The 144,179-nt window shown below is 46.1% G+C and overlaps 2 protein-coding genes across 2 annotated transcripts in view; both read left to right on the top strand.

Moving 5' to 3' along the window:
* The window catches only part of SRSF4 (serine and arginine rich splicing factor 4), a 23,665-nt gene extending 10,067 nt beyond the window's left edge, over positions 1 to 13,598 (top strand). Inside the window, exons 2-6 of the mRNA XM_065421510.1 lie at positions 5,734 to 5,876; positions 6,789 to 6,901; positions 9,863 to 10,077; positions 11,844 to 11,933; positions 12,101 to 13,598. Coding sequence (XP_065277582.1) covers positions 5,734 to 5,876; positions 6,789 to 6,901; positions 9,863 to 10,077; positions 11,844 to 11,933; positions 12,101 to 12,953 — 1,414 coding nt within the window. The 3' untranslated portion in view covers positions 12,954 to 13,598. The remainder of the gene's footprint in view (positions 1 to 5,733; positions 5,877 to 6,788; positions 6,902 to 9,862; positions 10,078 to 11,843; positions 11,934 to 12,100) is intronic.
* A 33,648-nt stretch (positions 13,599 to 47,246) lies between these two features.
* On the top strand, positions 47,247 to 123,882 carry LOC135893937 (lethal(3)malignant brain tumor-like protein 4). The gene is made up of 22 exons (XM_065421907.1): positions 47,247 to 47,325; positions 60,363 to 60,531; positions 65,450 to 65,612; positions 68,107 to 68,224; positions 69,322 to 69,493; positions 71,255 to 71,312; positions 72,638 to 72,726; positions 75,521 to 75,625; positions 77,915 to 78,050; positions 78,527 to 78,618; positions 79,808 to 79,959; positions 82,071 to 82,147; positions 83,486 to 83,571; positions 89,994 to 90,104; positions 93,584 to 93,698; positions 93,796 to 93,895; positions 96,517 to 96,681; positions 99,447 to 99,581; positions 99,991 to 100,052; positions 105,958 to 106,124; positions 114,287 to 114,349; positions 119,144 to 123,882. Exons 2-22 carry the CDS (start codon positions 60,415 to 60,417, stop codon positions 119,270 to 119,272), a joined length of 2,412 nt encoding a protein of 803 aa, XP_065277979.1. The 5' UTR covers positions 47,247 to 47,325; positions 60,363 to 60,414; the 3' UTR covers positions 119,273 to 123,882.
* Positions 123,883 to 144,179: the final 20,297 nt, after the last annotated feature.

Below are 144,179 nucleotides of genomic sequence, written 5' to 3'. Positions count from 1 at the left end.
ACCGTTTATGCTGTCTCTCTACTATTTGCATTCAGCTCAGCTTGGCCAAAGATAGATTAGTCTCTGACTTTCACGTTCTCCTGTGCTAGCACTATAGTGCAGTGTTTGTATATACTGTAAATATTTGTAAATATTCTCCCATTGCATTTATTTCTTGTAGGCTCAGTAAAAACGGGTCTTTAATAACAAAACCTAACCTTTGGGCCAAATTTGATCAGAAATTGGCTTACTTGTTTAAAGGACCACAGTCCTATTTATGCAGACTCTGTAGGAAAAGGAGGACTGTCTTTAAGAAGCTTTTGTAACGGTAAAAATCAGCTGAAGTCTTTCCTATAATCATAGTCCCAGTGTGTCCAATTCATTACTTTTTATCCAGCTGCAAGGATATCCTAATGGCAATTAAATACGTTCCTTATTAGCTGAACTCATTACAAGTTCTTATACTCCATGGGCTCTCAGTCACCTTGAGATTTGTTTCCAAAAGATCAGTTCACATAACTTCCTTACAGTAATAGGCAGTTTTCACCAGTTTTCCTTCATTTTCAACAACAGACATGAAACAAAATTGAACTAAATGGTGCCATTTGCTCTTCCCATCACCACACTTGAGATCTCTTGTGCAAAATGCTCTTGAACAATTTGTGGTTAGTGTCCAGTCAAAGCTAGAAGATGGGCAGGAGTGTTTGAAATCTGCAAAGTCTTTTGCTGGTCCGAGAGAAGCATCTGTGCTGAGTTTCTGCTCCCTCCTTCAATCTGGGATCTCGTTTTGGCTTTGTCTAAGAGGGCCAAGTCTGTCTTTATAAGGAGGGCTGATCAGACTACCCACTTAAACTGAAAGGAACAGCATTTTTCCTCTCGGTGAACAGAAGACTTTACACAACAAATACTTTAACCAGGATCTCATTTCATACCTGTATCTCTAGCTCAATATATCTGGAATATAAAACACTTGTTAATTCATTGATTAAATTGCATTTAAAATTGTGAATGCAAAAGTAACCTTCCTACAGCAACTAACTTGGCTTCAGTACACAGTACACATTCTGTATCTCTTAAGACATTTAACCACATAACCATTTAACCACATAAAATATATCAAGGTATACTTCATAATGGACATATATGCAGTGTGCAATTTTCAGATGTTAATTTAAAATGTCCTGTCTCCTTCAAACTTACTGCTTGACTTTCTCTTCGGCAGCTGTCTGCATGACATTTTCAAGTTTATTTCAAAGTTCAGCCATTTATAAGTGTCTCATTTGATAGCAGGAAAAGTCTCTCCTGTTCCCTCTTCCCCTTCCCCACTACTCATAGTTCAAAAACAGCACTTTTTTTAGAAAATCTGCAAGAGATAAAATATTTCACTTTTAGGCAGAAACCAAGCCCTGCTGTTTGAGTTAGGTGGAAGTACAAATGAGATAATGGAAACTTAACTAGCACTTTCTATCAAATGGATTCTCTAATAAAGAAAAAAAGTCCTTGTAGAAAGCTAGGTTGCTACTGTAAGCAGCATTTCAGAGTGATTTCATGATCCATCATCTCACAGAACTCTTGTAATTCACTGGAAGAGCTTTCCTACTAGTTGAATGTCTTGGATTAACTCATGTCAACACATGTGGAAAGTAACTGCAAGAAAGTCTCAACAGATGTAATTAGAGTCTTTCCAGCCATGGCAAGACTACTGATATTTTACCTGACCTCGCCTGTGCCAGTTAAGTGCTGCCATTAGAGCAAGTAATATTTAACACAGCACTTTGCTCAGGTGAGCCTGTTTCTGCTACAGGTGTTTCCTCAGGCTGTGCCTACGAGAAGAAGTTTAGGAATTCTCAAAGTCCAGCTTTGGGAAGCGTGCAAACTGAAACTGGTTCGGCTGAAAAGAAGGAAGACAAATCTGTAGCTAGGTTTTCTTTAGAATCTCATTAGAGTCAAATGAAACACTAAGCAACCTTGTCAGCAATATAAATTGGCAGTAACTAATTAAGCCACAGGAGACCACAAGCCCAGTTGAGTCCTGGTGTAGACCCATGCAACTCCATTGAAGTCAGTGAAGTTCTAGCATAAACTGGCGCTGGGGAGAGTGACCGTTTTCGGGTTCCATCTGAAGTATGTGATTTTAGAACTCGACCTGTCAAGGGCTCCAGAGCTGTCCATTCACAAGCACCAGGAAAACTTGGAACCTCCAGTGTCTCAGAAATTGTCTTTCAATACATTGGTGTATGGAGAGGAGTATGTGGGCCCAAAGCATCGGATAGCTGGAGAAATGGCAGAATAAATGGAGTGAATTTCCTGTAACTATTTGGGACCTTAAACAAGTTTTTAAAAATCCCATTTGTCTTCAGCTTTAATAAAAAAACTCCTTCAGGTGGTTTAATCTGTTGAAATTGGCTAGAAATAGGGGTGTGTGCTTTTGAGGTTTTTTTCTGTTTTTGATACATGGACAGTAAAATGGTGCAGCGTCACACAATCTGAAGTAAATGGTATTGAGGCTTTTATTAGGTAGTTTTAGGGCACATTTAAAGCAGTAACAGTAGACATTTAAAAGAAGATTTACTCGCACTACCACCGTATAACAGCAGATTCAATTGCTATAGTTAGGGCTGTGTCAGCAGTTGTCATTTCTTGTGGTGTGAAACTACACTTCTAGGTATTTATTTAAACCATGTGGTATGCAATACGTATATTTTAAGGGAGGTGGCTCAGTATTACCTCTGTATCTCTGGGTTGCGTGGGAAGTCTTTAATGTTCTTTAAAAACAAGTATCACCCCTCAGTGCTTTTATAAAAATTTGCTTACTGTTTAAAAATAAACCCTTGAAAGTTCCCCCCCCCCCCGAAAATCTATTTCTCTCATTTTTTTCCCCCCTTATCCATCATGTGAATACCTGCTTATTCATGGTACCTATCAGATCCTGCTAAGCAGGACTTGTCCTGATCATATCTTATGTGGGAAAACTTCAAGGAAAATTCAGGTTCTGTAGAAGGTGATGTCGGTGACTCCTGCATTCTCCAGGCAGTCCTAAACAAGTGCTCGGACCTGGTGTTAGATTGTGCTGTGCTGCTGAAGGTGCTCTATTTTGGTGTGAATGATTTGAGTATTCATCATTAAAAGTACCCTTGACACTCTTAGAAAGAGTAGGTTTGTTGATCTGGTATTAGGACCACATTCACATAATCCTGTTCCGCAACCCTGAAATTCCCCACTCCACTCTTGAAGTTTCAATACAAAATATTATTGTTAATTTCTTGCGTCAAAAACTTTGTATGGTATTACTGGCACCTAGGGAGACACCTAATCAAGGGTTGGAGTAACTATAAATATATAGCGTTACAAAGCAATTGAGTTCCTGTATCAATGTAAGGGGATATTGCTTTATTTGTGCAAACAGAAGAGGGGTGGGGTAATGACATAGTAAAGTTGGATTGATCAGTTTCACAGATGTATTTATTGCTGTGATTAAACAGTTCCAAGGGACAGCTCCAAGCCACAGTTCAGCACACATTGCCCCTCTTCTGAGGGGAGCATTTATTTGCATGAAAAAGCAACTACGATGATACTTGCAGTGGCCAGACAAGAATTGTCATGTTAAATATTTAATCAAAATGTTTCACGTTTGCATAGTAAAGATTTTCTAGTGTTAATGGGTATTAAAGGAGGAAATGAAAATGTTTATAAACTAAACGACCCAAGCTAAGATATCAGAATTTGTGTACGCTAAAATTTACATAGGTTTAAATTTGAAACCCAGATACATTTAAAACCATTTCCTCCTTTACTTGCCTGCTCAGACCTTAGTTCAGGATTCTGTTTGCCCTACAGCAGCCAGAGATGTTGCAGCCAGCTGAAACGGGGCTCCCTGTACTGCTGTACGGGGCTGTGATGCCATCAGCTATTGCAGGGGAGACTCTGAAGCCTGAACTTGGGTCTTGGAAGGTAAGTAAAGGGGGAATGGATTTCAAATATAGGTGAACTCTGATTATCTGAACCTAGATTGCTTGTAATTTCTGGTATGTTCTCCCCACCTATTTGGATAATTGGGATTTACCTGTGTTTTGTTGTAAAATATCTGTGTGTTTATAACAGTTTGACACTGTTACTTCTTTGGGAGTCAGGAGATCTGAGTTCTTTTCCCAGCGTTGTTGCTATGCAGCCGTAAGCATGTCACCTCAGTTCTCTGTGCCTCAGTTTCCCCCCATGTAAAACGGGGTTATGGTTACGGTTGGCAAAAAAAAGGAAAACTCTTATTTAAAAAAAAAACCCACAAAAAAGTGTCCGTTTTTATCAAAACTTCAAATTTCAAAATTTTCAACCATGTCCAATTATGATATTCCCCTTCCTTTTATGAAGTTTGTTGAGATCAGTATAACTGTTTTTTAAAAAACCCTACAGCCACTATTCTCAAATGTGAGTGGCAGAGGTTAGCTACTTTGCAGCCTGACCTTTTCATTGACGTCAGTGGCTCCTCTGACCATTGGACCACTTACGGATTTAGATTCCTGAGTCTCAGCACTCACATTTGAAAATTTTGGCATTAGCTTTTCAATGCATCTTTAAATCAGGGCAGCAAGTGGTTTCCAGTCTTCTATGCCGCTCCTATAGTGTTGCTGTCTTGCAGCAACTAAACAGTGTGCTCAGAAATGCCCACTCAAATTAAAGTCTTAGTTTTAAGATTCACTTCCTAATCGGCATCTTCCCCCTCCTGTCTCCCCGTGTGTGTATCCAGAGCCCTGAGCAAAGCTGATGCAGTTTTTGTTTGAAGCACAAGCTAAGGCCCTGACTGCAACCTGATTTACACTGACTACTAGTCCTGTACTTAGCCTCTGAACCTCAGTGGAATTTCACATGGGTGTCTTTTGTGGAAGGTTTTGTGGGTTCTCTGTATAAAGGTCTTGTTTATGACTAACAAAACACCATAGGGCCAATTCTGCTGCCACTCTGCACACAGCTCCCAGTTTCAGGACTTGGGATTTCCACACACCCAGCACTTGCAGGATTGGACCCATACATGTCATATTCACGAGGTTCATTCATATCAAATGTTAATTTCTAGGTGACTGGATAGAGTGGTTTGAGTGGTGACTTTATGGGAAGTTCTTTGGTACAAGGCTAACTTGAAAATCCTAATGAACTATGCGTCCAACCCCATTGCCATAACATCTCACGTTACTCAGACACCTCAGTGCTGTCCCCAGTGGAGAGGAACATTACTCAACCTCCCTGATCAACTCCCTTTCTTGACATGCCTTAATACTTTACTGTCTTGTAGCACCTTCTATTTCAGGAGCTCACGCCATTTGCAAACACTGATGTGGGTGAACACCTCTGGTTCAAAGTTCGAGGAAACTGAGATAGCGCGAGATTACCTAACTTCTAGCAAAGCCTGTGACAGAACCAAGAATGGAACCCAGGTCTCGTAATAAACCGGTCATGTTCACCAGAACCGCCAGACCGCTCTAGCTTTACTGTAGTAAATGATGAAAGAGAAGTGTAGCACCATGCTTTGTAGGCCAACAAATTGGGGAGCGTGTTTGTTCTGTGGCCTGGGATCCTTGGCCAAAATCTCCCTGCCTTTGGTCCTTGAGAGTTGGCTACTGATGGTCATTAAAAGTCTGGTGCTGCCTTAGGTAGCCAAGCTCCATGGACAGCGAAAGTACATATGTGATATGATTTGCGCTCGGTGAATATCAATATCTTGGGCTGTGCAGCTTTGCCTAAGTTGCTTTTGTCTCCTCCTAGGTATGGCTTTGTTGAGTTTGACGATCTGCGTGATGCAGATGATGCTGTTTATGAGCTAAATGGTAAAGACCTTTGTGGGGAGCGAGTTATCGTTGAGCATGCCAGGGGCCCCCGACGTGACAGCAGTTATGGTTCTGGACGCAGTAAGCACTAACATGCATTTGTATCGCGGTGACTGTTTTTTTAATTAAGATATTTCACTTAAAAAAACACGGTAATTTTTTAAAAGAGTCATGATATGAAGTTTGAATAATTTGTTTTTGTAATTGTTAATGTAAATATTTGAATATTTATCAATTTGCTAATTGTATGATATGATTTTATTTTACTTAATTAACTGATTAATAAATGTATGAACACAATTTCTTGTACCATTATTATTAATTTGTTTGTTTATTTTCTAAGTATTTGTTTATTTGTAATGTGATTGTTTAACATAGACTTAACAAAGACCTCAATGTTTTAATTAAAAGAGTCCTTTGAGGCTAAGATGACTGCCTGTTCCATTTGCTGACCTTGGGTTACCTTTCCATGAGTGGCTCTTTGACCTTTGTGGCCCTTGGCTGACCAAAAAAGGAAGCCATGTGACGACCGCAACCTTTTCCCATTAGACCTGGGTGGTGAGGATCCCAAGGGTTAGAGACAGATGAGATTAAACTGAAATAGGTGCCTGAAAATCTATATTCATGTCAGATATTCAGAAAACCTTTAATCAATGTAAGTAACATTAGTAAACTGGCTTTAGTGATTTGGTTTCTTGTTTCAAAAATTATTTTTTTAATAACTTAAATTTAATTGCATGTTAACTGTAACTGTAATTATAATTATACATCCTTGTAATTCTGGGCTAGTATTATAGTTATATATTTTTTAATGTTTTATCTCTGTAATTTTGTGTTTTAAACAAGGAGAATCTAGCTTAGTCTAGAGGGTGGGGCAAAGATTAAATGTATTTGCTGACATATTGGGCAGAATAGTTTATTTATCTAGGGTGTAGACTAAGCCACTCCACCTCCCTAGCTGAAGTATTGCTGTCTGCTTGTCACCTCCTAAAGGTGGATATGGTTATAGAAGAAGCGGAAGAGATAAGTACGGTCCTCCCACCCGTACAGAGTACAGATTGATCGTGGAAAATCTGTCAAGCCGTTGCAGTTGGCAAGATTTGAAGGTAGGGGGCCCCTTTCTTTACTCTGCCTGAGTTGAAGATCAGAAAGGGCATAAATGACATGGTGATTGTGAAGCCAAGGAAATTTTGTGTGATCCTGTAGCCGTTGCACCAGCTAAGCATTGCTTGTTGTGAGGGAACACTCTATTTAGAACAGCTCCAATCAGATCCTGTACGCTGGAAATATTTGACTATTTCAGAAGCTCTATTCTCTCCTTTTAGTAAGTGTAAATACTCTCTCTCACACACACACAGACTTGAGAATACACGTTTGAAGTAGTACACATATACAAATACACGTATTCAAAAGCTATATATCATTATATGGAATCTTGAGACATTCCACTTCATTTCCATATATACACATGTATGTTGTAAATGGACTTTCGGGAGAACATTAGTATTCTCATTTAACATAAGCTTGTGCACATACATAAAGATACAAACAAACAAACTTGCCTTTAAAACTCTGCCAAGTCAAATCAGACTTTCATCAGACCTAGGAATTGAGTCCTATCAAATTTGAAGTTTCCTCCATCAACTTCTGAAGTGCCGGTGTTTGAAAAAAGTTTCAAACTTTAGCCAAAAGAATACATGTTTTCACATGAAAACAACTCGCCCGTTTTTTAGGAAACTTTCAGAAAAATTCTCTTCCAGGCTGAGAGCAATCATACAAAATTTCAGTCAAAGTAAAATTTCTCAGAAATTGTAAGGAGCTGAAAACGACTCTATAATAGAAAAACTTGGGTAACTCTTAACTATAGGCCACAGTGTGTGTGTGTGTGTGTAATGTCTTCCTGTACCTGCTTGATTACCCTGTGCCCTCTGTTGTGTAAGAGGTTAAACTTTTAATAAAGAGCATTCTTATGATACCAATCAGCCGTCATCCAAGCTATGGATGATTTAAAAGCATTTGCTTGTTCTTTGGGGGACTCTTTTTATTTTGTGCTTTTCTCCTTGAGTTACCAAGAATTCAGGCTCTCACTTGCTGAAAACTTGCAAGTGGATCAAAGGTCTGATCCGAGTGGGAACCAGGAATGCCAGAGAGCTAATCCGGGCTCTGCCATGGACACCCTCTGCACCCTTGAGCAAATCACTGAACTCCTTTGCCTTAGTTTTTCTGTTGGTAAAATTGAGCTAATACTGATCAACATCACGGGGGTGTTTTGAAGCTGAATTAGTTCATAGTTCAGATATAAAGCATATCATCAACTGCTTATTAGTCTGTGAAAACTCTAACTTGCTACAAACCTGTCATGTAGGTCTTGTTTAAATAGCATTTTATGTTGTTGAGCGCACTTTAAACCACCGGTAGCTTGTCTTCAAAATACATTGTTTTAATACCAGAAGCAATTGGAGTATGTAATGGAGTAATCCTGTGCTGGATTCAGGTTTGTGGGGGAGCAGAAAGGGGGTTGAGTTAGCACTAAAGCATCTCAAGACAGGAGTCTGGTGACTCAAGAACTGAAAATGATACTGACCTCTACACGCTGTTGGTCCTGCAGCCTGAATCAGTGCTGATTGAAAGTCAGCACCATCTGACAGGCTGTTTGGGGTAGGACAGAATCTGTGTGGTCCTGATAAACAAATGTGCTCATCACAAAACCCACCACCATGTTTAGCAGTCTAAGAAGGGAGGCCAGGGAGTGAATGAGCTGGAAAATGGGGCCTCCAGGACAAGTCTGAAGTACATTAGCTAGGCAGTAGGGTGAAGGAAGCATGCCTGTCTGCCTGTGCTGCCCCTATTTTGTTATAGAGCTTCAGTCACTTTTTACTGGTTCCCTTTTTTAAAAACACGGCTTCTTAAACTGGACGGTAAAAAATCAGAGTGCAAAACTTATGTTTTTTAATCACCTCAGGTGAGAAGAAACTTGCTCCAATCCAGAGCATATTTTACTGCATCCAGGTTACCCCTTTCAAATAGGTTTCGGAGTGGTAGCTGTGTTAGTCTGTATCAGCAAAAAGAACGAGGAGTACTTGTGGCACCTTACAGACTAACAAATGTATTTGAGCATAAGCTTTCGTGAGCTAAAACCCTCTTCATCGGATGCATGCAGTGGAAAATACAGTAGGAAGATATATATACGCAGAGAACCTGAAAAAATGGGTGTTGCCATACCAACTATAAGGAGACTAATCAATTAGTTTTGTTCTCCAACAAAAAAACCCTTCAAAAACAGACTCCAACGAGAAACTGCAGAATTGGAATTAATTTGCAAACTGGACACCATTAAATTAGGCTTGAATAAAGACTGGGAGTGGATGGGTCATTACACAAAGCAAAAACTATTTCCCCATGCTAATTTTCCCCTTACTGTTACTCACACCTTCTTGTCAACTGTTGGAAATGGGCCATCCTGATCATCACTACAAAAGTTTTTTTTTTCTCCTGCTGATAATAGCCCACCTTAATTGATTAGTCTCCTTATAGTTGGTATGGCAACACCCATTTTTTCAGGTTCTCTGCATGTATATATATCTTCCTTCTGTATTTTCCACTGCATGCATCCGATGAAGTGGGTTTTAGCCCACGAAAGCTTATGCCCAAATAAATGTGTTAGTCTCTAAGGTGCCACAAGTACTCCTGTTCTTTTCCTTTCAAATAATAATTTGCATCAAAATTACTGCTGCTGTGTTTTTACTTGGCTTGTTCAGAAACCTGGCCCTGCTCCTGCAAAAATCCTTTTTGGATAAAATTCGCACTAACATCAGTGGGTCCTTGCTGATTGGTTGTGTTTATTTTGTGTGGGCTGTTGAGCACAATTACAGGAACCTGCGGTAATCATTAGGACTAAGACGGTGCAAAAGGGAACTGTTCCCCCCGCTTGCCTCAGGCAAGCCAACCAATGCTGCTTTCTGCATGTAAAAGAAAAGATGAAATGAGCAGTGGGGGGAATAAACAGAACCAGCATGAAACCCTAAATCTGTGGATTCAAAGACAATGTTTTTGTCCTTTCCTCCCAGGATTATATGCGTCAGGCAGGCGAAGTGACATATGCAGACGCACACAAAGGGAGAAAAAATGAAGGTGTGATTGAGTTCAAATCCTATTCGGATATGAAAAGAGCCCTTGAAAAGCTGGATGGGACAGAAGTGAATGGCAGAAAGATTAGGTTAGTGGAAGACAGGCCTGGATCCAGACGGCGCCGCTCCTATTCCAGAAGCCGAAGCCATTCGAGGTATGTTTTCCATAATACAGCTGTAGCTCTTACAGTCTAATCGAATAGCCAATGCCAACCCCTGGATGCTTAGAGGTACGCTGGGTCCCCAGGAAACAGAGTTTTTGGTGACAGCCCAAATGAGTTGGAAGTAAATGACTGAGGAAAATTTGTTCACTGCTCATTGGACGGTGTGCTCCGTGATGGACACTTTTAAATACCTGATACAGTAACTCCCCTCTTAAAGTCCTCTCGCTTAACGTTGTTTCGAGCTTACGTCCCTGCTCAATTACAGAACATGCTCCTTTTAAAGTTGTGCAGTGCTTCGCTATAACGTTTGGCTGCCTGCTTTGTCCACAGCTGGCAGCCCCCCTGTCGGCTCCTCCCGCCAGACCCCATGGATCAGCGCCTTCCCCCTCCTGCCCGCGGCAATCAGCTGGCTTGCGGCGTTCGGGGGGGGGGGGGGAGGAGCGAGGACTCGGCGCGCAGACTCCCCCGTCTCCTGAACACCGCAAACCAGCTGATTGCCGTGGGCAGAAGGAGGGGGGAGGAGCGAGGACCCTGATGCATGTAAAGGGGGAGGGGGAGAAGAGGAGGCGGGTTATGGGTGGGGGCTTGGGGGAAGGGGTGGCGTGGGTGGGCCGAGGGTTGAGCCCCCCGCCCCTGGTGCTTGCAGAGTAGGGGAAGCTGCTGCTGCGCAACGTACTTCTCCTAGCCTACAGCACCTTCAGCCTCCTTGCCTGCCTCATTGTCTCCAGTGCCAGTGGGCTGTGCCTGTGTGGGGTAAGGCGGGGGCACCTCCCAACTATAGTACTGTACTGTCTGGCTAAAAAAAATTTCCCTGGAACCTAACCCCCATATTTACACTCATTCTTATGGGGGACATTGGATTCGCTTAACATCATTTCACTTAGTCGCATTTTTCAGGAACATCACTACAACGTTAAGTGAGGAGTTACTGTATTTTTTTTTACCATAATACCAAGGAGTGCCAATCACTGACTGTAACTCCACTGCACTAGATACTGCGCAAACAACACTGCAGTGCTGTAGGGTTCTTGCCAAACTGTATGCCCTTTACCACAGTGGGAAAGCACGTGATAAGTGGCAGAAGTAAACATGCAGAAGTGTCCGTAAAACTCCTTCTCCTCTTTGAAAGTTCATAAATTTCCCACTGTACCATTTATTTTTTGGGAGACCCCTCCTGCTCTTCTGTAGAGGTTGGCTATTTATATGGTGTGTGCAATATGGCACAAGAAAAGGGCTTCAACAGAAAGGAAAATGTTCATGTTCAACTCTCTGTAGGTTAGTAGTGTTGGATTTTGTAAGACAACCCAATCAAATACTTCAAGATACCCTTAAATTTACAGGCAAGACTTGAAGTTTTTACTCCTGGAAAAATATGTTCTGCTTTTGGGGGGGAAATCTCTGCTTAGACCCAGGCACCCGAGTTCATTTGGAAAGAGCTAGTCTTCACTTCCCCCACCTACAAACCATTGTGCTTCTGCTTCAGATTGGTAGCCCTGTTCAACTCCAGAAGTGGCAGCATTTCCAGTATATAGGAGCGAGAAATAAGATACTGTGCTGTGGTGATTTATAGGTATTTCTAGAGTCCCCATCTATAGTCTGTAAAATGCTTTGGGATTATTCCATTTGAAAGTGGGAGAAAATGTTACTGATGTGCTATCACTCTTCTTTAGTCACGTGGGGTTTTATTGAACCAGGATCAGACGTGATTCTCTTTCCATGGGCTTGGAATGACTTAATGCCAACTCCTTTCGTTTTAGGTCTCGCTCTCGAAGCAGACACTCTCGTAAGAGCAGAAGCCGTAGTGGCAGTAGCAAAAGCAGCCATTCCAAGAGTAGATCAAGATCCAGGTATACTTTTGTGGGGGAGAACCTGGGGACGTGTAGGAGGCATCAACCTAATGCTGCAGCATGGGAACTCTTTCTTGCTTCATTTGTTTACCAAAATGTAATAGCAAACGAGAGCCAAACTCATGTTCAAAAGGCTGATATGTCACCATCCACTTGTGCTTTTTCAGGTCTGGGTCCCGTTCCAGAAGCAAGAGCCGTAGTCGAAGCAAGAGCCGTAGCAGAGGACAAAAGGACAAAAGCCGGAGTCCAAGCAAAGACGATAAAAGTAGGAGCCGCAGCAGGAGTGCGGAGAAAACCCAGAGCAAAAGTAAAGACAAAGCGGAGGATGCCGTCCAGAACAACGACGACACAAAAGCAAAGAGCAGGAGCCCCAGCAAGGAAAAGAGTAAGAGTAAAAGTAGGAGCAGGAGTGGGAGCAAGGAGAGAGTGGAGGAAGAGAAGGAGAGCGTGAGGAGGAGTAGGAGTAAGGAGAAAAGTAGGAGTAAAGAGAGGGAGAAGAGCAAGGCTAGGAGCAGGAGCAAGAGCAGAGAGGAGAGTAAGAGCAGGAGCAGAAGTCGTAGTAAGAGTAAGGATAAAAGGAAAGGAAGGAAGAGGAGTAGGGATGACAGCAGAAGCAGAAGTAGGAGCAGGAGCCACAGCAAGAGTGAGAAAAGCAAAAGGCGCAGCAAGCGAGACAGCAGATCTAGCAACAAGAAGAAAAAGAAGGAAGACCAAGAGCGGTCCCGGTCCAGGTCTAGGTCTAGATCCAGGTCCAGATCCAGATCGGAGTCCAAGGAAAAGGAGCATCTAAAACCAGAATCTGACAAAAAGGAGGTAAAATATGAGGGTGAGGAAATGGACAAAAGTCATGAATCTCGGTCCAGATCTAGGTCAAATTCTAAATCCAAACCAAATGTCAAATCAGAATCTCGGTCCCGATCAAAGTCAATTTCAAAAACTAGGTCCCGGTCCAAGTCTAGATCTAGGTCTGCCTCTAAATCACCATCCAGATCTAGATCAAGATCTCGTTCGAGGTCCTAAACTTGCTGCAACCACACTTGAAACTATATGAAAAGTCTTTTGTACATGTTTGGTAGTTGTAGCACAAGTGATTGAAGTAGAACACATGTCAATGCTGTACATTTTTAACTACCCTAATGGTGTGTCTGTAATTGTTCAGTACAGGGCTCCCTCTCTGCAATGCTTTCTGGATCAAGGCTATGCAGCTCATTTGCTGACTTGTAGAAAGATCCCCTTTATAACACAATCCTCACTAGAACACCAAAATCACCTTGTTTTCCAAGAACAGCCTTACAGAGAGGAAGCGCTGTACTTTGATGGGTTTATAAGGTTGGAATGATGACTGATAGGTAGGTATGGTGACTTCAACTATTTTTGCCCCTGAACTGATGCCGTTTGATGTATGCCATTTAGTGAAAGTGCTAAGTCTTAAGTTTCATACTACTTTTGGTTTCATATTTTTGGATTTACAGAGTTGTGAATAGCACAGTCAAGGAAATAGATACCTGCAGTAACCCATAGGGGAATAAAAAGTAGAGTTCCATATTCTGGTATTGTGACAATATCCTTGTTTTATATTAAATTTTTTTATTTTATTTTTCCCCGTCTTGCAAAGTACAGTGATCCCTGTTTCCATGAAATTTGAATAAAGACTATTTTTGCTTGATGACATTTGGTGGTGGTTTAAATGAAATGATGCCGTGATTAGCCACTTGACAATAAAAAAGAAAAAAAAGAAATATATATATATATATATAAATAAAGGAACATGCAACAATTTAGGCCCAAAATACAAGTTCTGGGTTCAGAAAACCCCAAGACCATTAGAAGAAATGTCTTCCTGAACACTTATTTTAAAATCCAGTGGAAATAACTTATTCAGATTGGAAACACTTTCTTGCATTGCTTGGAATGACATCATTGTATAGAGAAGAGAATTATAGTGAAACTGACAAACCTGTTTTCATTGGTCAAGTTGAGTGAAATACGAGCATCAGTTTTCATAACCTAAGGAAGAAAATGTGGTGGGTTTTTTTTGGGGGGGGGTTGTTTTGTTTTTTTACTGGAGTGCCTTTAAAGGGACATTGTCAGCGTAAATCGCCTCTGTCTGAAAATGTTTTATCTACTATTGGTACAGCTAACCCCTAAGATTAGCCTAGCTGAAAGACTGGGGCAAAACACAGGTTTCTGTTGCTCAGTTTTACTTTGTGCATCTAGCAACACTTTGTACAGTCAGTTCCATTGTTTCCTCTGTATAGTCGGTCTCATTTGTTCAGGTCTTCTGCATAGCAACAGAGAGGAGAAAAACATTTGGTAAAATAGAAACAAAACTAAATCTATTAAAATTGGCAGGAAGTCTCAAAAGCAGTTTCAGATACTGCACCTGCTCCTCGCACTGACTAGAGATAAGGTGATGGGGTTCCAGTAGTTTACTTGTATTAAGTCATGGTTAATGTGGAAAATCCACTTTTTTTTTTTTAAGTGTTCATCAGAATTGTGCTACAAGAAAGCTGTAAAAGGGGAGAGCCGGTCTCTTGGGAAGCACGCAATACCCATGTCCTCATGGCTGCTTTGGTTTAGCATTCTTTCTAGCTTCAGAGCCTCATGGTTCATATTGACCATTCTCAATAGTATGGTGAGATGGGAAGAAAGCCTCCAAGAAGCGTAAGAGCTTGTAAAGTTAGTTTCAACTGTAGCATGGCAGAGTCCTTTCATGCTATTTAGAGAGCTGGAATTGCTCTAATGGCTCAAGCCAATAGCAAAGATTCCTGTGCTGTTTATCATCCCTTTTGGGATTTCTGCCTTAGACATGTCGCCAGTAAAAGAGACAAAAGAGGTCATAAAGGGAAACTACTGCATGAATGCCTGAATATACTCTACTACCCACTGGTCAGGGATATCACCATTTGCAGCACCTTATCTAAGGGACACCTGGAACAGATCAGGACTGGGCGCAAACATTTCTCCAGGGAACAGAGTGCTACCTGCAGAAGTTGTTAACAAAACAGTGCTCCAGCATCTTACAGCAGGTGAATCGGGGGAGAGACTGGCTTGCTCACTTGAGAGAGAGGCCTCTTCTTGTAGGCCTAGCAAGGGGTGTGTGTGCTGGGGCAGGAGATGCGAACTTTGGAGAGGGAAGGAAGCTGCAGTGGAATGGGGGTGCAGGCCATGTCTGGAGAGCCAGAAGGTGCCCCCAAGCTCCCTTGCATGTTTCCTCAGTACACCTTGTGGAAGAAAGCATATGACCCTAAGGTGTAAAAAAGAGGTCCACATAGTCTTAAGTGGTCATATTTTTAGGGCCATTGTCACTGGCAAAGACAACAAATATTCCCACATGTTAAACAGACAGTGGTTAATTGGTATAAAGTCATATTAGGGTCACTTTTTAACAACGTATGGCTCTTTTCAGAATACAAAATACAACTGTCAGAATTTACTAATGGTACAGGGGACAAAACCCTACAGCACTAATTCCTGTTTACTCAGTGCAGTCACTCTGGGTGTACGCCACTCAGCCATGATGGATATGTGTACATGTTCAACTGCCAGATGTGGAAGTGGCCAGTGATGCCAGAACAAAGCAGGAAGGTTGTCACAGGCTGGAGATGCCCCAAACTGCTTTGAACGTTACCAGTTAGAATAGAAAGGTTGCCGTAAGAGCTGTTTGCTTCACATCAAACTCGGTTGTCTTAAGTAAACGTGACTCCTGTGACCAAGGAATTAGCATCGGCCAAAACACACACTGCTTTTGACTGAAATCCTACAAGGCCATCATCTTTCCAGACTTGCAGAATCCATCTGGTCTATTTCCTCACACACAAAGCATCTATCCCTACTCTAGCTTCTTTGACAAAATTAAAAATCATGCAGAAATCAGATATGTCATACTACCCTACCAGTGCCCCTCCCCTAAGCATCTGCCAGCCTGCCCACTCCTTTCATCCTCCCATCATATCCTTCCTTAAAATGCTTAGGACATGCACCAAAGTTCATGAACATGGCACTATATCAAATACAGAAGGGGGGAATATCTGAGGGGACTGATACTGAAAAAACTTGGACCCATGCTAAAGCAAATGAAAATGCCTGTTTCGATACACGCTCTCGCCAATTCTCTGGCATATTTTAGGAATACCAAACTAGCCTGGTAGAAGAGATCTGTGGCTGAGCAACATAACGCTTAGTGCTTTCTGGCCAATAGGGATGATTTCCATCTTTAAGTGCTTTAAAGATTGGTACTTGATCTCATTGTACTGGGGGAGAGCTGAGACCCAGAGAAGTGACCACATTTCCCCAGTGAATTAATAATTGATCCCAAGTTTGATTCCTAGGCCCTTATCCTATTCATGAGGTCATGCTATCCTGAGATTGAACACACCATGTGTACATATACCTGGTTTTACTCTCTGACATATTGACTAACACTTGTTTAATGCTATTCTACCTCATGCGTGAGTTAGAGCATTGAGCCAAAATTTTGATGGAAAAACATGGTGGCAACCTGTCATGAGGAGCAAGACCATGTTGTCATTTGGGCCTTGAGTGATTTCAGTTTTTAAATTACCCATAAAAACAAAGTTGAAAGAGCGAGACAGAGGTCCTGACTACTTGCCTCTACAGATTGTATGGATCACAACTCAGAGGAACTCCGGGTGTCAACCCTGCTGTCTCGCCCATATCACAGCTTAGCTAAATTACAAATAGCTATCACAAATTGCGCATGCTGTGTCATTGGGACACGGTATCCTTCACTTCTCTCCTGAACTATTCTCTAGTGTCACTGTAACTCGGGTGTTCAAATATTATGTGCAGGATTTGCTCCCAAATAGACCATGCCCTAAAATTCAATGGTCTTAGGGATGTAGTGGATTCCAGAGTGGGGATCTTCCCGTGAGAACACCCTGCCACCAGCGTCTCGTCTCTCCAATTTGGGGGCTACTAGCAAGAACACCCCAGCTAATGTCAACAGTGATGCTGTTCTAGAAGTATTGTCCCAGTTTTATACACGGGTAAACTGAGGCATGGTGCTAAGTGACTCTCCCAAGATCCTACACTGAATCAGTGGCAGGGGTGGGAGTAAAACCCAGGAGTTGTGATTTCCCCAATACCCTGTTTTAACCACTAGAATCAAAACTGCTGCTTTTACCAGTAAACCACCACCTGCCACATGTTCATTTTTCTTCTAACAGCTAAAGACGGGGGGGGGAGGGGGGGTTTAAAAGCCTGTGTGGTCACCAATGCACATAGCATTACTGGGTGAAAACAGCAGCCTTTATAAGTGGAAACTGACTATAGCAGCAAGGAGCTTCCTATACAATTCAGTATTTTAAAATAGCCATCGCTTTGTAAAAGATGAAATAATGATAAATGGACAAAAATAATTTTCAACATATAAGAAAAAATGTGTAGAGTTTAAGAAGTGTCACAGCTAGCTGACTCACTCTGACTTAATCAAATGTCATATTGTCAAAGCGTCATGAAAAACCTCTGTGGAAGCGATATTTAATTTCCTTAGAAGTCTGAAGGAAAAATCTTTTCAACTATGTGTTCAGTGCTTGAATCTCTTTGGCTTTTATAAAAACATTCAGTCGAATCCCTCCTGCTTCATAACCTCTCTGCAGAAACAAATCAGATCAAGGCATATGTTTGCTAACGGGGGGGAAGGGGTAGGGGGGACATTTAAGAGATTTTAGGCCAAGATTTTCAAAAGTGACTGATTTTGGGTACCCAACTTGAGACCTTAAAGGCACCTACCTTGGCAGCAGGTGGGTGTTCCCCACTTTCTGAAAAGAAGGCTTTGAAATGTCTCAAATTGGGCACCAAAAAAATGGAGACGCCCAGAAACACTAGACACTTTTGAAAATCGTGGCTGTAATTTTAATTTTCACTGCATCTGTTACTGAACATTCTGTATGGTATTAAACGCAAAAGCCTGCATTAACGTTGCTTATGCGAACCCTTCCAAGGCAGTGCTGCGTGTATAGCGTCTGTGACCACTTTGGCATGAAAGTTACCATAACCATGTAATAAGATACTCATGTCAGACTGGACACACTTTGGGGGTCTTCATTGATTCTCTGCTGGTGGTCCACTCCTGCCATTTTCAGAGCAGCTGATCAATGAGTCACAGACAAGTTACTGACTTGGGTAAGAGGGATGGTTAGGGCCTGGCTCTGGGAATTGGAAGACTTGAGCTCAGTACCTGACTGCTCCAGCGGTCCTAGGTGACTGGCTTGTCGCTTTAGAGAGAGATTTTTAAAGGTATTTAGGCATCTAATACGATTGATTTCAATGGAAGACAGGAGCCCAAATACCTTTGAAGATAAGACGGTTACTCACCGTTGTAACTGTTGTTCTTCGAGATGTGTTGCTCATATCCATTCCAGTCAGGTGTGCGCGCGCCGCGTGCACGATCGTCGGAAAACTTTTACCCTAGCAACACCCGGTGGGTCGGCTGTGGAGCCCCCTGGAGTGGCGCCCTCATGGCGCCGGATATATACCGCAGCCAACCCAGCGCCCCCTCAGTTCCTTCTTGCCGGCTACTCCGACAGTGGGGAAGGGGGGCGGGTTTGGAATGGATATGAGCAACACATCTCGAAGAACAACAGTTACAACGGTGAGTAACCGTCTTTTCTTCTTCGAGTGCTTGCTCATATCCATTCCAGTCAGGTGACTCCCAAGCCCCACCTAGGTGGCGGGGTCGGAGTGAGACATTGCTGTGTGCAGAACCGCTGACCCGAAAGCAGCATCGTCTCTGGATTGTTGCACCAGCGCATAGTGCGCTGCGAACGTGTGCACCGAAGACCACACTGCAGCTCTACAAATGTCCTGGATCGGGACTTGAGCCAGGAAGGCAGTCGAGGAGGCCTGGGCCCTCGTGGAGTGAGCGGTGAGGCGTGGCGTCGGGACACCGGCCAGGTCGTAGCAAGCACGAATGCAGGACGTGATCCAAGAGGACAGGCACTGTGAGGAGACCGGTGAGCCCTTCATCCGGTCGGCCACCGCAACGAAGAGTTGCGTCGTCTTTCTAAACGGCTTTGTACGGTCAATGTAGAAAGCCAGGGCCCTGCGTACGTCCAAAGAATGCAGACGCTGGTCTTGACGAGTAGCGTGTGGCTTTGGATGGAAGACCGGGAGAAAGATGTCCTGGTTTACGTGGAAAGGTGAAACCACCTTCGGAAGAAAGGCAGGGTGGGGGCGAAGCTGCACCTTGTCCTTGTGGAACACCGTGTATGGGGGCTCGGACGTCAGCGCTCTGAGTTCAGAAACACGCCGTGCTGAGGTAATAGCTACGAGGAAGGCCGTCTTCCAGGATAAGTACAGGAGCGAACAGGTCGCTAATGGTTCAAACGGGGGCCCTGTGAGCCTGGAGAGAACGAGGTTGAGGTCCCACGTTGGAACCGGCTGGCGTATTTGTGGGTACAGCCGGTCCAAGCCCTTGAGGAATCTAACGACCATCGGGTTAGAGAAGACCGATGACGGGAGTTCTCCTGGGTGGAATGCCGAAATGGCGGCGAGGTGAACCCTGATTGAAGATACCGCCAAGCCCTGCTGTCTTAGGGACAGGAGATAGTCCAGTATGAGAGGGATAGGTGCCTGCAAGGGGGACGTAGCCCGTTGCTGACACCAACAGGAGAACCGCTTCCACTTGGCTAAGTAAGTGGACCGTGTAGAGGGCTTCCTACTTCCCAGCAGGATCTGCTGGACGGACTGCGAACATTGTTGCTCCGTCTGACTCAGCCATGGAGCATCCACGCTGTGAGGTGGAGCGATTGTAGGTCGGGGTGACACAGACGGCCGTGGTCCTGGGAGATGAGATCCGGACTCAAGGGGAGCGTGATCGGCGCTTGAACCGACAGCTCTAGCAGTGTGGTGTACCAGTGCTGCCTCGGCCAAGCGGGAGCCACTAGAATTACTCGTGCCTGGTCGGTGCGGATCTTGAGCAGCACCCTGTGGACAAGCGGAAATGGGGGAAAGGCGTAGAACAGGTGGCCCTTCCACGTCAGAAGGAATGCGTCCGACAGAGAGCCTGGAGCTCGGCCGTAAAGGGAGCAGAATGCGTGGCACTTCCTGTTGGCCCGGGATGCGAATAGGTCGACCTGGGGAAATCCCCACCTCTGGAAGACGAAATAGATGACATCCGGGCGAATCGACCACTCGTGCGTCTGGAAGGACCTGCTGAGACGGTCCGCCAGCGTATTCTGGACTCCAGGCAGGAATGATGCGGTGAGATAGATCGAGTGGGCGATGCAGAAGTCCCACAAGCGAATGGCCTCTTGGCATAGGAGCGATGAGTGGGCTCCGCCTTGCTTGTTGATGTAAAACATGGCCGTGGTGTTGTTGGTGAGGACCAGCACGCAACGGCCCTGTAGGAAGTTGAGGAATGCCTGGCAGGCTAGGCGCACCGCCATCAGTTCCCGGACGTTGATGTGTAGGGCTAATTCGGAAGCGGACCACAGGCCCTGGGTATGACGCTCCCCGAGGTGAGCGCCCCATCCTAGAGATGAAGCGTCCGTGACTAGGTGGAGGGAAGGTTGTGGGGCGTGAAAAGGCACTCCTGCACAGACCACTGCGCGATCCAACCACCAGGTGAGGGAGGTCAAGACCGAGGGCGGGACCGTGACCAGCATGTTCAGGTCGTCCCGGTGAGGACGGTACACCGATGACACCCAAGCCTGCAGTGGGCGAAGCCGCAGTCTGGCGTGGCTGGTTACGTAGGTGCACGAGGCCATGTGACCCAACAGGGTAAGGCATGTTCTTATGATGGTGAACGGAGATGCCCGCAGTCCATGAATGACGCGTGCGATGGACTGAAAGCGACCTTCTGGCAGAATGGCTCGTGCGCTTCTGGAGTCCAGGATCGCTCCAATGAACTCTATTCTCTGTGTTGGCACCAGAGTGGACTTCTCCCTGTTGAGTAGAATGCCCAGTTCGTGGAAAGTCTGTGTCACCATGTGGACGTGAGCTTGAACTTGGTCCCTGGTGCGGCCGCGCACCAGCCAGTCGTCCAAATACGGGAACAGCTGTACCCCTTGTCGGCGAAGGTATGCCGCGACGACTGCCAGACATTTCGTGAACACTCTGGGAGCCGAGGACAAGCCGAAGGGAAGGACTGCGAATTGGTAGTTCACCTTGTTCACTACAAATCGCAGGAAGCGCCTGTGAGGCGGATAAATAGCTATATGGAAGTAAGCGTCCTTCATGTCGAGGGCGGCGAACCAGTCTCCAGGATCCAGCGAGGGAATAATGGTCCCCAATGATACCATGCGGAACTTCAACTTTACTATGAATTTGTTGAGTCCGCGCAGGTCTAAGATGGGACGTAGACCCCCTTTCGATTTGGGGATCAGGAAGTAGCGGGAATAAAACCCCCTGCCCCTTAACTCCTGCGGAACCTCCTCTATGGCTCCCATAGAGAGGAGCCCAAAAACCTCCTGTGAAAGGAGTTGCTCGTGAGAAGGGTCCCTGAAGAGGGACGGGGAGGGGGAGTGGGAGGGGGGGGGCGAGGAAAATTGGAGGGCGTATCCCTTCTCCACCGTGCGAAGGACCCAACGGTCTGATGTTATAAGGGACCAAGCACGGTGGAAACGGGAGAGGCGATCCCGGAAGGGGGGAGATGAATCCTGGGTGCTGGTTCTGGTGCCGTCCTCGACCGCACCTTCAAAAGGCTTGTCTAGGCCCTGAAGGTGGTCTCGGCTGGCCCTGGTTCTGACCGGGTTGAGGGCCGGTCGACCGTCGCCTACCGCCTCGACCCCGCCTCCTGGCAAAGTCCTGTCTCGGGCGAGGCGGGGGAGGGTAGAACCTCTGAGGCTGGGGCCTGAAGGGTCTGCGTTGTGGACCCGGGACATGCATCCCCAGAGAGCGCATCATTGTTCGAGAGTCCTTAAGGTTTTGGAGCCTCGAGTCTGTCTTTTCCGAAAACAGGCCCTGACCCTCAAAGGGCAAGTCCTGGAGGGTCTGCTGCAGTTCAGGTGGCAGGCCCGACACCTGGAGCCAGGAGGTTCGCCTCATAGCTATACCCGACGCTAGGGTCCTAGCGGCCGAGTCGGCTATATCCAGGGAGGTCTGTAGGGAGGTGCGTGCCACCCGCTTACCCTCCTCTACCAAAGTCCCGAACTCTTCCCTAGATTCCTGGGGAACCAGTTCCTTGAACTTCTCCATGGAGGACCAGGTGTTAAAACTATATCGGCTTAGGAGCGCCTGCTGGTTGGCCGCCCTAAGCTGAAGCCCCCCCGCGGAATAGACCTTGCGCCCGAACAAATCGAAGCGCTTAGCGTCCTTCGATTTCGGCGCTGCCGCCTGCTGACCATGGCGCTCCCGTGCATTTACTGATGAGACCACCAGCGAGCACGGTTGAGGGTGAGTGTACAAGTACTCGTGGTCCTTGGAGGGTACAAAGTACTTCCTCTCCACGCCCCTGGCCGTGGGGGGAATAGAGGCCGGGGTTTGCCAGATGGAGGTGGCATTGGTCTGAATGGAGCGAATCAGCGGTAACGCGACCCTGGATGGGGTGTCCGCTGAAAGGATGTTCACGATCGGGTCGTGAACCTCCACGATCTCCTCCATCTGAAGGTCCATATTGCGCGCCACCCGGCGCAACAGGTCCTGGTGGGCCCGGAGGTCTATGGGGGGCGGGCCCATGGCGGATGTCCCCGCTACCGCCTCATCAGGCGAGGAGGAGGAGGATACGCCCGGTGGCAAGGGGTCCAAAGGCAAGTCTTGCTCCAGGTGCTCCTGGAGCTGGGCCTTGCTCGTCCCAGGGTCTATGGCCTGCGCCGGCGTGGGCACTGGAGCCTCCATGCCCCCTGGCGGGGGGCGGGAGATGGTGGCCTCCGGGGCTCTGGGCTCAGAGCGTGCCGAGCGGGAGGCAGACGGTGGGGCCCCTTGGGCTTGGTGATAGGCCCATGGGGTCCAAAAGGACCAGTGAGCAGGTCCCTGCGTAGGGTCCTCTGCCATGTCCTGCGAGTGCCCGAAGTCCGCCGAAGCCGCCTGTCCCTGTGGAGGGTAGGCCGATCTAGAGGCCCCTTCAGAGGAGTGGGACGCGGATCTTGACGGCCATGGCGGTGCCGAACGCGATGCATCCGTCCCCGGCTGGTGCGGTGCCGGTCGGTGCCGGTCGTAGGACGATCTGTCCCAGCGTGCCGGAGATTGGTATCGGGATCGGTGCCGGTAGCCCCGCCGGTGCCGCGATCCGGATCTGGAGCGGGACGACGATCGCGACGACACCCGGTGCCGGGAGCGGTCCCTCGATCGGCGCTCATACCGGTACCGGGAGGTGCGCCTCGAGTCCGATCGGTGCCGGCGGTCGCGACGGTGCCGAGATGTGGAGCGGCGCCGCGAAGAGGACCTCGACCGCGAGTACGACCGGCGCCGAGGTGATAGTCGGCGCCGGGACTCCGAGCGGCGTCGGGACCTGCTCCGAGACCTGGAGCGGTGCCGAGAGTCCACAGGTGGAGAAGGTGGGCGCACTAGTGCAGGCTTGCCTCTCGACTGCACAATGCGCGGAGCCACCGGTGCCGGGAGCTGCGACGGTGCCGGCTCCGTGAGTGCGATCAGGTCCCTCGCGGTAGTAAATGTCTCCGGAGTCGAGGGAAGACAAGGTTCCACCACCAGCCTAGGTGGTGAAACAGTCCGTACCGGACTCAACGGCCTCGGTGCCGGAGTCGACGGTGTGGCCGCCTGCTTTTGGCGGTCCAAAGGCGGACGCGGCTCTACCCCCGGCACGGGGGGAGCAGGCGTCTTCAGGGCAGCAGTGTCCTGAGCCTTGCGGGCCTTCTTATGGCCTGGAGAGAGAGATCGGCGCCGAGTCCCCTGAGGTGGGCGCGGTGCCGAAGTCTGCCGGTGCCGGGAGGACTTGTCCGCGGCGCCGGTCGGAGCCGCTGGGGCGCTGCGCACCGACGCGCTCGGTGCCGGGGCCGGGCGCGCCGAGGGAGGATCCGGGCTGAGCGCCGCCTCCATGAGGAGCTGCCGAAGCCGAAAGTCCCGCTCCTTCCTCGTTCGAGGCTTGAAGGCCTTGCAGATTGGGCACTTATCTGCGTGATGGGCTTCCCCGAGGCACTTCAAGCAGGAGGCGTGCGGGTCACTTGTTGGCATCGGCTTCGCGCAGGACGCGCACGGCTTAAAGCCAGGAGCCTTGGGCATGAGCCCGGTATGCTCCGGGGGGGAAAAAGGGGGGAGAACAACCCCCTTAACTCCCGCTAACAATTTACAACAACTACCAGCTAAATAACAACTATCTAAAGACTCTAACTACTATACAACTATCTAAACTATCTACAGAAATAAGCTAGACGCTAGGGAGTGTGGAGACCAGCTAAGCTGTGCTCCACAGTTCCAACGACCGTCAGGGGCGGTAAGAAGGAACTGAGGGGGCGCTGGGTTGGCTGCGGTATATATCCGGCGCCATGAGGGCGCCACTCCAGGGGGCTCCACAGCCGACCCACCGGGTGTTGCTAGGGTAAAAGTTTTCCGACGATCGTGCACGCGGCGCGCGCACACCTGACTGGAATGGATATGAGCAAGCACTCGAAGAAGAACTGGGTCCTAGAGCCACTCCCTATTGATTTCAGTGGGAGTTCAGTTTTAGGTGCTTTTCAAAATCCTACTAGGCACCTATCAGCCTCTTTAGATTCCTAAATACCTTTAAAAATCTGGCGCTTCAACCCTGCTCCAGCCAGCATGTAAGTCCATGATTAACTTCAACCATTGAGCGAAGCATGTGCTTAAGTGCTTGTTGGATCATGGCCCATATCTTCGTTGCCTCAGTTTCCCCCTAAATGTATGTGTGGGCACAAGGCACTATATAAATGCCAAAAGTTAAGGGGCCTGATCTAAGACCCCATTGAATCAGCCACTCATTGACTTTGCTGGGCTTTGGATCGTGCCCATGATGAAGCGCCATTGAGAGAGCTGGAGTGTGGGGAAGATCTCAGTGTTTGGCTGGGCTGTCCAATGTGTTTAGGATGCATTCTGAGGGTTTAACGCCAGCATCTCCCCCGTTGCTCTTGTGAAAGAGACATGCAGCTCGGTGAGTCTGTAACCCCACTTCAGAAGATCAACTCCATCCATTTCAGAACAGACGCAGTCCCTATGGGGTTGCAGCAGGAGCATCACAAAAAGTTCCCCACTTAGCTGCTAATCCCCCTGATGTGTTTGGCCACAGGATCGTGAATGTCTCCGAGGGGGGAGGTGGTGAGGAAAGGTAACGGAACGAAGCTAAGCTGTCTAACAAAGTGCGTTGAAAGGGTCCCTAGCCCCATTACCTTTGTGTCCTTCAAGCCATTGCTTTCTTCCTTCTCCACAAAGTGACGAAATAAAAGACGGCATTAGCAGCCCGAGCTCCAGGAGGGATTTAGCACATGAAAGTGTTTATTTCCCCTGTTTAAAGATTCCCCAGAAGTTGATATTAAAACATTATTTCTTCTGTCCCCAGCCTCTTTGGAAGAGGGAGAGAAGCCATTAAAAGCTGCCTTTATTCCCTCTCCCGCCAGCCTGACACCTGAGTTCCTCGACTACGCTTAGATTTAATCCGTCAAACTTGTTCTGTTCGAGCACTGCACTGAAATGACCTTTCTCTGAGGAAATAATCCCTTTGTTCCCCACTGCTCCAGCCTGGCGCCCTGGTGCTGTGGTGGCCCTTGAGCCTCACGTCTGGGATTATCCCCGTCTCTCCCTTTGGGGCTGGCCGGTGGGTCAAAGCCACGGGCCCTCACCCCACATAGTGCTGACGAGCTGGTGCTTTTGCCTTCGGTTGGAGCGGCTTTTCTCTCGCCTGCGTCCATCTATGCCCCCGCCTCCCTGATGCCCCTGAAGTTGCTTTGATTGTGGTGTAACAGTGTGTACCAACCCCGCACTGGGCCAACAGGGCCTGACCAATCACTGTGGGGCCAGGAGCCCACGCCCATGCTGCGCATGCTCCAGTTGGAAGGGCCAGATAAAAGGAGGCAGCCCAGCTCAGTCTAGGCTGGCTGAGGAGGAGGAAGGGCGTGTGCTGCAGGCGCTTGCGACTCACTCCAAGCAGCGGGACCCGGATCACGCTGCGGGCGCCCAGTCAACTGTGAAGACTGACTGAGATGCCGAGCCGCTACCAGCCGAGATGTCTGGGAGGACCCTAATGGTAGGAAGTGACTCAGGGAATGTATTAGACGCTGATGCTTAAACCCTTAACTGGGAATTTCCCAGCTTCATAGGGCCCTGGGTTGGAACCCGGTGCAGGAGATAGGCCCAGGTCCTTCCCGCCCCCAGCCACTAAGTATGGCTACTAGGGGCTACAGACCAATTGTTCTGCCCTGCCCAGAGAGTCAGAACCCCCAACTGCTATTCCCTGCCCCTGCCAGGAGGCTGAGGGGCCGTAGACTGTGCTTTGCCCTGCCCTGCCCTGCCTGGGGGGCTGCGAACTGATTGTTTGTTCAGGGGTCCTGAGCCCTCCTTATTGCGACTGCCGGATCCCACAGGGAGTCCCAATGATTGTCTGGTGGGGGGTACCAACCCCGCACTGGGCCAAGGGGGGCGGCCCTGCGTGACACGCAGAGCCCCCCCGGGACATGTGGCACTTAGCCTGCATCCGGGAAGCTGTCAGACTGTCATGTGCCTCTGTGAACTGGGCCGCGGCTCTGCCCCCGGAGCTTCAGCTCAGGATGACCTTTGTGCTCCGTGTTTAGTGCCGAAGTCTAGTTGGACCCAGGCAGTGCCAGCTGTGGTGGTGTTTTGTGCTGAGGACTCTTGTCTCTGAGGCAGTAGCCTGAGTCCCAGAAAGGGACTCCATGGTGTTTAACAATATCCCCCCTGTGAGAATTACGAATCTATACATGGAGGAGATTGCTGGTGTTACTGAGTCCGCTCCAGGGGTCAAACTCCACCATCAACCTGGAGAAATGGCCTGAAATAAATAGGATGAAATTCAGTACGGATAAAAGCAAAGCATTTTAGGAAGGAACAACCAACTGCACAAATACGAAATGGGAAACGACTGCCTGGGAAGGAGTGCTGCGGAAAGAGATCGGGGGGGTCATAGTGGCTCACAAAATACACACCAGTCAACAGTGTAACACTGCTTCCAAAAAAAGCGAACATCATTCTGGGATGTATTAGCAGGAGCGCTGTAAGCAAGTTACGAGACGTAATTCTTCCGCTCTATTCCGCACTGATAAGACTGCAGCTGGAGTACTGTGTCCAGTTCTGGGCACCACACTTCGAGAAAGACGTGGACAGATTGGAGTAAGTCCAGAGAAGAGCAACAAAAATAACTAAAGGTCTAGAAAACATGACCTCTGAGGAAAGATTGGAAAAAATTGGGTTTGTTTTGTCTGGAGAAGAGAAGACTTAGGAGGAACATGGTAATAGTCTTTCAGTACATAAAATATTGTTATAAAGAGAAGGAGGATAAATTCTTCTTATCCACTGAGGACAGGACAAGAAGTAATGGGCTTAAATTGCGGTAAGGGAGATTTAGGTTAGATATTAGGAAAAACGTCCTGTCGGGGTGGTTAAGCACTGGAGCAAATTACGTAGGTAGGCTCTGGAATCTCCATCATTGGAGGTTTTTAAGAACAGGTTATACAAACACTTGTCAGGGATGGTCTTGATAATACTTAGTCCTGCCTCAGTGCAGGGAAGTGGACTAGATGACCTATTGCAGTCCCTTCCAGCCCTACGTTTGTATGATTCTCTGATCATAGCTATCTCCAGATAGGATGGAGTGGACTGTCTGAGTTCTTCTGCCAGGGTTGTGGAGGAGTCTCCCCTGCCCCAGAACAAAACACCCCAGCCCAACTTTGGAGGCAGTTTGGGTCTGGGTCCATCATTACTGAATTGCCACATGCCCCTGGGTCGTACGCTTAGCACATGTGCAGGGGGAAAAGGGGCTGGAATTAGATGCCTCTTAGCCACAACTGAAATGTTTTTTACTGGAAAATTCTATGCTCTTTAACATGACGTAACAAGCGCAGCTGTGATCAGTCTTCACTTTCAGGTGGATTTGCCCTCTCAGCTGGCCAGATGCCCAGCTGGTATAAATCAGCATAATCCCATTGCAATCAATGGATCTACCCTGATTTACATCAGCTGGGGAACTGGGCCAATAAAGGATTCCCAAGCACCAGGACATCATATTAGTTCATGTATTGTTGTTTAGCATGTGTAGCATTTACACGTGTCTTACAAATGTTGCAAAGACGTAGATGCCACAGCTAGGGAGTCCAAATCTAGCCAGCTAGCTTCGTCTCCTTGGTACCCAGGCACCCATTTCCTCGCCAAAGGGAATAGCTACCCAAAGAGAGAGTGCGCAAGACGAGGACTCAGATGATGCTGTAGCTTTAGAGCAAAAGAAAGGAATGAGAAAGCCGTGCTGAGGAAGGAGTTTCTCTGGTTCGCTGCTGTCAGGGTTGGGATGTGACCGGCAGTGCTGCTGCCAGAAGAGTCTATCCCCAGCCTTCTTCAGGTGCTCAGCCCACAGAGGCAAGCTACTGGGCACTGACCCACGGCAGGTGGAATCCAGCTGTTCCCCTGAGCAGGCCTGATCACGTGTGGCGAGCCGCTGGAATGCACACAGAATCCTCTTCCAGAATGCCCCCGGGGGCCCTTTGTGCTTGGCAGCTGGCAGCAGCAGCAGAATGGTGGCACCGTCCAGGAGCGGTGGTGGTTAGGGGCTTGGGGGTGTAGCTCAGAGTTCTGGGAAAACGGCGCACAATCGGAAAGTGGCTCATGATGGTAACCAGTGCCCTCCGGACAAGTTGCTCAGCATCCTGACAATGTAACACCCCTCCCCCCCAGCTATTTTCAAGGGTCTTTGGGCAAAAACGTCCAGGACAGCAAGCGAGTCTGCCCCCAACAGCCAGCCTGGGCTGCTGCTGAAGGCAATGGCATCGTTGTCCAATGGAATGAGCATGGGACTGGGAGCCAGGTGACATGGGTTCTGCTCCTGGCTTTGCCACTGATTGGCTTTGGGCATGTCCTTTCCCTGCTCTGGGCCTCAGTTTCCCCAGGGGGATAATGATACTCATCCCACTCCCTGGGGAGGAAGGTTTGTGAGGATTAATTAGCTAATATTTATAAAGTGCTTTGTGTCATGTGCTGGCTCTTATTAAGAAAACCATTTACAGAGCTGCTGCACCTGCAGCCAGCATGCTAGCCACGTGCACACAGACTGACTTCCTGGTGCCTCCTCCAAACCCTTCCCTCCTGCTACCTGTGGTCTTCCCTCCAGATTCCATGCAGGCGGCTCCATGCTTTGAAGGTCTAAAGTAATAAGTGTTGTAGTGAATTGACTTGTGTGAGTGCACATGCATGAGTGTGTGTGTGTGTGTGTGTGTGTGTGTGTGTGTGTGTGTGTGTGTGTGTGCAGGAGCATTTGCACACGCTTACCATAGTCATCTGCTGGATAGAATCAGAGCGGCAATCAGTGTAATATACGTGAGGCAAGGATGGATGGGCTAGGAAGGGGATTCCCCTTGTGAAGCAGCCCTAGAGATGACTGACATTAGCAAGATGGAGCAGGGACCTAGAGGCTGCTCTGTCCCCACCCCCATGCCCGTGACTCAGTGTACGGCTATATTCTGTTATCAGGCTTTCCCAGGCTGGATGCTGAAGGCCACACCCATCTAGCGCCATCCGCAGGGCTAGCTGCAGATAAAGCTCTAGCTACAAAGATAGCGGGCTCATGTGCTGTGTGGATTTTAGCTCATGTGTGGACTAGAAAGATATGGACCATCATGTGAAGCCAATAGTTTAAAACAGAGGTGAGACAAGGAACCCTGTTGGGATCTGGATCAGGCTTCAGCTGGGGCTTGGTGTGTGGGTTTGAAGCTGAGGTCTGCTCTACTCTAGGAAATTAGGTTGGTATAACTACATCACACAGGGACTTGAATCCACACCCCCTGAGCGATGAAATTAAATCCACCTATCCCCAGTGTAGACAGAACTAGGTCAATGGGAGAATTCTCCTATCACCCTAGCTACCGCCTCTTGTGGTGGTGGAGTACCTCCGCCGATGGGAGAACCCCTCCTGCCGGGGTAGGTAGTGTCTTCCCTGATGCGCCACCTCGGCGTCACTGCAGCGTTTTAAACGTAGAAAAGGTTTGTGTTCAAATGGTGCAGAGGTAGCATGGGCTGTTCTCACGTGGCGTTAGCCCAATCTGGTAGCAGTTTCATGAGATCAGGTGTTCTCGTGAGATGGCCACCATCTTGAACCAAACAGGAATAGGGAAATTGGCCTTGTCTGGTTCTGGATCCAAGCTGAAACCAAGCCATCAAGTGGGCTCTGATCTGGGGCTTGGAACTGAAATCACCAGAAGAAGGGGCTTTGGGGCTGAGGTTTCAGTTTTTGTCCATGCTGAACTCCATCCCCCCGGTTAGGTACATGCCAAGGACCATGTTAGTTTGAGCAAGTGCAATTCTATTGAAGCCAGTGGAGCTGTACCCACCTATCTGAATTTGCCTCCAAACATTCAGGCATCTATTTTTCCCTCCCAAAGATAGTTGTAGAATCCACACATTGCTCCACAACCGTATAGCAAATCTAGGGAGGTTGGCCTTCTCATTGGTATACAACTCACCCTCCAACTTCTGCAAGCCGGGGGGAGAGGGGGAATTTGCATCTGCCTATTCAGAATCCCCAGGTCGTACACAATGTCTGATAAGCATTTAATGACTAACAAGGAGAGCTTCCGAGAAGACACCTTATCTCTCAGGTTCAAAATCCCTGTTTGAAAACATTGCCTGGGAGCATATTTGCCTGATTGGCCAGAAAGGCTCAGACGTGCGGCTCTGCTGGAGTGCGAAAGTAAATATTTCCTCAAGAGATCAGAGTCATTCTGAAACAGTGGGGGGAAAATAGAACCATGGAGAGAAATCACTGATTTAACTCCCATTCCACTCTGCCAGGTATTTAAAGATCGATATAAATATGTATTGCTCCCAGACATAAAATAGCTCTGAGAAATCTCACTGGATTAATTTCATACTCATCATAATGATAGACTGAAGGAGCTCTTTGGGCTGGTTGCTACTCGTGTGCTTTAAACCACTGCCCAAATACAGATGAGTGGTGTCCTGTGGTTAAATTCTAGTCTATATAGGTTCTTATACTGCACTCATCACCAGATATCTGAGGCCCAGATTTTTAAAGGTATTTAGGTACCTAATTGCCAAATCAAATGGAAATAGGTACCAAAACACCATGTAAAAAGCTGGCCCTGAGTACCTTCCAGGAGTGCCTTAAGCCATGTGACTAACATGGGTCGTGCAGAAGCAGGTATCAGGACTCAGAGGTTCTATTCCCAGTTCTGCCACCAACTTATCATGTTATCTTGGGCAAATGACTTGGGTTCTAATTGTGAATGCCCCGTTGTAGACACCGGGGGGGGCTGGTTTTCAGAAGCTCCAAGCACACTGCCATTGACTTCATATGGAATTAGGGTTGCTCGGCACCGCTGGAAATCAGGCCCTAGAAGTCTCAAGTCAAACACCGAAAAATTGAGGCACCTTTGGCAAATTTGGCCATATTCTCGCTGTGTAGGAAGTGATGTGGGTGATGTTATTCCATCTGAATCTGTATTGAACCAATGGCAAAGGGGTTAAACTAAGTTACTGATAGTTTGTGGCCATTAAAGATCGCATGGAACTTTTTGTAAGGGAAGGGGTCCTGGTTGCATTTCAACCTGGCTAATTACATTCTCAGTATTATTGACCCAAGGGTTCGCAAACCGTGAGTCAGATTCATGAGAGGGGCTTAAACTATGGGATTTAAAAAAAAAAACAATCAAAGGTGGGTTATTTTAATTCGCCTTTTGGTTCTGAGCCTTCAGGGTACCCTCAGTTCACATAGTCAAGCTTTTCTCTACAGCCATGACAGTGGAGATTCTCATGTAATCACATGACTCCAGGAGCTGGGCCATTAAGGAAAACACCATATATCGTGACGGCAATGTGACGTCCTGATTCTCTGCATTCTCCTTGCACTTGCAATTGGATACAGGATTCTTCACCTCCTGTCCTAAACTGTTGTGCGATGTTGCTGTACATTGCAAAAAGTCTGGCTGAATTACAGTGGTGGTCAAAATGAGCCGTGTGTGGCATCTAGAGAGCAGGTTGGTGGATTTACATTGGGGGCATTGAGGATGAAATGTCATTTGTTTCCCCTTCTCTACAATGGGGAGACTGAGGACGGGTGATCTTGCAGTTAAGGCACTGAGCTGGGACTCTGGAGACCTGGTGTCAGTTCCTGACTCTGTCATTGACTCACTAAGTGACCCTAGGAAACTCCCTTCATATCTGTGCCTCAGTCTCCCATCTGCAAAATGGGGATAATAATCCTTCCTTTGTTTATAATGCAATCCATTTGGGGCAGAAATACTGTCTTTTACTATGTGTGCGTACAGCGCCTAGCGCAATGGGGCCCTGATCTAAATTGTGGCCTTTGATAAAATAACAATCCTACTGATCTCAATAATAAAATGCCTATACTACATTACCAGCAAACACCCTTGCCTGACAATAGCTGATCACTTTTCTTTCTTCCCCGGGGTGAGGGAGGGTGATGTAACCACCTGAAATACACGCTGGAAGAGAATCAACACGTTTACAGGTGGGAGCTGCCGACAGGGCACTGGAAAGTTTGGCATCTGCCCACAGGCTCTGCCAGTGACTCAGGTACAGCGTGGCCCTTGCAGCCCTCAGGGGGGAGTGTACAGTGGAACCCTGCAGGTGCTAACACATCGGAGGCAGCAGCAAAGACCTGCTTCCAAAGAGTTCTGTGGCTGTTATGGGCTGGATTCTGCTCTCATGTACCTTGGTGTCAAACTAGAGTAGGTTTGTCATGGGGAGGAGGTGACCAGCCCTCTGTGGAGAAAGAAGTGGTTCAGGACTATTTAGAAAAGCTGGATGAGCACAAGTCCATGGGGCCGGATGCGCTGCATCCAAGGGTGCTAAAGGAGTTGGCGGATGTGATTGCGGAGCCATTGGCCATTATCTTTGAAAACTCATGGCGATCGGGGGAGGTCCCGGATGACTGGAAAAAGGCTAGTGTAGTGCCCAACTTTTAAAAAGGGAAGGAGGATGATCTGGGGAACTACAGGCCAGTCAGCCTCACCTCAGTCCCTGGAAAAATCATGGAGCAGGTCCTCAAGGAATCAATTCTGAAGCACTTAGAGGAGAGGAAAGTGATCAGGAACAGTCAGCATGGATTCACCAAGGACAAGTCATGCCTGACTAACCTAATTGCCTTCTATGAGGAGATAACTGGCGCTGTGGATGAGGGGAAAGCAGTGGACGTGTTATTCCTTGACTTTAGCAAAGCTTTTGATACGGTCACCCACTGTATTCTTGCCAGCAAGCTAAAGAATTATGGGCTGGATGAATGGATATAAGGTGGATAGAAAGCTGGCTAGATCATCGGGCTCAACGGGTAGTGATCAATGGCTCCATGTCTAGTTGGCAGCCGGTATCAAGCGGAGTGCCCCAAGGGTCGGTCCTGGGGCCGGTTTTGTTCAATACCTTCATTAATGATCTGGAGGATGGCGTGGACTGCACTCTCAGCAAGTTTGCAGATGACACTAAACTGGGAGGAGAGGTAGATATGCTGGAGGGTAGAGATAGTATACAGAGGGACCTAGACAAATTAGAGGATTGGGCCAAAAGAAACCTGATGAGGTTCAACAAGGACAAGTGCAGAGTCCTGCACTTAGGACGGAAGAATCCCATGCACTGCTACAGGCTAGGGACCGAATGGCTAGGCAACAGTTCTGCAGAAAAGGGCCTAGGGGTTACAGTGGATGAGAAGCTGGATATGAGTCAACAGTGTGCCCTTGTTGCCAAGAAGGCTAACGGCATTTTGGGCTGTATAAGTAGGGGCATTGCCAGCAGATCAAGGGATGTGATCATTCTCCTCTATTCTGCATTGGTGAGGCCTCATCTGGAGTACTGTGTCCAGTTTTGGGCCCCACACTACAAGAAGGGTGTGGAAAAGTTGGAAAGAGTCCAGCGGAGGGCAACAAAAATGATTAGGGGGCTGGAGCACATGACTTATGAGGAGAGGCTGAGGGAACTGGGATTGTTCAGTCTGCAGAAGAAAAGAATGAGAAAAGATAGCTGCTTTCAACTGACTGAAAGGGGCTTCCAAAGAGGATGCATCTAGGCTGTTCTCAGTGGTACCAGATGATAGAACAAGGAGTAATGGTCTCAAGATACAGTGGGAGAAGTTTAGGTTGGATATTAGGGAAAACTTTTTCACTAGGAGGGTGGTGAAGCACTGGAATGGGTTACCTAGGGAGGTGGTGGAATCTCCTTCCTTAGAGGTTTTTAAGGCCCGGCTTGACAAAGCCCTGGCTGGGATGATTTAGTTGGGGATTGGTCCTGCTTTGAGCAGGGGGTTGGACTAGATGACCTCCAGAGGTCCCTTCCAACCCTAATATTCTATGATTCTAGAGTAGCCCCACTGATGGTGATGGGGTTTCTCCATGTTTACACTGGTGTCACTGAGAGTGGAATCTGATCTTATGTCTTCAGGAGCAGGCCTGGTCGAAATTGTTCAGAGGACTGATTTATTCCACACAAATGCAGTTTCCCTCGACCTGCAGCTAGTTGTGAATTTGATACCCCCTGCCACCACCCCTGTAACACTTAGCCCAGTGGTTAGGGCACTCCCCTGGGTTGTGGGAGACTCAGGTTTTAATCCTTGCCCTGGAACACGTGCAAAGCAGCTGTTTTCAATTCACAAGAATTCCAGAAGATTTCAGTTTGATTCAACCTGAATCACATTTTTTCTGCCCCAGTTTTTCAGAACTGCCCCTGAACTGAAAAATCAATTACTCTTTGAATAGAGAAAACCAAGGGAGAAATCCTGGCTCCCTGGAAGGCGATGGCAAAGCTCCCATTGATTTCAGTGGGGCCAGGATTTCACTCCCAGCCCAATTGTCACAAGGGCATTGTCCCAAAGCCTTACCTGTGCCACAGTCATGCATGGAAGGAGCAAGTCACTGCAGGGAGAGGAGTCAGCATAAAAATTGCCCCTAAGAAACGTACTGTGGTATCCATAAAGAACGAGGAGTACTTGTGGCACCTTAGAGACTAACACATTTATTTAGTCAGGTCGGATTAAAAATGAACCAGTCGAAAACGAAATATATGAGATCGGATGTTCTGCCAAGAACCCAAATAACTCTTGGAGGCGAGCAGATCGAAGAGGCCGACAAATACGTTTATTTGGGCCAGGAAGTCAACATGCGCCACGATCAGAAAGGCGAACTATCGCGCAGAAAAAAAGCTGGATGGTGTGCATTCAATGACATCCTCCAAGGAAAGATCAGCAAAACAACTCGTGCGAATCTTTTTAACTCGACCGTGCTTCCAGCGATGCTATATGGCAGTGAAACATGGTCGCTGACGAAGACTGAAGAACATCAACTGTCTGTCACACAGAGGGCAATGGAACGAACATTTTTGGGCATTTCGCTCCGCGATCGCATCCCCAATGAAATAGTTAGGCAGCAGTCTGGAGTCCGAGATGTTGTTGTCGAAAGCAGGCTCAGCAAAATGCGGTGGGCGGGACATGTGGCCCGACTCAGTGACAACAGATGGACTGCAGCTATATCTGAGTGGTATCCGCGAGAACTGAAATGGTCACGCGGTCGGCCTCCAAAGAGGTGGGATGATTTCTTAACAAGGAGATATGGACAAACGTGGCGAAGGATGGCCAGAGCGAGAGAACAGGGCTACCCAGAGGGGGGGACAAGTGGGGCAATTTGCCCCAGGCCCCGCAGGGGCCCCGCGAGCCCTGGCCCAGTGGCGGTCCGGGTCTTCGGCGGCATTTCGGGGGCGGCTCCTTGAGTGCTGCCGAAGACGCGGAGCGACTGAAGGCCCCCCCGGCACCGAAATGCCGCCGAAGACCCGGGCCGCCGCCGGGTGAGTACAAGCGCCGCAGCTCCCCCGCTTTGCCCCAGGCCCCCTGAATCCTCTGGGCGGCCCTGCGAGAGAAGATTGGAAGACGTGTTGTGATCGGCTCAGTCTTAACTGATGAAGGACCGACAGTCTACGCCAGGGGTCTCCAAACTACGGCCCGCGGGCCGGATCCGGCCCTAGGCTCACCAGACAGCAAGTGTGAAAAATCGGGACAGGGGGTAGGGGGGTAATAGGAGCCTATATAAGAACAAGCCCCAAATATCAGGACTGTCCCTATAAAATCGGGACATCTGGTCACCCTATCCGGCCGGGGGCTTCCATTTGTCCGGCCCTCCAACCAACAGGGGAGAAGCGAACAGCTGAGTAGGCAGCCGAGCAGGCAGGGGGAGGGGCCGCCAGCAGCAGCTCACCCTCGGGGCGTCAGCACAGCTGAGCTGGGCAGAGGGGTGAGTGCCTCTGGGAGGCAGTGTCCCCCCAAAAGGGGAGCCATCTTAGGGGAGAGTTGCTGCTGCAGCCGAGCAGGCACGGACCCCTGCCTTAGAGTACAAATACAAGCCAGATGCTTAATTACTTCTCCAATAAATGGAGTAAAGAAGATGGAAATTAACAATTTCATAATGGTTAAATTTTAACTACAGCACTAATAGATAATAGTATTTGTATGATACAAATGTGTGCGTTTTTAGAAATAAAATTAAAAAAAAATATGTGAAATGATTTTTAATGTATTGACAAATGTTTTGTGTGATTTCACAGTACCTGCATCGATTAACTTTTATACCTGATTTAGAATTTAATGCAACACTGACACAGTAGAGTAGTGGTTTTTTTAAATGATTTTGCATATATTTGCATATATTTAATTTCTTTCACAGTCGCTTCGGCCCGCGAAGCCCCTTCAAAATCTAATATGGCCCTCGTCTCATAAAGTTTGGAGACCCCTGGTCTACGCAGTCTACACATAAGCTTTCGTGGGCTAAAACCCACTTCATCGGGTGCATGTAGTGGAAAATACAGGAGGAAGATATATAGACACAGAGAACATGAAAAAATGGGTGTTGCCATACTAACTATAACGAGAGTAATCAATTAAGGTGGGCTATTATCAGCAGGAGAAAAAAATTTTTGTAGTGATAATCAGGATGGCCCATTTCCAACAGTTGACAAGAAGGTGTAAGTAACAGTAGGGGGGGAAATTAGCATGGGGCCCACTGACCCCATGCTATTAACCCTGCCAGGGACACTGCATCAGGGACGGCAAAGGCTATATAGGTGAGATAAATCCATCCTAACCAAGGGCTTGAGCCAAAGCTCACTGAAGTTAATGGGAGGCTTTGGATCAGGCCCCGTGCTCACTCTTTCGACACTGAAACAAGTACACCTAGTTCTCCATCGCTTGGCTTTCCTGGCTCTTCAACCCTATTCAAGGACTCAGAGTGAAGGTCTAGTCTGCCCAGGAGAAATGGGAACCAGTGAGGACTGAATTGGCAGATAAACGACGGGGGTCTCAAAAATAAAAAGGCCCAAGGTTGTTTTCGTCTCTAATTCATGGCAATGCCGTGGTTCACATGGAGCAGATTTCTGTGTGAAGACGAGAAACCACTGTAATTGAGGTGAGAGGAACCACCTTGCCAATCATTTTGGGTGCATTATGCTAAACTCTTATCTAAATTTGCCAGCTTCAAGAGGTGGAATCTAAGCAGGAAGGTGTTTGAATTTTCCACGTACATTTGAGTCTCTCTCTCTCTCTTTTTTTTTCCTTCTAATTCTACTTTTACTTTATGTTTTGTCCAAGAAAAAAGGAAAGTATTAAAAGCTCATCTGGAAGGGAAGAAAAAAATGAACATGATTATTTTCATGTCAGCAGCTTTTTTGCAGTACAATCCATGGCAGATTAGAGGGAACAGAACTCAGTGAATTCTCTCCAGTTCTTTGAGGGGGTGGCAAGAAAGGTAAAGACGTGTGGAAACATGACCAACTGGTTTGGAGGTGGGAGGGGGGGGGGAGTTAAACGTTGCAAGTTTAGACAGTGTTGTGTAATGGTGAGAGTAGTGGATTGAGAGCCAGGGTTCCTGGGGTCTTTTCCCAGGTTGGCCATGTTTAACCATACGGCCTTGGGCCAATCACCTAACAGCTCTGTGCCTCAGTTTCCCCATCTGTACAATGGAGGTAATGATGCTCACCTGTCGTCTGTGAAGCTTAATTGATTCATATCTGTAAAGTGCCTTGAGAGCCTGAGAATAAGGCACCTCTACATGTCGGTTTTTAATATTCGATACAAAGCTTTTTTTGTAAGTAGTTGGTTGTGTAAACACTGAAGCAAAAGCACAATGGTACATAAGAATGGCCAGACTGGGTCAGACCAATGGTCCATCTAGCCCAGTGTCCTGTGTTCCAACAGTGTCCAGTGCCAGATGCTTCAGAGGGAATTAACCAAACAGGGCAATTTATTGAGTGATTCATCCCTTGTTGTCCACGCCCAAACAGAGCCTAGGGACACTCAGAGCAGGGGATTACATCCCTGCCCATTCTGGCTAATAGCTATTGATGGACCTATCCTCCAGGAACTTGTCTAGTTATTTTTTTAATCCAGTTATAGTCTTGGCCTTCACAACATTTCCTGGCAACGAGTTCCACAGGTTGGCTGTGTGTTGTGTGAAGAAATACTTCCTTTTGTTTGCTGTAAACCTGCTCCCTATTAATGTCATTGGGTGACCCCTGGTTCTTGTGTTATGTGAAGGAATAAATAACACTTCCTTCTGCACAGTTGCTGCTTTCCTGCGGAACAAAGGGTAACACAGAGGGCCCAGTTATGCTCTGACTTGCTCCCTGAGAAATCCCATGGAAATCAATGGTGACTCCAAGGTGAAATCAAGGGGATTGTCAGAAGTTGTCTGGCTCCTTTAAGAGGTAGTGGATCCAGCCTCACTCAGTCCTCCCCAGGTAGGGTTGTGAACTTTCTAATCACACAAAACTGAACACCCTTGACCTGCCCCCTGCCCCTACCCCTACCCCAAGGCCCTGCCACTGCCCCACCCCTTCTCCGAGGCCCCACCCCCCATTCACTCCATCCCCCCTCCCTCCATCACTCATTCTCCCCCACCTTCACTCACTTTCACTGGGTTGGGGCAGGGGGTTGGGGTGCAGGAGGGGGTGTAGGTTCTGGTTGGGGATGAGGGTTTGGGGTGCAGGAGGGGACTCGGGGCTGTGGCAGAGGGTTGGGGTGCAGGAGGGGGTGCAAGCTCCAGAAGGGGGTTCTGACCTGGGGTAGGGGGTTGGGGTGAGGGAGGGGTTCAGGGTGCAGGCTCCAGCCGAGTGGCACTTACCTCAGGCGCCTCCCAATTGGGCAGTGCAGCGGAGTAAGGCAGGCTCCGTGCCTGCCCTGGCTCTGCACGGCTTGCAGAAGCAGCTGGCATGTCCGGCTCCCAGTTGCAGGGGCGGCCAGGCGGCTCTGCGTGGTGTGCTCCGGTCAAAAGCAGCTCACAGAGCTTCTCGGATCACCCTTGTGCCTAGGGGCTGCAGGGACATGCCAGCCACTTCCGGAAACCATGCGGAGCCAGGGCAGGCAGGGAGCCTGCCTTAGCCCTGCTGCATTGCTGACCAGACTTTTAGCAGCCCGGTCAAAAACCGAATGCCCAGCAACCCTATGTGGATGGAGAAAGATCTGGCACCCACATGGCAGGCAGGTCATGTGGCTAGATCAGTGATAGCCGAGTGGTAAGTGGAGCCTCTAGAGAACCAAATGGGGAGAGGGTGAGCAGGCAGCTTGAAAGAGGGCTGCTTCTCAGGGAGGGGGCCAGCTTGGAGAAGCTGAATGAGGAAGGCAGCTGGCCTGAATCAGCAGCCCAGCCCCTGGAAGGGGGGCTGTGTGTGTGGAACTCCTGACCTAAGGAGGGGAGATCTACCTGAAGGATTGCATAGGCTCAGCAGGAGGATAGTGGGATCTGTGAATCAAGGGCTGAATGTGACACACACACACACACACACACACACACACACACACACACACACACACACACACACCTTAGGGCTTCCCTGCACAGCTCCGAGTGTGGACTAGAGGGGTGTGAGCTGCAGCGCACACTGGAGTGTTGCTCTGTAACTGCCTTGTGTAGCTGCTACTAGTGTGAACTCACAGGGAGCTAGTGCGTGGGAAGGTAGCCCTGTTTCAGGACTCTGTTAACAAGCACTAGCTACCTTTGAGTTTAGAATCGCACACAGGCCTGGAGCAGGCGAGCTAACATTTCAAAATGTGGGTGCCTAAAATCTGGCACTTCAACACATATGTAGGCAACTAAATTAACACGGCCTGATTTCCAGAAGTGCTAAACAGCTGCAGCTCCCTTAGGTTGACCAGGTTATAAGCATCCCCTTAATCACTGGTAATGTAATAACCATAGGATCACTAATACTTCCCCCTCATTTGTTTTATCTGATAACCACAAAAGGCTTTACTATAATTAATGAAGTTAGCCCCACAGCCCTCCTGATTGCTCAGGAATATTATCCCCATATTTAAGGTGGGGATACTAAGGCAGAAAGAAGCAGAACATCTTGCCTGACACATCAAAGGGATGAAATTAACACATGGAAAAGTTAGGCTGAAGATCAAGAAAAACATCCTGGTAGTGAAGGATCGATCAGGCTACAAAACAGCCTTCTAGGGGAAATGGTGGAATCTGGACAAGATTCTAGTAAAAGAACTGTAGGGCACAGTACTGCGCTGGCTGGGAGATAGGCTGAAGTATCTAATGGGTCTTTCCCATTTGTAACTTCGGCGATTCTGTCACACTTGGTAAAGATCCAGGTAATTTTAGGCTCAGCAGTAACAATGCCCCAGAATCACTAAAGGATTGAGGCTCCTCACTTCTAACTGATTTCAATGGAAGTTAGGAATCTGGATACCTGGGAGGATCTGGGCCAAAACCAATACATGTCAGCCCTTCACTTCCGCCTGGATATTGGGAGTTTGAAGAGAAATAATACGCTTGTCTCTTGGTACTTTGTAGTTCAGGGCTCCGGTACTATGTTGACAGGTGTTCTAGACATACCATCAATTGGGTCATATAGATTCTCAGCAAATTCATATCTCACCATCATTCAGGTAGGACCATGTTTTCTGCTGCACCCTCAGTGAGATTGTGTTCCTCGTGGGGGTGGAAAGGAGTCACACAGCTAAAATAAAGTGTGCCTCTGTACAAAGGTGATCATAGCTATGCTGTTTGCTAGTGCCCCCTGCAGCCTGTGACCCCCACGGATTTTATGGTCAGGTTGTGTCAATACTTGAATGAGAGCCCACCAAGGTCCTTCAGGGAGCTTGCTTTGTGGTTCAGTAGGTAACACTCTGATCTGTCAGGACCAAACCAATTCTGAAGGCAGCGTTAGGGGGTGGCATGCTGCTGGACGTATTTAGACTGAAACCGAAACTCAAAGTCCTGACCACTTTTGGCCATCTCACTGAAAGTGTAGGTTTCAGCCCCAAGGCCCTGGCCTAATTCCAGCTCAGGATAACATTTTGCCAAACTAAACACCCCCTTGTGCTTTCAAATATAATATCACGTACCTAATCTCCTGCAGCGTTAACCAGCTGCTGTATCCCATCCCAGAAGGGACCTCATGTCAGTGGTGAGTAAAGTCATCCTGATGTACCCTTCATACACACCACAGGAATTGTGTAAGATTTAATTAGCTAATGCATGCAAGGTGCTTTCAAATACTCAGGTGGAAAGTGCTAGAAAAGTGCAAACTCTTGCATTAGTTGTAGTAACCCTTCTCTGCAAAAGTAAGGGAGTGATTTTTGAATTCAGACTTAGCCTTCACAGCAGCAGACACATGACACTTGCTTGGCATTACAGCAAGAATTTCAAATAAGGGTCTTTACGCCACGGGACACACCTTCCCATGTAATTCTAGTAAAGCACCATAATCATCTCTCGCAGCATGTCTGTGTGGCTCCATTGTTGTCACTGTAGCAGTTCACATGGGTGGCGGGGACAGAACTCAACTTTTGCACCTCAGGCCTTTGTCACTTGACAGAGAATCTCTATTGGCCACCTTATGACAGGTTGTTGGGCAGTTCAGATTCCATGCAGGGATGCGCTAGCCAATTCATTACAATATAATATGATTTTGCAATTGTTAGCAGATGGTTGATTGAGCGTAAAATCTCCCGGACTCTTTGGAGTTGGGGTTTGGCCATGTGGCTTCAGAAAGGTGATTTTCCCTAACGTTGCATTAAGATAGCATACTTGAGCTATGGCCTCTGTGCCACAACAATGTTGGCATTCAAAGTATATCACAGTGGTGCTGGATTCTCCATCATGGTGATTTTTAAATCAAGAGTGGATGTTTTTCTAAGATCTACTCTAGTTCAGACAGGACTTATTTCAGGGAAGTTCTGAGTTACGCAGGCGGTCAGACTGGTCCCTTCTGTCCTTAGAATATGCGACTCTATTAATCTATTCCTCAGACTGGAACTGCCACTGGTACAAGTATCGCTCAGCACCATGAGGTTTATGTAAATTAGAGGGTTACTCTCTTCTCCAAGTAACAATGACAAATAGAAAAAAAAAAATTACATCACAAGATCAAAAGAATCAACTAAAAAGTCCGTTTCTTCATGACTATTTACTCTTATAACCGAGCAGGAGCTGTATAAATAATAGTAACAGCCCGCTTTAAAATGGACACTTCCACCCAGTTGCATGTTTAAAAATAGCTTGAGTTTAGGACTGGGGCAGCTGTGTTCACAGGAAGTGAAAGTTAAAAGCCAGTTGCAGCCAGAGAGAGCATGAATTAGCATCACTGCAGGGGGCAGTTTCCGTTATTAAATGACTCAGGGCAGACTGGTGGCACACAGGCAAAAAGGGACCTGAAACTTGTTAATAAGTGTGTGTGAAGGTAGTGCTGGTAAAAGAGGCCAGCGTGACAGCCCTGGAGACTGATGTCCTCCGTCTATCCACAGAACAGGACAGCTGGAGCTGTGGCTTTACAGAGTTCTTCCCACCTTACCTTGCCAGTGCATCTCATGCCTGGAGGGACGTCCGTTAGGGGCAATAGGTAATTCAGACTCCGTGACCCATTCAGTCCTTGGCCCTTTTGTTGAGTCTGCCAGTTAATGACAAATATGTTGGGATGATGATGAAGACATCAGTCCTCTGGGAACTAGACTTGAGCCCCCAAAAGCTAATTTCTCATACTGTATTTCACAGAGCCGCTATCAGATGTATCAGATGGTAATAATTCTCAGTCACAAATGATTTGGCCTGGATTTGAGCCAACTAGAGACAAAAGGTGCTTATATCCCATTGCAGATCCCACAGGCCATTCAGTCCCCCATCAACTCTTTAAAAGATTTATTCTAAATAATAAGCGACACTAGTGCTGATACAGCAAGTAAGCATTGAAAGTGTTATAACAGAATACACATTGGTGGTGATGAAGGAGGGAGAGCACTTGCAGCCCGCAAGCATGGGTTTGCAAGTAGAAACATCAGGCCTGATTCTCATTTTACTTTGGCAGCGAAAAGGGGCCTGAAAGGAGTGTAAATGTAATTTCTGAAATGGCATTTCTAGAGCAGTGTAAAGGGTCCTAGTGTCAACAAGAAGCCGGCCCAACACCTTGCTAGCGCTGCAAGCTTGAGCCAGAATCAGGTAGGGTTTGACCCAGCCAAGTGTCTCCTTTGAGATGCTGAGCGTACTCAGCTCCCAGTTCAGGCAATGGAAATTGAGGGCACTCAGCACTTCCCAAGATTAGGCCCCTAGAGGAGATAAATATGGAATCTCACAATGTGACTTTTACAGTTGCTTTTTGCTATCAGAATTCCGTCCAGAGCTGCAATCTCAACAAAATTCCACAGAATACGTGGCTACAATGTGTCCTGTTCGTCCCTGTGTGGCTTCTTCCTTTGCATTATGCCATTTACAAAGAGAAGAAAGGGACAAACTTGCAAAAAGGTAGTTATATGACAAGCAAATGCTTTTGCAGTTTCCTTTCTATTAATGACTATAAGTCCTCCTGTACTAGGAAGAGCAGCTGGACGCTCCCTTGGTGTGATTTTCACAAAGTGAAATGCCCATTCCTGACAATAAGCCCCTTTAATGTGTCTCCAGGTGGGCACCCAAAATTAGAAGTCATTTATGAAAATCTTGCCCCTTCATTTTTAACCTGAACATTTAGTTCTAAATAAAAACAAGCCACTTTTTACTGAAATTAAAAGAAAAACTTTTGTATTTGAATGAATAAAAATACATGATCTATTTGAATAGTTTTTAGTCATTTTTTCCTTAACAAAAGCCTATTTTGGGCTCTAAATTACCTGATTATTATTATTTATTTGCATTACAATCATGCCCAGAATCCTCAATAAAGTGTGGGTCCCATTACTGGTTTACGGTAGCACTGGATCAGGGCCCTATTGTGCTAGGCACTGTACAAAAGTACAATAAAGGAGAGTCCAAGGCCCCATAGAGCTTAGTCTTAAAGTGGGCCTACTTCTGATTGCCTTTACTAGCATTACTCCTGGAAATCTGTAGCATTGGACCACTGCAAAACCAGTATGAGTTAAATTTCAAGCCTAGCTCTTTAAAGTAATCTAAAATTTAGAGAGCCCTAATTTCATGAATCAGAAGGTCGTGTGTTTGGTTTATATTGTACCTGCCACTTCCCACTCAGAAAACTGTTTACTCACTTTCCCCCACCTAGGAGCTAATCCTGCAATCTGAGCCATGCGTGAGAACCCCTGCACCTGTGGAGAGCCCCACTGGTTTCCATGGATCTACCCATGTGGAGCAGATTGCAGGACTGGGGCCAAAATTAGGTCCTGATGCTGCAAACACCTAGGCCCAGATTTTGAAGGGATTGCTTGACTGTGTGAAGCAGCGCCTGACCCATGGGTGACCCACCTCCTAGTGGAATTTTCAGCCCTGAGTTAGGTGGCTCTCTAGAGTGTGCATGCAATAGTTAAGTGCTTAAGAAAGGGATTTTCAGAAACTGGCCAGCTAAGCAGGGAGCTGCCTAAGAGAGCCAGGAGTGAAATGCCCAGAGGGGCTTAGACGCCAAAGCAGCTGACCTGACCAGAGGTACAAGGTGGGTGAGGTATTATCTTTTATCAGACGAACTTCTGTTGGTGAGAGTGACGAGCTTTCGAGCTTACACAGAGCTCTGTGTGGCTCGAGAGCTTGTCTCTCACCAACAGAAGTTGGTCCAATAAAGATATTCCCTCCCCCACCTTGTCTCTCTAATCGCCTGGAACCGACATGGCTACAACACTGCATACCTAGACCAGACGGAGGCAATTCCTGCTGCTCGGGATCCGCAGCTGCAAACCGCTTCCTGGCGTAGGGCACCTAAGATAGGCCAGCTGCTCAGGTAGCCCAGGCCCCAGCAGCCAGAACTGTCTCACTCTTTCTAGACAGCTTGCTCATGCTTGCCCTGCATTTCCCTGCACCCCCATGTGTCTTTTGTGCTAGTGCTTTGTTGCCCCTCACCTGTTGGTGGCCTGCCTCTGACCGCCCTGATGTGGGAGCTGGCAGGGAACAGGTGTTAGGTGTGCTCTGACATGCTAAGGGGATCAAGCCCCACTGGTGAGATATGCATCCCCCACCTTGGCTTTGAGGCCTCTGGGACTTCAGCTTGGGCTAGGGCTCAAGCTGTGGGATGGCGTCAGCACTTAGCTGGCTTTGCAAATACTGACCGGCACTTAGACAGCTATAGTGTTGGTCAGCAGCTAACCAGTGGCTTTGAAGATGTCACTGGCGCCTAAATGATGGACTTAGGCAGGCCCCTAAAGAGGCAGGTAGGTGCCTTTCAAGATGGGTCTTGCATGTGCTTAAAGAATCAGGCTCTTGGAATGAAATCACGGCAGGAGATGAGGTGAGAGATGATGTTGGTTTGGGTTTTGGTTTTTTTTAAGTATCTCATGCTAGTGATGAAGAATGTGTTTCAAATGAGCCATTTCAAATCTCACTTATTTGACTGAAATCCCATTCCATTCAAATTGTCACAGCTTGAGGCCTTCTTGTGCTTTTCTCTGTCTTACCAATGCAGAAAATAGAAAATAGTGTCATTAAAATAATCATTCTTTTTATTGTTTTAAAATTCAAATACAAATGAAAGTTAAAACACTTTCTGGTAAGAAGACAATTCTAACAAAATGCAGAAAGGTAAAATATTTTACATTTAAAATTGTCAAGGTTTAACAATCTCTGTCACAAAATCCATAGGGGCTGGAAGTATCTATAAAAAACAGCATTCCCCAAACCTACACTTGGCAAATTAACATGTCCTAACATTCTAAGCAATTCTGTCCTCCCAGATGGAGTAACTTGCAGGATCAGGGTATAAACAATCCTGTCAAAACCATGTATGAAGTGTACAGACTAGGGGATTGGAGGGTGAATCCCTGGCTTTGCCCCTTGCTAATAAATCACTGCCTTGAGAATTGGTTTGCTGTTTCCCTTTGTCAGTTCAGGTGGCCAAGAGAAGCCATCCTCTTTACAGAAAATGTCCTTGTGCATCTTTCTCCACTCTCCTAAGGGTTCCCTCCTTTCCCTCCCCTTCAGATTCCCAGACGCGCTCTGTTTCTTTATCTATCTAAGATACTACTGTAATGGGTTCCTGATAAATATCTGAGCACCTCACAATCTTTAATATATTTATCCTCACAACACCCCTATGAGTTAGGGAAGCATCATTATGCCCATTGTACAGATGGGGAACTGAGGCATAAGAGAGGCTGAATGACTTGCCCAAGATCATACAGGAAGACTCTAGCACAGCAGAGCCTTCAACCTGGATCTCCCAAGTCCTAGGCTAGTGCCCAGACCATGGACCAGCCTCAGCACTCAGCCCTCGTACACTTCCCTCTTTTATCACCCCCAATGTCTGTCTCCTCCTCTTCCTGCCCCCCAAGACCTCTTACACTGCTCCCTAGTGGCCCCCCTCTGTCCTGCCCCCAGTTTTTCCCATTCTTCAGCTCTCATTTCCTGCCCCCTATTGCTCCCCCTCACACCCTTAGTTGCACCCCTTCCCTCTGCCCTGTGTCCCCCTTGCTACAGCCCAATATCTCGCTCCCAGCCTGTCCTCCTCCATTTCTCGCATCCTTCCCTTTTCTCTCTCCATCCTGTCCACATATCCTGCCCCCACACCCTACCCCCTCTGAAACACCCCCCCATCCTGCTCCTGGGCCCCCCACCTGCCCCCCTGAAGCCCCCCCATCCCACCCTCTCAGTCCCCCTTGCCCCCTCACTCTGACCCCCCCACCTGCCCACTCTGAAACACCCCCCACCCTGCTCCTGGGTCCCCCCTGAAACACCCCCCAGATCCCGCCCTCTGCCCCCCCTCACTCTGACCCCCCCCACCCTGCCCCCTCGCTGTGCCCCCCCCTAACTCTCCCCGCCCCAGCCGGAGCAGCGGCCGCGCATGCGCGTTGGCTGCTCCCGGGCCACTCCAATAACAAACTGTCCCGAGGAGAGTTAAAGAGCCGGAAAGGCGGGGGGCGGTGAGTGGGGCGCCGTGTGCGGGAGGGGTCCCAGCGGGGGAGCCTGCCCCATTCCCCTCTGGCCTGAAGGGGTTCCTGCCCCTGCCCCCCCGTGAGTGGGGGTGCCCCGCCCTGTGCCCCCGGCCCTGGGGGAGGGGTGTGAGGGGCTGCGCCATGCCCCCCAAGTTGGGGAACGGAGGGGACACGGGGCTGCCCTATATCCCCCCCCCCACTGACTCAGAACTGTCCTGGTCTCTTCCCCACCCCCGGTTAGGGTGGGGGGGGGTCCCAGTGTGGCGGGGGGGCTGCCTTATTCCCTTGTTTGACTGGGGTATGGGGCGGACCCTCCCCATAGAGGACTGTAGAAGGGTGGGGCTGCCCCATTTACCTCTCCCCAGGTTGGTGTGAAGGAGTTTAGGGGATTCCCAATTCAGATAGTTCTCCACCCCCCAATTCCCCCCCTGGCTGGGGGGGTCTTAGGCTCCATTGGAAAGTTTGCCATCAGCTCTTTGGAGAGGGGTACAAGGGAATAATAGCCTGGGGGGTGGGTGCATAGAGAATATCCTCTTGCTGGGTGGGGGGCCTCCTTCCTCTCATATGTAACTTGTGTGTTTCCTGATCCTGCCACATTACAGAGTGGATGCGAGGCAGGAGCAGGAGGCATGCTCCCTTAGCGTCCACACAGCAAAGCCCCCTCTTTTCAATACCTGCCTATGCCTCCCCAGCATGCTCCAATGCTTTGCCTCAGTTCCCTTCCCTCTCCAGTCACTCTGTCCCTACCCTCACTTGATGTCTGACTGACAGAGGACCCTATTCACCCGATACCGGGAGATCTAGTGAGAAGATGCCATTTCTGGCTGACCCACACAATTTTTCCTTGTGAATATCCCATCGCTGATTGATGGAGAGAGAGGGACTGATATACCATAGTGTCAGGGATCTTCTGATGGGAGTCCCCTCTGTACTCTGGGGGAAAGTCTTCTAATCTCTGAGCTGGAAGTCGTGTGTGTGAGAGATAAAAATTCACTTTGATGTTATTTTAACACTGTCAATTGGATGGTTGAAAGCATATTTTAAAATATAGTGAAGCATTTACTATACAATCTGTCTCTTTTTATACTCCTGAAATCCCTGGACAGGAATACTTATAGAGAAAAGTGGAACTTAGTTATTCTATTGACTGCATTGTTGCGAGCACAGATCATTATTTATTATGAGGCTATAGTTGTCATTGCTACTGTTGCCACAAACTTTATGTATTTTTTAAGATAACTTTGTTTGTACAGAACCCAGTATATAAAACAATCTCAAAAAACTTTACAAAGTTAAGTAATAACAGACAGAGATTTTAGAGATTTAGGTAAGACAAAAAAAAGTTTTCACTTGAGATGGAGATTTGATGTGTGGGAGAAATGTTATAAGGTTTTTCTAGAAGCAGAATCTTCAGAGGAAGAGGTTTTTTTTGAACCAGCAATATCATGATTTTATTAAAGGAATGGATGCTAGTGGCAGATGAGTGGAGGGATATATTTAATACTTCAGAAATATTGATTATAGCTCTAGATGAGGATCATCCTAGTATAGGGATAAGTATTAATATAGGACAATCGTAGTGATGTTTGGTACTGGGAGGAATGGGATTACATTTTTAATCTGAAAATGTTTAGTGTAATTTATTCAACCACTGACTGGACTAGTAAAAAAAAATTTAAATGTTGATACGTAGTTAGGATTAAGGGATAAAGAGCTCTGAGCTTTTGTGCTCAATTGCACAAGATCTCTCCTCTACAACCAGCTTCTTGAGTGTCTTAATATGTAGTAAGACAGAAGTATAAAGAGGGACAAAACTTGTGCCTGATACTGCAAACACTTACTACTGTGCATGGTGTTTGCTACTGTGAATAGTCTCATTAATGGGCACTTGTGCCCACTATAACTCTGTGGGTCCAATTTTGACATAACATTGACCGTACCTTTCTCTGCAGGTATACCCATTAAAATTGAATAATTGTGGAATAAGATATAATTCAGCATGAGTATGGATGTCAGAACTGAGCTCTATTCTATGTTTAGAGTTGCTTAATAGAACTCAGACTGTGCAAATTGATTCCCATTTGTTTTGGTCAGAATGAATTTATTTTGCTTTCTTCTATTATTTTTATTGCCATCACAAGTAAATGGCAATGATGAATGTAACAGAGGTGTACTTTGCAGTCTGTTACTGTCTCGACCAAACTTCTCATGACCTCGGGCTATATCTTTATTTGCCTCAAGCATGGTATTTAACGGTCTATACTAGTATGTAAACTATAACACATTTTTTGGTTTACTTGCTTCTTGAGGAGATGGAACTCTTAGTCTGTAGGCATATTATTGCAATAGACATTTTGTATCAAACGTCTAGATTTCTAATGCTTGCTACATTTTGTTGTTTGTTGTTGTGGTCTAGGTTCCCCTGTTGTCTCCCTTCTGTCACACAACAAAGCTTTTCATCTGAACATCCTGAGGCTTGATGAGGTGGTGATCTTTGGGGAATGACTAATGAATTTAGGGCCAAATCCTGAGCAGTAAAGCAGAGCCCATGTAAACAGATTGCTTGACTGAGAGATGGAATCTGTTTGTTTGTCCCTGGTGTGTGTGTGTGCGCATGCAGACACAGTTTTGGGAGGAGGAGGAGGACCTGCAACTTGCTGCACATCCCTTGTGGGGGATGGGTTTACACTAGTGGATCTGCAATAAATACAGATTCACTCAACCCACCTTTATCTCCACCACCACCAAGTTCCAGTGCATCTTGCCTTTGACTGCCCCACCCATAATCTCCACCAGCTCATTGTGGATATGCAGGGTTCTCTCTGCCTTTGGTAGGGTGACCAGATAGCAAGTATGTAAAATTGGAATGGGGGTGGGGGGTAATAGGCGCCTATATAAGTAAAAGCCCCGAATATCGGGACTGTCCCTATAAAATCGGGACATCTGATCACCCTAGCCTTCGGGGACTTGCAAGTCTAAGAATAGGGTGCAAGATGTGATTCTCAGTGCCCAAATAACATGGATGATTTTGAAGTTCAGTCAAAGAAAAAAACATAATTATTTGAAATCTTCATAATTCTGCTGTTGAATAATGAGAGATGAGCTGGGGCTGAAAGATCTGATTATGTTGGGAAGAAAAGTTTGGTGATAACGGACTCTGGAATGCACATGGGTGTTAATTTCAGCATTCAGATATAGTTATTTCAATATTTTGAAGGTAGATTGATAGAATTTCATGTTATTTTACTAACTGTGCTCTGTATCTGTGCAAACAAGCTTTTCTTTTCTTTTGTACGGTTGACAGACGTTAGGATGATTTTTGATGGAGAGATTGGAATATTCCAAGACCCATATATTGGGTCATTTTTGAACCCCCTATTTAAAATATTTTGATATTTCTATTTTAAACTCAAGGGAAGGGAAATAGCAACTGTAATATATATGTGCATGAAGTATTTACATATCGGAGTAAGGTGTGCTGTTTTGGAGGGAACAGTAGTGCTTCCCTAGTTCAGGTTGAGGATTTTCACTTGAATTTAAAATCCCTGTGTTTCACAGTATAATGTATTTAATTTCTAAATTTGACACAATTACTTCTCTGTGGACAGCTGAACTCTTCAGCTCATTTACAGATAAAATACTTTCTTTCCTAGAATAAATATTTTCAAATGATTTTTGAAAAGTTTTGTAAGGCTTTTTTGTTGTTGCTTGTGTAGTCTGAATAATGGAGTACAACAGACCTTTCAAAGTATAATATATGCTTATGATGTGTAGGGCAATTTCCCTCCAAAACTATTTAAAATATAGTTTTTAAACATCTGTAATCATAATTTATTTTACAGCAAGAAGTGAAGACTTTGGCAATAGCTGAGGTCATTCTTAAGAGGTAATTCAACCAGCCACCCTTTTTCTCCCCTTAATTTGTATGTTGCAGTTCTCTTAGTTGAAGTGAGGGAGTGGAGGGAGGCGGGGGATGGACTGTATCCAGGTGTTAGGATTTCTCATTGGTAATTACTTGCTCAATCTTACACAAGCAGTTGACCCTAACTGTCACCGCTTTTAAAGGGTGTGCGCCACATGCCTAAGTTTGATTCCTGTAGTAAGGTTTGTTCAGAACAGTTGAACAGGAGTTGTGCAAGTTGGGTACCCCTCTTTTCAGTGGGAAGTTGTGGGATTTATTGTGTCTTTCTAAACTTATACAGTATCTCACTTTAAAAGATTATATGACAGCCACCCCTATATCCCTGTTCTCTGAACTTGCCTCCTCACATTTCCATTCACACCTCCATGTCCTCCTTACACAGTTGCTTTTGCTCCTTTTCCCCATCCTTGCTTCCCATGGTGCTGCTTTCTGGTGTGGTAGGAGCTGGGGAGCGAGTTGGGCCGTGGAAGGAAAGATGTGGGGGCTTCTGATATGTACTTCTAGCCTTAACTCCAGCATAATATAAGTTTTTTTTTTTTTTTTTTTAATCTGGGAATAATAAAGGAGGACTGTACACTTCACAGATTAAAAACTAATCCTATCAAACCAGAAACACAGACCAAATCCCATCAAACTGCATTTCCTTATCTTTCAAACAGCACGAGGCCCTCTCTGAATTTGCCAGCACATTCATTTCATTGTATCACACTGTTATATTTAAATGAGGTGCAGACTTCCATCTTTTCAGTATGTTGCCTTTGGCTATGAGAGAGCCTGTCAATAAGAGCAGCTTCTACAATGCCTGGAGAGGGCCTGATGCCACTGACCTTACTCGGTCAAAACTCCCATTGAGTAAAGATGGCAGGTTTGGGGACGGAATGTTATCCAAATCTTAAATACAAAAGTTCTTGGGCTGTTTGGGATATCACAGATCAATACCATTTGAAGACTGGTTCATAGCTCTTAAAATACTAAAACTATTGATACACCCTTGTGGTTGTGTCCAAGTCCCCAGATACAGTGCGTGTTTGATTTTTGTTTTATAAATTGTGCTTGATATGAGGTCCAGAAAACATTAGTACTTGGTGTATTAAATTGGGCTCTATCTCTTTAAGTAGAAAAGTACGCTGTATTGTATAATATAATCATTCAGATCTGAATAGTGATAACTCTTACAAGCTTAAAATAAAGACCTAATATTAGTTTTGCAGGGTTGGAGACTGGGTATAGGGGATGCATTTACACATTTAATCAATAATATTCTATTGTTATACAAGGTCCTGATCTAGCAAAACTTTTAACCATGTGAGACATCTGTGAGACGTCAATAGGACTATTCATATTCTTAAAGTTGCTTATGTGCTTAAACACTTTGCTGGATTGGGGCCTTGCATAATAGTATATTATCAACTAAATGTGCAGTTCCCAAATTGCAAAACTAATATTGTGTCTTTTTTTTAAACTTCTAATGGATGAAGGTGGATGGCAAGAACTGTGCTGTGTAATGTATAAGAATGTTCATATTCTCTGAAAAAGTGCTTTCCTAGCTTTTTACTTACTTTAATCAGTAAAGTGAAGTGATCAGCCAAGGAGCAGAATCATTCTGTAGGAGGATGTCATTTTTGTTGTAACTTTTTCCTGATATAGTAACACTTGAGCTTTTACAGCTTTCTAGTATATTTAATATGGAGAAGACATTTTGATGTTGTATTGTTTTTGCTATGTAGGGCTAGTTTCCTGGAGCTTGGAATTTTGTTATACCATCACCGGATTTTACTTTAATTGCTTCAGATTTTAGTATTGTTGAGCAAAATCCTAGACAGTTTTACTATATTCTATCATCAAGTAGTTTAGTAAATAGCTACCAGATTTTTTTAATTGCATTTTGCAATTTTTTTGAGCTACTAGTAGATAGAATATGGGGGCTCAGACTAGTTTTGCTAGTGACTTAAAGGTCAGGTGAATTTTAATCACCAGTCTGCGTATGTGTCTATATTAAAATGTTTGTATTGGTTTATGCTTATTTTGGCCAATTCTGTAAACACTTTTATATTTTTAAGGTTCTTGTACATATTTGACCTGAAGGTGAATTATTCTAGCCTTGAAAAGAGCAATTATTAATGTACGCTTAGTATACATTAAAAAACAATTCTTCCAAAACTGAACAGTGAGAAGCTGTATTATTCTCCTTAACCTCACCTTGTAGGTGATCAATCAGATAGGTGCATTCTGACCTCTTTTTGCTCACATTACCAAAAGGTTATTTGAGGAGAACCAATGCAGCCTTACAATTCCTTTAACCTTTCTATTTGGGAACCCATATCCAGCTATTGTCTTAAACTTCAAGAGAAATTTTTAAGGACAACAAAATATTATGGAGAATGGCATCTTCCTTTGGTAGGAAGGGTCCACTAATTATTTTCCATTATTCACTTTAATTTTCTGAACATGTAATGGAAGTATTTCATAGCGACATTCCTGGTTTGTGTCTCAGGTAAACTTCAATACATTACTTTACATTTTAGTTTCCCCTTAGAAGAACCATTATGATGTTTTTTTCAGAATTGTGACTCTTTCAATGATGTCACCAGATTGATGTAATTCAGAACCCAAAATTTTTTTGTTTATCTTTGGGTCATTAGGTCTCGAATGAAAATCATTCAAATCAAAACTGGTAGAGAAATGGCTGTACCTTCCCGTGGTAAATTTATTCACTTGGGAACAGTACAGATTACCTGAAACATCCATCATCTGGATGCTTTAAAGTGTTTTTACAGGAAATTCTGAAAAACCTGTTTCCAGGTGTCTCTTGTCAGGTCTATGCTGTGTTGGCTTAAACTCGTAAAATGTGTGTACTTTGTTTGTGTACAAGTGGCCCCTTTGGTCGCTGACAGTAGAGGGGCTGTGACTGGATGAGCCAAGTAACCTGAATTCCCCACTTTCCCCTCTTCATGCACATTGGTGGGGCAAGGTTGTATTGCCACTGCTTGTACTGTACTTGTTCATTGGCTATCTAGAGGAGGACTGTCAGCGAGCATTAAAAAATCACCCAAATCTTCAAAATAGGGGATTAGAGGGGAGGAAAAAGCCCCAGCAGGATAACAGTTTAATGCAAGCCACAAAAACAAGTTAATGTATTGTGTGGTGCTATTTGTCACTTAGAATAATTGAACACAAACTGTTAACTTTGTGGACACACAAGTATGTTTTGTACCTCCTTCTGCTTCCATTCTCCTCTTCTGGGAATAGATTGAAATATTTTTTTCCAGCATAGCACTGAATGCCTCATTGAGTTTCTGTAATGAAAAAAGACAGGAAAAAAGACTGCTTTCTAGTTAACTTCAAGATGTTATACAATGTGAAGAGAAGGGTAGCAAAGCAAGTATGATCGCACGCTGAGGGAAACTTAACTGGAGGAGACTTGAAGAACTGAATGGAAAAACTGAATGGAAAACCTGTGAATCGGGTGGAAAATGTGTGAATTGAAGCACTGACCCTTGGAACTGCATTTGCTGCACCTGACTTGACGTATGATTTCTTTTCACTCCGTTTCCTACTGAAACTTTGCTGTAACGTACAGTGGCTGATGGTTGGAGGATGGGGGGGGGTGAGTATGAGAGAGGGATAGAAATTCTTAAACTACATAAATGCTGGTCTAGTAATTGTGTTATATTGGATCTTTGCTTCTGTCAGCTGGCATGTGTGAATATTTGACCAGTGGCTTTTAAGAGAAAGACGTTCTGTAGACTATGGTGCTAGTCTGGATTTACTGCAGGAGTAAGGATTGGGTTCAGAAGTGTACCCGTATAATATTGCTGCCTGACCTTATACATTAATAAGGGTTGGATAGCCTCTAGTACTATTTTTATCTATCTCCCAACATCATGATAGAATACCACACAGATGTAATGAATTTATCCTCACAACATCTTTGGGAGATAAGCATTTTACACATGAACAACTGAAGCACCAAGAAGTAAAGTGGCTTGCCCATCGGGAGTCTGTGGCAGAGCTGGGAAAAGACCTCCTTGGATCTCCTGAATCTCAGCTCAGTGTTTGAACCAAAAGGTCATCCTCCCTTTCCTACACCATCCTTCTCTAGTCTTTCAGTCTAATTGCATTTGTAGTCATAACTGAACTCTTTTCTCTTGCCAACTGCGAACACATGTACTAAGAACGGGAGAAGCAAATAGAAAGCATAATGAATGAAGGCGGTTAGCATTTTGTTTGAGTATGTTCCATTATGTGTTTTCTAGGTTGAGACAGAGGACAGTATGAGCAACTGTATCTTATTGATGTACTAAGTGCCTGCTGTGGTTGCTCGTAATTTATATTGAAATTATGGCGCCACTCTAGTTCCACTGCTGGTTTTGATCATCCATTGTGTTTCTGGCTAGACTGACTGGATGCCAGTGGTAAGCTGGCTTTCTTGTTAAGAGGACTAGTTGAGCCTTGCAAAATATTACTTGCCCAGAGTGAGTAATTGTTTTTGATGGGCAAGTAAAGTATTGTCAGTCGTCATCATCGTAGTAAAGGGCAGGCAAACAATTGTGTGTCTGGCTGATACATTTTCAGAGCAGTTTTTTGAGGTTAGATTAGTTGTATCCTAGGAAAAGGCCTGAATCTCTTCACTTCTGGTTATAAACAGCTGAGAAATAGAGAGTCATTTACAGGCATTATGTGCTAGATATTTGTTAAATACTTTAAATAAGTCATATAAGAAAGTGAGGTAATATGGAGCTTTGAAACAATCACTCATGCAAGGCAAAGATACTTACAGAACTTTTGTTTGTTTCTTAGTAGATTTATTCTACTGAATGAAATGTCCAGCTCTAATAGGTTCCCAGTTCTGTTTCTGGGCAAAAAGGAAATTTATAATTCCAGTCATTCTCAGAACAGCAGAAAATCAGGTGGTTTTCTTGACTCCCAAGTATTTTTCAGTTGGGATTCTGCTTCTCCTTGTGTAAAAGCATAGTCAGAAGGGTTGAAAACTTGAAATTGTTGTTACTTGATTTTTAAAAGTCTTTGGTCTTAATTCAGCCCTGTGTTGCTCCAGTTTTACATTGCTGTAGCTACATTGAACTCCCTGCGTAGTAGGGATGCAGGCTGATCGCATGTGAAGTAGAACTCTTCTTGAAAGCAGGTCCTTTCCCTGAAAGTCTAATAATATTTAGATCTTTCGTAATGTTTTATATTTTGAAAGCTATTTACCAATATAACTAACCCTAACACTTTTGCTGGAGATGTCTGTATTATTTATCTGCACTTTACAAATAGGGCGAGACCGATGTTAATGGCCACATTTTCAAATATGGGTGCGTAAAGTTAGTCACCTAACACCAAATTCAGACACCTAAATAAAAGGTGACAGATTTTCATGGGTGATAAGCACCCACAACTGCCATTACTGAAGACAATGGAAGCTGTGGGAGCTCAGCTCCTCTGAAGATCCAAGCTGTCTGTCCTAAGTGTGATTTGCCCCAAGCCACAAGGTGATTTGGTGGCAGAGACAAGATTAAAACTGTGGCATTCCTGGCTCCCACTTTCTGTGCACCTATCCACTGCCTTTGAAAAGCAAAGTGCGCTATGAATTATGTCCAAACCTGATCTATGATGTATTCATTGTAAATTATTCTCTCTCCCAGGATGCTTGCATCATTTATGAATCAGAATTGGCTGTTTAGAGCTGAAATTTCCATTGTAGTTTTGCCACATTTTAAATTACAGTTACAGGACATCCAGTCTTCTGGCACAGTAATGTTTTCTGGGTCTTTTTGAAAGTTAAAAGAAAAACAATCAGATACTGGGGCAAAAGGGAAACGTTCTTGCATGACTAAAGCTTTTTCTAATGTTTCAAGCTGGTTTCTGCCATCTCTTTTAATTGAACATTTTGTTTCTCTTTATTGGGCTATATTGGTTTTACTGGTAGTGGATTATAAAATGAGCATTATAAGAAAATTATTTTCTTTCTTATAATATTTTTCTAGTTTTTTAATTAGATTTATGAAAGATAGAGGTGAAAAAGGCCTATTTTAGCTAGTCCTGCTCTGGCCAGTACGAGCTTATTCCATACACTGTGTTTTCTAATGCTTTGCTTGGTCTGGTTTTAAATAACTCACATAGTTTAAACCAGAGGTTCTCAACCGGGGTATGCGTATCCCTGGAGGTACACCCCCCCTGGAAGACCTCTATGTCGACTCATCCTATTGGCCTAGTACAACAGACTCTAGAGCCCTGTGGCAGGTCTGGGATCTTGTGGGTCCCACAGGACCCACTCCATAACAGCGGCAGACGGATAAAAATTCAACAAACAACGTGGGAGCGGATATTGCAGGTGGGGCGGGAGTGGGATTTTAAAAATAGTGCTCCCAAGCCACAAAGAGTGGCTTGCCACCTTTACTTCTGTGCTACTGCTGGTGGCGGCTCTGCCTTCAGAGCTGGGCGGCTGGAGAGTTTTTAAGTGAGGTGAAACTTGGGGTACGCAAGACAAATCAGACTCCTGAAAGGGATACAGTAGTCTGGAAATGTTGAGAACCACTGGTTTAAACTATTGTCTTCTAAGCTGTTCTATCTGAGTGGCCTCAAAGCCTCTCCAGTGAGACCTCTGCAAATGTTCTTACTGACCGGGGACCCAATCCTGCTCAGTGCCCAGTGCTTTCTGCTAATTCCCCCATGTCCCATTGAGTGCAGTGGGAATTGAGAGCGCTCTACACCTTGCAGCATTGGGCCTCTTGCGAGTGTGGTGGGAAACAGTGCTGAGCATTTGCCTAGTGCAGGGGTCGGCAACGTTCGGCATGCGGCTCGCCAGGGTAAGCACCCTAGCGGGCCGGGCCAGTTTATTTACCTGCTGACGCGGCAGGTTCGGCAGATCGCGGCCCCAACTCGCCGCGGTTCGCCGTCCCGGGCCAATGGGGGCGGCGGGAAGCGGCGCGGGCCGAGGGATGTGCTGGCCGCGGCTTCCCGCCGCCCCCATTGGCCCAGGACGGCAAACCGCGGCCAGTGGGGGCCGCGATCGGCCGAACCTGCCGCATCAGCAGGTAAATAAACTGGCCCGGCCCGCTAGGGTGCTTACCCTGGCGAGCCGCGTGCCGAACGTTGCCGACCCCTGGCCTAGTGCTTCTTGTGCCCAAAGATCTGTACAAATGTTCATTAATCCTCTGATGAGGTAGGTCTGTATCATTAACCCTCGTTTTACCAGGGGACAAGCTCAGGCACGAAAGGGTGAAGGTGACACGGTGAGTCAGTGACAGAGAATAAAACCCAGGGATTCAGTCCTCCATCTCTTGCTCCACCTATTTATTAGGAACCACTCTTTCCAGTACTGCAATAATAATACTCGGGTGCCATCAGTAAGAACGCATCAAATGTAAACTCTGACTTGGTATGGGCTTGAGGGTATTTTGCTGAAGTTAAAGATCCTTTAAAATAAAGGGTGAGTTGGAGGAATGACAAATCTTGTGATACAGTGTATCTTTGCAGGACATGGCACCAAACTGTAGACTACAAATAGGCTTTTATAGCTTTACAAGTCTGTATCAAAATATTAATGTATTGGGTTGGAACTGGATGAAGAAGACTTAGATGAAGGATGATCCTGAGTAACTGTACCAAAGTGTCTTGATAAAAGAGTGCAATGCTATCATGTGATCTCTGTATTAACTTAGTGGAATCTTTGTTTGCTGTCCATTAGCTAGTGGCACTAAGAGCCTGATGGTAAGATTCTGTATCTCCTGTTGAAGTCAGTGGGAGTTGAAGTTCTTGAGCACCTTCAAGAATTGGGCCATAAATGTAGCTAACAGATTCCCAATTTCATCAGCCTGACTCATCATGATCACAGTATATGGTGCTTGTATCTCTGCCAGTCTCTTGGGGTGCAAAAGCAATTGTCCTTGTTTGATTTTTAAATTTAAAAACGTAGAGAAAATAAACCTGCCCCAAGGGAAATAATCAGATTGTGATGCCTACTAGTTGACATCAGCAGTGGACTTAGTTTTGTCCAGAGGTGCCTAGAAGTGCTGTTTGCAAATGTCCATCCCACAAATGAGTTAATCAAGTTAAACATACAGCACTCCGTAAGGTGCTTGAATTGGAGATACATGATTGCTTGGACAGTGAGACTTGTCCTACCTCAGAGGTGAGCTTTTGACCTCCAATAAAATGAAGTTCTGCCTTGGAACATGCTGATGATCTGATGTGTAAGAGACTTTGACATCAAATGGTAGTATGATTTCCCCACGGCAGTTGAAGCCTGTTTCTGCAGGACAAGGATTAAATTGAATTTGTCACTGGTGTGGCCTGTTTTTACTAAGGTAACGTAGGTTATGTGGTCAGAAAGGAAAAATAATAAAACTTCCAGTTCAAGAATGAGAAGTAAATTTCCTTTTTTTTTAAAGCAGCCAGGTTTTTTCAGTATTCATATTATTCAAATTATATATGCCAGGCAATGAAGTACAATTTATTGATAATTGATTATTTCATGTAAAATGCTATATTTGTATTATTGTTGCTGGCATCAGATACACTTAGTCCACATAGCAATATAGCTTTTAGTTGATTCTCCTGCTGGATACTTCTACTTAACTTTTATATGGCTGCAAAGCAGTCTTAAGAGTGTAAACACTGTAGGAGGTGAGTACCGATAATAGTACAGTCTGCCAGTGCTGCTAAGATAATATTGCTCTTTAAAATTGTTTAAGGCACCTCAGTGCCACAGCAATGTTGGGGTATCTGCGCATGTGTGTGTTGGTGTTGAGATAGGCCCAAATCCTAGTCCCATTTAAAATCAATGGCAAAGCTCCCATGGACTTGAGAGAGACCATGGTTTTGCCCATAACCTGTAAAATGGACAATAATTATGCAAACCCAATTGAGTGTCTGTTTTGTAATTTTGTCCTGAAACTGCATATTTGTCTCACCCCTGCCCCCCCCCCTTTTTTTTTAAATAAGTGCCTTGGGCAAATTGCAAGTTGACATTTTTTTCCATCTTTTGAAAGCCATTAACTATATGAAGCATAAGCAGCGTCACTCTTAAAATCCTTCATGAAATGTAAGTGACAGGCCTGTTGATTCTGTGCCTCTCTTTTGTTTTGTTTTCAACCCCTAGTTTTCTTTCTTAAAAATTAAAAAACAAACAAACCCAAAGGCTAAGCTGAAAGATGGAACAGAGTGTCTCGGAGAGAAAACCCACCATCACCCCGACTGCAGACTTCGATGTAATGGGTGCCTTAGACTGGAAAGACGGCATTGCTACCTTGCCAGGTAGCAACATACAAGTAAGAAACCAAGGAACAGGGTAAAGAAATGACCGGGCCTTTAGTAATGCACTGAAGTTAGCACATGTTCTTTTCTTTGGTTAAAAAAAAGACTTGCTTTAAAATGATTATCCCCTGTCAGCTGCTACTGTGACAAAACAGAGTTGGAGTCACCAAACAAGTAGTGAATTCCTAGTGAGATTTCTGGCAGCTTGTTGATTTTTTTTCTTTTTTCCCTCTTGACTCTTGTTCAGTTAATTTAGAATGTGTAAATATAGCTGCAAGGAGATATTTAAGAGCCTTCATTCATTGCTGCTCAGACATTTAAGGCCTGAACTTGCCATTTCTCAGCTGTGTGGGTACACCTTATTCAGGCAAGAAATCCTGTTAAATTCAGCCCATAATGAACAAAGGCTATTCTCACGAGTTAATATTTGTAGAACTGCGCCCATTGGTTGCTTTAGTGTGTCTGTGATTATTTTCTCAGCTATTGTCTATCTACACCTTTCTTATTGGTAGCGGCTATAATGTAACCTACGTAAATCACAGCTGAGATTTTAGAGGAGGTTGCTCACAATATATGAGTCACAAATATGGTAGACAGAAAATGACCCCATCAGTTGATTGTGTTTTCCAAGTTACCTGACAGACTTATTTCAGTTGTACTTTTAAAATTAAATATTCAGACCACATTTTCATTGATTTTTTTTTTTTTTGGATGTCTAACGTGATACCCTGAGCCTGATTTTGTTTTGTTTTGTTTTGTTTTTTGTTAAAAGGTGCTTAACATTTACAGCTCCAACTGAAGTGAATTGGAGCGGTGGGTACTCAGAGCCTCTGAAAATCAGGCTCAACACGTCTCAAATTAGGTATCCATTCCAAAATCAGTGGCCTCACTGGAAAACATTGGTCTTTTTCTTTCACTTCCCCCCCTCCCCTTTTCTTTGAAAAATCTGCAACCCAGTCATTCAAAGCTTACTTCAGTCTATGAAGCAAATTCTTCCATGCTGTATCTCCACAGAAGTGAAAAGAATAAGTGCCTGCATGAATGACCCCGTGTGTCTGAAGTGTTTTGATCAACATATGGGACCTGAAATCAATGGGAATTATACTGACATAAAACCTGAGTAATACAGAATCAAGTTCATGGAGTTCCTAGGAGTCCTGGGGTTTTGTTCAAATTGCAGTTTGGATAATTACTTTCTAATGGCTAACTTGTCTCCTGTATTCCCCTGTACTTTCATTTGGAGACATTATTCTTCACTTCCTAAAAGAAAACCTCTTGAGAAACATTGCTGTGTTCTCTTAAATAGCAGTTATATTCCTCCCCAGAGATGGCTGCATTTAACTGAATCTGGAATAACAGTGTATGTAGTGTCTACAAAGCATGATGGGATCTATTCAGAACAATATAAATACAGGATTATCAAACACAAAGGTGAGGCCTCAGGTACCACAGTTACTGAGCGTGGTACAAATGTCCAGGTTGTTCATTATTAACTGGCCTTGCAGGTGTGCGTCTCAGTAGTATGATCCAATAACAGGGTTTTGTTTTGTTTTCACTGTCCAGTTCCCTTTTATTTTTTGCCTTTTTTCCCCCCGCCCTCATGTATGTCAGAATTCTTGCATGTGGAGGGGAAAACAGCACAGTTATGTTTTTTGTAATGTCTACTTCTTTTGTCTCTTATTAAGGAGAATGTTTTAAAAAAAATTTCATGTGACTTTAGAGTTAGTGAATATGCTGTACTGGCAGCTCTGCAGATTGAAATCCTCTGTTTAACTAGAGAGCAAGTACAGTGCAGGCAGTTGCAGAATCAGTTACCCCATATACTAATGTGCCTTGTCCTTGATCAGAGGAGTGAGAGTAGAGTTCAACTCCATGGCTCATTCAGTCTTCAGAGACTTCTAGCAAAGACACCAGTTGTTATGGTGGTTTTTCTGATACGAGTGCTCGTCCGCTGGAAAGTGAACTGATCCCCCACCAATGCATGTGCTCTTAGGTGAGCCATCAGGTGGTAACCACCTTCTGTCACTACCGGCTTGGGCTGGATTCAAGTTGATGATTTTATATCTAAAAGGCTCTATATATCTCAAGAATCTAGTCCCTTAATACAAGACTGCTTTAATATCCTTGCTTCCTTCAGTAGTTAGCTCTGCTGCTTAATGGGACATCAGAGCTCTGGTGAGGCTCCCCATTGTGACCTTTTGTTCACAGTACCGGTCTGTTACTATTATATGCGTTTCTGAGGAACCCTCAACCTGCAATATCTTCCATCCATTTTCCACTACTGTTCTTCCACCATTTCAAGAAGGAGGTAGTGCCCTCATTAAACCGATGTAAAGACTCCTATAGAAAAGCCCCTCCGAATCCCATGTATATCATTACCATTTGTTTGGGGTGGGTTATCTTTGCTCTCAATTAAATAAAAATAATCCTCTTGGTTACTTTGGGATTCAGGGGCAGAAATACGTTTCTTCTGGTGCAGCATCTTTGAAGCTGTGAGGAATACAGGCTGCAGCTCAAATGAGTGGGGAGAGGGTTTTGGGGAGAGCTTTTATAAGCTATGGGTGGAATTGAGTTAGCGATATGGTGAACAATAAGGGTAAAGGAGAGAAGGAAGACGAGGCTTCTGTCAGTGGGCCTAAGAGGTCAGGGCTAGTGCTTTTGTGAACCTGGTTTGGTGCGGTGGAGATTGGTTATGATTTTTAAGGAGTTATATACAACCTATATGCTAGTGCAGGGATTGGCAACCTTTGGCACGTGGCCCGCCAGGGTAAGCACCCTGTCGGGCCGGGCCCAATTGTTTACCTGCCGCGTCCGCAGGTTCGGCCGATCGCGGCTCCCACTGGCCGTGGTTCCCTGCTCCAGGCCAATGGGGGCTACGGGAAGCAGCGCGGGACGAGAGATGTGCTGGCCGCTGCTTCCCGCAGCCCCCATTGGCCCGGAGCGGGGAACCGCGGCTAGTGGGAGCCGCGATCGTCCGAACCTGTGGACGCGGCAGGTAAACAAACCGGCCTGGTCCACCAGGAGGCTTACCCTGGCGGGCCGCGGGCCAAAGGTTGCCGATCCCTGTGTTAGTGTGAATGAAAACTCTGCCACAGAGTCTGCTAGCATGAGTGACCTCTAGTAGTTTATTTCTCTTGTTGTTGGGTAGCCATCTCCATATTGCAGAGGATACTGAGATCGAGGGGATGGCAGTTAGTTTTTGTTGTATAATTAATTCCAAGATCATAAGAAAGTCATTCTTCCTTGTGGTGACCTTTGCATACACCCACTTGTAGACTGCGCTTAGTGGCGCTGTGCAGGAACTTGCTAGAAATGCAGTGTCTGCTTGGACCAAGCAAGCACCCTGCTAGGACCCCAGATATTTGAAGCCAAGGTTGTAAGAATCCATGCGGTTCCCAGCTGCCTCAGTTCTTTCCTTTTCCATGGCTAGCTGTGAGTATAGACACCTTTGCTCTGCGTCTGGAAGGATTTTCTTGTTTGTTCACTTTTTGCCCAAATCTGATAGCTTGTTATAGTTATTGATCGTGTAGATAGTTTAGATAGATTTTAGATCATTCTTAACCAGTGATACAGTTTGGATTTCCAGAATGACTCAGTTTTGGGTCTGGGTTTGTATCCAATCCAGAGTTTAAAGGCCCAGAGAGATTGTGTTTAAGTACCGTAGTATGCGTTGGTTTCTTCCAGCTTCCGAGAGTTATAAGCCCATACCTGCTGTTATCTGTTCCTCAGGGGGAGCTGATCCCGGGAGTGTTGTTCTGCATGCCGGATCTTTATACCTTGAGCTTGAAAAGACAGTCTCCAGTCTGTCCTGAGGAGGCGGCCCTGTGAGCTAGGCTGTCTGATCCACCTTTGGGTCAGTACCCCATTCCAGTGAAGGGATCTCTCCTATTTGTTAGACTTCTACAAGTAGGATTTTGCAGAGGCCACCCTGAAGAAAGAAGAAGTAAGTTACCACCCAGTAGCTGTAGTTCTTCAGTAATATTGCCTCTGTATATTCCCACATTCCTCCCATCTTCCTGTGAAGTTCATTTGCCATAGGACTCTTGAGTTTAGTAGAAGGAACTGATGGGATTGAGAACTGCATGGTCCCTTATAACTCTAACTCCAAATACACCTCTACCCTGATATAGCGCGACCCAATATAACACGAATTCGGATATAACGTGGTAAAGCAGTGCTCCGGTTTCACCTATAATGCGGTAAGATTTTTTGGCTCCCGAGGACAGCGTTATATCGGGGTAGAGATGTACTTAGTGCTGTGAAGGACCATGTGTGCAATCCCCGCTGATGCTGCATTTATGGAAGGTTCCCAAAGCTCAAAGACATGGTAGGGAGTGTGTGTGGGGGGGGGGGGGGGGGAGGGGGGGTTGGGTTGGTTGTATGGGGGGCAGAGGCGGCTCATCCTACAGGTGTGTGTGGTACTCTCCAAAGAACTGCAGTTACTGGTAAGTAACCTCTTTCTTAACAGTTCCTACTTGCTAGAAGATTTTTAGGTGGGTTGCTACTGTTGTCTATTTATTCATCATAGGCTAATCCTGAACTCAGAACAGGGATTTTGGCCAAGTTGCCGATCTCTTTCAAAGGGCAGATAAGTGGCTCCATTTGTTTCCTAGAAATGCTGTCGGTTTGAATTACATAAAGGGAAAAAATCTGAAGCACACAAGAATAAACGTCGTTTTTCTGTATTAACACTGAAGCAGATCAATAGCTTTTTTTATGAGACCACCACTGAACAGGCATTTCCTGGGAAAATAGGATTTTTTTGTGACACCGTGTTGTATGGAAAGCAATTTCTCTTGCCAATGGCGCTTTTTGTCCTTGCTCTGCTTACATATTGAATCTCATGCACTATCATTCCCCCTTTGAAGCCTGTCTGCTGCTGTTTAGTTTGCTTGTCTTCTTTAGCCGCTTTCTTTCTTTTGTTACCTGCAGTTCCGTTTAAGTGAGTTTGGAACATTAGAAATCATTACTGAAGCAGAAGCCATAAAAACTCTCTTGGCTCCAGCAATAAATGCCAGCATAGCCGGCCTTAACCTTGGTGCTTCCACTCCGGCTGCTACCAACACCACTGCTGCCTCTGGCGCTGATTCTGAAGGTGAGCTTTGTGCACTGCCGAGGGACCAAATACACAGCTTGATAGGACGCTGGAACCCCACGAAGCGTTTCCTGTAGCAATACAGTGCTTGCTGGCATGAGCTGTGTGGTGGTGGTGATTGTAGTGAATCACTGTATGTTTTTAAATATATATACCTATTTTAAAGTATTTTGAATGGATTTAGTTCCCATATAATCATAATAATATTTAGTGCTTATCTAGCATCCTTCATCTGAAGATCTCAAAGCACTTTATAAAGGCGGGTAAGACACTGGGCGAGATCTTTGTCAAGCACCCACTCAAAGCATGTCTCAGCTTTGTGTTTGCTTGTGCTAATTCTGTCTTGGAAAGCAGGGCCAGGATCTCGCCCGTTATCCGTGCAGGAGACTCACTCTGGAAACTTGTGCCTCTAGCATGGATCATGTGGAAACAACCCTTAGCTCTAAGAATTTTGGATCCCTGAGGCTACAATAATCCAACTCAAGGGAACTGCCCTAGTGAGCAAAAGGTATCTCAGGCACCGGGAACATTTCAGGTAGTTCCTTTCAGACCTGCTCCTCCCCCAGGAGCTGCTGCCCAGCAGTTCCAACCAATGCAGCTGCTGTAGCCCTTTTGGGTCTAGGCTTGTGTCTTGTCCTCAGCCCCAGGTGGTGTGCATTGAGCTTGCTAAGTCCAGTAGCGTATCTTCCTTCGGCTCTTATTGTTTAGAGGCAGTTTGAGACTTGGTCACCACATCGAGTCGCTTCTTGGTCATGCCTTGGGATCCTGAAAGTGGTGATGGGAGGCTGAAGGCTGGGGGTTAGGGCTCCTGGCACAAAGTCCTGTGGCAGGCCCTGCATCACAGGATCGTGTGTAAAATGTGTCCCGGAGCTATGGAGCCCCTGGTGTATCAGCCTCCCTTGGTGCTAGGGAGCGGCTTTTGCACTAGCACCTTGGAGCAGTTCAGGGCCTGTCACTGCCTTGGAGCCCGTAGGAACAGCATGGTGCATAAGCACACCTCAGAGCCAGTCCCCATGTTCGCAAGACATACCGTCTCCAGCACTGCAGGGAAACTCTGACATGTTCTTCTACCAGCACTTCTGGTAGCAAAATGCCTAGTAAGATCAAGAGAGATGGAAGACCAAACATTCAGATATACCCATCCTGGCTTTATTGGGGGTGCATCTCTTCCCTGTCACAGAGAGACTAGAAGGTGTTTTTCCATCAGGCTAAGAATCTGGTCTTGGATGATGACTCAGCACTAAGACAGCCTTGCTCTGCTTTAACCCAAGAACACTCCCCTGATAGTGTGTCTTTCTAAAGAGCAGAGTTCTGCAGGCATAGCTTGTTATATAAGTGTTCTTCCTTACCTGCCTTCCCATGTCTTGAATCAGCAAGTCCTCAAGGATAGATGGAAAGGGCTCAGGATGTAGTACAAATGAACTGTCTCTGCCGAACTCCAACCCAATCCATCTGACGTCTGTATTGGCCTATCTGAGGCATCAAATATAAACCATATTTTTCGGTCTTCCAGCAGGATATTACAAGCCTTGGTGAGTGGGGGGCCAGGGAAGAATTGAAATAGTACAGATTACTTGAAATTTGTTTTTTTAGCATCTGAGGCCACGTTTTAGCAAACTGTGTCAAAACAGTCAATTGTGAGCCCAAAATATGCAGCTACGCTTATGTTAGGTATAGTAGATTGCACCCAGCCCACATGTATGCCCAAGTGCATAATTTGTGAACAAAATTACTTTGTTATAGATGAACAAAATGTGCATTACTTTGATGCTAAGTTTTGGAAATATGGACTTTGTGTTTTCTAATGTGATATTAGATCAGGATTTAATTTACATTAGGAAGAACCTAAATCAGGGCAGGCTGTAAAATTGTTATACTGGGATCAACATGCTCATCATTTAAGTCAGTTTTGTTGTATTCAACTCATGCGTTTTCCTTGCTAGCGTACAGCCATTTATATAGAGAGATTTTCAGACACTTTTAATAGGATACCTATAACGAGGCTTTTCCAGGGCCTCTTAATAGAGGTTTTCAAGAAATATGAAAAATATATGTAAAGACTGACTTTTAAAACACATTTGCATGTTACAAGCACCCCCAAAAAATTTAGTCACTTTTGACAACATTTCAAACAAAATTTGCACTTGTCTCGAAGACATAGGGGCACTTTAAAAAAAAAAAAGTCTTCTAATTGGACCCTGGTAAGGTTAGAGCCTTGAGATTTAATTCTTCTTTGACACCTTTACAGAGGAGCATGAGTTTCCCTAATATTAAAATATCACAACTTCTTTAGATCTGAGTGGTTTGGGCTTTAATGACAAAACATTCTCTTTAAATACCAGATCAGAGATAATAATTACCTCCCTGTGTGAGGCTTAGTTAATGAAAGTTTATAAAGGGCGTTGGGAGAGCTCCTTGGATGAGACTGAGAGGCGATAAATTTAACAACTTTAAAACTTTTTCTTTAATCATTGTCCTCATTCCTCTTCTGCAGAGCCCAAAGACAACGCGCCTAGTTCTGACATCTCAGCCTGTGAAAACTGTGGGCAAATGGACTGCTTGGAGAATGGGAAGTTTTGTACTCGAACCTGCTCTCAGCAGCATAAAGACCAGTAAGAAACCTCACATCATTTTTCCGTTTAATGAGAATTTAGCATCTGTGGAAGGTGTTGCAGTGACAGCAATAAATCAACAGAGCAGGTATCAGCACAGCACGGGCAGCAGCAGTGCAAAGCCTACTGATCAGCCTAGTCCTGTCCTGAAGGTACCATCTATAAAGAAGAGAAGAGAGTTCGCTCTCCAGGACTTCAGCAAAGAGGTCAATTAGTGCCAACTGCTCAAGTCTGGCTGCATTGCCAGTGTGTGTGCTGCACCTGCTCAGGAGATAAATGCAGGATTTAAGCCTCCCGGCCTGTCAATCTGACATTTCCCATGAAGAAGGATGGTCTGTTGGTTAGGGCATTAGGCTGGGACTTGGGAGACCCAGGTCATCTCCCTGCTATGCCACAGATTTCCTATGTGACCTAGAGCAAGTCATTTAGTCTTTCTATGCCTCAGTGCTCCAGCTGTAAGACCGAGATAACAGCACTTTCCTACGTTACCGAGGTATCGTGAGGGTAAATACATTACAGATTGTGAGGCGCTCAGATACTGGGGTAACAGGGCCATATAAGTAGAATTGGCAGAATTTGATTTTTGTAATTTCAACAGGTAATATCAATGTTTATTTTTAAGCATTTTCTTAGATTTTTTTTATCTATTTAAATTTTCACAGTTCCGCAAAATTATAGAGGGGTGTCAGATAATAATTTTATGACAGTAGATGCTGAGATTCAAAAAGTTAAAGCTTTGTAACTGTTAAAACACAGTCAACATCACATATCAAAATAAATATAGTAAATATCCTTCAAGCAAACTCTAATAAGGTTTCAGGCAGCATTTTTCTTACTTTGCCTATCTGTAAATCTAGATTATTATCGATGGAAAATCTTTTAGTTGATTTGTATGTGTACAGTGAAATCACTGTTTACACACATGTACTGATAAAAATCTAATCTTTCCACGCCTATATAAGTATCTAAGATAGATAGAAAATCTGGCTCTTCCCACAAATATTAAATTCACTTCTTATTTGCCAGCCAAGCCCTACACACAATCCATACACTGGTTATAGAACAGGTTTTTTATTTTAAATTGTGGCTGTTTGCAGTGACTCTAAAGACATCCCAGCTGATTGCAGAAACAGAATAAGCAGCAGAAACCTTAATGTCAGCATTGGCTGCCAGGTTAATGAGGCTGACAGACCCCTCAAGCGACTCCGAAGGAAGAGGAAACTTCTTCTGGATTCTGAGGATGAGGACGAAAATATAGATGATGATGAGGTAAACGAGATGGACGTGCACTTTTGTTTGAATGGAATTGTAACAAACAAGGTTCCTTGTCAATATACAAAGAAAATCAAATCAAAGGGTGTATTCTATGTACACCGGTGGGCTCCGTGAATCTTTCAGACGTGAGTCTGATCTCATTACACTGGTGTAAATCGGGAATATCTCCACTGAAATCAGTGGAGTTATGTTAGTGAAAAACTGACAAGCGGTCGCAATTGAGTTTTTAGACTATAATTTGTCCACACCTATAATCTCCATATCTAGTGCCAGAGGGTACAGAGTCCTTTACAGTAGTAAAAATAAATACATGGCGAGGTCCCTGTACCTAAGAATACAATCTAAAGCCACATTACAGAAAACTATACTATCAGCATTTGAAACAGACAGTGGAACTTCAGGTCAGTGTTACACGTGCATTAGATGTGCTATCTGCAGACCTTTCTGTACATTAAAATATCTAGAGACTAATAGTGGGAAAACAAAAATATCCCGGCAGTGTTGAAAAAACTGTAGTGTGCCTGAAGTCACAGGTGAAATAAATCGCTGATATTTTTTGTTTGAGAAAATTGCATCTCTTTGCCACCAAATCCCTCAGTCTTTTCAAACTTAGGAGTTGCACTGCATGGTTTTCTTCTTGTCCTTCAAAACACTGCAAAACAGTTTCTGCGGCATGACTTGTCCGTTACGAAGGCACTTTCACCAAAGCATGGGAAGGTCGATACACCCATCCTCTGAGTGCTTGTGACCTCTGCTTGCTGTTCAAGTATATACTCGTGTATCTTGTTGATCAAGGGAAAGAAGCCGTTCACATGATTAGGGTTCATAAAACTAGAACTCCTCTGTTTGAAAGGTCCATATTCTGCTACTTGATATGCAGGCTGCCATGTCAGAGTATTTTTATTTGTATTCATGTGTTTTGCTTGTTTTGTAACACTGAGCTCAGCTGGAGCAGTTACTGGTGACACAGGCTGAAGTTTCTAATGTTGCGTATAGTTTAACTTATCCCATAGTTCAGCTGTTATCTGAGGGATTGTATGCAAAACATCAAAACTACTTTCCTTGTTCCATCTCTCCCTTTCTCTTCCCCTGCCCCCATTAAAAAAAAAAAACGTTTAAAGGGCATGGGACATATTTTGGCTCTGATTTTCAATTTTTGCCTTTCTTGCTTTGCTTCAAGAAGTGACAACCCTGGGTGAACTAACATGATGTTAGTATTTCTTCTTTGTAGTTTACAAGTTATCGGACATAATCTGTGATGTTTAAAGACAAAATACAGTTTCTAGAGGTGTCTTTGTGACAGCAGTTACTCGGAACTTCTATTTCCTTCAGTGGCTGGTGAAATATCCTTTCTGTGTATCCACGCACTAGCATAGATGGACACAAATTTGTGTGAATATAACGTGTAGCATAGTAATAAGGTTGCTTATTGCTGCAAATCCTGCAGTGCAGACAATGAATCCAATCCACTACAATACAGAGTTCAATCTTTATTATACCATGTGACTTACTTAAATGATCTTTGGTGGAAACAATTTGTAAAGCACTTTGCGATTCTTTAGGGTAAAAGTAGCTGTATATGTAAGATCCTGCTATTACTGTAATGCACTCACAGGTTTGATTTAAGAAGAATATTTCTGTTAGTAACATGTTACATCTTTATCATACCCACATTGTGAAATGACCACTCGGGGGGAGACAACAATATGGCTAAACTTTTTTTTTTTTTTTTTTTTAAATCATGTCTGTGTCTAGGAGAAGAATAAATCAAATAATATGAAAAGCCGCAGAAATACTAAACCTCTAAAACAAGGTGAGCTGAGCTCATGGTTTCTTTTCTTATTGTTTGCAAACTTTACCAGCTGTTACAAAATGGATCATAGTAAACAGAAAAAACAAGGTCAGTGGAGCTCATTCCACGTTCAGAGTAATAGTTACCTTTGTTAGGCACCTATTCCACGTCTCGTACATCAGCCTTCTGCAGTGTATCGGATGGAATAGTACAGGGTCTTGCCTCCGTGTTTGGCACAATATAAGAACCTAGAAAGAGTGGGCCTGATCCAAAGCCCATTGAAGTCAGTAGGAGTCTTTTCCCATTGATTTCAATGAGCTTTGGATCACACCTGGATGCAGCAAATTCTGAATAGAAGATGTAATGTAAATAAATAGGGAATTGTTTACAGACTTTGAAGATAATGGGTTTGAGATTTATTATATACTTGAAGGGAGATAATTTGGGGTAATTTTTAATATCCATTTAAAATGTAACTTTTTCTTCTTTGTTAGTGTGGTTCTACTAGCCTGAATCCAGACACCTGCTTTGTGATCGTATTCACTATCCATGTACTAATATATTTGCTAAACAGAAGTTTGTTTGGTTTTTCATTTGATTCATTTTGAGTTTGTTTTCAGCTGCTGTTGTGTACCTTTCCTGGGCTAATTTTAGTTTGAGCCCCACCCTTATTCATGCTCCGAGATATTGGATGGAGAAATTCCTTTCCTCCTTTTGAAGTTCCCGTTCTAGGGTTGTCCCAGCTTTGCAGCACCAACACTCCAGTTGCAACTTGCCAACAGCCTGTGTGCCACAACTAATTGGCATATAATTTAACATAATTTTTTCTAATGAAAAATAGATACAGTCAAACTATTGCCTGGGGTTTGTATTTTCCTCAAGATGGGTAGCTTCTTAGTGTAGTTCACCAGCAATTAAAAGTGTTGGGGGGGAGGGATAGCTCAGTGGTTTGAGCATTGGCCTGCTAAACTCATGGTTGTGAGTTCAATCTGTGGGGGGGCCGTTTAGGGAACTGGGGTAAAAATCTGTCTGGGGATTAGTCCTGCTTTGAGCAGGGGGTTGGACTAGATGACCTCCTGAGGTCCCTTCCAACCCTGTGATTCTATGATGGGGATAGCAGTCACCAGATGTGTTTGGCCCCCTGACCGAGCTTTGAGCTCCTCCAAGGCTCTTGTTACCTGCTCTTTAAGCATTCAAGGAGGGCTGGGCTGGCATCTGGATCTGCTCCAGATGGTGGTAGTGGCCGTTTAGTGAGTGGGAAGGAAAGGGAGGAGATGGCTGCTCTCCATTCAGCATTCTGTCCTCAAAGAGATAAATGTTATCTCTTTCTGTTTTTGATTATTCAGTTGTTCCTGGAAAGAAGACGGTGTGGAACTGGGTTTCTTACTTGGAAGAGGAACGGATGCCAGCTGCTCCCCTAAAACTGTTCAAAGAGGTTGGCAGCCCCTTGGATGCTTTTTCTGCTTTGATAATTCTCATGCAGCATCACTGAATTATTAACCCCTTGGTGCCAGAATTGGAGACTTCCCTGACACCACTAGTTGCAAGTAGTGCTTGGGTTGCTATAAGCAAATAGCATAAAAATGTTGACTTCCAGCACCAGAAGTGCATCTTCTACGGAGGCTGTGTGTTCTGGTGGTTAGAGGGAGGGGACTTGTCAGGACTCCTGTGTTCTATTTCCAGCTGTACTGCTGACTTTTGCTGCATTGCAATAATAATAATTTGCACTTAAAGCACTCTTCATTTGTAGATCTCACAGTCCTTTGCAAAAGGGAGCAAGCATTGTTATCCCCACTTTCACTTTACAAATGGGAAAACTGAGATACAGAGAGTTGTTAAGTGGCTTTCCCAAGGACACGCAGCGAGTCAAGAATAGAACCCCACAGCTGCAGATTGAACAAGTCATGCAACCTCCCTGCCTCAGTTTCCCTACCTGTAAAATGAATAAAGCTGGTCAGCAGTTTTTTGACTCAACATTTTTTAATTGAAAAATGCCAGTTAATCATAACAAACTTTTTGTGGGAAAGAGTTGATTTCAACAAATTTACCGTTCAAAAAAATTTGGAGGGATAAAAGGTTTTGAAGTTGTTGAAGCATTCCATTTTGACACTTAACAAATACAAAATTGCAGATTTTTGGTTCAGACAGACATATTTTAAAAGTTAGTTAATTCAATTTGAATAAATAAATAAAAAGCAGTCAAAATCAGAACGAAATGTTTTGCTTGACCTGAACAAAAAATACTTTTGGATTTTTGGTTTGTGAAAATTTTTGAGAATTTTGACTTTTTGTCCCAATTCAGGACAGGGAAAATTTTTGAAATCTCAAAAAATTTTGTGGGACAGGAAAATTGTTTCCCATACTAAAAACAAATATAATAATGTACCTTCCCTCGTGGAAGGGCTGTGCGGCTCAATTAGTTAATGCTTGTAAAACAATTTTTGATTCTCTGAAAAGTAGTATAAAGGGGCAAAATATTATGACTGAAGTTAATTCAGGGGAGGAAGAGTTAATTCTCTAGATTGCCGATATGATTTGCTTATATTTGATTTGTTTTAAATCTCTTATTTTTCTTTTAAGGCAACAGTGGGATCAGGTGACATTTACACACCCTTTATAGTCCTTGCACTTAATCTTGGCCACAAATAATGTTCTAGTCTGCTTCAACTAGTTATGAGTAAATCAGCTATGAGCCGATCACTCAATCGCATTGCAGAGGGGCAGTTTAGTATCTTTTTATATGTCCTGCTCATGACTGGTGGTTGTGTGATGCTGATTTTAGCCTTACTAATTAAAACACTGTTAAAATTAATTGGATCCTTGAATCTTGGACTGTTATAGATTATTTTATTAAGAGGCAATCATTACAAGTGAGGGAAGAAGTAGCATCCAGTTGCTGTGTCTAAATCAGAGTACAGCGAACTTGGATATGATGAAACTTTATCTATAGGCCCCGACCCCGTAGGGTGCTGAGCTCCCACAAATCCCACCGACTTTGTTGGCAGTAGAGGGTACTCAGCAACTTGTAGGACTGAGACCACCATAAAGTGAAAGGAAAATATTTTAAGGTTTCACTGTATTGCAGTAAGTTGTTTGCAGTTCCAGTTATAGAGAACTTATTCTTTAGGCTTATCTATAATTGAAAGTTAATTCGGATTGAGGTTGGATTTGAATTTAGAGTTCAAAAACTATTTCCGAATAACTGCATGTGTGGACACTTTTTTTCAAAGTGGATTAAGCTAAACCAGAACAAGGCACTCTTATTCCAGAATAGGAACATCCACACATGGAGTTATTCCAGAGCAGCTAGTCCTGAATAACTCCATGTGTAGACAAGCCCTAAAGAATGAATATGCTCTGTTCAGGGCCGGCTCCAGGGATCAGCTAAGGAAGCAGGTGCTTGGGGCAGCCAATACAAAGGGGCGGCACTCCGTCTGCTATTGGGGTGGCAGGCATGTCCGGGTCTGCGGGGGGAATTTGGCGGCGGGTCCCTCAGTACCTCTCTTCCTCTTTGAGCTGCCGCCGAAGTGCCGCCAAAGAGGAAGAGAGGGAGTGAAGGACCCGCCGCCGAACTGCCCCCGAAGAATGGAGCGGCGTGATTGAGCTGCTGCCGATCGGCTTTTTTTTTTTTTTTTTTTTTTCCCCCGCCGCTTGGGGTGGCAGAAAACCTGGAGCCGGTCCTGGCTCTGTTGGGATAATGACTGTAGTATGGACCCAATCCTGAAACAGCCCAAAGTCCCCAATGGTTTTGCCTGTGGCAGGCCTTCCTGATTGGGCCCTATAAAAGGGGTCCTTTATGTACAAATTAAACTTGCCTGGGAACATTTTAAAAGATTTGCTGGTACCTGTAGTTAATTAAAACAAACTTCCAAGTTCGTTCTTAAAAAAATCTGATACTTTGACAGTGAGTGTTTAGAATGTCATCTGCAGATATATTAGGGACACATGATGATGCTATTTTTGATCCATATAACTGTGCTTGACCATTGGACATCACTTCTCATTTTAAAAGGGATACAGAACAGGAAACAACTGAGGGCACCTGCATCCAGTCATGGGAAACGATTCAAAATTATGCAAGGTTAACACTGAAGTGATTTCTAGTGATGATAGTTTTTGCTAAACTGAAAACCAGAAGTCTTTAGTGTTTCTGGTGACTATTCTGAAATAGGTTGTCTCTCTAAAAGTGAAATACAATTTTTTCCCCTCCAACGTTAATTTCCCCACAGTATCAATCCTTCCCACAAACTAGGAATGGATTTAAAGTTGGAATGAAGTTAGAGGGACTGGATCCTGGACACCCATCTTTATTTTGTGTCCTCACCATTGCTGAGGTAATTGTTTTTCCTGGATTTGATTTCCTTTTCATTAGAAAACAACATCAGAAGTCTAAAGAGGACTTGTTAAAGAAATAATCTTTTAGATTGTTTTTAAAAAAATAAAATAAGCCAAGTAATGTAAGGGTTGGGAGAAGTTTGAGCTGAAAGCTAAAGGAATGTAGTTGAGGATCTAAATTTGGGATCATATCCTTCAGCTGTTACGTAAATAATTCTAACTCAAGTGCATACCTGTAAGGGGCACACCCTCACCTTAATAGAGGGGAAGCTAATGAGCTTCTCTGGACTCAGCCAGTACTAACCGGACTGTAGGCCTGGTTTGACAAGAGTAATTGAACATGGGTGAGGCCTCATTTTGTGGGAAACAGGATCAGGGAGGTAAATGGATCAGCAGGCTGGAAACAGAATGTCTGTACTAGCTCAAATCAGGGGGAACAACCAGGGAACCATTTACAATGGACACAATAACAATGGATAAAATAAGCCAACGCAGACACACCTACAAGGTTTGCTCTGCCTGGCAGGGGAGGAAGCTGAAAAGGGGAAATCGTGCCACAGCAAGGGGTGGCAGTTAGGCTGTGCCTCAGAGACAACTGACTACAGAAATAGATCAGTGAAGAGGAAGATAGTTGGGGACCCTGCCGCTCCTGAAACTGTATAGACCAGGTGCTGAGTAGGGTTACTGAATCATAGAATCACAGGGTTGGAAGGGACCTCAGGAGGTCATCTAGTCCAACCCCCTGCTCAAAGCAGGACCAATCTCTTGACAGATTTTTGCCCCAGATCCCTAAATGGCCTTCCTCAAGGATTGAACTCACAACGCTGGGTTTAGCAGGCCAATGCTCAAACCACTGAGCTATCCCTCCCTGAGGGCCTAAAGATGGCCCCTAGCCCTGATCAAGAATGCTAAAGCCAGCAGATAAGCAGTCCCACAAAAAGGTGATGGAGAAACTGCCTAAGAGATTGAATACTTTTTTTTTTTTTTTTTTAACTTTAATTCTCCTGGTCCCCAGGGAGGGAGAGGGAAAGGCCCCTTTTCCTTTATTTGTTTGAAGAAACTCTTATATATCACAAGCAGGGGGAGAACTCTGTGAGAGCCAGAGAAGAGATGTAGCCCCAGACTGTGGTCCAAGAGGGCTTCCCCCACCACAGTGCCCCCAGTCAATCCCAGTGGATTGAAATGGGCAAGGATTTCAAAACCAGGCCTTAAGGCTTCGTAAAACCTATACGAATAGAAATGTTTTCATAGTGTCTTTTTAAATCATTGAAAAACTGGGTTGGGTTGGGTTGGGTTGGGTTGGGTTGAACCCTCTGCAGTTCCCTGCAGTATGTGCAACCCAAAACATTGCAATGTAGGGCTACAGTATGAGAACAAGAAAATGAAACTGACAAGTCTTATTTTACCTTTTCCAAACTGAGGGCAAGTCTACGCTACAGCACTACATCGGCGCAGCGGCTGTGCCATTGTAGCATGTCTGGTGAAGACACACTATGCCGATGGGAGAGCGCTCTGCCGTTGGCATAATTACTCCACCTTGACAAGAAGCGGAAGCTATGTCAGCGGGAGAGTGTCTCGCACTGACATAGCGCCGGTGTGGACAGTGCGAAACTTGTGTCGCTTCACGGGGGCGAGGCTTTTTCACACCTCTTAGGGTATGTCTACACTACAGGATTAATCCGAATTTATATAATTCGAATTTAGGAAACCGATTTTATAAATTCGAATGTATTCGGCCACACTAGGCACCATTAATTCGGTGGTGTGCGTCCAAGCTACCGTAGTAGCATCGATTTCCAGAGCGTTGCATTGTGGGTAGCCAATAACATCTAATTGCCAATAACATCGAATTGCGGCCACACTAACCTTAATTCGGATTAACAATACCGATTTTGACGCTACTCCTCTCGTCGAGGAGGAGTACAGAAATCGAATTAAAGGGCTCTTTAATTCGAATTAAATGGCTTTGTTGTGTGGACGGGTCAAGCGTTAATTCGAATTAAAGCAGCTAAATCCGAATTAAAGTCGTAGTGTAGACCAGGCCTGAGTGACGTACGTTAGATTGACTTAAATGGTAGCGTAGACCAGCCCTGAGTGTGATGGGAAAAATAAGCAAACAGCGTAAATGGAAAAAGTTAAAACTGAATTTTCTAAAGGAAATTCGTTTTTTAAAGTTCCTTTCAGTTTTACAAACCCAAAGGGAAGAGAGTTATTGGCTTTTAAAAAATAGTATTTTTATGTCGCTTGTCAATGTCCCTTTAAGATAATAAAATCTCTTGTGCTTGTAGGTGCAGGGATACAGGATGCGGTTACATTTTGATGGTTATTCTGAGTACTATGACTTCTGGGTTAATGCTGACTCTCCAGATATCCACCCTGTTGGCTGGTGTGAAAAGACAGGTCACAAGCTGCTCTCTCCGAAAGGTACGTGGAGAAATAAACCTGTACAAGAAGCAACACATTTTGCTGTGAACTGGCTGCCCTTAGTGTCCATGTTTTGTTTCATGTCAAACCCACTTTGAATGATTTGAAGTGTGAAGATAATTGCCAGAAGAGCAAACCAATTTCTTACTGATATTCCCAGTATTTGGCATTGTTAGTCAAAGTAATTAGTAACTCTTTATTAAGTGAGCGTGAAAATCAATGAATATCTTTGTTCACGACTTACGCTTTCTTTCTTGCGTTCCATTTCCTAGAAACATTTGAAGTTTCAGATTAATGATTAGACGGTGCAGTAAAAGAGGGAGTAATGTGTTAACTGAAATGCCTAACCCTTGAAGATTGTACAAGGGCAGGTATCATGCAAAGTTCAAATCCTTTTCTAGGTTATTTCCATTTTTGAAAAACCAATCGGAATATAGCAAGAACAATGTAAAACAATCTCTGATCTCTTTTTCTAGGTTACAAGGAAGGGGAATTTAATTGGGTTTTGTATTTGAAGAATTGCAAAGCTCAAGCAGCCCCGAAAAACCTTTTCAAGACCCTCAGCACAGTAAGTGGTGGCATCGGGTATAATGTCATTTAAAATACGACTGATATTAAGTAAGCACTGCCTAAAACGTTGGCCAGAATATAAACGTGTCCTTTTTATATGTTCAGGACAGAAGCTGTAACACTAAAGAACTTGGTGGAGTCATATGGGAGCAGTTTCCCACAGCAATTTATTTGTAGGATGAGAAACCAGAGTAATTTTCTTACTTCTCCACCCCAAGCCCCCCCCAACATTCACTAACTTCCCAGACAGAGACTGTATATTTGCCCTCCTCTGCCTTGATCTCTTTTCTGCTGATTTACATTAGCATTAGTTAAATAAATTGTAACACTCTGGTTTTGCTTGCGGCCTCAGCTTCTAGGTGTTTGTGATACTTCCCTGGACTCTAAGAATCTCACAAGTCCTGTTTATCCAGCACCATACACAAAGGTGTTCAGCCCTATACATATCTCTGTTTGTAGTGTCGTTATAGCTGTGTTGATCCCAGGATATTAGAAAGACCAGGTGGGTGAGGTAGTATCTTTTATTGGACCAACTTCTGTTGGTGAAAGAGACGAGCTTTCAAGCTTATCTAGATCTCTGTTGTTTTTCTGTCTTCACCACCATTGTTTTTTTCCCCATCCTGAGTTAGTCAAGTGGTCTCCTGGTTTCTTTGCTCAGCACCATTTCCCATTCAGCCTAATCAAAGTATTCTTACTCTGATATTGCAAAAGGATGGAGGATTTGCCGTAGAGGGATCGGGGCCTTAGCATGTAATTCTGGCTCTGCTTTTTGGACTGACCCACCTGTATATCCTGGAGACTCTCACAAGCCACATCTGACTTAACCTCCTCCATTAATATGGTAGGGCTTGCAATGCTAGTATCCATCCTCAATCAGTACTCCTCATCAGAAGGGCCCTCTGTACCTGTCTCCGAACTGCCTGGCTCTGGTGTAATTGAACATAAGCATTATTCAGATTGCACCAAGCTATTGTTAAAAATCATAGGCATTGTTGCCAGAACACATGGAAATCTGGGCTTTAACCCTCCTGACAGATGTTTTGACAAGCAAGTAGTTACAGTATGATATTGTTTTCTACTACTACAGTATTTTGTTTAAATAACCTGAACCAAATAGGTTTGGAACAGTAATTTAAATGACCTGGCATAGAGCTTGACATACCTTTCCCCTCTATGCTATTCCTTAGCCTGTCACACCATCTGGTTTTCGGGTGGGAATGAAACTAGAGGCAGTGGACAAAAAGAATCCATCTTTGATGTGCGTGGCAACCATCGCTGATATGTTGGATAACCGGCTGCTAATTCATTTCGACAACTGGGACGAGAGTTATGACTATTGGTAAAGAAAACTATTTCCAAACTGTATCCGCAAATACTGTGATATTTTTCCCCTTGTAACATCTTGCCATAAAGTACATGATCTCTAATACTTAGCTGCTAAGATTGTTAAGTGTGAGTGCATTGGGGCTCCTGAATCCATTTTCAGGCTTCTAAATAAGTGGCCTTGTCACAGTTTTGAGGTAACTGCACCCGTATTTCTCTCTTCATGGTCCTTCAAGGGCCATCCTCTTAAAGGTTTCTGGCTTCCAGCTGTCACCTCTCTTGGGTGGAGACCCGTGTCTCACTGCCTTCTGTGAATATATTGAAGTCAATGGAAGTCTTTCCCTTCAATTCAATGGATTTAGATCAGGATCTTACTCATTTTTTGAAAATGATGTCCTGTTCTTTTATTGCACTTTTCATCTGAGAATCACAGGGTGCTTTTTTTTTTTTTCAGATGGTGAATATTTAATTTTAATAATTTAAGACAGAAAACATCATATGGCCTCTATAGAAATCCATGGTACACCCACATCTTGAATACTGCGTGCAGATGTGGTCACCCCATCTTAAAAAAAAGATATTGGAATTGGAAAAGGTTCAGAAAAGGGCAACAAAAATTATTAGGGGTATGGAATGGCTTCCGTATGAGGAGAGATTAAAAAGACTGGGACTTTTTGGCTTGGAAAAGAGACGACTAAGGGGGATATGATTGAGGTCTATAAAATCATGACTGGTGTGGAGAAAGTAAATAAGGAAGTGACATTTACTCCTTCTCATAACACAAGAACCAGGGGTCACCAAATGAAATTAATAGGCAGCAGGTTTAAAACAAAGGGAAGTATTTTTTCCACACAATGCACAGTTAACCTGTGGAATTCCTTGTCAGAGGATGTTGTGAAGGCCAAGACTATAACAGGGTTCAAAAAAGAACTAGATAAATTCATGGAGGATAGGTCCATCAATAGCTATTAGCCAGGATGGGCAGGGAAGGTGTCCCTAGCCTCTGTTTGCCAGAAGCTGGGAATGGGCAACAAGGAATGGCTCACTTGATGATTACTTGTTCTGTTCATTCCACCTGGCATTGGCCACTGTCGGAAGACAGGATACTGGGCAAATGGACCTTTGATCTGACCCAGTCTGGCCATTCTTATGTTCTGATGTTCTTATGTTCATGCCGCATTCCATGTGAGGGTCTCCTGAGTCCTGGTCCCAGCTAACCAAGAGACCATATTGAATATTTGTAAAGGAAACACCTTTCCTCTCCATTTCATGTATCCCAGTCTACACTATAGAAGTGTGTCCAGTCTTTAGTTTAATTTCTAAAAAACCTTAGCTGTTGAACTGTGAAAGCAATACAAAGCATTTAGATTTGCGCCCATCGGCTGCGTGTGTGGTGGTGGTTTCTTTATTATTACACTCTTTTCCCAGTTGTTTCTTACTCCAGGAAGGCAAACTTAGATACAAACAAAAAAACCTTCAAAGCAAAATTTGGCTGAAGCTGCATTGTTTTGCCTGGTTTGGCATGAAACCATCAGTTCCTTCCCCAGAACCCATGGGAAGGAAGGGGCTTTCTCAGAACTTGGGCCATGTTCTCTCAGGAGTTCAAGTACTTGGACCAAGTTTTGGATTTGTAACAAAATCAGAAGCCAGGCAAGTTCCACTTGGCTTCAGGGTCAATGAATGAAATACGTACACAGTTCTAAGCTCAAGTCTTCAAATCATCCCCCTCCCCCGCCATAGCTTTTATTTCTTGCGTAGGCTTTTTATGGTATGCGTTTTGACATTTTTTTGTTTGCTTGTTTTGTGTGTTAGTTTTGAAAATCTGTGCCCAGACTAATTCAGTGGGCTCGGTTTTCAAAGAACAGCGCTTAGAAAATATGCGTTAGCTACACAAACACATACTTTGGCTCTTTAGTATTCACCTGTCTTGCTGGGGCAACTTGACTGTCAGTTCTTGAAAATGTAGCTTTTGTGAATTCCAACCAGGAAGCACTTGTGCTGTACATCATGATCACACACGCTAAAAGCATCTGCTGCCCCAGCAAAGAAACATCAGATGGGATTTGATCTGCTGTGTTTCTTCTCACATTAAAGTTGACTGGAGCCAATTCTTTCCTTTTGATCCAGGTGTGATGCTAGCAGCCCGTATATTCGTCCTGTTGGTTACTGCCAAGAAACTGGCACCCCACTGACAACACCACCTGGTATGTTAAAAGCAGGATTGTGTTTCTTGCTTCAGTCAGAAGTCCTGCAAGCTCTATCTCCTGCATAATTATAAATGTGCAAGTTACGAGTTCTATTCAGTACCCTTCTTTTATTGCCCGAACAGGGTTATTATTAATGCACACTGAAGTGCAACTATATTTGATTTCAATAGCTCTTTCAAGCCACTGAGTTAGGGCTTGGTCGTTTGGGATTGAATTGAATTTTTGGGGAGGAGGCCTTTGGAGGTAGACGCAGTATTTCCTTGAAGGTGAGCTGGAAAAAAGAGGATCAGTCTCATGCCAACGAAGATGGGGGTATGGAATTCCTGGAAAAAGAGGAGGAAAGATTGGAGTCCTGTATGTTTCTTCTGAATTGAAATTGAGATATTAGCAAATGGAAAGGATAAAATCTGCAGGAAAATCGTGTTGGTTTCAGGCTTTAGCAGGTTTTTTTGTTTTGTTTTTGTTTTCTTAAAAAAAAATCATGTCCACTTGGTGCTGGATTGACAGTCTTGTAGCATGAAGTTCTTTATTTGCTTACTAGGTTTAGCAGCATCGGTGGGAGTGGGAGCTTCCTTCACAATGGAAAGCTAATCTCTGTTCAATTCTTGACTTCTCTGGGAGTCCTCAATTTGCCAGTTGTGTAGTTTTGTGATGTGCACGGCTGTACAATGAGAACAACACCGAGACTCACAACTTCAGGCTACTAAGATGGTGATAAATAGCAGGGATAGAAAAAAAGACGTAGAACAGTTTTTTAAAATGTAGTTTGCAGTGTGCTGCGAAGGAGAGCATATCCCACTGCTGTTGAAATACAAGAAATTAGTTTACCATAATCTCAGGAAGTTAACGGGAGAGATGGAGCCTTTCCCCTCCAGGCTACTAATTTGTATCCAGCCTATGGATAAGTAGGAAGTGATGGAAAGTCTCAACCATCTGACAGCTGTTCAGAAGCCTGCAATATAGGAAATTAATTTGGTGATCTCCATTCATATCACAAAAACCCATGACTGGCTCTATTTGGCAACTTACTCAAGAGACCAAGAATTGATGGAGCAATAAAGAAATGAACTACCCTCGTTTCTTTAAATGTGGGTTGAGGCTCATGGTCTGTGTGCTGGAAGTTTGCACTGCTACTGCCTGTACTGTACATTTTCTGTGTGAATAAAGAGGTGGCTTAATTCTGCAAGGATGTCAATCTGCCATCTTTTGTGAGAGCTCAGTTCACAGAATAGCCACGTATTACATAGCTGTGCTCCTGTGGTGGTGGTGGTGGTTTTGTAGTTGATTGGGGTTTTTTATAATTTAACGCTTAAGATAGTCCTTCATCTTTTCCAGAATACAAGGATTCCAAAAGCTTCTCATGGGAGAAATATTTGGAAGAAACCAGTTCCCAGGCAGCCCCAGCAAGAGCATTTAAACTGGTTGGTGAAGTTCTTTTGTCTCACTGGGTCAGAATATTACTATAGATTGTGCCATTCTCAGTCCCATCCATGTCAGGCAGGCTTCAGAGTGGGGCGTTCCCCATCTCCACGCCACTGAGGCACCCCGGATCTTTGCTCTGAGCCTGGGTTTAACATGGCCCCTCAGGAGGACTCTCCGGAATCCTGTCTCCAAGCCCCAGACTCCAGAGCTCCCTTTGGAGAGGAGCTTTTGCGCAATTCGTAAAAGATTTTTAACTGAATGTCTCTGTTTCTTCATTGGCTTTGAAGTTTTTCTCCTCAAAACTGCTAAACTAAAAAAAAAAAAAAAATCTTTTGGCTTTGTGAGGAGGGTATGAAGAGCCGCACCTCCCCTAACCCATAGAAATAGCAGATACAGACAGCAATCTCCTGGCACACTCATCAGGCGGCTCCTGGGACCAAGGGGAAGCTCTCAGCCAGCGAGTGAGAGGCCCATGCTGAGACTGTCAAGCAGGCCACATGACAGCTCCCTTCACTGAGAGCAGGCTAGAATCATTTGCATGGAATCAGAAGGTAGCTTTGTTTTTTTGTTTTTTTCCAAAGCCCTCTCCCCTCATACCTCTTAGGCATGCGACCCCTATTCCCACGGCTTGCCAAGGAGGAAACGTTTGCTGGAGTCTCCTGAATATCAGGGGAAGGTGAAGTCCCACAGCAACAACCCAGAGGAGCAAAGCCCTGCTCCCGGCTAGCCTGTACGCAAGGTCCATGCTCAGATGGTTGAGAAGGCCACAAAGATTCCACCCTCCTTGCAGGAGCTCAGCTGCCATGAAAGGTGTCAGTGGCTGCAACCTTTCTGATACCAGAGCCAGTCTCCACTGATTCCAGCTCACTCCTCATGCTGTGTGGTCAGTGCTCACTGAGCCTGGAGCCAGCAGCCGATGAAGTGATCCCCTTCCGTGGGAGATGGACCTACCTCCTCTCCCCTTCAAGTCTCCAGGAGTCCCACAAGAGGGAGTGACTACTAGTAATTTTCCTTCAGGAGACATGCAGGATACATGCCTACAGACTGTCCTTTCGATCTCCTTGGTAATGCACTCTCCCCCTGCCTTTGCCCCTCCCTCACTTTGGCAAAGGGATTTGGCCCAGGACCTGAAGGACATTGTTCACAATCAGCACAAAGTCTTAGCTCCTCCAACAAGAGAATCTCCCCACTAGAGCCTCCTAAGAGGAGAAATTTGTAAAGCTAGGGCTATAAGCGAGATACCCCAGACTTTCAGCTAGCTTTTCAGAATTAAGATTGAATAGAGGACTAACTTCACAGGTGCTTGTGGTGTTAGAAAATGAAACAGCAAAAAAAAAAAAAAAGAAAGAAAATCCTTAGAAAAACTGGCAGAGTTGACCAGGAGCTGTGTAATTCTTCCTCACCTGGTTTAAGAGGGTCTGATGAAGGTGGAGTGGGAATTCACTTTCAAGACTTACTTGTACCTAACGATTAAAAGGGTCTTCATTACTCTGCCTAAAGTTAAGCCTGCTGCAGCCTCCTTATTAATGGGCATAATCATACCAGCTGAGGGAGTATTCCTGCCAAACACACGGACAAGAGAATAAGATCATCACTCAGACTAAACTTGGGTACAGCAGCCTCAGCGCTGAGGTTATTGGTTGAAGTTTTTTATCATGGAGGTCTGTGCGCAACTGGGGAGTCATTGTGAGTGGGCAAAAAAGTCCCGGAAAAACCACTGAATAAAATCTACTTAAAACTAGATTTCCCTAGTGGCTTTTTCAGCATTGGTGCTTCAGCTGGCTACATTTGTAGTACATTCAAAACTTCCAGAGATGTGTCCCAGAGGTAACTGTGGCTTCACTTGAAATATTTTATTGGTAAACTCTTTGGGGAGTATGGAGACAAAGTAGCCACTGCGGCTTTAGACAAGAGAATAAATCCCTCCCTCTTTCCAGTGAGAGAAACTTCAAACTATCTTATCCCAACAAGTGTTCCCTTTGAAGTCACTGCTCCTTCAGGTCCTAGCATAGAGATTATACATGAGGAAGAGGCCATTGCTGTTGGAAGACCACGTTTGGGATTCCAAACCATCCAGTCTTAAAAGCTTCTCTTGGTTTTGGGTTTCTCAAGTCTGAACCACTCCCCCCTTTTATGAGGCTTGCTTCAAGATGGGCCCTCAGAAAATGGATACTTGAGGCAATCAGGGAAGGATGCTCAATAGAAGTCACTCGTTGTCCCAGGGACAAGTTCATGCTTTCCACAGAGTTTATTAAAATAAAACACTATCTAAAGACCCTTCACAGCATCAGAAGACTAACGGTGCAATAGTCCATCTCCTCCATGTTGGAACTATAGAACGAGTTCCATGGAGAGACAGATATTTTGGAAAGAGGGCAAGATTCTTTGTGATTCAAAGAGAAACAATGGCCTGCAGCCTCTTTTACATCTCAGTTCTCTCAACAAGTCCATAAGGAGATCAATATTTCAGGTAGAAATACTGAAATCCATCATTACGTCATTGTCTTCCAAAAGTTTTAGAAATATGAAAATAATCCTTCTGGAGATACAATCGGGGCGAGTCACCCAGAGATACTTTAGCTTCCTGCTGCAATAGAAGCATCTCAGTGTAGAGTTGTGACTTCTACACAGGAAGACACAAATGCCAATGTCATCCCTCCCTTCAAGTGAAAGGAATATGTGTCTACCCTTGTCCGATGACCTTCTCGTCATGTTCTGCAGGGTCCAGCAGCCATTGCCAAAAGCCTTCAGAAGCATGGCTTTGAGCAAACAAGTGGAAGGGCCAATTACAGCCCTCATAAAACTCTAGCATATAAGTTATTGTCCAAGGCATTCTTTATTTCAGAAGAGAGATGGAAAAAGATAGTGTCTGATTTGTCCAACATTAGCACACATCAGCTGAGATTAAAATCTCTGACTCAACTCCTGGGCTAGTAGGGCTCGAGTGTGGAGACCTGGCACAATTCTTGCTTTGCTTCCAGCCAGCAATTGCAGCAAATGAGTATATAAAGATCTTGGTCCAGATCCAGTACTAGCATCTCTTGATGAATTCATTTTTGTGTGTGTGATTAATTCTGTATTGATTTCCATAAAGAACCAGACAATGAAAAGTACAAAAAGGTAAATGACCTGCAGCGTGTTTATGTTTCAAATACCACATGCTTTATGGGATCTCCAGTAGAATTATGCAAAGTTACAACTTGTCTGGTCTTGCAGCCTTGACAATACAAAACCAGGCAATACTACATAGACATAACATGTTAGGAGCAGAATAATGGTAACAAAACAGGAGAAAACGTACGTGAATAGGGAGAAGGGGTGGGGGAAGGAAAAAGATGAGGAGTTAGGAAGAATGGAGGACTGGCTTTCTTCAAGCCATCTCAACATTTTATTTATCCAAATATATCTAGAGATATGGTCCAAATTTCTTCAAATTAATTGAATTTACCCAGAAAGCAATTCTTTATATTTAACAGCTACCTCCTGTTGGGTCCGGAGAAGCTGATCCTCAGTATAGATACCAGATCCCATGTAGCGGGAACACATCTGGACTCCTATATGACTTGAGGGAGAGGGGAATGGTCCAAGGAGGAGTCATGGAGTATAACCTGTCTCATGCTTTGGGCCATCAGACACTCCTCCATTTACAACAGATGATTCTTCAGAAATCCAGTGTATATATAACTGCTCAGAATGCAGAAAACCTTCAGCTTTGCTTAGAGAAGTAACCTTGTTCTTGTCCTGGACAGAAGCTCTTTTCCTCAGGGTTCAATGCCAAGAAGGAAAGTCAGGGTCAGTCAGCTCAGCAAGACACACTCAGAACTGAGGGAATGCTGTCTCGATCAGCTCGCCTTGCAGTGCATCACAGGCCAGGTGGGCAGCCTGTTGAGGAACCTGTTTGCATCCAAGTTCAGTGGGAAAACCAAAAGAGGTGCTATATGAGGAAGAGAGACTCAAAAGTAGAGGCCGTGGTCCTCTTATCTCAGACGTGTGCTGAAAGACCCTCCCTTATGCCTTCCCCCTTCAGCCACTGAAAGTAAAGATGGTAAAGAAGATTGTGATTATAACCACCTTCAGGTCTTGGTTCTCAAACCTGAGTTAGACGTAACTGGAACCTCCTCTCAAATGATATATATAAACACACACACTCTCTCTTCAACAGGGACTTATCCTGAATCAAAATCCAATGCTGCCTAACCCATCAACTGGGAAGGTGAGAAGATGTACTTATAGTCACTCATTCTAAGAAAGTGATAAACACCCTCCTGTCTTGGAGGAAATGCACTAATTATGTCTGTGTCACTTGAGGTTTAGATGTTGGGGTTACAACGGACACATCAGAGCAAAGTCAGCTGAAACAAAGAACACTCTTGGTTTTACAAGATGACCTTACCAGGGGGCTGAAGACCAGCACTTTTTGGAAAGATAAGTCAATGACTGCAGGCATATTTCACTGTAAGAAACCCATGATAATCTCATCACAGTCCCATAACACACGTCGGAGGACCACTACTCTTATCAGTCCTCTTGCAATGTGCAGTCCCCTGCCATGATCTTAATCTGTGGGCTACAAGTCCTAATAAAGCCACCTCTCAGCTTCATAGCTGGTAGGTCTCTTCCTTTTCTCACTGAAAGTATCTTGCCTGTTCGCTGCCTCCTGGTCCAAGGGGGTTTTGGAGCTTGCTGTCAATGAAAGCGCGGTTACACACTCTATCAAACATGGTATATCAGTGAACTAACCCGCTCCGCATCCCCAAAGTTACTAAAGTCTGCCTCGCACAATAGGAAGTGGTATGTTGCTCTTCTGGTTGAATCCAAACATCCTAAGGAAGTAGAAATGCAGGTTCGATGTGAACACAATAAATATAGCAAAGGTATTCAAAGCCTTAGGTACAACTCCTCTTGTTACTATCCAGTCTGTGAAAAGAGCAGCGGTTTTTGTGGGTGGAGAGATCACACACCTGTTCTGAGGAGGTCCGTCATTCTCAAACACTTTCTCAGATACTATAGAGTCAACATCCTCACCTCTGCTGGTGCAGTGTTTGGTAGAAGGATGTTACAGGACAGGATGCCCCTGTAGCCCTTAAGTTCCTTTTCAGTTCTACGTGGATAAGCTGAATCCTTCCTCCCACCATAGGGATGATTTACTGTTTTCTACATCCTACTGTGAAGGCTGCCTGATATGGAGGGGACAGAGAAAGGGAAAATTCTGTCTTACCTATGAATTTTCATTCGAGGACCCTCCGTGTCAGTCAGTCTGACCCTCCCTCAGAGGACTGTATTATGCGCAGGGTTTTTTTCTGACTGTTGTTTACTTGTTAAATAGTTTGAAAAGGAATAGGGTGTTCTTCCAGGATGTCATGTCCCAGCTCTGCTGCACATGGTTTGAATTGAGTAGCACTTGTAAATGTTTCTTACAGGTAGTACTTTTCAGCTTTGGAAATTGTTCTAAGCCCAGGGTCAGAGCAGCGATCTGCCCTGCATCCAGTTGCCATGGAGAGAGGATGTGACTTTGTGTAGTATCCAAAGCGTTAACTAGAGATTGCTGCATCCTGAAGCCAAGGAGGCTACATTACCAGGAAATCTTCAAAACGTTCAGTGATTTTCTTGCTGGTAAAAGGTGCCAGATTGACAGCCTGGGATACTTGCTCTCTCTGCTTATCTGCAGAAAAGGAAGAGCACTGGTAACCGCAGGGCCATCTTCCGCATGCAGTGTACGTCAACCCTGAGACGGAGGGACTATATCTAAGATGAAATGGTAGCAGGGTCTCCATGCCCATTAAATTAATGGCCTATGCTGAGACTACCAGCAGTAGGACCGTTTGTTGCCAATTTTGACAGGGGTTTATGTGATGTGAACACATGTCCACAAATGACTGAAATGAGATCTGCCAAATCACATCACCTAAATTATGGAAGAGAGCTGTCAGATGATGGTGTCTTTCAGTCACTACCATCCATAGTAGTTAGCTGTCCAGTGTCCTTCTAAAATACCTGAGGAGGTGAATGGATCATACCCTGGACCCCAGTAGGAGTTCTGCATGCAGACACAGGGTGGTTAATAGCCCTGTGTCTTTAAATCTATGGTGTCAAGGTCATCCTGAGAATTAAAAAAAAAATTTAACCTTTAAGAGGGAAATAAAATCTGCCACCAGTAAGAAGTACGAAAAGCTCCTCTCTGTTGCTCAGATTGTCCCATTTGTGGCCTTTGGCTGTTGGCAAACTGCCAACGTAACCCATCAGGAAATCCCGATTTTGGTCTCAAAAGTAGTCAGTGGCTTGCAGGCGTGGGGCTCAAAGTTACAAAGGATTGTTTGTGGTATGTGGAGGGACTTACCTATTTATCCAGAAAAGATAACTAGTACTATACAACTTGAAATGATGGACTTTTCACAGTTCCACTTGCAATCTTCTCTTACAGCGTCCAGCCCATGGGTTCCAGGTTACCACAAAGCTAGAGGCTGTGGACAGGAGAAATCCCATGTTAATAAGAGTGGCAACAATAGCTGAGAAGGAGGACCATCGTATCAAGGTATGCCTTTCAAGGAAAACACTGTGCCCTTCTGCCCAGGAATACGGATGATTTGAGGTACAGAATGTGCGTAGATTGGCTCCTCCTTGTTATGGAAATGACAACAAGCAGGAACACCTTACAAATAACAGATCTGGAAAGCAAAGCTGTCCAGTCTAAAAATGACGTTTCGTTTGTTTGTCCCGTGTGAGTCGTCACGTTACTGCTCACTATTGTCAGATACTAGTTTAATTTAACTTATTTTGGAATGACATTTGCTGAAATGGTTTTGCCTTCCCTTGAGCAATTTCTGCATGATCTATGTGAATGAATGGAACATTGATATACTACTGACGAGAAGTTCATCAGCAACTTCTAAGCTCCCCTTAACAGTGAACTGAAAAGGGAAACCCATAGTCAAGATGAGCCCAGGTTTATGTGGTGAGCGGCTCCACTCCCTATGGTGTAATCGGCACATAAATGCATTTTTATTTGCCTTTTGATTTCATGTAAATATACTGCTGGTGAAAGGTGCTGGTTTGCCAGTCACAGAGACCGAATGTCAATTCACAAAACGGGGGCAGTAGCCATGTGAGCTCCCTCAGCAATATGCTCTGTACTGACATGGAGGGGACCACCATTCGGATGAGAGTGGAGTTCTATCCATGGCCCATTCAGTTCTTGGTCTCTCCCCTGAGATCACTAATGAGAGTCAAGTTTTACCAGTTATAGTGCTGTAATTAGCATTGTGGCCACATGTTCATTGGAAACGACCAAGAACATCAACTCATATCATCTAAACCACCAAACAACCATTAGATGGAAACATCTTTTATTGGACCAGCTGCTGTTGGTGAGAGAGACAAGCTTTCGAGCTTACTCAGAGCTCTTCTTCAGGTCTGGGAAAGGTACCCAGTTAAATACAAGGTGGAACAGATTGTTTAGCCTGTATTAACACACATTTCAAGGGACAACTCAAGGTGAAGTGGCCTCTTAACACCCCTGCAGTCATAGAGGGAATGTAAGGGGCAGGAGGCAGCTGGATGGGGGTTGTTAGTGGGTTTGTTACTGGGATTGTTGTTGTAAGCCATTAATCCAGTGTTTCTCTTCAATCCTTGTTTTTTAGTATCTAGCAAAGTTATGAATTTAAGCTCCCAGGCTCATCCTTTGAAAGTGTTGTGCAGAGGACTGATAGGTCAGATATAGAATGATCGCTTTGTGAAAAGTGTTCACGCACAGGTGATGTGGGGTTTCTGTCTTTTATCCTTTTCCTGTGTGAGTTCATTTGAGAGCGTTGAGTTCATTGTCTGGTTTCATCCACATAGTTGTTATTGGGGCATTTAGTGCACTGGATGAGGTACCCCACATGTTGTGATAGGCATGTGTAGGACCCATGGATCTCGAAAGGTGTGTTGTGTGGGGGTGCTAATCATTGTAGAAGTGGAGCTATGGCTGCAGGTTTTGCATTTGTTGTTGTGGCACGGTCTGGGGCTGCTTTGACTTGGTGCGTGCTGATCTGTGGGGAGCCTGCTTCTGATGAACTTGGCAGGCAGTTGTTTGAAGGTCAGAAAAGGGGGTTCAGGAAAGATTTCTTTCTGTGTTGTCCTCATCAAGTATGGGTTGTAATTGTTTGGTGATACAGTGTATGGGTTCCCATGTGGGTTGGTAGGTAACAACTAGGAGTGTGCAGTCAGAGGGCTTTTTGGGTTAGGGTTGGTTTTTTTTTTTGGTCTTGAAGCAGTTCTTGTGGGGTATTTGGGTGACGCATTCTATGAGAAGTAGATTACAACCCATACTTGATGGGGACGACATGCTGAAAGAAATCTTTCCTGAATCCCCTCTTCTGGCCTTCAAACAACTCCCCAACCACGCCAAGCCCGTCAGAAGGATGCTCCCCAAAGACCAGCACACACCAGCTCCGAGTGGCACCAGACCCTGCCGTAACAATAGATGCAAAACCTGCAGACATCGCTCCACTGCTGTGATGATCAGTCCCCAAAGGAAACTTGCACAACGTCTTCAGAAGACAAGCCTAGGAACTTAAATTTGAAATGTTGCTAGAAACTAAAAATCACAATCTTATAAAGACACTAGATTTATGGCTTGTTACCAGGGATGCTAGAAATCCATTTGCCACAGAAGAATGTTGGAATTTGTGTTTTTACAGAGAATCTTGAGTTTTTACATTTTGTGAAAAAATAAAAACATACACAGTGGAACCCCTGTTATCTGATCAAATTGGGACTGGAGCCAGATTGCATAATCAAAAATTCAGATAATCGGAGAATGGGCGGGGCTTGGGCTGTCAGCTTAAAAATTGTAAATATATCAATAAAATATTGTGTTCAGCCTACATATATTGTGCCTAGGGAAACTACAGTTCAGCATTTCATTTTAATCATGGAAAAACATGGATTTGTATGGTTTCTTATTGGAGAATATGGTGGGGAGCATCACAGAAAACTAGGATCCCTAGATCCCAATGATCTGTGACCCACTAACCTTTTTTTTTTTTTTTTTGGTCCTATGACTGAAGAGGTTTTAATGGGCCACTTCACCTTGAATGGTCTCTTCTAATATGTGTTAACTACTTATGCTAAACAATCTGTTCCACTTTGTATTTAGCTGTGACGCTCTGGCTTAGCCTACACTATCAATTTATGTCGGTATAACTACATCACTCAAGGGTGTAGATTTTCCACACCCTGAACAATGTAACTATACCGACTAATCCGCAGTGTAGACAACACTATGTTGATGGGAGGACTTCTCCTATTGACATAGCTACTGCCTCTCGGGGAGGTAGAGTATCTATGCCTCCTGTCGGCATAGGTAGCATTTTCACTAAGCCCTACTGCAGCGCAGCTCCACTGGTATACCTGTGCCGCTGCAACGCTATAAGTGTAGACAAGCTCTCTGAGTACCTTTCCCAGATCTGGAGAAGAGCTCTGTGTAGCTTAAAAGCTCGTCTCTTTCACCAACAGAAGTTGGCCCAGTAAAAGATATTACCTAACCCATCTTGTCTTTCTAATATCCCGAGACCAACATGGCTACACCAACGCTGCAAACAGAAAGTTCTAGTTATTCAGTGCAAAAACTGTACTAACTCATTTTCCATAACGGCATTTTTGGATTCCTAGAATGCAAACCAATTAAATAAGCAATTGAGCTTGCAAATATTAAGCCCGAAGATAAGATGTGACTAAATAGCCATGTGTCCCGTGCGTTGTTGAGGGCCCGAAGGTTTGACTGTGTCACCAGAATCTTTGTTCTTTGTAACTACAGATGCAGGGCTTCGGAAAACAGTAGTTACATTGACCAGGTCAGAGGGAGGATTGTGTGACATACAGCATGGAAAGTTGCCACCCCAAAGGAAATTTTTATGAAAAATTGAGCAAGTTAAAACAGCCAGGGGAGGGGCTAAAATGAAAGCTGAGTCCTAACCTTAACTCTCTCCCTCACTGCTAGTGTGGTCTGTACTTGTTTGGCTTCCCTTTTAGATACATTTTGACGGTTGGGACCACAGCTATGATTTCTGGGTCGACGCGGACAGCCCTGACATTCACCCTGTGGGCTGGTGTGCAAAAACCGGACACACCCTGCAGCTCCCGCTAGGTGAGGGGGATGATGTCATGCCATTGCGTTACATTTTTCTTCTCTTGCCTAATCTTCAAGTGCAAAAAATATATTGTTTAACTATTTTCATTACTAGGTGCTGCTGATATGATGGGAGTAGCAGGGCAGGGGTGTCCTACCCCCGGCTGCCAGGGTATTGGTCATGTCAGGGGACCCCGATATGGAACACATTATACGTACGTGCACCTGGGCTGTAAGGGATAATTTTCAAAGCTTGACACAAGCGTTTTAGCTGCCTGACTCTTATTGTCCATGGGAACAGTACAACTCTATCCCCTTGCACTGCATGGGTCTTGTTATTCTGTAGATACTGTCATGTCTTTGGTTGCAGCTCCCTCTTGTGTCTAAATGGACTGCTTGACTATCCGTTCAGCTTGCACTATTGGTATCGGAAACTAGATTGTATTTCAGTGGGACGATGATTTCTACCACCCGCTGCCATTAATGTTGTTCCTTTTTATAAAATAACATACCTGAAAGCAACACACAAGATTTAAGGGAGAGGGAGCATGGTGGAGTTGTTAGTGTTTTGCTCTGCTACTGCTTTCCTAGGGGAGCTTGGAGGAATCAAACTCTCTATTGTCTTAATTTTCTTCCTCTGTAAAATGGGATCATACTTGCCTATCTCACATAAGGGTTGCAAGGCTTAGATACTTATTGTCTATAATAATAATAATACCTCATTTTTATGTGGTGTAAAGTGCTCTAAAATTCTCAGATAGAATGGGCAATGGAGGTGCAAAACATTGCGTGAATTTCTGCATAAGCCAGGAGGCTAATGGAGAATAGCTATTGTAAAGCAGTCGGTGCTGTCTAGTAGATAGAGCCCAGCACTGTGAATCATGTGATCTTGGTTTCTAATCTTGGCTCTGTCACTGGCACTCTGTAACTTAGTTTCTCTATCTCTCAAATTGGGCTAATAATACCTAGATCCCAGAGAAGTTTTGAGCCTTCATTTATTATTATTTTAGGGTTACCATTCGTCCGGATTCCCCCGGACATGTCCGGCTTTTTGAGCTAAAAATAGCGTCCGGGGGGAATTTGTAAATGTCCGGACTTCCCCCACCCCGATGCAGAGCGCGCACGGCTAACAGGGCAGCCGGACGGATGGTGCGACTTACATGGGGCTCCGACAGCCAGAGAGAGCCCCTCCTCCTCTCCCCTGCAGCAGAGATCACTCCCTCCCTCCCTGCATTCGCAGATCGCCTCCGGCAGTCTGGAGCTCCTCCCCCGCTCCCCAGCGTGCCGGGACGAACGGCTCAGGCCGTTCCTGAGCAAGTTCACAGAGACATTAGGTGAAGGCCAACAACAAGGGGGCCAGGGGGTCGGAGAAGGGACAGGGAGGTTCTGGAGGGGGCAGTCAAGAGATGGGGGGGGGGTCGGGAGTTCGGGGGGGGCTTTCTGGGGGAGGGTGTGGATAAGGTTTTGGGCAGTCAGGGTACAGGTAGGGGGTAGGGTGCTGGCGGGTATTTGGGGGGGGGTCTTAGGAGGGGGCAGTTAGGGGACAAGGAACAGAGAGGCTTAGGTAGGGGGTGGGGTTCTGGAGGGCAGTTAGGAGCAGGGGTCCCAGGAGGGGGCAGTCAGGGGACAAGGAGCGGGGGGGGGGTTGGGAGTTCTGGGGGGGGGCTGTCAGGTGGCGGGGTGGGGAGAGGGATCGGAGCAGTCAGGGGACAGGGAGCAGAGGGGTTTAGATGGGTCGGGAGTTCTGGGAGGGGGCTGTCAGGGGGTGGAGAGTGGTTGGATGGGGCGTGGGAGTCCCAGGGGTCTGTCTGGGGGTGGGGGTGTGGATAAGGGTTGGGGCAGTCAGGGTACAGGTAGGGGGTAGAGTCCTAGGGGGCCAGTTAGGATGGGGGGAGGGTCTCAGGAGGGGGCAGTCAGGGGACAAGAGTCAGGGAGGCTTAGGTAGGGGGTGGAGTCCTGGGGGGCAGTTAGGGGCAGGGGTCCCAGGAGGGGGCAGTCAGGGGACAAGAAGCGGGGGGAGGGTTGGGGGTTCTGAGGGGGGGAAGTGGGAGGGACAGGGGCGGGGCTAGGGCAGGATGGGGCGGGGCTAGGGCAGGGCTAGGGCGGGGCTCCTCCCGTCCTCTTTTTTGCTTGCTGAAATATGGTAACCCTAATTATTTGTAAAGCTGTTCCCGACAGAGCAGTAGAGTGGGCATACGCCATAGTGGAGAGGGACTGCCAATGGAGGGCTTACGCTGTACTTTCACTTTCACTTTTCTTGTTAGGAAACTCACTCTTTTGTACTTTCGACATTGCAGTTTCACTTGGCTTGTCAGATCAGCTCACCTTGATGCTCCCTTTGTCTCCTCCTCCCACAAGAGATCTGGTGCCTGGGTTTGTGCTGCTCTGTGCCTGAAACACCCGCTCTTGACCCTGTGCGCCATGCAGCCTTACTCTCCTCTTTCAAATCCTTCCTCAAAACTCTCCTTTTGTCTAGTTGTCCATCACTGACCTCTGCTCTGGGCCAGATTCTGCTCTCATTTACATTGGTGTCATCCCGTTGAAGTCACCTGTGCAACTCAGAGCAGAACCCCCTTGGCAGGTCCTCCTCTGGTCTACCTTCCCTCTTCCATGCCCCCTAGCATGCCTCTACTGCCAATTGCACATGTCTGGCATGCAGCTGCTAAACAGACTGTCTGCTCCTCAGGGGTCTTCTGCCCACATGCTTTCCCTTGCTCTATTCCCCCAAACGGCTGCACTCTCCTGGGCTTGTTGGTGCATGCATCCCTGATTTGGGCAGGGTGGGCATGGAAGGGCTAGATGAGGCTGTAGTAGAATGTCTTTGTTTTCAACACAGGTTAGTTGGCTGCCCGTATTCCGAAGTTAACCTCAACAGAGAAAGCTCATTACAGGATCGCCTCAGTGGGGAGAGGCCTTCACCCAGCAACAGTGTCCAGAAGCCCAAGAGACCAGAGACTCCTGCTCCATTCATAGACCCACAGGAGGACTCTCCACAGTCCAGGTGAGGCTGGCTTTATTGTTGACCAGAGCTCTGCTGATACCCAGTGTCTGCACTATCTCACAAGACTGAAAGACGGGAGTTAACAGGATAGCAGTTAAAGCACTGGATTCATCTCTCCTCTTTATACCTGTGACAAAGAGCAGGAGCCACCAGACAGCGGTGTGGAAGGCAGATGTATCAGCCCTAGAATGGTAAAGGCCCTTTTCCCCATGAGCTGAAATGAGGTTACCTCAGGTCAACTAGGGTCCGAGTAAGGGCTGCTGATGACCTTTAAAAAACCTCTTTTCTGGTGAGAGGGTGAGGAGAGATGGGAGACAAGCTGCAGCAATGAGAAAAGGCTTCTCCTGGATGGAAGGCTCCTCTCCTCCCTGCAGGGGAAGCAAACCCCCCCCCCCCCAGTGGACTGTTTGGGGAAGAGCTGGCACCCAGAGGCTAACATAACAAGGCAACACCCCCAAGAGGAGGCAGGGGGAGAGATTCCCTTTTTGTGTTATGAAGTTGTTTCTTTTTGTTTGGCTGAAAAGCGCTCCTGGGGCCTACCCTGAGGCTCACCTTGTAAATACTAAAGAGTAAAAGCTCTCTGGAGCGGGACTGATTTACTCCAGGCCTCCACCACCAGAGGGGGGAATGCTGAGCTCTGCGAGGTGAAGCAGGTGTCTTGCCACAGTACCATTAACCCTCGCCCTGCACAGTCCCAATATGGGACACTGCACTTGTACACTCTTTACATGGTCTAAATAGGTTTCTTTCCTCCTTTATCCTGTTGCCCTGGTCAAATTCCAGTAAGGAAATTACATTCTATTCTAGTGCCATAAATATTTCCCTTGCCCTTTCAACTGGATATAGGCTTTTTCTTTACTACTTGTCCTGAAACGCTCAAGCAGGGTCGCTGTGTGCTGTTAAACCACTGCAGCATTCCACCCTGGAGGTGGCTGCATTTCAGGGGCAGGAGAAATGATTTCTTATCGTCATTAAGTGCTTTGGGAGCCTTTATGATGGTGCTTTATGAATGCAGTTGCTGTGGGAGTGGAGTATCATTCAGGAAAATCTGTGTATCAACCCCATGGCTGCAAGAGTCAACCGAAACATATTACTGGTTAGAGCTGGGAACTCAGGGATTAATTGCCTAGGCCATGTCTATGCTACAGAATTAAGTCGACCTATGTTAGGTCGACTTACAGCCACTGCAGTAATTATTGCTGTTTGTCCTGTCCACACAGCCCTCCTTCTGTCAGTGGTGTGCATCCTCACCAGGAGCATTTGCACCGACTTAAAAGAGACAGTGTGGGGGCCTGAGAGCCCACTCCACTCCACCCCACTCAGTTTCAAAACAGGGACCCTACCAGCAGTGAACAGTCACGGCTCCGACTGTCAGCCCCCCTGACAGCCAACAGGTGATGCAAGTACCACAGTGACTATACAGACACTGCGTCACCCGAACTACATCAACCCAAGCTTTACGCCTCTCGTCAAGGTGCATAACGGGCAAGTTACAGCGGCAGGAGGAACACCCTAGTGCAGGGGTCGGCAACCTATGGCACGCGTGCCAAAGGCAGCACGCGAGCTGATTTACTGTGGCACGCTGCTGCCAGCTTGGGGTCACCGCCGCCGGCCCCGCTCAGCCCGCTGCCGGCCTGGATGGACGGAATCCCTGGCCGGCAGCGGGCTGAGCAGGGCCGGCGGCTGGGATCCCGGCTGGCAGGGGCCGGCGGACAGAACCCCAGACCAGCAGTGGGCTGAGCAGGGCCGGCGGACGGGACCCCAGCTGGCAGGGGCCGGCGGGCGGAACCCCAGATCGGCCTCTGTAAATGTAAAATGTATGACTGGCACGCGAAACCTTAAATTACCGCGAATAAATGAAGACTTGGCACACCACTTCTGAAAGGTTGCAGACCCCTGCTGTAGTGTGTACACTTACATAGTTAGGTCAACTTAAGCTGCCTTATGTCGACTTAACTTTGTAGTGTAGACATGCCCCTAGATTCCCGTAGAGCCAGAACTGCAGATCTCAGCACTTTGCTTCAGTTGTGCTATTTATTGTGGGGGGGGGGGGGGGGTTGTCTTTTTGATTAAATGTTAATGTTCTGTCTGCTTTGCGTGGAGGTTAAAAATCCCTGGATGTGTTTAGTAGGGAGAGGGTTTGCCTCCAGTGCAATGTATTTGGCCAAATGTCTCTTCCCCTCCCAGCACTGTTCTGTGTCCCCTGTTGCCAGCCTCATTCCCAAGGTGGCTGCGTTTCAGTGGTGCTGTTCATAGAAAGATTGTACGGAGCTGTGGGACCCTTGTGGGAAAACAGGCAGGATAGAAATGTAATATACTGTTGTTTTAAACAATTCATTTCCTGCTAGTGAGAGGTTTGAGTTTCCTAGTGCAAATCTTCTCCCTTGCTTCTGCTTCTGCCTTGCCTTGCACAGCTGCTGCAGCTCCGTTTATGCACCAAACTTAGCCGTGAAAACTTATTTAAATATTATCCAAAGGTATCAAGGTTTAAAGCTCTTGATGCACCAGAACTGATGCTTCCATGGTCCCTTCCTGCTGCTGAGATCAGAGCCTGGGCTAGCGAGGGATGATTTCTCTCACATCATCTCCCTGCATCAGTGCTAAGAAGAAAAGTGCTGTGCATCATTAACCAGGGGGTGGGAGTGTAAGGTTTAAACCACGAAGTGGTGCTTAGAAGTTATTTTCACGTACAAGTCAAACAACATCCAGCATTCCCGGAGGAGTGGAATGTATGAGTTAATTAGCTTCAATTATTGTCTCGCTAGAAAATCTTCCATGCAAGATAGTGAAAGATCGGGTCGAAGCAGCGTCCACAGTCTGTCAGAGCAGTCTGAAAACAGTCAAGAGAAGCATTGGATTGAAGAGGAATCATCTGCAGATACCCTCGCCAAACCAAAAAAGTAAGTGAGACTTTCAGTGAACTAGTGGGTAAGTTTCCCACAACAGCAGCTATACCTGAAATGGGGAAGGGAAGCAGTTGCTGTGTGGAGCAGCCAGTTTGTCCAGAGGTTTGCAGTTTGTATAGTGAGATGGTGAGGTCCCATTTAAATTTCCCCACATTTGGGGGAGGATTTCTTTCCTTTGTCTGCAATGGATCCAAATCTGCATCTCCTCCTGTGAATTTAGCAGCATGGCCCTTACCCAAGAGATGTCTGGGGATGGGTGGAGAGAGACTAGGGGATGTGATTGCCAGTTCTAAGGAGGAAAGTTCTTGGTTTTTGTAAAAATCCCATTAACACTCATTGCAGAAAAACAATTTGTCTCTCTTGTTTGTTTTGTTACTTTGACATAACTGATTTATGCTTTCAGGGTTGGGTGCTCGCATGCCTATAGAAAGCTCCAGCTAGTGAAACAGGAATACGAAGGGAAAGGTTGGTTGATTTTGTGTGTGTGTTTTAGGTAAAGAAACCATCAAACCATTTGGTACTTCACAGCTTTTGAATCTTTAGTACTTCACTCTGGTGACTGCTGCGTTTTAGCGGCAGGCAATTATCTCAAGTGTGTGCTACAGTCCAAATCACTCCCCTCCTCACACAAATGTATTAAAGCAAATGTTAAGGGCTCTTAGAGGTATCAGATTCAATGCCCTAGAGTTGCACCCTTCTTCACAGCTACTGCCCAGGAAGCAGGAAGGCAAGTTAGCCGGACCTCTGACACTGTCCCACTGATGGACCCTCACCCCTTTTATGGAGAAACTAGTTTCTAAGGGTGAGGGGGGTTTCATTCCCCATTCACTCCTGGACCTCTCTGCTGAGATGGCTTTATGGTAAACACGTGTCCACTAGAAGCTGGACTAAGAGTCACTGTCTGCTTTCCCATGGATCCCATCAGACAGGCATCACATAGTAGCAGTTTTGAATCCTGATTTTTTTTTTCTTTAGGCTTTTAAAATTTTTCTAGTTTTCAGAAAATAAGAGAGAGGCCACAACAGAGCAAGGGAGGGAATATGGAGTTTTTCCTCTGGCAAGTTGTGGGTCCGTTTTTAAAGAAAAGGTTCTTACTGGTTGTACTTCCGCAAACTGCATGTTTAACTTACGGATTTACTATAAAAAGCCAGTTCAGATAGCCACGCAGACCTAGCATTTAGCAGGATTTAACATTGTAGTAAGGTCCCAGTAAAAAATAACTAAACAGGCAGAAGCTGGGGCAGATGCCTTACTATTTCTTATTTTTACCTGGTGCTCGTCACTATGATCAGTCGTATATGCCCCTGTCAGCCAGAAGTGGCTCTGGCTGTCTAGGGAACATCCATCTGTTCCAGTTAAGTTCAGCTTAGACACAGGACCGGTGCTTCCACTAGGCGACCCTAGGCGGTTGCCTAGGGCGGCAGGATTTGGGGGGCAGCATTTTGCCGCCCTCAGCAGAAATTCAGCAGCGGGGGGTCCTTCTGCTCCGGGTCTTTGGCGGAAATTCGGCGGCGGGTCCTTCACTCACTCTGGGACCCGCCGCCGAATGCTCAGAGGAGGAGCGCTGCCGCCTAAGGCGGCAAAAGCCCTGGCGCCGCTCCTGCTTATACAGAATCATAGACAACAGAGATGGACAGCGCTATTAAGTTATTTACTGTCATGCATTGACCTACCAGTGCCTGATAGTGTCTTATTCAGGGCTTTGTTCTGTCTGACTTTAAAACAATGGAGCTGTCACAGTCACTAGGCAGACTGCACCTGCAACCCCCCTACCTCCCCCCGGTCTGGTCTTGTGCATCTTTTCTCGGGCCTTCAACCATCACTTGGCTCCAGGTGGACTCATACAATTCTCTCGCTCTCAGACCAGATCCTGGGTTGCAAGGCCCTGTGTATTAACCATGATTATCTCATTATGTCCGACTTAAGCTCAGACCCTGCCATTCTGTTCCCTCAGGGAGCAATAACGCTGGTTAATACAGTGACCTCCTGGCCTCCTTAAAGCAAAGTACTGTTTATTTAGAACAAAAGCCTTTCAGACTGTACGCATGTCTAACTGACACCTTGTCTAACCATCTTCCCCATGGCATGGGGACCCAGGTAGGACCAGCTCCCATTGTGGCTCTTCCACAGAGTCCCCCCCCCCCCCCAGCTTGTCTCCCTGTCTGAGCTGCTGACACGTAGCCCCTCCCTCTTCTCCTCCTGAAAAAATTTTTTTTTTAACTGTTTAGTGTTCTTTTGATCTCCACCCTCCTAGCTTTGGCCAAAACAAGGCTTGCAGTGTGTTAGAGACAGATTACAAGGTCCTTGACGCTAATAGCTCGCCCTATTGTCTTCCAAGTGTGTGCTTGAGGCTGCTTATCAACATCTGTGTTGTGGCTTTCCTGTTTGCTCTTTCTACAGCCTCCTATTTTAGGCTGTGTCTACACTACTGACTTTACAGAGGCTCTCCCTGCTGGCATAATTAAACCACCCCCAATATGTCGGCAGGAGAGCCTCTCCCACTGACACAGTGCTGGCCTCACCAGCACTTTTGCCAGTGAAACTTATGTCATTTGGGGGGAGGTGTTTTTTCACACCCCTGACCGACAAAAGTTTTACCAACAAAAGCGGTAACGTAGACAAAGCCTTAGATCACTACATTCACACAGGACAGTCTGATCACATGTCAGTTATATCTCATTGACCAAGTCACTTACAATGTTCATCCCATTATTGTGTATCAGTATTCCTAGATTAACAGCTTCTCATCCAGCAGAGGGGCTTCCGCCACTTGCTCTTCAAATGTGAAATAACCTCCCTACACCACAGTTAGGAATTTCCCCCACAATGTTCACTTAAAACACAGAAATCTTAATTCTGATTATTCCTAGTTATTACCCCATCCCTCAGTGGTATTTATAACACCTCACATACACATGCAGACTTTTTAGCAGACACGCACACATTTACCTTACCCTCCCCTGCTCCAAAGATAAACAAAAGGTATTGTATGAAGGATTAACACTGGTGAACACTGGGGCAAAACCACCCAAATTAGAGGAATGGAGGGGACTGAAGGAGAAAAGGGACAAGAAGGGAACCAAACAGGCCACATGAAATAACAGTGATGAACAACACTGAAAGAAGACCAAACAAGAAAAAATATGTCAGTAAAATCGAGTATTGTGAATAAATCTGAGGAACTTCCAAATCTTTTATGAGCATTTGAGTGAGGAGGGGTTTTTAAACTCTGAATAGGTAATTTTCTGCCTTTTAAAATATATATAGCTTGACATATGACATGTATCTTACAGTCATGGAAGTCAGAGATGGTGCGGGCAGAAGGGGTAAACCCCCTGGTGGCCAATACAGGATTTCTCCCTAAATATAGCCTCTGCTTTGCCCTGTCTAGTTTTAAAATAATCCAAAATATAGTGCTTTCACTATGTCTCCCTTTTAGGATGTTATCCCACAGTCCCTTGAGGGAGGAATAGTTGTGACTATTTATAGTTTCCTCCCTCCACACCCCAAAAAGGACATAAACCAGCTCCTGTTTTATATTTTGGGATGGTTGCTTCCTGTAGCATATTCTGTCTTGTGGGGTGGTTTTTTTTTACTTTTATTATTTTCTCATATATGGAGAGAGATTCTAATCACTGCCTGACCTGACTTTATTTTTGTCTCTTTCCCCTTTTGTCTCTTTCCCTATTTGATTTCTGTATCTAATAATGAAGAGTGCATTGACGCTCTGCTGGACTAAGGTCTACTTCCCGTGCTGCTTTCCCATGGTCTGATGAGGATACTGCCGGTCTTGGAAACTTGCCTTTTCTTCTTTGCAACTTTGTTTTTTTTTCCATTGGAGCTTTTCTTCCGGTGCTCCATCTTTTAGTGGTTTTATTTTCTTGCCCCCGTCCCCCCCAGTGGATTTCATAGAATCGTGGAAATGTAGGACTGAAAGGGTCCTCAAGAGGTTATCTAGTCCAGTGATTCTCAACCAGGAGTGGGGGGCCCCCTGTGGAGCCCCAAGTAGGTTTCAGGGGGTCCTCCAAGCAGGGCTGGCATTAGACTTGCTGGAGCCCAGGACAGAAAGTCGAAGCTGCTCTGTGCGGTGCTGAAGCTTGGGGCCCCGAGCCCCGCCACCCAGGGCTGAAGCCGAAGCCTGAGCAACTGAGCTTTGTGGGGCTTCCTGTGGCCCTGCTTGCTACCCCCGATTGCCAGCCCTGGCTTTTAGATGCCGAGAAACAGTTGTTGTGGGACAGGTGGGCTGTGGAATTTTTATAGCATGTTGTGGAGGGCTCAGGGGGGGAAAAAGATTGAGAACCCCTGATCTACTCCATCCCCCCACAGTGAGGCCAGATTAAACATACCTAGACCAACCCTAGTTGTTGTTTGTCTAACCCAGGGGTGGGCAAACTACGGCCCAGGGGCCACATCCGGCCCTTCAGATGTTTTAATCCAGCCCTCAAGCTTCCGCCAGGGAGTGGGGGCCAGGGCTTGCCTGGCGCCGTGCTGTGGCTCCATGTGGCTCCCAGAAGCAGCAGCATGTCTCCCCGTTGGCTCCTACGCGTAGGGGCAGCCAGGGGGCTCCTCATGCTTCCCCCGCCCCAAGTGCCACCCCCGCAGCTCCCATTGGCCAGGAACCGCGGTGCATTTGGACAGGGCAGCGTGCGGAGCCCCCTGGCTGCCCCTACGCGTAGGAGCCAGAGAGGGGACATGCCGCTGCTTCCGGGAGCTGCTTGAGGTAAGCACCGCCCGGAGCCTGCACCCCTGACCACCTCCTCAGTCCCAACCCCCTGCCCTAGCCCTGATCTCCCTCCTGCCCTCTGAGCCCCTCAGCCCCACCCCAGAGCCCACACCCCCAGCTGGAGCCCTCGCCCCCTCCCCCAACCTCCTGGCCCAGTCCGGAGCCCCTTCCCACACCCTGAACTCCTAATTTCTTGCCCCACCCCAGAGCCCTCAGCCCCTCCCACACCCCAACCCCCAATTTCATGAGCATTCATGGCCCGCCATACAATTTCCATACTCAGATGTGCCCCTTGGGCCCAAAAGTTTGCCCACCCCTGGTCTGACTTGTTCTTATAATCCTCCAGGGATGGGGATTCTGCAAACTCCCTAGGTAACCTGCACTTGTACAGCCCTGCTCTGGGACGTACTTGAGCCGCTAGCTGTGCTGGTGCTACCCAGCTTCACTGCTATTGTTATTGGAGCTAGCTTGGGTTCGCTTCCCCCTGACTGCAGTATAGACATACCCTCAGTCCGTTTTCTACAGGAACATCGCCAACCACCACCACAACGAGCACCAATCGGTAGTCTCAGTAGAAAGGCCAATACTGTACCTAAATGGCCCATGGAGTCTGCAGTTCCTTCTCACCCCTATGGGTGGCCCTCCAGAATAAGGGTGAAGTACATTGCCAGGGCAATGCGGGGCAAGCTGCACCTCTTCTCTGGATAAAGTCTGCAGGACTTTAATCACAAGAGCCATCCCAGCACTTTTCAGTGGCCCTAGAGGGGTGACAAGGGAAGAAGCTGTATCTTTGCTATATGCTTTTATTTTTTGCCGGTAAAGTAGCAAAGCATAATTCTTTGTTGCCACATGGTGGCACCATTAACCTTGACCATAATCTTACATGAAGTATTCCAAGGTTTAGAAATGCTTCCCTTTTGTATTGGTGGGGGGAGGAGAGGGGACCGTAAACATTAACCATTATAACCCAGAGGAACGTGTTCTGTGTTGTTCCATCCTTTGCATCAGTTCCCATTGTATAACCAGACAAATCCCTTTAGGACCATGACTCTGCACTTACCAAGTGAGCTCATTGGGGGGGGGGGGAGGCGGGGGAGTGATTTTTTTTTTTTTTTTTAAGCCTCACTCTCATTTGACAAATGGAGAGCAATACTGGTGTCTGGAGGTAACCTAGAGCATTACTGGCTTTGGAGTCTCTTGTGGGGGAGGGAGTTGGTCCAGGCCATCATCTGGCATGCGTCGCACTGTTAGCAAGCCGGTTACGGGCTGTGAACTGGAATGGTGCCATTTATTTCCAGCCAAAGATGCTGTTACCAGAACTCCTCCACCTTGTCAATAAAACGCTGCAAACATCGTCTGTGTTAGCAGCAGGACGTCATTTTGCCTAGAAACAGCGAACGATCACGCCGCCAGCCTGGCAGCCTTGCTTTTGGTTTTTTCCTTCCCTTCTTTGGGGGCATGCTCAGAGTGCAGTGTGCCATGGAATAGCAGTCTGTGCTCCTGCCCCACCTTTCTCCCCTTTCAAAGTGTTACCCCCCCCGCCCCCCCCCCCCCCCCCACACACACACACACTTTTTTTTTTTTTTTGGTATGGCTTCAAATTGAGGACTGACTACTGACTCTGACTCCTCTTGTTTCTGTTTCCAGACACAGAATTCACTCTGCAGCAGGCCCTCCATCAGTCTGTCTTCATGCCCTCCCTGTCCTCCAGCCCGACCCACCGCCTCCATCTCTGCTGGGAGCAGCATTGCAGGCTGCTGCCGGAGGTTTCGGGCCTCACTGCCAGGAGCGTGGCCAAATGGACCGTGGAAGAGGTGAGTGCTGCACATCTGCCTTTTCTGCTTGATGGAATCTCGGGTCACTCCTTTTTTCTCTAGCGCTGATTGGAAGACATCTTTTTTCCTCCCCTATGTAGGCAGTGGTTTAACTGTTTACTTTGCAGTGATGGCTCATGCAGGGAAATTACTGACTCAGTCAAAAGTTTTTTACCTTGAGTCCCTGAAAAAATTCTGTATTAACCCTCTACTGTCCAACCACGTGTGTTTCCCTGATTATGGATCTGTTTCCCGCCGCTTAGTCCTGACCCTTTTCGTTCTCAGGCCTGAAACAAAATGCTGACAGTGGACACTGGCTTCCTCTGGTCTGTTCCTCCCCTGACTCTGCTGCTGACTCACTTTACATTGCAGATAAGAGTAACATTGTGCTGTGCATGCTTGGAGTTCTTCTTCCTTCCTCTCCCTGCCTGTCTCACATGCAGAACCAAACCTGCCCCAGTAAGACATGATTTCTGAGAGGCAGCAGTCGTGCTGTCAGAGAGACATTTTTGCAGTCCTAGCTTACGAGATGCAGTGCTTGTAAATAAGATGTGTCCCCTGCAGTTAGGTGGTCTCTGATAAAGCATGTCTGCTGCTGTGTGCTGAGTAGCTCTCCTTGCTTGGACGCCTGGGGCACTGGTTAGAATTTCACCACCAGCTCTGAAGTGTCAGAGACTTGACTCCTGGGGTGTGATGGCTGGCCTGCTCATGCAGGAGGAAACCTGTGGTAATGTGGGTTGTGAGGTGAAAAAGTCTTGCAAAGAAAAAATAAAGTTTGTGACCTTTTTTGCTTCTTTATGATTCATAGAGAGGCTTCACAGATTTTCAAACAAGTGTTTTTTCCCTCCTGCCTTTTACACTATGAAAATCAGATCTCAACTTGTCTCTTTATGCTGGTGGATTCGTCAGAAGACTGGAGACTAGAGGGATTAGGACATCACAAGAGACTGTAACCTGAGCAATTGTGACAGGGTGGGTTACTTAGTCTGATTGTTTAAAACTGAGGGGTTCTCTTTTGGTTTTGTGAAAACTTGTTTGAATTCAGTTCACAACTAACTTTCAAGAGAAAAATCTCTCTGTAGAAGATTCACCATCCCTGTGTCCTGCTTTTCAGAGCTGAGAAAGCTTCCACTTCAGTTTTCCAGTAGATCATCCGGCAAAACCAGGGAGGACAAAAATTGTAACACCTGATACTGTTAATGTAAATAGAACAAGTGGAATGTTATTTTTCTTTTGGACAAAATGTTGAGGCTGTTTCATAAAAGAACAGAGTGGGGCACAAGGCAAAAAATGTGTCCTTTGTGAGGACAGGGGTGAGGCGGGGCAGTATAGATGCTGAGCACTGAACATCAGAATACACTAAACTATGCTTGTCTGTGCTACAGTCTTTGCTACATGTTATGACAGTGACCACGAGGGATTTGGAGGAGGAGGTCAGTTACAGCAACACCAGAGACTTTCTAAGGGCTATTGTATTCATTTTGATAGAATATATGGGCCCAAAGAGTTAAAGGTACTCTGAAACCTAACATAAACCAGTCACTATCCAACATTAAATGGTGTTAAACTAGGTTTGGGGTTTGGTATTCAGAGACCTCAGCCTGCTTCTTCCCCGGCAAACACTATAAAAATTCATGCCAAATGTTAGAAATTTATTGATTGAACCACACAAAAGGAAAAGAATCAAAACGAGGTAAAGAGCACTGAAACAGAAATTGATTATTTATGCAAAACAAACATAATCAAAACCTATCAAAGTCCGTTTTTGGAGATAGTGAATATTGGTTAGTCTCGTATTCAGTTAACCAGTCCTTCTTGGTGAGGAAATAAACTTAGTTCTGCTATTTAATTCTGAATTGGGAATGATAGTTGCTTTCCTTCTTTAGACAAAAGAGACAGACACAGAAGGGAGAGGATAGTGGCGATGGGGGAACATCAGCTTTTGTTGATGTTCTCAGGATACGGGGCGCCTGGTCAGTCACAGACAGATATTTTGGGCTGGAAGGTTGGTCATAACAGCCGTTGTTCTGGACCTGGCTCAGCACGCCAGTCAGGGCCAAAGTCTGGTTGGTCTGGTCTGGTCTGGTCTGGTCCCTCTCCTTCACTGGCTGAGTGAAGGATGAGCTGGATGGGCTGGCTCATCTCACCGTGCGGGTGCCGTGCAGTACGGTTCATTTCAGGATCAGGTGAAAAGCTTAGAGGGAGAGAGATGGGGGCAGAAAGGGAGCACATAAGGGAGGGAAAGACAGATCAGGATGTCACCTGTATCAGGCTGGGATCCTCGCTGGTGCAGTAATGATGAACAGGCCTCCCCACTGGAGTATCAAGGTCTAGAGTCCTGGCAACAATCCCGCTGCTGCAACTGCACTGATAGTAAAAAAAAAAAAAAAAATGTTTGCTTTTGTTCCCCCCCAAAAAAGTCTTTTTTAGCAGCTCCAACAAGATAGTGGGTGGAATAATCCATCCTCTCATTATTTTGTCCACCAATTAGGCCTCATTTCTGACACTCCAATTTTGGTTAATTGATTTCTGCTCCTCTGCTGCTCTTAACACAATCCTTGGAGTGGTGGCCGTGGATCCTTTCTGTGTAAATGAATGCCGTCTGTCTGCCTCCTTCTCACAGCTTTTCCTAAACAGTTTTATATAACAGAGCATTGTGACACTTCATGAACGTTTACCCACTTTTCACCAGTTAGGCTAACAATTAAAATAGGCCTACTTGGCCTTAATTGTTACAACAGGACATATCAGCTTTTGTCCTAAGTATCAATAAAAGGATCCAATCTTGCAGAATTCCCATGGAGTCAATGAGATGTCCCTGAAAGAAGCACTTGGAGAACCAGGATGTACAATGTAATATAGGCCTGTGAAGAAGGTAAAGACAGCAGGACGTGCTAGGTTTTAGTGGGCACTAACTAGAGCTGGTTTCTTGAAACCTGGACTTGTAACACCTTCCTGCCAGGCAGTCATTGGTCAGTGTTGGTGCCAGGTGCCTCTGAACTCTGAAAATTCTCCTTTAGTCTGAAACTAAAGATCTGTTTAATTTACAAAACCCACATTAAAGAAAAATAATTTATTTTAATCTCTAAAGTCTGAGAGCAGCTGAAATGAATGATCAGCAGTAATCTGAGACACCTAAGTAAAGGCTTGCCGTCAGTAATACTGACCAGTCAAAAAGAGCTGTCATTTGAATGAGGGCTTGTTATTTATTGAAAGCTTCCTGTCATGTTTTCAAAGTGTAGTTAGATGGTAGGGTTCGGAGGGTTGAGTCCCAGGGATATATTAATATGTGTCAGAGCTTGAATTGCTCATTAGTTAATCCCACATGAGATTTAATACAGAAGGCTGTGGGAGATTGTCCTTGTGCAAGCTGCATGTGGATTATAAAGCTCTTGTTAATACTAGCTCCTATTTGCATATTTTCACATGGTCTTGTCACTCCTACTTTGATATGTTATTACAGGGAGGCCGCATGCTGGCTTAGACTCCAGCATCCCACTACCTTCAAAACTGTTACCAGGTATAAGAATAGAATCTATGCAAGAGGGAGTATCCATCAGAGGAAAGGGGTACTTAAGATGCCAGAATTATGGAGACTTCAGTATCCTAGCTCAAATCTAAGACCTCATTACAACCCTTATGGAAGAAGCCCTATAGAATTTCATGATATTGAGGATGTGTGACGTTCCCCTGGTGTTCTCTGGACCGGTGATCTGCTAGGCCACTCCAGTCCTCGACTGTGGGAGCCAGCCTTACCCTGCTCTGCTGTGAGAACCCCCACTCCCGGGATGTTCACGCACAGCCTCTGGCACGTAAGCTGCTCCCAGCTACGTGAGTGGGCACTTTTGGCCAGCCGCTGCTTGGATTGTGCAACCGAACGACACTAGCCAATATCTCCCGTCCCAGACGCAACCCTAGGAACCTCCGTCTTGCAGTGTCCAGTTGTGCCCGCTGGACGCTGCAAGCCTATATGAGTTCGTCAATTTTACAAAGAAATTGATAAGCACCAGGCTTGTTATCCCAAGGGGAATCTCTGACATACTTCAAACCAAACGCACTGCTTCAGGTAGAACAAACAAACAAATTTATTAACTACAAAGATAGACTGTAAGTGATTATAAGTCAAAGCACAACAGGTTGGATTTGGTCAAATGAAATAAAAGCAAAACACATTCTAAGCTGATCTTAACACTTTCATTGCCCTTAAAAACTTAGATGTTTCTCACCACAGGCTGGCTGGTTACCCTTCAGCCAGGCTCTCCCCTTTGATCAGTGCTTCAGTCGCTTGGTGGTGGTGTCTGTAGATGGAGGTGGAAGAGAGGGGAAGAGCATGGCAAACGTCTCTCCCTTTTATCATGTTCTTTCTTCCCTCTTGGTGTTGCGCCCCCCCCCCCCCTTCAGAGTCAGGTGAGCATTATTACCTCATCGTAGTCCCAAACTGACCAAGGGCTTGTCTATACTGACATGTTTTGTCACCAAAAACTGCCTTTTGGCAACAAAACAGCAAAAGCATACACACTACAATGGGACTTTTGTCTCGAAAAACGCCCAGTTTTGGCGACAAAAAACTTCCACCCCTACAAGAGACTTTTGTTTTTTCCCTTCCCTTTATTGTCGACAAAGAGCCAGTGTAAACACTGCTGATTGTTTCGTCGACAGAACTGGCTTCCACCAGTATCCCACAATGCCTGCCCTGATTGCTCTGCTCAGTGTTTTGATCTCTGCTGCCCTGCAGGCATGTGCACCTCCCCTTTCAAAGCTCCGGGAAGGATCTGTGCGCTGCTCCCTTTGGGGAACAAACAGAGCAAATCATTGGAATGCTCCTGTTCTGCCCGGCACTAGGAACACAGCAGCAGGCAGGCTGCTGTCATGGGGGAGGGGGACAGACTGCTGTGCTGCTTTGCCATTCCTCAGCACAGAGAGCTCACAGAGCTGCTCATGATGCTGCTTTCGGCAGCTGAGGGGGCTGTGGGAGAACTCATGCAGCGATCAGCTCGTCCTTCCCACAACACTGCACTGTGGGATACATCCCCACGGTGCATTGCTCACCCTGTCGATGATGGTGTCCCCAGTGTGGACATGATCTGTCGACAGAGGGAGCAAGTGTGAACTCCCTTTGGTGATTTTTGTTTTGTCGACTTTTGGGTGTCGACATAAGTTTTGTCAACAAAACTTGGTAGTGTAGACAAGCCCCAAGGGAAGGGGGGTGACTCACTCGAGAGTCCAACAGATCCTTTGTTGCTGCCTAGGCCAGTGTCCTTTGTTCCTGTGAGGCTGGGCTGGGTTTGTCCCATACATGCCCTGATGAGGTGTGAACTGCCCCTCTGCTCCTGGAAGTTTTTGCCTGGGCTTGTTTTAAGCCATGAGGACACATTTTTCAGCCTCATAACTATATACATGAAATTACAACCTATAACATTACTATAACAACACTGCTCAGTGCATCATGAGCCTTCCAAAGACACCCGACATGACAAACTTTGCATTGGATACCACACAATCATATTATAAGGATGAACATGGGGGTGCAGGGTGTTCCCCCGAGGTACAAAGCGTCACAGGATGTTCTCTAGAAATTACTCTAAAACCTATGGATCAGATCTCCTGTTTCCCTCCCCAGCATGCAGAGCCACAGGTGGGGACTTTTCCCATGGGCATCTCTGTCATGTCCTCGCAGAGATCACCACACAGCATGTGGGGGGCTCTGTGGCTTTCCCTGTGGGAAGGGCAGGTTATGGTTTACCGTCCCACAGGAAAAGCCCTAGAGCCCACCCACAAATCTGATGATCCCTGGAGATCTGCAGGAGGCCAGAGGTATCCTCTATCTCCGAATCAACTCTGGTCACTGACAGCCCCCACTGGGTCCCTGGCACCGTAGCTTCCCCCCAGTCTCATTCTTGGCCATACATCATTGCTTCCCTTGCTCCCTACTCCCATGCAGCCCCGACAGTGCAGAGCACCCTCTGCTGGGCCAGAGGTTGGGGAAGGATGTTGGCATGAAGCACCTGGGCCCTTCTTCCTCATGGAGGTGGAGAGATCTATCTGAGGAGGACCCCCCTCCATATGTGGATGGAGTGCTAATGCATGACCAGGCGTAGGATCTTAGACCATCAGAGCCTTTGAACCTCCTATTACTGTATTCTAACAGGTCTCACAGCATGTGATTCAGGCAGGTTTCCCTACCCCACCAGTATCCAGGATCTGGTTCCCATTCCAGGGAGCTGCTCTCTTGCAGTTCTTCTCTGCCCCCTGACAGTCACCTAACAGCTGACTTTTATTATGTTCAGGGGTAGCCACTTGATTAACCCTAGCTCCCGTTCCCAGTTTGTCTGCTAGCCCCTTAAACATCTGTTTTCTTAAAGGGCCCACGTCATGGAACAGGGTTGGCTGGCTCTGGGCCCCACAGCCCTTTAAAGCAGGAGACAGACCACCCTGTTACGTGTACTAGAACATGTAGGAGACATTTTTCTATTAAATTCTGTAGCACAATTCAGAAACCTATAGAAAGGTCTTCATTTTTGTTTAAATTCTACAGGACTTTTCCATGGGGGAAACCAAGGAGAAATTACCTCTGCAAACAACCTAGGCTGCTGGATTCACATCTCACCATTCAGAAACCCCAGATTTCCGATTTGTATAAAGTTACAATTTTTTGTGTGGATCCTCTGAAACAGAGCTCTCCCTGCTGGCCCGGCAATAGTAGTTAAACCCTGGGCCTGATCCTAAATGGGTCTGGGCACCTACAGTTCCAATGAAATCAATGGGAGTTTTCTGTAAACAGAAGGAACCCTGTTTGCTTCGTTTCTTTATAGTCTCATGGGAGTGAGAGAGAAGAATTAATGTTTGCTAAATTCAGAAACAGTAGAATCAGTAGGAGAAGGCATTTTGTACCTTTTTTTTTTTAGGAGAGGATGGGGTTGGACAACCAGGAGTTAAAAAGAGGAGAGGAAATAGTATTTGACAGTGTCCCTTTTAAGGCTTGTCCATTTGTATTGGTGGGAGAAATATCACATCTATACCAACTCAAGTGAACATGCCTTCTGAAATAGAGCTATTCCCTGTAGGAAACAGCCAATTAGGAAGAGCTGTTTGAACAGATTATGCTTTGATGTACAAATCTTCCATGAACCATGGAAGTTAGAGACTGAAACAACACACATAAAGTCATCTAGTCTATTTCTTCTTCTCTCTCATCCCCGATATAGTGCACTGTATAGTCCGGTTTTAAATAACCTAACTCATGGGGCTTTCACCACATCCCTGGGGAGACTATTCCACAGTCGAACACATCTCACCATTAGAAAGTTTTTCCTGCTACCAGGGCCGGCTCCAGGCACCAGCCCAGCAAGCAGGTGCTTGGGGCGGCCAAGGGGAAGGGGCGGCACCTCGGGCTCTTCGGCGGCAATTCGGCGGCAGGTCCCTCGATCCCTCTCAGAGGGAAGGACCTGCCGCTGAATTGCCGCTGAAGAAGAAAGTGGCGCGGTGGAGCTGCCGCCGATCACGATCGCGGCTTTTTTCTTTTTTTTTTTTTTCCTGCTGCTTGGGGTGGCAAAAAACCTGGAAACGGCCCTGCCTGCTACTCAACACAAAATTCACTTTTCCTCATTTAATCCCATTGGTCCTAGTTATACTCCCTTGCTTCACCATAACCGAATGGTGGTTCCTTTCTCTCGCTAGTGCTTCCACTTTTCACATGTGTGTAAACTATTGTTCCCCTTCCTCAGGCAGCCACACATATTTAGTAGTCTAAATCTTGCCTCTTAAAGGGACGCTGTCAACTCATTTAAATTGGCTTAATTTCCAAAAGTTCCATTTTCTGACAGAGCTCCCTCTAAATTGTACCTCCTGGTTGATTGATTGATTAATTTGTAAATCCTTAAAAATAATGTCAATGTTTGTAAGGGCTTTTTCAGCAGGGGAGAAACTGGCTGACTCTCCATGGGAGACCGTGGAATTGACTATGAGCACCATGCCGTCAGATACACAGAGGAGACAAACTGAAAAAGAGACTTTTGTTATCCTCCCTTTCAGCTATAGACATTTCAGATATCATTTGTAACTATAATAGGTAGAACATATTAAGATGGAAATATGGTTTCTGAGTTGCTGGTGTCCCATTAATCTCTCCGTGTTAACTGCATTATTTCCACTGTTTATTTTAGGTGGCTAGCTTTGTCCAGCGTTTACCTGGTTGTAAGGAACAAGCTTCAGTATTCAGGGAAGAGGTAAGAAAAGCCTGATTAAGTGTTATTCTGTAGCACTGCCAGCTGTGTGCTCTTGCATTTCTAGTGATTTGGAGTCATGGTGCCTAGCTAAGCTATGATTTCTGCTTATAAAAGAGAACGTGGCACGTCTGGGGAGCTGCAGCATCCTAGTCAAATTCCAGCGTGAGTAAAACTTTAAAACTGGAGGGTGAATTTAAACTTGCAAAGTTTATTTTTCAGGTCCTGTCTTGGACTGTTATGTAGTGTAGTGCACTGCAATGCAATGGAGATCTCATCTGCTCCTTCAAGTGATGGGATATGCCTAAGGCTACATTTTAGTTATGGATATTTTTAGTAAAAGTCATGGACAAGTCACGGGCAATAAACAAAAATTTACAGCCTGTGACCTAAGACTTGGGCCAGGGTTGCTCTCTGGGGGGTGGTCCAGAGGCACCGTGGGTGCTGGAGGGTGTCCCACGATCCCTGATACTGAGGGGGAGGTGGGCAGTGCACGGCCCGGGACCCCGGAGCTGGCAGACTCCCTACCTGGCTCCACGCAGCTCCCTGGAAGCAGCCGGCATGTCCCTGCAGCTCCTAGGGGGAGGGAAGGCCAGGGGGACTCCGCACGCCACCCCCGCCACATGCGCCATCTCCACAGCTCCCATTGGCCGGGAAGCACAGCCAATGGGAGCTGCGGGGGTGGTGCCTGCAGGCGGGGGTGGCGTGCGGAGTCCCCCTGGCCCATCTGCCTAGGAGCTGCAGGGACATGCCGGCTGCTTCCGGGAGATCCTCCTCCCCCAGCCTCCCCGAGGTAAGTGCTTCCCCTACCTCAGTCCTGAGCCCCCTCCCACATCCAAACTGCTGCTGCTGCTAACCCAGGGGCTGCCCGGCTCAGGCAGACCCTGAACCAGCTGTACCAGCCACTGCAGAAGTAACGGAGGTCACGGAAAGTCACAGAATCTGTGACGTCCGTGACCTCCATGATAGACATGCAGCCTTAGGTATGTCTGCTTTTGTTAGTGAGGTTGGCAACCTGGGGATTCTCTTAGGGATTGCTGGCTCTTCCTGGATTCCTAGGCAGCAACAACGGATGAGACTTTTTTGAATCTGCAGCTGTTTAGGAAGTTGTAGGCTTTCCTCTTGGATGCAAATCTTGCCACAATTTTCCCTGCCTTTGTCACTCCCAAGTTGGATTACTGCGCTGCACTCTACCTGGCCTTTTAACACCACTCAAAAACTTCAGCTACTGCAGAACCTGGCTGTCTGCTTACTTAGCAAATTTTCTCTAATGAATCATACCTTTGCTCTCTGGACTCTACTGGCTTCCAATTACATTTCCAGGTGCAACTCAAGGTGTACTTAACACTCCTTTGATCAGCTTGCTTATTCGTGCTTCCCTTTTGTGCCATCAGTGTGTTGTCTATTTCAATTGTACGTTCTTGAGGATAGGGACTATATCTTCTCTATGTTCTGCAAGGCACTTAGCATGTTCTTGGGTTCCGAATAAATAATAGTACATAGTGCTCATTGTAATGGGCATATTTTTAATAAATCCAGAAATACATAAACGATTGCACCTCTGAGATGGCTGCATTTCAGTGGCAGGCAAATGGAAGTCATGCTCATAGTTCTGTATATTGGTACATATTTTCATTCTGTAAAACAGTTTGAGGCTTTCAGAAAGTACTGTACCGAAGGTAATATTACAGTGGAACACTGTTTAACTAAATAGAGTGGGGGACATGGACAGAAATGGGGGACTTTCCAATGTAACTGAGCACAGGGAAATAACCCGATTCCTGACAAAGTATGTAGATAAATGAGATTCTCCTGGTAAATCTACTAATAAATCCACCATTCAAACTTTTGATATCGTGTGGTTAGAGCTAATTTCATTCCCAGCATAGCCTCTTGCCTCCAGCAGTCCAGAGCCCTGCTAAGCACCAGTCCCTAACCTTGGCATGAAGGGGTTCGTGTATTTTCAGACTTGTATTCAAACTAAATTGTCAGGTCGAAATTAAAACCCTTTTAATAATGGGCTGAGCTTAAGCCAGTATCTGGCAAGTATTAAGGTGTGACTGACAGAACCTCTGAACTCCACTAGAATAGTCTGTTAGCTGTAATCAGGCCTGTAACTGCATTCTGTTTAGGTAAATAAACCCCGTGCAGGCTTTGGGGAGGAGAGGAAGTTGATGCTTTATTTTCTTATTGAGCTATCTTAGCACTAAAGAGAACCAATTGTGCAAAGAATTTTAGAAAGAAGCCAAGCAGGATGGAACAAAGTGACACATAGTATACCATAGGCATTGTTATTACATTTGCGTCTGGGACTCTCTAAAATAAAATGACTTAGAAAGTAACAGGATCAATGTGAAGCTGTAATAATTGTATCAGACCCAAAATATCATGCTGAAATATACGACTGCTTTGCAGCACACTTTTTCTTGTAGATCCATTTGGTTTTATTTAAGCAGCTCTCTGTTTATTTCTAGGAATCTCATCACAGCAGTCCTGTACCTGAGCACCTTACAAACATTCATGAATTAAGTTATGTGACCCCCTAGGAGTTAGGGAGCATTGCTGACATTCCCATGTTACAGTTGCAGATACTGAGGCACAGAGAGGTTAAGTGACTCGCATAAGATCGCGCAGTGTTTTTATGAATAGAGGAATAGAAATAAGATCTGGCTCCCAGTTCATAGAATCATAGAATCTCAGGGTTGGAAGGGACCTCAGGAGGTCATCTAGTCCAACCCCCTGCTCAAAGCAGGACCAACCCCAGCTAAATCATCCCAGCCAGGGCTTTGTCAAGCCTGACCTTAAAAACCCCAGTTCTTTGCCTTGCCCACATGACTGTCCAATGTAATTAGACAGACCCACACTATTCAGCCAATTGTTAAAATCAATAGATTTCCAGTTAGAAAAAAATCCTAGGGATGTAAGAATTGTCATCCTGGATCAGAAATGTGCCATGCCTAGTCCAGGACCCTATTTCTGACATTGGCCAGTGCCAGATGCTGCAGAACCCTGTAATGGACATCTATGGAGTAGTTTGCTGTCGCAGGGTGGTCCCCCAGAGAGTCCTTTCAGGCCTTAATCACAGACCACAACCACTCCAGGTTTCCTTCACCACCGTGCTTTATCATGTTCTTTCAGCAGGCTACAGCCTATAGTGTTTTATTTACATGTACACCTCTACCCCGATATAACATGTCCTCGGGAGCCAAAAAATCTTACTTCATTATAGGTGAAACCATGTTATATCGAACTTGCTTTGATTCACTGGCGCGCGCAGCGCCCCCCCCCCCCCCCCTCCGGAGCGCTGCTTTACCGCGTTATATCCGAATTTGTGTTATATCGGGTCGCCTTATATCAGGGTAGAGGTGTATTTGCATTCCATAGCCAGCTTCCTTGCAGACAGTCCTGCCTTCCTTCAGGCTCCCTCCTCTCTTGCACTTCCTCCCTCTCAGTGTGTATAGTCCCACCTGCTAGGGCTGCTTCCCTTTCCATTAGCCCTTCAGCTGTAGCTCTGCTCGGTTAATTGACACCCTCTGTCAACTACTTGTCGTCCAATTAGGTCCCAGTTAATACAATACCGGTGGGTATCAGAGTGACAGGATGTTGTTAGACTCAGCACACTTTGTCACACTTGCCTATAACGGAAATGCCTTTCTAGCCTCTATCAGTTAATATTTGGCTTATGCCCTGAAGCAGTAGGGGTCTATAGGAATTATAACTTTATCCTTTCTAGGGTAACTGTGAATGTTCTTGTTAATCCATGTAAATGTCTTCTCCCTTTTTAAAAAAAAATTTGCTAAGGTCTGAGACTCAGAGATACCTGGTGGCAGCGAGTTCCACAGCTTAAATATGTATTTTGTAAAAACATAAGAAGAGGGTTACCTTCATCAGTTTTAAATGTGCTTCCTTTCAGTTTAACTGGATGTTCCCTTGCACTTGTATTACGAAGGAGGGTAAATAGGAGCAGACACTTTTATCTTCACCGTACCATGCATTGTTTTATATACCTCTCTTGTTTCTCCTTCCTAAACAAAACAATCTCATTTTGTGCCTTTGAAACTGATTTTTCATGAATCTATTTTGTTTTCTGCTTACGTGGGCAGAATTGTAGTTCTGAAAATAATCAAACTTTTAAATCACAGGAAACTGTTTCTCAGCTATGAGATTTCAGCATCTATGACCAAAGCATTCATGCAAATCTGCAGGTCAAAGATCCCTCACCTTTAAGTTTTGCCCTGAACAGTTTTAATGGGACTCCAAGAAGCTCTGTATAAAGTAGCAGAGTGTTGTATTACTCCAGCCCATGATTTGTGTGGTTTCTGAATAACATCCTGCTGGAGATTTGCTTTCCATGATTTTTCAGCATTTTTTAGAGAGTCGGGTGTATGATTTTACTTTCTGACTAGTTTATAGGATCCTTGATTGCATCTGAATTTTAAAATAGAAGTAATCCTTAGGCCACAATATAGTTCCTAATGGACATAACCCACCATCATAACAGCCACTAACTGCACCCTTATCAGTAGTCTCAGCATAGGCGCTTTCACTTCCAGAGATGGTCCCTCTACATTAGGATTGAGTCATGTTGAAAAGGGCAGGATGTGCGGGAAGCTTACCTTATGCATGTCTATCTGTGGATAAATACAGGAGTTCAAGGCTCAAGGCCTGTCACTCTGCTTTCCTTCATCAGCACCTAATACATTATTTTTATGTTAGTTGAAAGCCGGGAGCTGGGGAGGGAATCATGGAAGTTTCCTGGCAGTAATCTTCATTTCGTACTGTTTCTCCGTCCTACAGCAGATAGACGGTGAAGCCTTCCTCCTCCTGAACCAGGCGGACATAGTTAAAATACTGAGCATTAAGCTGGGTCCTGCACTGAAAATCTACAATGCCATCCTCATGTTCAAATCCGCAGAAGAAGACTGAGGAGATCCCTCTGATGCAGGCCGAGAGGGGACAAAGAGGAACAGGGGGAACGCATCAGCAACCGAGTGCTTAGTGCCTGCTTTACACAGTGCTGAATAGACTGACCGGAACATTTGTAAGCAGGGGCCTGATCACGTTTCAGACTGACTTAAAGTGAAACCTGTTGAAAGGATATCGAAGATGTAAAAATCCTGCCCCAGCCTGGGATGGGGGTGCTGTCAATTCCAGGAAGAGGAGATGATTATATTTTCTAATTGAATTTGGTTTGGGTATATTGATCTCTTTTTAAGATCTAGAAGAAACCTCCCATTATAAGGGGAATCCAGGGTGATATTATTAGAGGAGCTGCTATCTCAAGCAAATCCCTCTGAGCAAAATGACTGTTCTGCCTCACGATAGTGCCTGAAAGAGTCTGAATGATCACCAGCGTGTTCAATATATTCTGGGTGTTTCAAACTTGAGGGGGACAGTAGGAGAACAAAGGGGGGCGGGTTGCACTTCAAAGCAATGCACTTGAATTCCTCACCACTAGGAATCAACTGCTGGCCTTTTCTAGACTGGTTTTAAAATCCCACAGTTCGTCTTCTTGCTCTTGGCTGTTAAGTACTCTCAGCTAATGAGATGCCTGCAGATCAACAGAACGGCAGCATTGGGGGTCAAAACGGCTCCGTCTCAGAGATGGTTTACGTTATTTTTGGAGAGAGCTCTAAGATAGGCCAGTGATTGGAAGAAGTTCTCTTTTAAGACAGGCAGTGGTTGGGCAGAGATCTCCACTGAAGGAGTGGACACGCTAAAGGTATTTAGAAGAATGATCCTAGCTCATGCATTCCCACGAGGATAGTTTGGACTATTGTCATCTCTATACCATGGAGATCTTACTGAGAAATGACATGGTAAAGAGCATTCATGAATTTGGTGGTCTCACTAAGACCCTCACCACCTTAAGAGCAGCACCATGTTTAAACAATCATGTTTAAACCCAGTTGTAGCTAGCATGGTTCTCCTCCCATTGTGAACAGAACTCCCTAAAAACATTTGCTTTAGTTTTTAAACAGCAGGCACTGTGTTGAATGACTAAAGCTTGTCATGACACTGTCATGTCAGAGTTCCTCGGAGCATTCCAGCATCGCTGCAGGCAGAATTGGCAGAGAAGGCTCCTTGGATGAGGCTGAGGATTTGAATGGAAAGGGAAAAGTGCCTTTTGCATGCCGGGGTGAGAAGAGGCTTCTACTGAGAGAGAATGGGAACAGAGCGAGGCAGCCACCTCTGCTTAAAATTCCCTACCCCCAACTTGCCAATGGCGCCAGACATTCTGAGCAAATAAGGGAACTAGTTTGTCCAGAATGAGACAGGTAGCAATCGTATCGGGGGGGGGACAAAGTGTGTAGCTATGTCCTTGTGCAATACATAACAATCCACACACTTTGGTACCAATAAAGTACTGGCAATATTTCCTGCTCTTCCAAAAGTCACAGTGTCATTTTTACAGGCAGAAGGTCCCTTGTGTGATGCCCAATATGTGACAATTACACACAATTATTAATACACTGAAAACTCCTTTCAATATAGCAACTCCTGGGGGAAGTGATCACTTCTTCCATCCCCAAGAGCTCTGTTCTGTGACCTCCCATGCCTTGGACCATCGTGGCTTCATCCCTGGCCAACCTGTTCACTGGGTAGTTGTATATCGGAAATCCGCTTGGGGATTTTGTGTGCATGTGGGAGAAGGGGGTGGTCAGAGGGATCCTCAGGAGGTTGGACAGTATCTGTCCTCATAGAATCCCACCACTCAAGCCACAGGGTGTATGTGAGAGAGTGAGCGCTTCTGGATGCTGTAGCCATGCTGATGTTACGTGACCTGGCTCATGCTTGCCATCAGTCAAGACCAATGCTGGATGAATTTCCCAGGGGACTGTACGGTGAGAAGAGATGAACCACCCTCAGACACCACCAAAAACCTCCAGCTGTTGTACGTGGAGTCTGTATCACCAATGTCGCTGCCTTTGTCCTAGTCCCACACCTACCGCAACAGCTAAGTTATGAACTACCAACCTCTATTTAAAGGCTTCGTACACAACTGTGTGACACAGTTATAAGGGCAACTGTTGGTCTTCCAGCCACATCCACGTTCCAACTTTACCTTTCAGCTTCTGATCGCAAGGTCTCCGTAACCTTCGTCAAGTAAAAAGTCCTTTAAAATTGTAAATAGAGCAGAATCCAGGCTGCTGAATCAGTCCAGTGTAGGATTAATATGAGGAGCAATATGTCTCCCAGCTTTCTATTTTTGTATAAGGAGTTACGGAGTTTAAGCCTTCCACACCGAAAAGTTACTGAAAGTGAGTGGTGGGAGGGAGTCTCTGTGATTAATCTGAAATATTAAATAACAGATGATGTGCTGCATACACCACTGCAGTAGAGTTTAGTAATTTAATGCAGCTTTATGGTGCTGGGTCAGATATGCACTTTATAAAATAAGTACATTTCCAATGTGATAACGGGATAATCACCAAAGAGCACGATTTCATTATCATAGTCTAAGCATACTGGTACTATATAAAGAAATGCTGTGGGGTGACTTAGAATACGGTGGGCTCCTTTTTTATGGTGAAGCTTTTCATTTTATGGTAAACTTCACCCTAAGCAAAGGGTCCCTATAATAGGAATCACAAGTAGCACATCTCATGCACTGATACACTTCCCATTCTAATTGAGGCACAATTACTTAGTGATTAGAGCAGAGGAGTAGAAGGCATCTTGGGTTCAGGTCCTGGTTATTCCACTGACTTGCTTGTGTGATCTTCAGCGAGTCACTTCATCACCGCGCCTCACCAGGATCTGTAAAACCAGGATGCAACTTACCCATCTGTGTAAAGTGCTTGGACATTGTCTGATGAATTGTGCTATGGGAGTGCAGTGTTTTACTATATCTCTGTTCCCAATAAGCAGGTCCTACTGAGTTTCCTGTTTTCCTTCCTTCCCTAAATTGGGACCCTCAGTGGGAACAGCAGATTGGCTCCTGGCAACAAAGAAAAAAAGAAAGAATGAACATCGGTGAAACAAGCCATGAGGATTGCAGTCACTGGAATTATTCAGAAAGAAGTGAGATCTTTAATTTAGGGGCTTCCCAGCCAGCTGCATCAAAGAAGAGAATTTGTACTTGCCTGGAGTTTATTCAAGCAGAACAGTAGCGGTAGCTTCCAGACAGGAAGAAGGAAGGGAACCATTTAGGGATAGAAGGAGGAGGAATATGCGTCTTGTGCCTATTTTTCTAATCCGGTAACTTTCTTCACAGAATAAGCAAGAACATGTGCATCTGTTATTAGCTCTATTCCTTCCACATATATATCTATTTTTAATAAAAACAAACAACTTTACAATAACGATTCACGATTTCAAATCTTTTTCCCATCACATTTCCAATAATTTCATTGGAAAGCTAAAAAAAGAAAACACTGACGTTTTACTTCAGCATGCTTCCCAGCTCAGGTAGATGGACATCCACTAGCTGTGCTCAACCTAGCACGCTTCAAATAGCAGCGTAGCCAGGGGTAGTACAAGCAGCAGCTTGGGGTAGGCCCCCTAAATACAAACCCGCCCAGACCTCAGGGTACAAACCTGGGTGGTTAGCCCCCTGCTGTTTTTAGCATGCTAGCTCAGGCGGCGTTAGTGCGTGTCTGTCTGCCCAAGCTGGGACGCACACTTCCAGCTGCAATGCAAACATATCTTTTGTAAATGCTAGTCAATATTTGTGTCTTTAAGCAAGAGGTCTGAAAGCACATGTTTGAATTATATTTCTTTTGTTAGTTTGAAACCTGCTCTTTAATTTCCTTTAAAGTAGAAAGCAAAAAACAATTTGGCTCTTGTCACTTGGTTTGAGGGTTTTCATGATCGGACCAGTAACATAAGCAAAAAAACAGTAGTCTGCCTGGCTGAATTTCAGTCTTAAAAGACAACAGCCATTTAAAAAAACAATCAAAGGATAAATCTATTACTTATCAACACAGCAATAGAAAGCATGACAACTATTAGCCATGGATCAGCAAGGCAATTGGAAAGTAGAAGTTCTAAATGATTTTTGTTATATTTGTACAGTATGTTGCAGTCCCATCCCCTTTTTAGAAATCCAAAATGTTCAGGTCTTTTCTTTTTAATCCCTCTTAGCAGGGAGTCGTGTTTTCAAATTTCTGTGTCATCACAAATGAACATCCTTGTAAACTGATGGTAGCAAATTTCTGCTCTGGGTAATTAATCGCATTAGAGTTGGACAGAATCAGTCGGCGCCACTAACAGCAAAATCATACAACCAAAGAAAAAGAATTCAGCCCAGGGGATAAGCCAGTTCTGCTGTAGAAGATTTCCTGCCTGCTACTTTTATGCCCTGTTAAGGGAATGATACCACAGAAAGCTTTACATTTTTTGACATTCTCTCCATCATGTGATGAGCTAGTTTATTTTCAAACTTCTATGACTTGAACTGGAAATATGAGCAAAATGGGGGAATTCACAGTGAGGTTTTCATTTCAGTGTTTGAAAGTTGTTTGCTATTTAATACTTGAACCTTTTATGCTAGCTGCCCCATGTTTGACATTGAGCTACCACTGATGCTTTCTTCTGGAAATGTGAATAAAATTAATATAATTCTTGTTTCAGTGTGACTGATTATTCCTGAGTTTGCTGTAATAAGGATCTGACACACATGAGTGTTGGTAAGGAAGTGGGCTTCATTTCTTGCCTGCAGTCATATGAACTGGGTGAGGGGGACAAAGGTGAGAATCTGCTGACTTGAGGAATGTTTTGTGTCCGTAACCATACCCATGAAACTGCTTACAGCCAAAGACAAGTTCCAGTATTTTTGCTTCCAATCTGAGTGTAGTTCAGTTGTGTATTAGTGCTCCAGGCGATCGTCACACAGGTCAGCTCCCATACAAATGGGAACTTGTATCAGCTGAGATTTTAGGCTCTTAATCTCAGAACATTTCGGGATTTTTGTTCTTGTGACAACTTCAACCCCTAAAGTTTCTTTTCTTGCCACTCATCCCAATGCCATTCTGTACTATCCTCAAGAAGCGCTGTGATTGAAGTACCTAATTCGTAACAAATTAGAGATGACATGTTAACATCAGCATGAATCTGTGCAAGGCCTCTTCATTTGGGGGTCTTTCTATTTGTACAGTTGTTTCTGCTTCCTTGGGGTCTGGCTGGACTCTGGTCACTTATGTGTCTCACATAACTGATTTCAGTCAGCCCAGCCTGGCATTCGTTCCTGTTGAGTTTAAAGTTCTCTTCTTTTGATATGTTGCAAACATTTTGCAGCGTGGTGGTGTTCACTGTCTTCCCAAATTAGCAGATCAACAATTAGTTCCACCCATCCAGATAGTCAATTCTTGTAGAAGATGCTTTAATGTAGCTCAGGTGCGGAGACAAGCCCAAAGGGAAGTCATTTAAACTTATACCTACCAAAAGGGGAGAGTTGAAAGTGCAGACTTTTGACTTTCTCAGCTGAAGCTGGACCTGCCAAAACCCTTGTCGTGCACCCAAAACTAAAAACACTGGCATTTTGAAGTCTAGACGTAATTTCCAGAACTGTTCCTATTGGGGTAAGGAGTCGTAGCGTTCGCATTCAATGACTTTATTCAGATATTTTGATCTGCACTAACCCTTGGCTTTTTTCTAGATCAGTCAGTCAGTGTCTGGTGTCTGTCCAGTAACATCTCATTTTGACCCCCCGGTCAAATTGAGCTTTTGCTTTATTTCGCAGTGCTCTTGTATTTCTATGCTCTTTTATGCTCTTGGAATTTTACATGCTGCATGTATTTTTGTCAGCACAATGAGCTTGGTATCAATATGTTGTGCTATAACCTTAATGTGTCTCATTCCATCAAACACCTTCATCAAAGTCTTTGCGAATACCTTTGCCTCCGGTGCTGTAGACAAGCTTTACTCCCATTCACCCAAATGCAGACTGTTCAATTCAAGCGCACATGGAATTTTTTGTCCCATTCGAGCTCTGAGTATCTCTTCTGTGACAAAGTTCCTCCTCTATCTTGGTGTGTCCTGCGCTTATTGGCGGATTTTCTTGCCTCAGAGATTCACCATGTGGGTTGGGGAACAGCCCAGAGACCTTCCCCTCTGGAAGAACCCACAGTCCAGGTCAATTGGGAGGTTTGGGGGGAACCCAGGCCCGCCCTCTACTCCGGGTTCCAGCCCAGGGCCCTGTGGACTGCAGCTGTCTATAGTGCCTCCTGTAACAGCTGCATGACAGGTACTACTCCCTGGGCTACTTCCCCATGGCCGCCTCCAAACACCTTCCTTATTCTCACCACAGGACCTTCCTCCTGGTGTCTGATAACGCTTGTGCTCCTCAGTCCTCCAGCAGCACACCCTCTCACTCTCAGCTCCTTGCGCCTCTTGCTCCCAGCTCCTCACGCTCGCACCACAAACTGAAGTGAGCTCCTTTTAAAACCCAGGTGCCCTGATTAGCCTGCCTTAATTGATTCTAGCAGCTTCTTTTTAATTGGCTCCAGGTGTGCTAATTAGCCTGCCTGCCTTAACTGGTTCTAGCAGGTTCCTGATTACTCTAGTGCAGCCCCTGCTCTGGTCACTCAGGGAACAGAAAACTAGTCATCCAGTGACCAGTATATTTGCCCTCTACCAGACTCCTGTACCCCACTGGTCTGGGTCTGTCACACTTCTTATACAGATGTATGCACATAGCTTAGTTTGTGCCTGCTAAATGAAACAAGCTTTGTGTTTGGATTTTAACAAGCTTGTGTTGGATTGGTTGATCGCTAATCAATCTACAGTAAGGATTCTGTATGCCTCTGGCAGTGTTTTGAATTGCAGCCCCAGTGCGTGAGGAGTCCCCTTGTTTTAAGCTGAAGATAAAACAGCAATGTGGGTGATCTGGCCCTATGCGACGTCATCTAGTTATCCTTTCGTATATAATATTACTGCTCTTTTGAACTTCATGTCCAGCACCATACTTCCTCACTGCTTTACAGATCACAGCTAGTGAAGTGGTAGTCAAACCTTCTGTCTCTGACTAAAAAAATTTAGACATTCTGCCTGTCCCCAGACTTCTGCCAAGCAGTGCAGTATTTGTGTTTCGCTTTGGCAGCCCTGAGCTGACCCTGCTGTGAAATAGTAGATTGCATGAAAGGAGGGATACAGCTGGTTATGAGAGAAAATGGTACCCAGATTACTACCCACTAGCCTCCATCTCCAGGGGCCTGGAGAGAAAGCCCTTCTTTACAGGAATCCTATCCAGAGACCAAATGAAATGCACTCTATTCACTGAAACAGCCGGGAGTGGGGACACGAGTTGATGACTCGTTGACTCAGAATTCCGGCTGGGAGTTATGTGTAGAAAGAGCCGGCTTGGTGCTGCTCTTAACTGGAAACATGCGCTCTTGTAATGTGCCATTTTGTGGAGCCTCGCCTGACTTTGATGGACCCTGCTGAATTGGTGAGTAATGTGCTGGTATCCCAGATGCCTGATGCTGGCTGAGCCTCACATCTTGGTAGCAGCAGTGCATAGCTGTTACTGTGTGCCTCCTCTGCGCCAGCCTTTGAATTGCCCGCTTTGCTGGTTGAATCCTCCTTTTTCTACCCTCACCTAGGCTATGTCTACATTACGCACCTTTTAGCGACACAGCTGTGCTGCTACAGCCGTGCCGCTAAAAGATGTGCAGTGTAGCTGCTCTTTATCGGCGGGAAAGCGCTCTCCCGCCCACAAAACAAATTCCACCCCCAATGAGCGGCGATAGCTTTGTCGGCAGGAGAGCTCTCCCGCCGACAAAGCGCTGTTCACATCGGTGCTTTACGTCAGTAAAACTTTTGTCATTCGGGGGGGGAGGGGTGTTTTTTTCCACACCTCTGAACAACAAAAGTTTTGCCGACGAAAGTCCAGTGTAGACAAAGCCTGAGGTGTTGGATATTCTTGGACAGTTTCAGGCCACGGTTGGTGGAAGCACAATCTTCTCTTTTCCCTTCTCTGTTTTTTTTTTCCCCCCCTGCATGGTTCCTGTTTATGTACTCACCTGGGTGTTTAAAACAGTGATTTGTAAACCCCTTAAAGCTTCTTAAATAAAGTGATAAAAAGAAATCTACATATTGGTACTTCTGTATTGCAACTTCTAGGAGGGCAGTCTTCTCTAGTGGTTAGAACAGGGAAACACTTCCTGGGTTCTGCTCCGAGCCCTGCCGTTAACTCCCTTCGTAAGCTTGAGCAAGTCACTTCACCTCTCGGTGTGTCACTTTCCTCATCAGTACAAGGGAGGATACCTACCTACCTCACAAGGGCATTGGGAGACTAGTTTGTAAAGTGCTTTGAGACACTATAGACTATGCAAAGTATTGTACTAAGGCACCAGCAGCCTGTGGTCACTACTTTTTTTTTTTTTTTTTTTTTTTAAAGGAGATATCCTATCTCCTAGAACTGGAAGGGACCTTGAAAGGTCATCGAGTCCAGCCCCCTGCCTTCAGGACCAAGTACTGATTTTGCCCCAGATCCCTAAGTGGCCCCCCTCAAGGATTGAACTCACAATCCTGGGTTTAGCAGGCCAATGCTCAAACCACTGAGCTATCCCTCCCCCTTGGGAATGGTTTTACTGAGCCTTTGAGAGCTGAAGCAGCAGAGAGATGGAATCTGTCAGAATTCTGCTCTAAAGGCCTGACGTGGCTGCAGTTGCTTAAGACCAGTCCAAGAGTGGAAGAGCTGTGTCTAGCTAACATTGGCTTAGTTGGGAATATGTACACGCATTCCGCCAGCTAGCCAATTCAGGGCAGGACATGGAATCCAATCCTCTCACCATGCTCCTCTTCTTTAAAGTTTCCAAAATGAGCTCTCGGGGCTGGTGGAACTACTGTCCTGGTCTCTTTCATCTTGATTTTTCTAGTCATTGCTGAGGGAGGGGATCCTGCAAAAATCCATCTGTTGCTGCAAGATCAAAAAGAAAGCAGGCACATCATTTTAAAACTCTCAAAACTGCCCTTGGACAACCCAGTTGTTATTTGCACTCAGTTACACAAAAGTCCTTATTTCAGTTCTGGGAGGAGGTCTAGGTTTTAAGACTCTGGGCCAGCATCACTCGATTGAAGTCAGTTTACACCAGCCAAGAATCTGCCCCTCTCTTTTTCTCTTAATAGGGAATTCACTGCTGGCGGCAATTGCTGCACGCTCAGCCCTAGAGCGTGAATTCTTCTGCCTCTCCACAAACAGGTAGCTGTGGTGCAAGTGTCCCCACACTCCTTTCCCAAGGTGGGTTAAGCCTGATGTGGAGGGGCTCATTCTTGAAAGAGGAGTTTGGACTCTCTGGTTCCTGGGTGTCCCCCCTGGGACTCTGACGGGAGGGGGTTAGTGAGGGCCTGTGGACCCTGTTAGCCCCGCCCCACTACACCTGCAGCAGATATCAGGTGTGGAGAAGGCTCACCTGAGTTGGGGGCTAGCGAGGAGGGAGGGCAGAGCTCTGCTTCTCCTGGGAGAGACTGAGACAGCTTGCGGGTTGGATGAGCCGCTCAACGGGTGGGATGACCGGACCCTTGGCGACCAACCAAAGGATGGGTTGTTTGAAGAGTAGGATGGGCTCCTACACTTAATGGATGACTCCATTTTGAGTTCTTAGTTTCCTTTTATCTTTGGACTTTTTAATACCTCGAAGGGGGACGAGTGAAGAGTATAATAGCGTGACTTCATTGTGTTACTTGGGAAATTGCATATGCAATTTTTCTACAACCTTGTATACTCATGGGTAGCATCCTCTAATAGTTTGATTCTTATATACTTAGTACTGGGGACAGTGTAAGGGTCTAGTCTAAGTCTGACTTAAACTTTTTAGAGGATACATTCTGTTCTCGGATTTATTCATTTGATCTCCACCCAGGGTACTGTTAATGTACATGAGATTTCCCCCCCCCCCCCCTTTGGAGATAGGTACATTTATTATTGGAATATCTCCAGCTGTTTCCTAGAGAAATACACTTACAGTCAATGAGTCAAATTCCACAGCACTTAGAAATCACAGTGATTAGCACCTTAGAAATGCCTGCGTTTGTTTATGATTTATAATTTGACTATATCCTATGTAAAAGTGTCTCATTTGTATCTTTCACGTGACCTGTCCTCAGACTAAGTTCAGGCGTTGCTTTCTGAGTACTGGTTGGGTGTTCTCCATTGTTTAGCTGTTTATTTTCCCAGAAGTCCTTGGGCACAGAATTTACACTTGTGCTGTGATATGAAAGTTACCAGTATCTTCCTAACCTTCAGTATCTTCCCACACTTCCATAAGCCAATGTAGAAACGGGTGCTCTTTTCTGTGTTTGATCTCCCCCATTAGAGAGGAAGGATTGCCCAGCGATTAGGGGTCTAGCCTAGGGTTTGGGCTCAACTCCCTGCTTTGGATGGGATTGGGCTCAACTCCCTGCTTTGGATTTCAGATACCTGTGAAGTTTGGATCTGGGTTTTGTTTTCTTTAAAGAGAAGCCAAGGAGCCAGTGTCAGGGCCTGGGTGCTCCTCTTGTTAACCTGCAAGGCAAAGCAAGGGTTGGCATAGTCCGGAGAGGAGTGCTTGAATGGGGTGGTGTTAGGGAGATGACATCCCGTTACCACAAGCAAAACTCCCTCTGTCTAGAGGCAGGGGCTAGCCAGGTAAGTCCCCATCCAGGATACCGCAAGAAGCATCACACTGGGGCTTAGGGAGTCTTGTGCTACTGTAATATAGACCTGCCCGTTGCATTAAAGATTTCAGGCTGGATCATAAGGACAAACACTGCCTGGATGTGAGGTTTGAGAGTTTCTAAATAGTACACATTCTTTGTCTGAAATTGTGACATTTGAAAGCGAATTCACCAGAGAAAACAGCTCTGAGAAGTGCCCTCCAGCAATGCAGAGGAGTTGGTGGTTGAACCGAGGTGGGGGTGTGGGGATTAGAAACCTTGCATCTATAAATTGACAAAAGAGGATTTCAAGTTTTCTCCCAAATGCTTTCTCTACCTTGCCCCCCAATACTTTTGTAAAACTTTCTGATTAGAGACCCATTAAAAGCAAATGGCCTTGAACTCCCCGTGAACTGGGCGTTAGATAAAGGAATAATTTACACTTCAACTAAATGAAGCAGTTTGGCTGTGGATCAAAACATAGTTAAGTTCAATGTGATCAGTTTTCCAGTGAGTCATTTTTTATGCATAGGCAATTTTATATTTTCTCTTATAAAATTTGCATGAGAACATTATGTAACCAGGACAGGGAGCGGAAAGCAGACGTGATCTATCAATATTGCAGAAAGTGATCATCTCCGACCAAGGTCCTACTGAAGCTATTCTAGAGCCCTGAAGCCTGTTCTTGTTCATGTTTATTTAAATTCAAGTTACATTGAACTAAACTCTAAATAAGACGGCACGACTAAAGGCGGATTAAAGCATAGACATCATAATCCCTGGCCTAGGGCACCAGCTCCTGAAGTCGTTGTGATTATATCAGACTGTAGGATTTCATTTTTTCTTAACAAAAGTCAGTTTCTAGCCCTGATAGTTGCAAAGAAAAGCTTGAAACCGTGGCCCAACTGTAACCAAAGCAGCGGTAGCTGCCTGAGTCTTCAGAGAGCCTATAACGAGCTTTGAGGAGTGTGATTGACCCATGCATCTCATTACGGTGATCGCTTCAACACCCAGTGCTCGGGGGCCCTGCCAACACCACTCCAGCAGAGGGCGCTGTGTGTAGTGCAGTGGACACAGATCTCTCATCCCAGGTCCACCCCAGCGGCTGTGGTGACCCTGCAGCCAGCCCTGCTCCTAAGGTGGGAAGATGGGGCCCATGCTGACCCCACGCTGCTGCTCCTGCTTTTCAGGAAGGGCACAGAGCCCCCTGCCACCACAAAGTGGGGGGGCCCTGTGTCATGGTGTGATTGGGGCCTGGACTGCTTTAATCCAGCCCTGGCTGTGATCTGCTTTTACAGTCCTAGAGTGATAAAGTTGACGGCGGAAGAGCCCACCAGATCATCCAGTCTGACCTGTGTATCACAGCCCACCCGCACACTAAACCCAACAACCGAAATTAGACCAAAGTATTACAGCCCACAGGGGATGAGACTATTTCATTCCTGTAGTGAGGCGGAGTGGCCTCCCTCTGAACTGGAGTGTGAGGGGTCCACTACTCTCCCCTGGGTGGCCGGGGCCAAATATTCCCCGCCCCCCTCACCAGAAGTACCAGGGCGGGACAGGAAGTAGAAAAGGAGAGCCCTGGAGCTCAGTTGCTGCTGAGCCACGGGAGAGAGCAGACGTCTCTTCCAGGGAGCAGATGGTTCTGCAAGAGCCTGGCCCAGCCCCCGAGTGGACCAACACCTTGCTATCGGGGGAGGCAGACGAGGATCCTGAGGAGACAGAGGATCTTTGGACCACGGGACCGTACACCCAGAGTCTGGTAGGAAGTAGAGCAGGGGGACCAGACTGTAGTCTGGTTCCGATGCTGGAGTGTGAGTCAGCGGGTTGCAGCTGGATTCCCTAGGCTGGGACCCGTTGGCGTAGGGTGGGCCTGGGTCCCCCTACCTCCTGCCATCGACCCCACCCCTGGGATGGCGGCCTATTCACCCCTAGGCTAGAAAGCCTGTGTGCCGCTTGCAGTCTGCCCCAGCCAGGCGGCGGCAGCTAAAGACTGTTTGTGGCTCTGTTCTGCCCAGGGGGCCAGAGCCCCTCTAGAGACTGTTTGTTTGTTGTTGTCTACCCCAGCCAGGTGGCTGTGGGCTAAAGAATGTTGTGCTTTGCCCCACCCAGGGGGGTGGAGCTTTTCCCCTATAAGTAGTGAGGCGGAGAGTGAGGGACCACTGCAGTGCCTCAGGCAGAGAACAAGGGCACCGAGGTGCACCAGGGCCCGAGGCCCCCGCAGTGGCAGGGAAAAGATGATCTGAGCTATACCCAGATAATCCTGGCAAGTGACCCCCACCCCCACGCTGTAGAGCAGGGATCTCAAACTCAAATCACCATGAGGGCCACATGAGGACTAGTATATTGGCCCGAGGGCCGCATCACTGAAACCTTTTCATACAACGATACAAAAGTATAGTCAAAAATGAAAAAAATGAAGAGTAATATAGTATGCTATTAAAAGTCAATGTATTAACTTTTTTAAAACTGTAATGCGAAGACTCATAGACTTTAAGGTCAGAAGGGACCATTATGATCATCTAGTCTGACCTCCTGCACAATGCAGGCCACAGAATCTCACCCACCCACTCCTGTAACAAATCCCTAACCTATGCCTGAGTTATTGAAGTCCTCAAATCGTGGTTTAAAGACCTCAAGGTGCAGAGAATCCTCCAGCAAGTGACCCATGCCCCATGCTGCAGAGGAAGGCGAAAAACCTCCAGGGCCTCTGCCAATCTGCCCTGGAGGAAAATTCCTTCCCGACCCCAAATATGGCGATCAGCTAAACCCTGAGCATGTGGGCAAGACTCACCAGCCAGCACCCAGGAGTGAATTCTCTGTAGTAACTCAGATCCCACCCCATCTAACATCCCATCACATACCATTGGACATATTTACCTGCTACTAATCAAAGATCAATTAATTGCCAAAATTAGACTATCCCATCATACCATCCCCTCCATAAACTTATCAAGCTTAGTCTTGAAGCCAGATATGTCTTTTGCCCCCACTACAGAGGGGTTTTAATAAAATATAAACACTCACTAATGCACCTCACTCAAATGACAAAACACGCATTTACTTTTAGAATTACTTCGGTTAAAGCCCCCCCGCCCCCACTCCACCGCTTCCATGAAGCCCTGCCCCGCCTCTTCCCACCCCTTCCCAGCCCCCATTCCAACCCCTTCCCCAAATCGCTGCCCCAACTCCGCCCCCTCCCTGCCCCTATTCCAACCCCTTCCCCAAATCCCGGCCCCGCCTCCTCCCCTAAGCGTGCCGCGTCCCTCCTCCTCTCCCCTCCCTCCAGGAAAGTCCTAAATGCCGCCAAACAGCTGTTTGGCAGCGGGAAGTGCTGGGAGGTAGGCGGAGGAGCGGGGACGCGGCTCGCTCGGGGGGGCAGGGAGGAGGGGCTGGGGGTGAGGGGAGCATGGCTGCCAGTGGAGTTGGCGCCTATGGTGGGCTGCAGGAAATAACTCTGCAGGTGGCATGTGGCCCGCAGGCCGTGTGTTTGAGACCCCTGCTGTAGAGAAAGGTGGAACCCCCCCCAAGGTTCCTGTCAGTCTGAGCTGGGGGAAATTCCTGCCCGACCCCACATACAGCGATCAGTCAGACCCTGAGCACATGAACAAGAACCAGGGGCCAAGCACCTGAGAGAGAGAATGCTCAGTGCCCCCTGAGAGCCCTGGCCCTCCCTGTTCCATCTTTAGCCATGGCAGAGGAAGGAGACAAAAGACACCCCCAGAATACATTGGAACGGGGGAACCCCTTTTTGCCTGGATTTCTTGTCAGGGCATCTATTGTTCCTCGCACTCACGCGTGAGAACTACCATTTAGGTATTAGGGTCACTCCTGATGGGTTCTTGGATCATCTCCACTACCCCTTGGGGTCTGTAATAATAAATCATCTGGTCACCGTCTCTGACTAGAATCAGATTCTGATCTCATTTGCACTAAGGTTACTCCACTGAAGTCAGTGGAGTCATTCTGGATTTACAGCGGTGTAACTGGGGTGAGAATCTGGCCCTTGGATTGTAAAGTCTTTGGGGCAGGGATCAGAGGCCAAATTCTGACCTCATTGACACAGCTGGTAAATCCAGAGTGACTCCACTGACCCCAGCAGAGTCACTCTGGATCTACACTATTGTAACTGGGATCACAATCTGGCCCCGTGCTTCACTGTGAAGCCCCATACGTCTTTGTGGCATAATAATCTCGTCCAGCCTCTCCATAGCGAACCTGGGGCTGAAGCCAGTTTTTTTGCTCCGTAGCTCCCCACTGGCTAAATTATGCCTCTGCCTGATAGACCACCCCATTCCGGGGGGAGATGGGAATGAATCCCACGCATCTCAGCTCATGGCATCAGACCGCCTCAGAGCTGTGACGCTGGAAATCCGTCCAGTCTCTGACAATGTGCCACATTCAAAAGAAGAGACTCCACTTTTGTTTTCTAATCGCAAGCCCTGGAGAGGCGCGTACAGCCAAGATTTAATCATTGGCAGTTTTCAGATAATAACTTTGTTGATAACACTTAAGTGTGCTTGAAAATCTTATCCATGGTAATTGCACAGATATAATAATGCCAGTGAAGAGAAAAGGTACCATTTAGCAGCTCCAGAAAGGTTTGCAGAGAATCTGCTTTCTGTTAAGCATGGGTCCTTAGGGAAGGGTAGCACATGCAATATTCAGAGGGACATGGAAATCAACAAGGAACGAGGCATAAGTAGCTATGGGGAAACTATTAAAGGAGATTATGAATCTGAAAATGATCAGAGGCGTAGAGATTTCCATGTGGGCAGAGATGGAAAAGCTGGAACTGTTTAGAGAGCAGACGGATAAGAGGCAACATGATAAAAGTATGTGAAAGAGTGACTGGGATATGGCTTATTACAACAATCTATAACCCACTACACTGGCAAGTGAAAGACAAAACTTTTGTCGTTTAGAGGTGTTAAAAAAACACACACACACACACACTTCCAAAAGACAAAAGTTTTGTCAACAAGTGCCAGTGTGAACAGTGCTTTGTTGGCAGAAGCACTCTCCTGCCGACAACACTACTGCGGCTCATTGGGGGTGGAAGTTTTGGTCGGCGGGAGAGCTCTCGCCTGACGACAAACAGCGGCTACACGACACGCCTTTTAGTGGCATGGCTGTAGTGGCACAGCGTAGACATAGCCTAAAAATCTCTCCTCAGCTTTTTCTTTTCCTTTTCCCCCTGTAACTGGAGAGACGTTAACAGACGACTTCACCCTTGAATGGTCCCTTGAAATATGTGTTAACTACTTATGCTAAACAATCTGTTCCACCTTGTGTTTAGCTGTGACACCCTGAGTGCATTTCCCAGACCTAAGGAAGAGCTGTGTGGCTCGAAAGCTGGTCTCTCTCACCAACAGTAGTTGGTCCAATAAAAAATATTCCCTCAGCCCCCTTGTCTCGCTAATGGGATAGAAAGGTACTTTGGGGGGCTTCTGTTTAGTCAGTGACATTGAAAGGCTGCAAACTTTAAAACGGAGCAAAGGAAATGCTGTTTTACACAATGCAGAGCTAGCCTGTGGAACTCACTGCCACAAGGAAGCATGAGGCCAAGAGCTTAGCAGGATTTTAAAAAAAAAGGACTGGGCATTTGGAGGGATAATTAGAATGCCCACAGCTACATTCGAGAGGTTAAAAAGGCAAGTGAACAAAAAAAATGTGGAGGAACTATAAATGTTCCTGCTTCCAGGGATAAGGGGTTAAGAAGTTCCCCTGTGGGGTAGGAACTTCCCACTTTGGGAGGCTAACCTAGATGGACCACTGGACTGATCTGGCCTGGCAATTCCTGTGTGACTGCAGGGCAGGGCAGACAGCGTCAGTTCCCCCATCCTAAAGCCCCAGGAACGTCCTGGTAACACTGCTCTTCCAGAGCATCAATGGTATGGCCAAAGGACACAGGCCTCGTGGTTATGTGCATGGCAGCCCTGCCCTCACCATGGTCCTTGCACACCTCAGGCAGCGGATGCAGAGTCCTGCCCTGGCCGCACCAAGTCTCCCCGTCCGGCTGGACGAGAACGGCTCCTACTTTTTGAAAAACAAGAACTCCCCCGTTCCGCGAAATTCACCTTGCGGGTCGGTCTCCCAGCCCGGGTGGGCAGAGGTGCGCTAGCAGGGCTCGCACCAGGGTGCTAACAATGGCACCGGGGACGGTGCGGCTCAGCAGAGCTCAAGCCTAGGGGGTCGAGTGGGCATTAGCCCAGGGGTTAGTCCCAGTCACCGCTGGAGAAGCCACGTCCACACTGCTATTTTTCAAGCTAGTGCGAGTCTGTCTACCTGGGCTGGGCGGCTTGCTCCCAGCTACACTGGAGACTACCCTTAAGGGCCTGGACTCTGGGGGTGTCACACTGCAGCTAGACACTTGCCACTGGCCCGACTCACTCATGGGACTGTTTCATTGCTGTGTAGACATCTGGGCTCGGGCTGCAGTCCAAGCTCTGGACTGGGACCCTCCCACCTCGCAGGGTCCTAGAGCCCGGGCACTAGCTAGAGTCTGACCCTTCATTTACCATCCTATAGTATGTGCCTTTCCTTGGTCTCAGGGCACTGTGCAACCCTTAGTTAACTTAGCTTCATTATCTACCCCCGGCAAGGTGGATAAGGATCATTGTACCCATTTTACAGATGAGGAAACTGAGGCACAGAGACGAGACGTGACTTGCCAAAGCTCACCCAGGACCGTCAGGGAGCTGGGACTGGAGCCCAGGCAGCGTCCTGACTTCCAGTGCTGTTCCTTGGCCAGGGCCTCTCCTTCCTCCCCTCTCATAACGTTTACCCCGAAACATGAAAAAAATGGAAAACAAAAAGCCAGAACAAAAAAACCCCCCAAAATACCGGAACATCTGCCAACAGCCAGCCAGACGGGCTGGAGGGCCGGCTAGCTGTGGCGGTGTGTGCGCTTTTGTTACACTCTTTTCTATAAGAATGCCCTGCATACATAATCGCATTACAGCTTTTTCCATAACATTACAATGCTGACATAATTATATCACAGTATTTTCCGTAAGCCATTATATAATTGAAAACTGCCCGTGGAAAGCAGCATCAGTTTCCTTAAATGAAAGCATCCAAGCCAAGCGGGTGTATTATTGCCGACTGCTGCTTTTTAACCCTTCTTTTTATTATTGTTATCATTGTTATTTTTTTCATTACTATTATGGGCTCTAATCCTGCCATCGGATCCACTCAGGCCTGGTCTACCCTAGGATTTGACATCGATATAACTACATGTCTCAGGGATGTGAACTCCATGCTCCCGAGAGATGTAGATCCACCACCCTAACCCCTGCTGTGGACAGCGCTACGTCAACAGAAGAATTCTCCCATCGACCTCGCTCCTGCCTCTCATCGAGGTGGGGGAACCTCTCCCGTTGGCGGAGGGCGCGTCGACACTGAAGTGGTGCAGCTGCGCTGCCGTAGCATGTTAAGTGGCGACGTACCTCAGGCAGATGCTGGCACAGATCCCCCAGTGGCTGTAAGTATCTACGCACTCAGATTGGATTGCAGGGTTGAAGCGAGGATGGGGAGGCCATGGCTGCGCTGCAGCATACGCTGGGGGATCCCAGCTTTGTTCCGTCCCTCAGCGATCGTCCGAGGCCTTGTTGTTCGTATTGTTTTATAACCTGCCCATTCCAACTCCTAATTGCCCCTCTGTTTTCACTCTTGTTGAGCCAGTGCCACCACCGCCAACCACATAGGCCCAGATCCTCCAAGGTGTCTAGGTGCCTAACTCCCATTGGTTTCTATGGGGGTTAGTCACCTTGCCTGCTTAGGCCTTTCTGAATAACCCGCCCTCTACCTCTGCCCATCCTTCAGGAATAAATTACCACCACCATCACTATGGGGTCTTTCATAGCTATTCCCTGCTCCGCCACTGATTCACTCTGTGGGCCTTGGCCAAGTCACTGCCTCACTGTGCCTCAGTTTCCCCTCTCTGTTAAAGGGGGAAATGATACAGCTACACTGTACAGGTGCATTGTGAGGCCTAATTAACACTTCTAAAGTTGGTTGAGACCCTCAGCTGGACTAGCCTCTCTCCCTGCTATTGTCTTCCATGGGGTGTAACATCAGCTGCTCTTTGAACACAATCCATCACTGTCCCGCCAATCCCTCTCTTGGATTTCAACCAGGCCACTCCCATTGGCTAATAATTCCCTCCCGTCCCTTAAGAGGTGGTGCCTTGGACTGTGTCCCATTGATTGCTCCCATCAGGTGTCCGTTGCATTTCCTCTGCCAGCCTCTTCCCACAAGTCCATGTTCTTCCCGGCTCGGGCTAGATTCCATCTCTTGTTTCTGGTCTCTGACAGTCTGTTTAACTGGGAGCAGCATCCTGTTTTCCTTGTGGGCCTAGATTTTCCCCTCCCTCCACCACCCCCCCTGCACCCAAATGATTTGAGTTGGAATATCCACTCCCCCCGAGTGGCGCAGTTATACTGACCTACACCTGGTGTAGACAGCGCTACGTCGACAGGAGAGCATCTCCCGCCAACATAGCTCCTGCCTCTCCCGAAGGTGGGTTAACCACACTGACGGGAGACGCTCTGTGTCCGTGTCGTAGCACTATGGAGGCACAGCTCGACCGGTGCAACGCTGGAAGTGTAGACCAGCCCTCAGAGGGTTACTGCTGCTGCTCCTCTCCCTGCGGGGTGAGAGTCACTTCCTCTCACTTTGGTGCTCTGGATCATAGTGGCCGCCCTGGTGAATGAAGCTTTCCACCCGGTCACAGCACGACGGTGGCAGGGCAAGCTTCCCTATTCGCTGCCCCACCGTGTGCCTCAGCCCCGTCTGCAGAGGTGAGAGGGTAGCGGCTCCCCATGTCCGTGGCTTCTCAGCTGAGATTGTCTCCTAGGAGGAAGTCAGGGCAAAGCGTGGCTTTTGGCTTGTGAGATCCTGTTCACTAGGAACTGGACTGTGACCCACCAACACGCTTCAGACACACCATCAGACAGTAAAGCGGCCTCTGACTTCAGCTGAGCTGGGGTGGATTCAAACCAATGGCCTAGAGGTGTTTGCCTTCCTATTCCATTATTAGTCCCCTGCGCCACCCAGTCATCGATCTGTTGTAGCAAATCTGGGACCGCCGCGTGCATCATGGCCCCTAGGAACTTCCCAGCAGTGGCCAAAGAGGACAGGACTCAGGCCCTCCAGGCATGGGATTCACAAAGGTATTTAGGTACCTGACCCCGATTGATTTCAATGGGAGTTAGGTGCCCAAATACCTTTGTGGATCTCACCGCAAGTCTCTACCACTTGTTCCAAGGAGGATGTTCACTAGCTACTAGCGTCTGTGACACACAGTTGAGCAGATCTGCTCCCTACTGGCTTAGAATCAGGTCACCCTCTGCTTCCCTGCTTGTTGGAACTGCATTATACATAGTCGACCACACTGATCCCTGGTCTAGCTGTGTGGAGGCTACAGTTATACCAGGCATAAATCTGGCTTATTAACTGTTTTATCAAGGCCTGATACCATCCTATAGGCTCATCCCCCTGCCTCTTAAACATAATCGCCTTTTGCATTTGAAATACCAGTTTCTAATGGGCAGGTTCTTCCTTGCCATTTCCCCCCTCCTGCTCGGTCTCCAAGGCTCCATAAAACTCCTTGGTTTCTGAACTGAGCCCGGCTTAGTCTTCTCCATACTGATAATTACTAACGTTATTCATGGTGGCTGTTGCCTTTACACCCAGGAGGCTGAAGGATGCTTGCTGTGATCCCGTCCAGCATGGTTTGCAGTGGGTGAATGAGCCTTTGCGTTTATACAGCGCCTTCTACCAAACAAACTGGAGGGCTTGATGAAGCTGGGTGTTCTGTCCCCTAGTCTCACAGCATGAGCAACTGAGGAGTCAAGTGACTTGCCCAAGATTAAGCCCTTGCAGAGCTGGGGGATAGAACCCAGGAGTCCTGACTCCGAAACCCCTGCTCGAACGAGTAGACCTGCCGCCTCCCTTGGCGTTCCTGGAGATCCGTTCTGCTGTGGGAGCCAATCTGGTCAACTCCATGGAGGGGAACTTGGGGCTTCCTCTGCAGTAGATGTCCCAGTCCGGCTGGGGTTTTCTTCTCCAGCTGAGCTGCTTGCTTCCTTCTCTTGCGGAAGGCTGGCTCAAGCATTGGACTAGAACTTGAGAGATCTTGGCTCTGTTCCCTTCTCTGCTGCAGACTCTTTCTGTGACGGAGGCACAGTGAGATGAAGAGATTTGCTTACAGTTTCTCATCTGAAAACTTGGGATGATAATTCCCTACTTAACAGGGATGTGCTCAGGATCAATTCATTAATGTGGGGGGGACATGATGTCCCCAGCTTGATGGAGTTCAAGCTCTTAGCGTAATCTGATGCCAACCATAGGAACTCCCCATGTGCTGCGACAAAGCTTGGTCCTCTGAATCATTTGCCACTTCCGGTGAATTACCTGCTTTCCATGATCTAGCCTGGTACGATGTCTCACTAGTCATTCTGTTGGGCCAGCGTACTGAGGGAGGGCAGATCCGTTACTGGCACTGGGGGAGGGCTCCTCTTAGGAGACTCCTCTGAAGTCAGGAGGGCCTCTTTACACCAGCACAAAATTTGGCCTCTGAATTTTCATAAGAAGCTTACCTGGGTCTGTGTGTGTAAATGCAAACGACACCCGGAAACTACCTCGATGTTCTTTTAACGTTGCGAAGTCAGGCACTCAGAAGTAGGAAATGCCAGAGTTAAGGTTTCCTGCATAACTTTAATTCAGCCCCCTTGAGGCAATGCCTTATGATGCAGTCTTTAACGACATGATCACATACTATTTCTTTTTCCACAGGACCCCTGCCTCCAACTCTCAGGCAGCACTCCAGGTTCCTGGAGTCAATTTCATCCCTTCATCCCCCACCCACCAGGTTTAGTTTTTGTCCCCTCGGTGGTCACGCAGCTTCCTCCTTCTCTACCTGGGCACCAGCAGGGGGTGGCGTTGAGTGCCTGGGGCAACAGTCTCTCTGCTTCTGTGCCTAGCACCGCAGTAGCCCCTGGCTGCCATGAAGAGGAATTGCAGGGGAAGTCCTGTTCAGGTGCCAACCCCAGGACGAAGCATGCTCATTTGCTCTGTGGGGATGGTGCACATTCAGTCTGGTCACAGACAGGAGCTGTGAGGGGCTGGAGCGTGCTCAGTGAAGATGGAATCTCTGGAGAATTTAGCTGCCAAATTCTGAGCTGCACTGAGATCTAGTTTTTTTTTTTTTTCAGAAGTTCATAACTTAGCCAAATTTGGGCAGATTTTCATGGAGATGTCAAAAGCCCATCCATGATGCCAGAGCGAACCTCACCCTCTGCCAAATGTCTAGTCCTTGCGCCAAAGCATGGAGGAGCTAAAGCTTCTCAACAAAACAGCTCTATGCATTTTTTTAACATGGGCAAAACACATCTTCCCCTAATGTAATCTCATTCTCCTAAATGGCTGGACAACTTTTGCTGAAAGTTTAAAAATCAGCCTGAGGCAGACACCCGGCATGAGACAGTTCAGCCTTAAGACTTAAAGTATGGGAAAGTTTTATAAGCAATTGAAAACAGGGTCTTATAATGGAAAGTGCCAGCTCACCTTAATTTTAGATGGTGCTGCTGGATCTGCCTACAATTGCACTTCTGATGAAGACTCAAAAAGTCAAATTCTCGTTTGTTTGTTTGTGTGTGTGTGTGTGTGTGTGTGTGTGTGTGTGTGTGTGTGTGTGTGTGTGTGTGTGTGTGTGTGAAAATCTGAAATCTCCCAGGCAAGCGGCTATGAATGAAATGGCTTGTTCAGTAATGGGAGCTTTGCGGTGGCAAATACTGCAAATCCATCCTCTCCCCCTCCCTGTTCCTCTGGGTTGCTCCACTTTCGAGGTGCTGGGTGCTGACTCCTGCATGGAGCAGACTTTGGGTCCGGTTGGGTGAGGCTGCAAGGAGCCGTGCACAGGTAAGAATGGCAGAACCTGGCCTCGTATGCAGCTGGCACGTCTACCTCTGTCCTGATCCCTACTGGCAGGAACTATTTATAATCAATAGCAGTCCGGAAAATTCCCCCACCTCTGGAATTCTTGTATCATCTGTTCCTGTGTTTTATGGTCCCTTCAAGGCAAATTTTGAGGCTGGGTTTGTGTCCACGCTGGTGTTCTCTGCAGGTTTGACTGGCACGCCTGCTCGTTGGGTTCTGCATATGTGCTTCATTAGGCACAAACTAGGGCCATTGGTACAGACTATTCCAGTCTTTGCAAACAGCAGAGTAATTATTGCCACATGGGATGAGATGGCTGAGTCCATGAAAGCTTTGATTTGCACGCAATGGGTACGGTACTTCTCCAGGGGCGAGCGAGATGGGGTTTACATACCTGACACGGACCTAGGGTTAACGAACTGTTGAAAGCTCAGTTAGCCCCCCCACCCCTCATCCCCTACACCTGTAGTGGGTCAGGCCTGAAGAAAGAGATCTGGGGGAGAGCCTGGCACCGGCTCAGCTGGTTGGGAAGGATGACAGTCCAGTGGCTCTCGCTGGGGGAGAGCCAGGGCCTGAGTGAGATTGCAGCCTGTCGGAGCCTCCCCACCCGGGGGGGGATGTAGGCCTGACATGGGACTAGCTGGAGATACCTGGGGCCTGTTAATGCTGGTTAGGTGAAGCTGTGGCAGTGGGTGCCTCACCTGAGCGGGACTGAGAGCTGAACCCAAAGGGTGGAGGCACAGCTGGGACAAAGACTCCTTTATTCGGTGCTGGATTTTCACCTGTGACTTTGGACTCGGCTACCTCAGAAAGGGGATGGGCTACTGCAATGGCCTGGCTGGAGGGCTGAGCATATAAGCCCCCAGAGCCAGCTGGAAACTGCTTCAGTCCCCCCCCCCCCCCCCCCCCCAGTGTGGCTGCGACACTGTTCTCTGCCAGGAGAAGGAAAACAAGGGGCGGGGATGTAACAACAGGGGGTTACACCACAAAGTGTTTGCATGTGTGTGAATACACAGACCCTCGGTGATATTCATTCAGTGTTTCCCATTCACGGTGAAATATACAAATAAATTACCCCTTACTCCCTAACATCTGACATGCCTGTGCAGCCTGCTTGAAACCTCTCTCTGAAATGTAACGTTCAGGATCAGCTGGAGAGGTAGGGAGTGTGAAACACACAAGATGTGTCTATTTTACAGTGGACGCCGATTGGCAGATTCCAGCGGATCTCTTTCTGCCTTATCCGCACTGAACGCTCTCTTCCCCCGCCCTTCTGAGACGCAGCATTGGCGATAGCAACGAAGTGCTAGCGAGACAGTGTTCTGCCAGCCGTCTCCCCGCCGCGGGGCCCAGCTCTGCGTGGTTCAGACGGCATTGGTGGGAGCATGACCGTAGACCAGCCATTGTCAGCATTATGGGAGCTGCTCTGCGTGAAAATGCTAAGCAGGGGGAAGTTTAGTGTAGACGCCATAAAGCTATGCAGCTATCTCACTCTAAAAGAAACCTCTGAGGCCTTGTCTACCCCAAGACTTGCACTGGTTTAGTTAAGCTGCTGTGAACCCCTGTGTGGACTGGACACTCTTGTTTCACTTAAGAGCAGTATGTCTACACTACGACATTAGATCGAATTAATAGAAGCCGGTTTTATAGAAATCGGTTGTATACAGCCGATTGTGTGTGTCCCCACATAAAATGCTCTAAGTGCATTACGTCGGCGGACCGCGTCCACAGTACCGAGGCTAGCGTCGACTTCCGGCGCATTGCACTATGGGTAGCTATCCCACAGTTCCCGCAGTCTCCGGCGCCCATTGGAATTATGGGTTGAGATCCCAATGCCCGAATGATGCAAAACAGTGCCGCGGGGGGTTCTGGGTACATGTCGTCAGGCCCCTCCCCCTCCGTCACAGCAACGGCAGACAATAGATTCGCGCCTTTTTACCTGGGTTACCTGTGCAGACAACATACCACGGCAAGCATGGAGCCCGCTCAGCTCAGCTCACCGTCACCATATGTCATCCGGGTGCCGGCAGACGTGGGACTGCATTGCTACACAGCAGCAGCAGCTAACTGCCTTTTGGCGGTAGATGGTGCAGCATGACTGGTAGCCTTCATCGGCGATCTGGGTGCTGGTAGCTGTGGGGCTGGCAGCCGTAGGGCTGCATTGCACCAGCCCCTTACCTTTTGCCTTTTGGCAGTAGATGGTTTATTACGACTGGTAACCGTCCTCGTCGTATAGCAGTGGCTGTCAATCATGGGCACCTGGGCAGACATGCTCTGTCCTATCGAACTGTCTTGACAATGATGGCTATCA

The sequence above is a fragment of the Emys orbicularis genome, chromosome 23, assembly GCF_028017835.1.
Source record: "Emys orbicularis isolate rEmyOrb1 chromosome 23, rEmyOrb1.hap1, whole genome shotgun sequence".
NCBI classification, from domain to species: domain Eukaryota; kingdom Metazoa; phylum Chordata; order Testudines; family Emydidae; genus Emys; species Emys orbicularis.
This window is presented reverse-complemented; position numbering and strand designations above follow the sequence as displayed.

Excerpts from the sequence above, each read along its gene's own strand:
- LOC135893937 (XM_065421907.1), top strand. The coding sequence starts at position 60,415 with ATGGAACAGAGTGTCTCGGAGAGAAAACCCACCATCACCCCGACTGCA. Across the intron at positions 65,613-68,106 it reads CTCTGGCGCTGATTCTGAAG|AGCCCAAAGACAACGCGCCT; the intron begins GTGAGCTTTGTG and ends CCTCTTCTGCAG. Across the intron at positions 90,105-93,583 it reads AGGAGGACCATCGTATCAAG|ATACATTTTGACGGTTGGGA; the intron begins GTATGCCTTTCA and ends CTTCCCTTTTAG.